The sequence below is a fragment of the Abramis brama genome (assembly GCF_963993115.1).
Source record: "Abramis brama genome assembly, chromosome: 17".
Classification (NCBI taxonomy): domain Eukaryota; kingdom Metazoa; phylum Chordata; class Actinopteri; order Cypriniformes; family Leuciscidae; genus Abramis; species Abramis brama.
Genome location: NC_139979.1, coordinates 3,154,068 through 3,297,160, shown reverse-complemented (window position 1 = coordinate 3,297,160; position 143,093 = coordinate 3,154,068). Strand labels below are relative to the sequence as shown.

At 38.4% G+C, this 143,093-nt stretch overlaps 10 protein-coding genes and 2 long non-coding RNA genes across 14 annotated transcripts; 9 read left to right on the top strand and 3 right to left on the bottom strand.

The window, feature by feature from the left end:
- Positions 1-15,504: 15,504 nt before the first annotated feature.
- LOC311067257 lies at positions 15,505-16,313 on the top strand. The gene is made up of 3 exons (XR_014603205.1): positions 15,505-15,611; positions 15,821-15,931; positions 16,018-16,313. It is a non-coding gene; the product is annotated as an uncharacterized lncRNA (long non-coding RNA).
- Positions 16,314-19,332: 3,019 nt separating this feature from the next.
- On the top strand, positions 19,333-23,021 carry LOC311067250 (leukocyte elastase inhibitor-like). Of its 2 annotated transcripts, none has more exons than XM_084088984.1 (7): positions 19,333-19,376; positions 19,528-19,704; positions 19,920-20,099; positions 20,213-20,330; positions 21,385-21,527; positions 21,608-21,775; positions 22,438-23,021. In XM_084088984.1, the coding sequence occupies exons 2-7, from the start codon at positions 19,537-19,539 to the stop codon at positions 22,852-22,854; spliced, it is 1,194 nt and encodes a 397-aa protein (XP_083945110.1). In that variant the 5' UTR covers positions 19,333-19,376; positions 19,528-19,536; the 3' UTR covers positions 22,855-23,021. The 2 variants fall into 2 exon arrangements, with proteins under 2 accessions (XP_083945110.1, XP_083945109.1); XM_084088983.1 differs by having other exon boundaries at positions 19,335-19,391.
- A 7,495-nt stretch (positions 23,022-30,516) lies between these two features.
- Positions 30,517-36,401, top strand: LOC311067251 (leukocyte elastase inhibitor-like). Its single transcript, XM_084088985.1, has 6 exons — positions 30,517-30,687; positions 31,594-31,773; positions 31,860-31,977; positions 32,479-32,621; positions 32,703-32,870; positions 35,924-36,401. Exons 1-6 carry the CDS (start codon positions 30,520-30,522, stop codon positions 36,335-36,337), a joined length of 1,191 nt encoding a protein of 396 aa, XP_083945111.1. The 5' UTR covers positions 30,517-30,519; the 3' UTR covers positions 36,338-36,401.
- Positions 36,402-39,772: 3,371 nt separating this feature from the next.
- Positions 39,773-44,790, top strand: LOC311067252 (leukocyte elastase inhibitor-like). Its single transcript, XM_084088986.1, has 7 exons — positions 39,773-39,925; positions 41,198-41,374; positions 41,928-42,089; positions 42,176-42,293; positions 43,255-43,397; positions 43,486-43,653; positions 43,766-44,790. Exons 2-7 carry the CDS (start codon positions 41,207-41,209, stop codon positions 44,168-44,170), a joined length of 1,164 nt encoding a protein of 387 aa, XP_083945112.1. The 5' UTR covers positions 39,773-39,925; positions 41,198-41,206; the 3' UTR covers positions 44,171-44,790.
- A 158-nt stretch (positions 44,791-44,948) lies between these two features.
- On the top strand, positions 44,949-51,430 carry LOC311067242 (leukocyte elastase inhibitor-like). The gene is made up of 8 exons (XM_084088973.1): positions 44,949-46,947; positions 47,172-47,348; positions 48,154-48,297; positions 48,433-48,588; positions 48,675-48,792; positions 49,000-49,142; positions 49,231-49,398; positions 50,567-51,430. Exons 2-8 carry the CDS (start codon positions 47,181-47,183, stop codon positions 50,969-50,971), a joined length of 1,302 nt encoding a protein of 433 aa, XP_083945099.1. The 5' UTR covers positions 44,949-46,947; positions 47,172-47,180; the 3' UTR covers positions 50,972-51,430.
- A 750-nt stretch (positions 51,431-52,180) lies between these two features.
- LOC311067256 lies at positions 52,181-54,494 on the bottom strand. Its single transcript, XR_014603204.1, has 4 exons — positions 54,296-54,494; positions 53,958-54,075; positions 53,317-53,733; positions 52,181-53,000 (listed from the first exon to the last, which is right to left on the bottom strand). It is a non-coding gene; the product is annotated as an uncharacterized lncRNA (long non-coding RNA).
- A 3,162-nt stretch (positions 54,495-57,656) lies between these two features.
- Positions 57,657-60,274, top strand: LOC311067859 (leukocyte elastase inhibitor-like). The gene is made up of 7 exons (XM_084090006.1): positions 57,657-57,685; positions 57,913-58,093; positions 58,667-58,828; positions 58,915-59,032; positions 59,253-59,395; positions 59,483-59,650; positions 59,763-60,274. The coding sequence occupies exons 2-7, from the start codon at positions 57,926-57,928 to the stop codon at positions 60,165-60,167; spliced, it is 1,164 nt and encodes a 387-aa protein (XP_083946132.1). The 5' UTR covers positions 57,657-57,685; positions 57,913-57,925; the 3' UTR covers positions 60,168-60,274.
- A 4,240-nt stretch (positions 60,275-64,514) lies between these two features.
- LOC311067244 (leukocyte elastase inhibitor-like) lies at positions 64,515-70,929 on the top strand. Its single transcript, XM_084088976.1, has 8 exons — positions 64,515-64,655; positions 64,967-65,143; positions 67,128-67,199; positions 67,379-67,519; positions 67,606-67,723; positions 67,923-68,065; positions 68,166-68,333; positions 68,447-70,929. The coding sequence occupies exons 2-8, from the start codon at positions 64,976-64,978 to the stop codon at positions 68,849-68,851; spliced, it is 1,215 nt and encodes a 404-aa protein (XP_083945102.1). The 5' UTR covers positions 64,515-64,655; positions 64,967-64,975; the 3' UTR covers positions 68,852-70,929.
- A 1,857-nt stretch (positions 70,930-72,786) lies between these two features.
- Positions 72,787-79,655, bottom strand: LOC311067245 (leukocyte elastase inhibitor-like). Its single transcript, XM_084088977.1, has 8 exons — positions 79,484-79,655; positions 79,064-79,240; positions 76,630-76,701; positions 76,311-76,451; positions 76,107-76,224; positions 75,743-75,885; positions 75,475-75,642; positions 72,787-75,362 (listed from the first exon to the last, which is right to left on the bottom strand). Exons 2-8 carry the CDS (start codon positions 79,229-79,231, stop codon positions 74,958-74,960), a joined length of 1,215 nt encoding a protein of 404 aa, XP_083945103.1. The 5' UTR covers positions 79,232-79,240; positions 79,484-79,655; the 3' UTR covers positions 72,787-74,957.
- Positions 79,656-95,790: 16,135 nt separating this feature from the next.
- LOC311067243 (leukocyte elastase inhibitor-like) lies at positions 95,791-116,136 on the top strand. Of its 2 annotated transcripts, none has more exons than XM_084088975.1 (8): positions 95,791-95,955; positions 100,885-101,061; positions 113,253-113,324; positions 113,504-113,644; positions 113,731-113,848; positions 114,071-114,213; positions 114,314-114,481; positions 114,590-116,136. In XM_084088975.1, the coding sequence occupies exons 2-8, from the start codon at positions 100,894-100,896 to the stop codon at positions 115,004-115,006; spliced, it is 1,227 nt and encodes a 408-aa protein (XP_083945101.1). In that variant the 5' UTR covers positions 95,791-95,955; positions 100,885-100,893; the 3' UTR covers positions 115,007-116,136. The 2 variants fall into 2 exon arrangements, with proteins under 2 accessions (XP_083945101.1, XP_083945100.1); XM_084088974.1 differs by lacking the exon at positions 95,791-95,955 and adding an exon at positions 100,507-100,647.
- A 2,409-nt stretch (positions 116,137-118,545) lies between these two features.
- Positions 118,546-125,085, bottom strand: LOC311067248 (leukocyte elastase inhibitor-like). Its single transcript, XM_084088981.1, has 8 exons — positions 125,038-125,085; positions 124,619-124,795; positions 120,852-120,923; positions 120,532-120,672; positions 120,328-120,445; positions 119,969-120,111; positions 119,701-119,868; positions 118,546-119,587 (listed from the first exon to the last, which is right to left on the bottom strand). Exons 2-8 carry the CDS (start codon positions 124,784-124,786, stop codon positions 119,183-119,185), a joined length of 1,215 nt encoding a protein of 404 aa, XP_083945107.1. The 5' UTR covers positions 124,787-124,795; positions 125,038-125,085; the 3' UTR covers positions 118,546-119,182.
- An 820-nt stretch (positions 125,086-125,905) lies between these two features.
- On the top strand, positions 125,906-131,764 carry LOC311067858 (leukocyte elastase inhibitor-like). Its single transcript, XM_084090005.1, has 8 exons — positions 125,906-126,023; positions 126,424-126,600; positions 129,229-129,300; positions 129,480-129,620; positions 129,707-129,824; positions 130,045-130,103; positions 130,276-130,443; positions 130,556-131,764. Exons 2-8 carry the CDS (start codon positions 126,433-126,435, stop codon positions 130,955-130,957), a joined length of 1,128 nt encoding a protein of 375 aa, XP_083946131.1. The 5' UTR covers positions 125,906-126,023; positions 126,424-126,432; the 3' UTR covers positions 130,958-131,764.
- Positions 131,765-143,093: the final 11,329 nt, after the last annotated feature.

The following is a 143,093-nucleotide window of genomic DNA, read 5'->3' as shown; positions in this document are numbered from 1 at the left end:
AACAGAGAATCGCTGATGTATCTCTCCATGGCCTCCCTCTCAGGACCGGAGAGTGAGTAAAGGCACCCTTTTAGGTGGAGATGTGCCAGGCAATAAATCTATCGCACAATCGTACGGGTGGTGTGGAGGGAAAGATGAAGCTCGGGACTTACTGAACATCGTTCTCAAGTCATGATAAGCCTCCGGTACATCCGCCAAGTTCACCAGTTCCTCTTGTAATGCAGAAACAGACATTAAAGGAGATGATGCAGAAAGTAAACACTGAGATAAAAAGAATAAGCTCCATGCCAACACAGAATTAAGAGCCCAGTCAATGTGAGGGTTATGCTTAACCACCAAGGTGTGCCTCAAAACCACTGGAGCGGAAGGAGAGTGTATAAGGAGGAATCTCCTCAGCATGATTGCCCAAAATGGTGAGGTTGACAAGCTTAGTGGAATGAGTAATCCTGAAAGGTGAGCACTGCTTCTTAAAGGGACAAGCAGCAGTGATGTGCCCCGCCTTCCCAGAGTAGAGGCACAAGTTATTGGCAAGATGATGATGCTGCTTCATGACAGTCAGATGGGCTCTCCCGATCTGCATGGGCTCTTCCTCAGGCATGCCGAAATGCTGTAAGGTGGCACCTTCTGAGCCAGATGCATTGCTGGAGGATTTGTGAGAGAAAACTACCCTCCGATGCTGGGAACTGATAGAAAACCTGAATAGCAAGGTCGACCAATTCGTTGAGAGAGGGGGATAATTCCAAGAAGTATATCTCGTCCTTGATGTGTTCAGCTAATCCATGGAGAAAGTGTTCCTGCTGTAACAGCGACAATGCTCGTTCCGCCTCGGTACCCAATGCTGAATGGCCAAAAACTTTACGAAGCTTCTGTGAGAAATCCTCATAGGATCTGCAGCAATCATGCTCATTGTCCCACATGGCCGTTCCCCACTCTCTTGCGAGACCGGCAAGGTGCATGATGACGAAAGCCACCCTGGACTTCTCTGTGAAAAAGCAGGAAGGTTGTAGTGAGAAAGACAATGAGCACTGCGACAGAAATTAGCGACATGAATTTGGCTCACCGGAGTAAGGAGCAGGTGGATTAAGGCAAGGTCTGGAACAGGGGGGTATGGCCACCTCAGCGTCAGGTAGAAGTGATGCATTGGGAGCCATGGGAGGGTTGTTCTGAAGCTGTTTGAGCTGCTGGGAAATCCCGGCTAGCTGACGTGACATCTCTGAGATGGCCTGATGAGAAGCCGTAAGTTCTTCCAGCTGCCGTCCTAAAAGAACGCCCTGTTGAGCAATGGCTCGACGCAACTCAAGTTGAAAACAAGAAAACAAGAAAACAAGATGGCGGATTAGGTGAACACTCCTGAAGCACCTGCTCGTCTGCAAACAAAACTGCGCTTTAAATGGTATTTAGTTAGCATTTACATGGGCAAGTCGAAATATAGCCTAAAGTAACAGTACAGCGTATGGACGCTCCCAATATCACTAGAGGAGAGAAGAAAAAGTTGAAAGGAAAAGTTTCCGCGTCGCTTCAGGAACAAGTAGGCATGGGGACGCCGAGGGCTGACAACGCTACCTTGATTGCTGAATTAACTGAAGTTATTTCTACACTAATGGACGATAAGCTAAAAAAAAATCACTGATAAACTCACAATTGTAGTGGCACAAAATGAGCAGAGACTTCAATTGGCAGAAGAGCGGATATCAACTGTGATTGTTACTTGTTTTGTTTGGACATTGATTGAAATGTAGACGTTGATTTATTTCATCCAGCCAATTAATTATCTTAAGGATGTAATGACGGGCGGGCGCTTGGAGCGCTCTTTTTTTTTTTATTCTCTTTTTTTCGTTATTCTAATGCCTCTCGTAAAGAGGTCTTCTCCCTTTGTTCGTCTTGTATGCTTGTTTTGTGTGTGGCCGCGTTTGTGTGTGTGCGTGCTTGTCTCCTTTCGTGTGATCCTGGGAAAATGTTTTTGTTTTATCTTTTATGGGATTTAACGACTTGACATATGATGGAGATGATATACATCACTGTATTGATGTTGAAAACAACATAACCTGTAAATATTATGACCCTGAGCATGTAAAATGTCTGAATATAGTAAATAACTTCTCATTTCTGCACTTAAACATAAGAAGTTTGAATAAACATCACGATGAGCTTGTCTCCCTACTCTCAAACACTAAATGCTGCTTTAACATAATTGGTTGTAGTGAGATGTGGCTAAATGACAAATCGTACATAGATGCCTTAAACCTTGAAGACTATAAATTATATCATAAGGACAGATTTGGCAGATCTGGTGGTGGGGTATGCCTCTATGTACAGTACGTTCGAACATGCATGCCGATGTTTGCGATCTTGCTGTTAATGACAATCACACAGTGTCACGGTTCATAAATTCATTGTTTCCTTCTTGTCTTGTGTAACTGTTGTTTTGTGTGTGTGGGTGTGTGTGAATGGGCATTACCGCTTAATTCCAGCAGATCAGCAATCCAGCTGATCTCATTCATCATCACCAGCTGCAGCTCATTAACACACCTATAAAACCTCACTGCATTCTCCTCTCGTTTGTTTTTTTATGTTTGTTTATGTCTCTTGTGTGTGATCCTGTTCCTGGTGGTTCCCGTTCCCGTTCCCGTTCCCGTTCCCGTTCCCGTTCCTGTTTCTCGTTCACTTTGGATTACGTCTTCACCTGGATCATCACTTCTGCACTACTTCTTCACGGACATCATCGCTGACCATCCAGTCCCTGTGTCACCAGTTGCTTCTCACCATCAAACTATTTCCATCACTTTCAATAAACTCTGAGTTTTACTTGCATCTTTGCTTCTGTCCATTTGTAAACATGACACACAGACTCTCTTTTTATTGAGATAAAAAATGACAAAGGTAAAAGCATTATTGTGGGCGTAATTTACTGCCCCCCAGATTCTGATTTAAACATTTTTAATAACGAACTTGAAGAAATTTTATTACACATAAATAAATTAAACAAAGACTGCGTCCTCCTTGGAGACTTCAATATTGATGTCTCCAAGGACGATGCAGTCAAAAACGACTTCATTAACACTACACTCCTCCTCTTTCTTTCCAACTATAAATATATTTACTAGAGTTACAAATACTTCTACAACTGTTATAGACAATATTGTCACAAATATACGAAATGTTAAGCTTGAATCAGGAGCTTTACTTTCTGATATATCTGATCATTACCCAACAATACTGTACTTTAATCTTGATTACAAATGTTTACCTTTATGTCAACCGGTAAAAATTAAAGTAGTAAACGACAGAACAATGCATCAACTTAAGGCAAGTCTGCAAGCTAAAGCATGGAACACTGTTTATTGCTGCTGCGATCCTGACACTGCATATGATTCCCTGGTAAATGAAATAACAGATTCCATTCGCTGCTCCATTCCTATAAAAACTGTCACACGCAGTAGGGCAGAACACAAACCCTGGCTAACAAGGGCAATCTCTAACTCCATCAAACAAAAAAATTAACTTTACCAAATATATGTTAAAAAAACAAATATAGAGAATAAAACTAAATACAATGTTTACAAGAATAAACTGGTATATATAATCAGGAAAAGCAAATATAGTCACTATTCTGAACTTATAAAAACCTCGCAGGGAGACTCCAAGAAATCATGGAAAGTGCTGAATAATGTTTTGAATAGGTGCCATAAAGACACCGTGCTCCCAGACACAATAAATAATACTGATCTTGCAAATGAATTTAATAATTACTTTGTATCAATAGGGGCTAATCTCTCAAAAAACATCACTCAACCACTACAGTGAGGAGTTGGCATGTTTTTCACTTTAAAATAATGGGCCACATCACTAGTAGTTCATGCGGGATAACAAGGTAACGCTTGAGTAATTAGTGAGGAGTTAGCATGTTTTTCACAAGTAATACAAGTAATTTAATTTTATATTTAACACATACTGTACAGGCACTAGTAATATTCTAACAAACATTGTAATCTGGAAGATGTGGTTTTGCGATTATCGCAACATAAATGCAGCCAATTTCTTCATTAAGGATGCAAATTGTTTTTGACAAGAGAACATCAATGTTTATATTCATATCCTAAAAAGAAGTCATCCTCTACTGTAACATAAAGATAGGTCTTTGGAGTCTGAGACATATTGAACTGACACTCAAGAGCTCATAATAGTTAACTAATCCAATCATGAGTGTCAGCATCACTTCCTAATTGTTTAAAATTTTAAACAAATTATCATTATTAGTATTATTCTATGTTTAAGTTTGAAATAAACAGAGAACACTTGCCATCCTTTGGCAAGAGTAGTAGTCACAATCTCAACCTGTAGCTAATGTATTTGGGGGAATATAATATTCATAAACTGGTTTCCACTAAGAACCCATTTGAGGCACAAGCTTCTGAAATGTTATGACCATGTTAAGAGTTAAAAAAAACCCCACAATTGTTCACTTTTTAGACATGTTACTTTTGTGATTAGTAATTAATTGGTTATTCTTTCTTAGTTCACAAGTAGTTCTCAGTGAGGATACATTTCTTTAGTAATAATCAAATACCTACCAAGGAACTACCTTTGTACTAATTTAGATAATACTTACTGCTTAGTTAATATTGCTTCCATATTAGTTAATAGTATTAAGTTCGGTGTTAATGCAGTACTACCTATTACTTCCTGCATAGCTACTTGTTAACTACAGACCATTATTCTAAAGTGTTACCTTATTTACATTAATGATCTGGAAAATTCCTCAAAGACCCTCCATAAAGTAATCTTTGCAGATGACACTAACTTGTTCCTATCACACAAAAATGAATTTGAACTTCAACAACTACTCAACAAAGAGCTTCAGAATGTGGATAACTGGTTCAAAGTAAATAAACTATCCATAAACACCAGTAAAACCAACTACATAAAATTCTGTCCAAATAAAAAACAACCTAATTTCGAGGATCCAAATTTCCAGATCAAAATAAAGGGAGAGGAACTAAAGAGAGTGAAGACGACTAAATTCTTGGGTGTCTTTATAGATGATCACCTAAACTTTAAACACCATATTGAATACCTTGTCAAAAAGCTATCAAAATATGTTGGTCTGTTCTTTAAGCTTAGACACCTGCTTCCCCACGCAATACTACTTACTCTTTACAAAACCCTCTTTGAACCCCATTTAAATTACTGCAATATTATATGGTGCAATACTTATCCCACTCACCTAAAAAAATTAGAAATTCTACAAAAAAAAAAAACATTCGTGCCATATCATGGTCTGATTTCAATGCTCCAACTCGTTCTATTTTCTCTAGGTACGTTTTTTTTAAGACTTACTGAATATAATATATTTCACAATGCATGTACTATGTATCAGGTGGTCTTTGGTTTGAATAACAGTCTATGTGAGCTTGTTCCCATCCGCTATCCCCGGCACACTTACCTCACTAGAAACACGCACATCATTACTGGTAAAAAACGGAGATTAAAAAGCACTGGTATGAGTGTAGTGTGCCGGGGACCGCGGATCTGGAACGAGCTGGATGAAAATTTGAAAAACTCTAGCTCTATTTTTTCTTTTAAACAAAACCTCAAGAAACAATTACTGAGCTTGTATACATCTTCCTGATGTACGTACTATTTCTCACTCTGCATGTATGTCAGTATTAATTTTTCAACCTCAAGGTAAACTGTTAAACAAAATTGTATCTGTTAAATGGGATCTCCTACTTTTTGTTGTATGAATGAGATGTATGAAATGTATTCTATGTAGGCCACACATTTTTCATCTTTCTTTTTTCCTGGTTTGTCATGGCCCCCTAGTATAAGCTTTAGATAGCTTCTTTGGGGACCAGTTCACATGCATGATCATTTTTTTTTGTTCTTTGTTTTATCTCAAGTGCATATGAATATATGTATGTGTATGTGAATAAAAATCTATCTATCTATCTAAAAAAAAAAGAAAAAAAGTTAATTCGACAAGTCCATCTTAGTCAGTTGATTCTGTCAGGCTTCGGATAAATGGAGTGGACTCAATTGCAGTGAATAAACATGATAAAGTTTATAAATAATAAACTTGAACAGACAATGTGACACAGTGAAAATGTAGAGACTGTATGGTAGCCTAAATGTTTTCCACACACACATATTGAGGAGACAACCGAGAGGAAACGAGAAAGCAAGATGACCAATTGATGACGAGCCTGAGTCCAGCAAGTGAAATCGCCTTGCCACAAACTCCTCGTCTTTGGGTCCTGAGCACAAATGTAAAAAGGTAAGTCACAGAAGCAAAACATATGAATGAGAGCACAGACATGAAACATCCAAGCGACACTAATAGTGATACACTGACAACGAGGGGTACTCTTAGCTGGGAATATATAGGGTAAAGGGAATGATCGACAGGTTGTGCAGAAATGACAGGACCATAACAAACAACAGAGAAGAACCGGTGACACACCCTGACCCGTGACAATGGCATAACCATCAATTTATTATAACACTAAATTTCAATACTGGACTCACCATCTTGTGTTACCACTGTTGCACTTGACATCTCTAATGGGACATACTATATAACCTGATTCTCTGGACAAGAATCCATCAGACACATGCACTCTTAACAGCTGAGAGAGTATCTCAATATGAAAGAGAGTCTGAGAGAACATCAAATGATCTGTATTTAGTGCTTGAATTGGGCCTAATTACAGGCACTTCTATTCATTAACCTTCAGCATACCGGCACTTTTTCTGAAATACCGGCACTTCTCAGCATAGAAGGCAGCATAGATGTATCCTTATTAGAGACGGAAATCCAGTTCACAAACACCCAAAGGGCCATAGTTTATTTCCTAAATGAATGAGCACTGTGCCAATGTTCGTCCGACTGTTTGTACTGTACTGTATTTTATTTTTTATTTTTCTAAACTGTTTTAATTATTCTTATTTCTTTTTATTATTTTAATTTCTTCTATGTAAAGCACTTTGAATTGCCACTGTGTATGAAAAGTGCTATATAAATAAACTTGCCTTGCCTTGCCTTGCCTAAATGTTTACAGCCTAAACACGGGTATCAGGAGGTGTCCTAACTTAAACAGAACTACATTCACCACCAAAACTAGGCCTGAACAGGAAATTAATTAAAGGTCAATAATGAAATGACTTGATGAAATAGATTTATTTGTCTACATATGTTACAGCCCACATGGCATGGTGATCAGGCCAAGATTATTTTTCCTTCTATTTGCACATCAATACTGTAGTGTTGATTATTAAATGATTAAATCGTACCTAAATAGGGATTTGTTTTCTTTGATGTGGTGCAAGTGGAGCTCACTTCAGAGCCAAATTACATCCAGCTCCCTCTCTCTGGACGTAATGGATGGAGTTTGACCTAGTCGATCTAATGAGTGATTGGTAGCATTAGGGTGTGGTTGGACCCTTAAGCTCCTTCCATTATGGAGTCAGGTGACACAGACACAGGAGTCCGGTGTGGGCCGGATCTGGGTTGTTTAAACAGGATGTTTAATGTCCCAACCAGTGTTTAGGTTTAGGTCATAACATATAAGGTATTTGCAACAATACATTTTAAACAAAAAGATCATAGAAATGTATTTCCTTTTCTTTTTTTGTTTATAATTTGTTTGTATTTATGTATCCTTTTAACAACTGGACAAAGGACAATATTTGGAAATTAGCCTATTGGCTAATACTGGCCCATTTACAGAAATGTTAATAAATATGCATTCAATCACTCAAGAAATAAAAAATAATTTATACTATTGAATATTGATAATATTGAAAATATTTCAAGTTTTTTCAATAACTCACCTAGATTTTACCTAAAGCAAGGCTTGACATTAAGCCTTAAAAATCTGAATATTTTTTATATTTGCCCCAGGGTGTTATTTACCTTTATAAAGGCTATTTTTTTAACCTTATTAAATGTTTGAGTTATTTTAATGTCAACTTCTTACATTTGATCAATAAATTAAATTATAATAATAAGACACTATAGGGCTGTTACCAAAATTACAACTGCAATTAATAATGTTATGGGATTAAAGTTTTAAATAATTTTTTGATTATACAAATAAGAAATGTTAGAAAAAAATGCAATGATACTAAACTGCCAGTAGGTGGCGGCAAGTCATTTAATGAGTGAGTCATTGGGCCCTATTGTAACGATCTGAAACGCAAGTATCAAACGCGAAACGCAAGTAACTTTGTGGGCGGATCTCGGCCGCTGTTGCTATTATACCGGCGGGATAAATGACTCTTGCGCCCGACGCAAATCTAAAATGGGTTGGTCTGAAGTAGTTACATTACTCATAGGTGTGGTTTGGGCGTAACGGGAAATAAATCAATCAGAGCGATATCTCACATTCCCTTTAAGAGCAGGCGCGATTGTTCCATGGCGGATTGCTATTATAACGACGGAGACCCATGTTCTCGTCAGGGCCGTAAAAGACAGAGAAGTGACATTGAATGGGGATGGAGAAACACACCCAGATTAGCTTCGGTTAAACAGCTGTATAATAATTTGGCTAAATGTGTAAGCTAGATCTATACCTATTTTTTCACATCTTCATGGACACCACAATGATTTCCCTCATATGGTAATATTTTTCCTTGTGATTATGTATGATTTGCAAAAATGAAAACTGCTGCTTCTGTGTGTAGATGAGAGAATCAAAGTGTATGTGCGTTGTGCACACGCTACATTATGGCCAAGCATGCACCCTTAAAATAGCATCTGAATAACGCGCCGCTGACTTTAGACTAGGTTTATCCTGGTCTGTGGTGGAATTGTTTTCTGAAACTGCAAAATAGCACCAGGGAACGTTTGCGCCGGAACACGCCTCCTCTTTTCGCTGAACCGCCCCCGGGAGCGCAAGTTCATTCCCTAGTTTACCGACGTGCGTCTGTAGAGGGAAAAGTCCGCTGTGCGGCGGGGGCAAAATACGAATGATACATGCGTCGGTGTACAAAGTCAATTGCGCTGGGTGCAAGATAGGGCCCATTGAGTCATTCATTCCACTGATATTGTCACGATTCATGGATTCATTGACTCGCCCTCGCTATGTGAGTGCGTGTTGTATGAATGGGCGCGGCTCATCAGCACGGCTCGTTATCGCTGATGAGCTGATCAGCGCCAGCTGTTCTGAATGAGAATGTCCTATATATTGTTTGTCACCTCGTCTTGTCTTTGTCAGATGGTTGTGGAGGTTCACGGGCTCAGCTCACAGTCTTTTCCCCTCGCTCCAGTTCCTGTGTTCCTGTTCTGTGATTCATCCGCCTGTTCTGAGGATCGGACGCGAGTTCCTGTATTCCTGTTCTGTGATTCATCCGCCTGTTCTGAGGATCGGACGCGAGTTCCTGTATTCCTGTTCTGTGATTCATCTGCCTGTTCTGAGGATCGTTTGCGGATCGTCCGTTTGCTGTCTGCCCACTGAGTCCTGCGTTGCCGAGCCTGTTATTCTGCTATCTGTCTGCCATCTGAACCTGCACGACCGCTATACTTTTGTGTTAATAAACACCAGTATTTACTTGCTATTGAATCCTTGACTGTTCCTTTTGAGCCATGACAGATATGTTCAAAATGCTAAATCATTCACTAACTAAATACAGATCAATTTTGTTTTGAGAATGCACAGTAGTTCTGCTGTGATCTTTGTTTGGAACTATTTTTGTTGGTGAAATATAACAAATATAGTCAATATTGTGTCAAAAATCAAAGTAACTTAACAAGTAGCTTAATATTAACTACTTGCTTATTGACCTATAAAATCTATGTAACATTTGCAATCGTGATAATATTTTGCAAAACATCTCCCTATAGGTCATGTTATGTTAATTTACTATATTATATGTTATAATATAAAAAATAAAAAAATCTTTCCCAGCAACGCTAGCGCGGTAGTGCCAAACACATCAACATGACGGACGTTGCGTTAGGCTACTATTGATGCTCATCGGCATCCAAACACAGCGAATCCAACGTGTTCGTGCAGCTCGCCGTAATTTGTAGAATCTGTGTAATTTGTGTTTTGGCTAAGCCGTGTCCATCGTTTTTAGCTGCTATTTAAAAAATGGCCGCCACAAATTTCTGTTTGCCTTGTTGGTCACGGTAACGTCTGACACAAGCGTTTTTTTATTTTTAGACCAGCAATGTTTTAGTGCTACTTAGTGCTAACCACTTTTCCTGGTTCAGAGCTGGTGTTTTGGGTGTCGAAAGACTCTTGGTGGAAAATGGTAAGAGACAGGCAGCGTGAGCCTCAACAGTGCAACTGTCACATCCACCATCTGTCTTCCTCATCTGTCTTTGCACTACACTCCCCAGAATCCTCCTTGGCGCACACCTGCACTCACTCTCCTCTCTCCTCTAAGTAATTATCATCATCACCTGTACCTTGTCTTCTCACCCCTTTATATTCAGCACTCAACCTTCAGTCATCGTCTGGTCTTGTCAATACAAGACACACAGACTCCCTTCCTACACCTACCTGCATACTTACCGTCGATCCCGATCTTCTTCAGCCTGTCTTCAGTCCATCTTCAGAGAATCTTCATCATCTGCATCTGCAAGAGAAAGAGAGACTTTGTTATCATTCAGTTAAGCTTCATCCAATTATCTACTTCCTGTTTACTCACCTTTCACGCTGTGTCCGTTCCATTCTGCTATTAAAATATCAAACTTACCATCTTGCCTGCTTCGTTTGTACGAAACCTGACAGAAGACCAGACCAAGATGCAGAATCCTTCGGATTCCAGAATGAGTCAGCTTTCATTATTCTACGCAGCCCCGTTCATCATCCGGTTGTGTCCAGCCGACCCGGCATTTCAGTTCGGGTCCGAAACGCAACTCAAGGAGGATGACTTCTCCGATCTCCCTCCTCTCATCGGCCCAGTTGATCCACAGCCACCAGTCATCTTCACTTCCTCACCCATCCTCATCCAGAACCATATCGAGCCTTCAAGTGTCTGCCCAGCTGAACCAGAGCCTGCAAGCGTCTGCCCAGTCGAACCAGAGCCCGCAAGCGTCTGCCTAGTCGAGCCAGAGCCAGCAAGGGTCTGCCCAGTCGATACTGCTCACAGCGACTGCCCAGCCGAGACCGCTCACAGCGACTGCCCCGCTGAGACTGCTCACAGCGACAGCACGAAGCCCTCTTCACCGCTGGTTCCGTCCAGCTCAAAGCCCTCTTCACAGCTGATCTTGCCCAGCTCAAAGCCCTCTTCACCGCTGGTCCCGTCCAGCTCAGAGCCTTCTTCGCCGCTGGTCCCGTCCAGCTCAGAGCCTTCTTCGCCGCTGGTCCCGTCCAGCTCAGAGCCTTCTTCGCCGCTGGTCCCGTCCAGCTCAGAGCCTTCTTCGCCGCTGGTCCCGTCCAGCTCAGAGCCTTCTTCGCCGCTGGTCCCGTCCAGCTTAAAGCCCTCTTCACCGCTGGTCCCGTCCAGCACAGAGCCTTCTTCGCCGCTGGTCCCGTCCAGCACAGAGCCTTCACCGCTGGTCCCGTCCAGCACAGAGCCTTCACCGCTGGTCCCGTCCAGCACAGAGCCTTCACCGCTGGTCCCGTCCAGCTCAAAGCCTTCTTCGCCGCTGGTCCCGTCCAGCTCAGAGCCTTCTTCGCCGCTGGCCCTGTCCAGCTCAACGCCCTCTTCATTGCTGGTCCTGTCCAGCTCAACGCCCTCTTCATTGCTGGTCCTGTCCAGCTCAAAGCCCTCTTCATCGCTGGTCCCGTCCAGCTCAGAGCCCTCTTCGCCGCTGGTCCTGTCCAGCTCAGAGCCCTCTTCGCCGCTGGTCCTGCCCAGCTCAGAGCCCTCTTCGCCGCTGGTTCCGCCCAGCTCAGAGCCCTCTTCGCCGCTGGTTCCGCCCAGCTCAGAGTCCTCTTCGCCGCTGGTCCTGTCCAGCTCAGAGCCCTCTTCGCCGCTGGTCCTGTCCAGTCCAGAGCTGCCTTCGTCACTGGTCCTGTCCAGCCCAGAGCCACTTTCGCCCCCTGCCTCATCCAGCCCAGTGTCAAAGCCTGATAATTTCCCCAAGGAAATTTTGGGGGGGGGCTATAAGTCCTCTCCGCCATGGCCACCCGAAGGGTCCTCTCCGCCATGGCCACCCGATGGGTCCTCTTCGCCATGGCCACCTCCTCAGCCTTCACCATGGCCACCTCCTCAGCCTTCTCTGCCAGGACCGCCCGAGGGGTGGTCTCCTACTCCGCCATGGCCGTCTGGACCATCCTGGAGTCTGTCCATCTACACCCGGTCCACCTCCCCATCACGGACTCCAGGATGCCCACCCCCCCTCCCGTGTTCTGCTGCTTTCGGCGCGGGTCGCGCCTTGCGGGAGGAGGGAGTAATGTCACATCCACCGTCTGTCTTCCTCATCTGTCTTTGCACTACACTCCCCAGAATCCTCCTTGGCGCACACCTGCACTCACTCCTCTCTCCTCTAAGTAATTATCATCATCACCTGTACCTCGTCTTCTCACCCCTTTATATTCAGCACTCAACCTTCAGTCATCGTCTGGTCTCGTCAATACAAGACACACAGACTCCCTTCCTACACCTACCTGCATACTTACCGTCGATCCCCGATCTTCTTCAGCCTGTCTTCAGTCCATCTTCAGAGAATCTTCATCATCTGCATCTGCAAGAGAAAGAGAGACTTTATCATTCAGTTAAGCTTCATCCAATTATCTACTTCCTGTTTACTCACCTTTCACGCTGTGTCCGATCCATTCTGCTATTAAAATATCAAACTTGCCATCTTGCCTGCTTCGTTTGTACGAAACCTGACAGCAACCTTGTTACCAGAAATACACAATCCATTATCAATCGCTGTTTACACTGAATGTAATAAAATCAAAAACATTCTTGCGTTTTGATGCTTCCCTGGTTATATTTTGTAACTGAAGTTTTGATCAGGTTAGTTGTTTTAATCAGGTATAATTCTCTTTCACTTGCCATTTAAAAAATTCCACTTGTCCCAGACAAGCAGACAAGCGTCGAGCCCTGCCTAAAGCATTCTTAAACTGAAGAATGTATGGTTTTCTTTCTTCTGCAGAACACAAGAAGATTTACGCTCAAACAACATTGAACCTCATCGGCTTTCATTTTATGGACAAAAACATGCAGAAAAAAAAACAAAAAACAAAGACATTATTCAAAATATCTCCTTTTGTGTTCTACAGAAGAAAGAAAGTCATGCAAGATTTTGAATAACATGTGGGTGAATAAAAGATGATAGAATTTTCTTTTTTGGGTGAGCTGTCACTTTAAGAAGTTTGGAAATTTATAATTTCCTTATTCAATCTTCATTTATCATTAACTGGCAAGTAAATTATGTAAGCTGATATTTCTGTTTCAAGAAATGTCTGCCTTTCATTTTCTCATCAAGATCCTCCCCTTCTGATAAGCTATAAAATGAGCACTGAAACAAACATGTTATTTTATTCACCTCCTCATCAAAGATGGATCAAATCTCAGTTTTTCTTCTGGTCATTCTTTTCACTGCAGGTACAAAGATAAATAGTGTTTGTAAAGTTTTAAGTACAAATGCAGATCATTGATGTCTTTCACTGTCTGTTTTATTACTAAAGGACACTCTCTCAGCTGTTATAAGTGCAGGAGTTGGAACAGTACTTGTGCAAAACAAACGGTAGAAACATGCACCAATGAAACTTATCAGTGTTCGAGTTATTTGGAAGTGACAAAACGTGGTAAGTCCAGTTTGATGGATGCAAATGTATACTGTTATATTTGACTGATGGAGAGGCTGGTATTATTTACTGTGCTGAAAAGGTGGAAATTTAACTTGTCACATCTGCTGGCATAATAAAAAATAAAAAAAAATCACAGAATATTCTATTTGTAAATGACAAATTGTTAAATTGTTTATAACAGCAGTATTTGTGTAAAAAAAAAAAATGTTTAAAAATGAGAAATGAGAACTCAGACAACTGAAACCCTTTTAAATCCCAACAGAGCATTAAACACTAGTAGATCTACTCTGTATCATCTTGTGCAAGAAATGTGCATACACAATTTACCATGTCCACGTCGGGATTTATAGTGCATACGCACTCATTTAGTGGAATGAGTGAAGTAATGAAGTAAACAGAATGATTTAAACTCGATTTAACATCTGATATACACATTTAGAATAAATATGCCACTCTCATTAATGGAGTTAAGCACTGAAATTTCATGAAATTATTATCCAGAAGTTACAAAAAACTAAATGTTCTGTGTGGATATGCTGCTTTTTAGCACTTTTCATGTGGCATGCAGTGTTTTAACTACAACAAGGATTGCTTGGTGCATGATAATTCTGCTTTAAATTGTGTTTTAAAAATAGCAGAACTCATGTTCTGAGAAAATATTTTTGCGTGAATAATGATCTGATATGCACTGGACTTGAATTTTATTCTCAAACAAAAGTAAGAGCACCCCCAGTTGATAGGGTTGTAATGGTAGGTTATATGAATCGTCATCTCTTTGCCTCCTGCATGACAGGGTATTTTCTATGACATACAGTAGGCCTACACTTGGCTTGTATTGATTAAATCTCATTGTCACTTGCTCAGGGTTCCCATGGATCCTTAAAAACTCTTATATTAGATTTTTATTTTATTTAAGGCCATAAAAAGTCCCTAAAAAGTCTTATTTTTACTTATGAGAGGTCTTACATTTTAAATGACACTTTGACTTAGATGTAAGCCTATCTAAATACCAAATTAATATATCTCAAATTAAAATTTGAGTTAGGCTATATAATTTTTATTTAGCTATGTTAGGCTATATAAGTTAGGCTATATAATTTAATAAAAAAATTGGTAAATTATTTAGATTGACTTGTTGTTATTTAGATTGATAGATGTAGCCTATCTAAATACTTTACCAAATTAAAATTCGAGTTAGGCTATATAATTTTTATTATCGCGTCTCAAGAGCGCAAACGGATCTGCTCGTGCGCTAGGTTAAAGCGCAAGCAGACCATCTACGGGACAAGCCGGATTCCACCATATCTTTATGTACACAATAATAATCTGTTACATTGTAATCCTTCTTTTTTTATAATTGGCATGTTTGTGTGCTGCTGTGCGTCCCTGTGTGTTTAATAAGAAGAGTGTACACACGTTATGGACACGCCAATAGGCGCACATTACTAACGCCCTCTTTAAATTACAAAAAAAAAATAGTGCGCCATTGACTTTAGACCAGGTTTCAGTTGGTCAATGGCTCAGTCTATTTCAGTTCCTCAAAATAGCAACGCGCCAACAATGCACCAGAACACACCTCGTTCTCAGACCAGCAGGCTATGGGCGCAAATGCATTTGCTATTTAAACAATATACTAGCAACTAATTAAGCAGAAAATGGCTGTTGGATTTACCTTTTTTTTTATATATACAGTGTATATATAAATACATTTTCCATCAAAATAACGTGCAGTTAAACCTGTCTTTCCTGTGTTATTCATGTTTTTAGGTGAATTTCCTTTGGAGGTGAAGACTAAAGGATGTGATCTTAACTGTCGAAATCAGTCCATTAACACAGGCACTTTAAAGGTGACTTCTTCCTGCTGTAACACGGACCTGTGTAATGTCCAAGATGCTCCAGGTATTGTGCTTTCCTAAGCAAATTACTTCTTTAAATGATCTTCTGTAAAGTCAACACTAAAGTTATTCCAAAGGGCATTCAATCAGGAAATAAAATGTTTCTTGTTTGCCATGTATTGATAGAATGGAGCAGACAGCTAAATGAGTTGCGTTTCAATAGATATATTTTGTACAGGAAATTACATAAAAGATGTTTTCTTTTTTCTGTAGATGCCTTTAACATCCCCAATGGAAAGAAATGTTTCTCTTGTGATGGGCAGAACTGCACAAACATAGTAAACTGTTCAGGGAGTGAAGACCGCTGCCTTTTTGTAGATGAAGGTGAGAATCTGGAAAAGGAAGAAGGTTGGAAAAATTAAGAAGACCAGTAAAGCTTAGACTAACCTTTGTTTCTTTCTTTTCATCAGGGGCTATCGGAAACAAGTCAGTTGTTGTAAAAGGCTGTGTCTCTAAATCTTATTGTGATTCCATACCATTAGATAGTAATGTTACAGTCATCAGATGTTGTGAGGGGAACTTGTGTAACGGTGCTGCCAACACGAGTTTCACCCAGAACACCACGTATAACGGTAATAACAGTGTCACCCAGAACACCACGTATAACGGTAATAACAGTGTCACCCAGAACACCACGTATAACGGTAATAACAGTGTCACCCAGAACTCTACATATAACAGTAATTACAGTGTCACTAACTCCACGTATAACGGTAATAACAGTGTCACTAACTCCACGTATAACAGTAATAACAGTGTCACTAACTCCACGTATAACGGTAATAACAGTGTCACTAACTCCACGTATAACAGTAATAACAGTGTCACTAACTCCACATATAACGGTAATAACAGTGTCACTAACTCCACATATAACGGTAATAACAGTGTCACTAACTCCATGTATAACGGTAATCACAGTGTCACTAACTCCACATATAATGGTAATAACAGTGTCACTAACTCCACGTATAATGGTAATAACAGTGTCACCCATAACTCTACATATAACGGTAATAACAGTGTCACCCATAACTCTACATATAACGGTAATAACAGTGTCACTAACTCCTCGTATAACGGTAATAACAGTGTCCCTAACTCCACGTATAACGGTAATAACAGTGTCACTAACTCCACGTATAACGGTACTCACAGTGTCAGTAACTCCACGTATAACGGTAATAACAGTGTCACCCATAACTCTACATATAACGGTAATAACAGTGTCACTAGCGCCACATATAGCGATGCTAACAGTGTCACCCTGAGCTTCCTGTTCTTCTCCTGTTCTCTGCTCTCCTACTTCCTGCTGCACTGAATCCAGCAACTCTTCAGATTCTACAATGCGAATTTTCTCTGAACTAGATTTGGTGTTCTGATGTGAATTTCTTTTAAATAAAATATAGGAGTTGGACAAAGTAACGTGAACACCCATTATTATAGGGGTTAATATCTTTTGTGTAGGCTACAGTGGGAAAAAACAATATTGTTTTTAATTGTCTAGTTTGTATATCAGTGCAGTATATGTGCTTTTCGGCAGTGTTTAGGCAAGCCGTGTGTGAAATGGGTGACTTGTCGGCTGCCAAAAAAGAGCAAATCATCAGAGGCCCGTTTAAGAGCATCTGGAACCTTAACCACCCAATTGTTGTGGTTAAAACTACAGTCTTTATGATTATGGTGACACACGTATGTGTTATTGGGTGTTTTTAGTGAGAATAAATCATTTATCATTTTTTGATGAACTGTTTGTTTTTAAAGGAATAGTTCACCCAAAAATAAAAATTCTGTCATCATTTACTCACCCTCATGTTGTTCCAAACCTGTATGAATTTCTTTCTTCTGTTGAAAAAACAAATAATAAAAAACAAATATATATATATATATATATATATATATGTGTGTGTGTGTGTGTGTGTGTGTGTCTGTGTGTGTAACATTTAGTTTCTAGTTTTTGCTGTTTCACTGTATACATAAATTGTGAATTATGACAGTGGAAAAGTATTTTTAAACACATTATAACAACATCTTTTATACACATTACCTGCATAATGGAGATATAAAACGTTGAAATAGGGGCTTCACTTCATAGAGAACTAATCAGTTCTACATAAAACAAAGGACAATTCACAAATTAATTACGATTGTACCTCGTAAAAGACAAAATAACTCGATATAAAATAACACACTCGACGCCAAACACATTTCAGAAGTTGCCTAACAAGTTCGTTGCAGGATAAATCCACAATAAAGCAGTTATTTGTGTGTTTTGGACACTTTTAACTGATAATTCTCCGACTGCTCAAAACGTGCAACTTAACCACAGCATGTCTCGTTATCTCTGCTGTGGGCGATCACTATTCCGTACATTAAATGCTATCACGCATCAGACAGATGGCGCTGTCCCCATTTATGCAGTAATTTAACATAGGCATTATTGTATACATATTAAAACAGTATAAAATATGCTGTATTGCTGTAACGTTACTCATCGACAATAAAGGCCAATGTCATGTATACCGGTGGTTGTATGGAATATTTTACGAAGGTTTAGAGGAAATTAAAAGTTAATATTACTCTTACTATAAAAGTCAATATTACTCATGAATAAAAACAGTTAATATTACTCATAAATATTGTTTTTTTCTGTTTTCCCCCGATTATTTCTACTCACTTTTATTTGTTAATGTAGCCTACCAAATGGCAAATTTTACTTACATTTACTCAGTTCATACAGTGTATGTTATTGATTTCACTGCATTAAAATTGTATCAATATTTTTAAATGTAAAAATGTTAATCCAAAAAAATGTAGTAAATCATAGTAAAGTGTTGTCTGGTATTTAATCCAACTGATCTTAATGGTTAATCAAGGAATCATTTGGTACACCTATATATTTCTATAGATATTTATTCTATATACAGTTTCTATAGAATTTGTTTGCGATCCATAATTTCCGATATGGATAACCAAATGTAATGAATTTTTCCATAAGTGGTTAAAGATAATAACCACCACTATGTTCAATGTGTGTGTGTGTGTGTGTGTCTGTGTGTGTGTGTGTGTGTGTGTGTGTGTGTGTGTGTGTGTGAGAGAGAGAGAGAGAGAGAGAGAGAGAGAGAGAACAAGGGAGAGGAGACTGTATGGCTGTATTGTAATGACTGTACAGTAAAATCAGATTGATCAGAGATGCATCAGTAGAAGGGAGACATATGGCATCAAATACAGCATTTTACATTACAGTATGTTTGCCATATAATAATGTAAACAGATTACCATGATAGAGACTGCCACATTACTGTAACTCACCCTTCATCTGTAAAGGTCAACAACAGTAGTCTATAGATCCAGTCATATGGCACAGTGAAAACATTTACTGTAATCCCAGCAAACTCTGTTCTAGCACAAAACCGTATGACAGTTTCATAACTTCATCACACCTTTTGATAACACACTATAGATACTATTACAAACATTATGGGTTCAGTTACATAATTACCTTTTAGTTTTGAATTGAACTTACAGTTTAGAGAATGTAAGTCTGTTTCAAAAAATGTGCCAAACCGATTGAGATAACCTGTAAATCTGATGCTGTTCCAGGTGGATAAACATCAGTTGAGTGATTACAGGGAATGTTACAAGCTGATTTCCTGATGGCTTAAAGCCTGGGCGTTTTAGGGTGAGGCATTATTGGAATGACATCCACAACTGTCGATTCATTCTCCTCACACACACTGGGAAACTTCATCATTTCTGACGACTACTCTAGGTAATGCTCACAGAGGTACTTTTATGTATGCGATTTAAATGGTAACCCACACAGTAATAACATTAGATTAAAACAGATCTAATAGAACTAGATTGTGTGAAAAAGATTTTCAAATCTGCTGTTGATAAAACTACTGCTATTTCTTGCTCAGCTTGTGAAAATGGAGTCATTGACTGCAGCAAACACACAGTTCTCCCTCAACCTGTTCAAGAAGATCAGCGGAAGAAACGCATCAGGAAATGTGTTCTTCTCTCCTGTCAGCATCTCCTCGGCTCTGGCCATGGTGTCGCTCGGTGCAAGAGGAAACACAGCGGCTCAGATGATTAAGGTGATCTCACACTTATGTAGTATGTTTTATGACCAGTATATATATTCAGAATTCAAAATGTATATATAGGCTATATGTGTGTGTTTGATGCATCATCATGCTCAGTGTTTTATTATATGCTACTAAACTATTATATGCTGTATTTTACTATGTGCTGAATTTATCAGAATAGTGAGGTTATCTTTATTAATTCTACCCACAATAATGCTGTGCAGGTCTTGGGCTTTAAAAACCCTCTCAAACCCGACGCCGCGACTCCAGGACATCATGATTCAGTGGACCAAATTCATTCCAGCTTCAAAAAGTTTATGAGTGAGCTGAACAAACCAGGAGTCCCGTATGCGTTGAGTCTCGCCAACCGCCTCTATGGAGAACAATCCTACCAGTTTGTTGAGGTAAGACTCGAATCAAATAATCCTAGGTTTGGTCTTGTTATTAAAGGAAAGGTTTCTGGAAATGTTCTCAGCTCTAATATCATTTGCACATCAATCGGTTTGCTATGTTACAGAAATTCCTCAATGACGCAAAAAGCTACTATGAAGCCGGACTGGAGAAGGTGGACTTCAAGAACAAATCAGAGGCTGCTCGTGTCAACATCAACAAATGGGTGGAGAAAAAAACACAAGGTGAAATCCAGCATAAACTTATTCTACAAATAATTCTGTGTTTTTGCTGCTTTTTAAGTTCAGCAAAATGTTTTTTTAAGGACCATGTTCAGCTTTATGAGATATTGAGTTGAGCCTTTTAGTTTTTTGGAGGTAAAAGTTTGAACTTTAGTGCACTTTTTATTTGGTGTTTAAGTTTACATTTCCATGAGCACTTTGAGACAGACACTTTAATAGTGTTTTTTGATTTCTACTTAGTTAAAGGGATGGTTCGGAGTAAAATCTATACATCTATCTAACATCTATAGTGTTCACAAGTTCACACTTACATATAATCAGATATAATATAAAATATGCGTATTTGGCGTGCTGTCCAAGGAGAGGGCTCTGAGCTCGTAAATTGGCCCTAACCCAGAAAACTCCCACCTATCCCTGACTGGGAATAATCAAGAGTGAGGAGTTGGGATGGAGGAGGGAAGCTGGAAAAACCGAGTCTGTCGTGGACCAGAGGTAAGTCGGCTATATAAGCCTCCTCTCGCGCTGATTGAGATTATATGAACGTGCTTCTCTCGAACTTTGTTAATAAAACGTAATTTAGAGATTCGATCAACTAATTTAGACCTATGAAAATCTATTCAAATCACTGCTCAAAGTGGACAATTTCCATTTCTGTCATGACAACTCTCGGAGGGATTAACAGGGTTATGGGTAATGGCTGTTGCTTTTATTGCTGCGGCAGAGCAAGTACGGGATTTGCTTCTGCCATACACACACAACACGCTGCTGTGAGCAAGTAAGACATGCCGCTGCTGTACAATATAGTGTACATGAATTACCCGTAGCAGATCAATACAGGTGAAACTGGGGAAGGTGGAGAGTTTCTGAAAGCGCGCTGCACTGCTAAGGCAAATGCTACCCAAGGATTTGATGGTTGAGCAGAGAGCTCATTGGCTACTGATACAGGAGGAACCAATCAGCTGCGCCCTATAGATTGCGATGTGATTATGAACAGGTGAGTAAAAGGACCTATTAGCCTGCGCCATCTAGAGTTTCATACGAGAACTTTGTATTTTAGAGAAGATCAAGGACTTGATGCCAAAGGGAGTCATCGATGGGATGACGAGACTAGTCTTGGTGAACGCCATCTACTTCAAAGGAGACTGGGAGGAGAAATTCAAAAAAGAAGCCACCAGAGATGGGCAGTTTAAGCTGAACAAGGTGAGATTTCATGCTTTTTTTAATATTTTCGACAGTCACGGAAAGAGCAGTTATAAAGTGTTTCCACTGATATTTGGCAGATTCAAAATATACCAGTGAAGATGATGCATCAAGAGGAGAAGTTTCGTCTGGCCTTCATCCCAGAGATCAACAGTCAGGTTCTGGAGCTGCTGTATGACGGGAAGAATCTCAGTATGTTGATCATCCTTCCTAACGAGATGGAAGACGACACCACTGGCCTTCAGAAGGTAAGACAGCAAGTAAAAGGCCTTTTTGTAAAGACGTCCACCTTTGCTCGTGCTTCACATGTGTTTTTACTGTGAAATCATTTCTGATATTTATAAAGTACACGTAAGAATTAACTTTTAAATTATTCTGATGAACACTTACTGGACTGAAGCAACTTAGGTTTACTTGATTATCCATAAATAATTTTTTTGAAAAATCGCATTTTAGTATAAAATATGATCTATCAGGCTTTTGATGAATGTTTATTTGTTCATCTAAATCATCATTGTATTGCATTGCATTATATGTTTTAAAACTACAGAGCTTTGATCATAAAACTAAGCTCTTAAATATCATCTTACTAAGACATATTATTGGCAGATATAGAGGGACGACTGATATTATACATATTTTATGTCATTTTTACTGTTATAAAGATTTCATTGATTTACAGTACAAGCTACCATAATTTAATATTGCCTTTTGGCCATATAAATTGCAGCATCTGCACAAAATTGGATATTTTTGTATATAATCAAGTTACTGTCTCCATGACTTTTTGTTTGAATGAAATGACCGATCCAAACACAAAGAAAAAATCATCACATCATTGATGCTGTACAAACAGACCCCAGTTTATGCAAATAGACAGACATTAACAATATCTCACTTTATTATCCAGCTTGAAAAGGCACTGACCTACGAGAAGCTCATGGAGTGGACCAAACCCAGCAAGATGATCCTAGAGCAAGTTCAAGTGTCTCTGCCTAAATTTAAGATGGAGGAAACCTACGACATGAAGAGTCTTCTGATCAGCATGGGAATGGAGGATGTGTTTGATAAGAAGAAGGTGAACCTTTCAGGCATGTCCTCCAACAACGACCTGGTGGTGTCAAATGTGATCCATAAAGCCTTTGTTGAAGTAAATGAGAAAGGAACTGAAGCGGCTGCTGCCACCGCCATCGTCATGACTTTGGGATGCTCAATGAATCCACCCCCTCCCCCAAAAACCTTTATTGCAGACCACCCGTTCCTTTTCTTCATCCGACATAATCCCTCCAATGTCATTCTGTTTTATGGACGCCTCTGTTCTCCTTAAAGATAGTGATGATAACATAATTCTAGATGACTTCTGATGAATAAAATCATTAGTAAATAATTGAGTGAAATTGTCTGTAAGCATTTACTTTCACAGAGTAATTTAAGAATCTTGATACAGTTCTGTACAAGATACAAAGTGTACAATTACAATTTCTTTTTTAATGGATTAATCTGTTCAACATTTAGTTTTTTTGTATGCTACTTATATATAGTTGTACACCCTCCCATGTATGATTTTTTATTGAGGAGCCCGACGACAATGACGAGAACGAAGACGATCAACTGCAGCTAAATTTTACAGACAGAATCAACCCATATTTATTAGTACAACTGCTTCCCGCGAACCGAGAGAGGGACCGAGACGAGGCAGCTAATGGTCAAGTTCACCCTCGAGAGCATCTCGACGTGTCCGAATGATAAAATATACTTTCTAAATGTAGTTATTGACCTGCCGTAACAACTGTCATAACATTGTTATGACAGTTGTTACTCTGTGAAAGGGGCATTCATCGACATACAAAAAGCGGCATTTCAGAACATCCATCTAAAAAAGTTACACGATTCTTTCTAGTTAGCAAGTTCATTCGTTTTACTAACCTTCACATTCGTTGATGCCCCAACTGTGTTCACAGATGGGACAACTGTGTCTGTCAAATGTATGACTTGGACTAAACTCATTTCATACCGTCTCAAATTCTTTAAACATTCTTCAACAAAATGCCTTGCACACAGACGCAAATTCGCCGGTATTCCTCCTTTTTCAAAGTGTAGGAATTCAAGCCACAGAGCACGCAGACTGGGTTTTTTGGGGATAGGGCAGAAGACTTGAGGAGTAGCACAACCAAAAAGGCACCCAACCACCATATTGCCGATTGCTAATTGCTATTTGCTGCGATCTTTTCACTGACAGGTTTCTGGAGAGGAGGGGTGGAAAAGATAGCCCTTGTGCCATAGCACATGACAGGAAGAAAAGAGAAGCCTTTTCAAGGGGAGAGGGAAGGTTAATTTTTTTGATTAAAGTTTATAAGGGCACACATTTTTTTTTTAAAATAATGAAGTGCACAGATAAATAATTTATAACAAACACTACAATATTACATAAAAAATAAGAATAGTCAATTTTGATTTCATGGCGACTTTAGAGTGAAGGCCTGATTGTTTCAGGGACTTTGTCACAAGTCCATTCTTGTTGAGTTTCTGGGTTACTTTTGCTATATTTTCAGACTTGAAACATTGCTTTGGTCCTTATCTTGGACCATTGTCTTCTTTTGTGCAAAGAAATGTGTCTTCTGACAATTCTCTCCTATGGTTCAATTATTCACTTGCCCCATCGTCACCCCGTTCAGCTGAGTCCCTGTCTCCACCTCGGTCCCACGAACCAGCAGCTTTACCTTGGGTTTCACATGGAAGTCACCCTGCTCCGCCGGTTCCTCCACTCACCCTGATTCCGCCTCTGTTGATCGGTTCCTGGGCTCTACCCAGCCCTTCAGCCAAAGCTCCACCCTGGCTCCTCCCACCGTTGGCTCCACCTTGGTGTTTGTCTCTGACTTCTCCTGGTCATCCCTGTCCATCACCATGCCCAACTCCAAAGCCCCCTCCAACCTCCCTCAGTTGGACGAGGACGTGCCTTTCCGAGGGGGGCGTAATGTCACGTTTATGTTCTGTTTAGTTGTTCCTGTCGTGTCTGTATGAGTTCTCGTTAGTTTCTATGGTTACTGATTAGTTCCTTTTTGTCCAGCTATTCCTGTTTAGTTCCCTCATTTACTATGGCTGCATCCAAAAAAGTAGGCAGCTGACTTGTTGCCTCGCTGCCCTATCAGGCAATGACTTTGCTGGCAGTGTTTGCGCACGAAGGTACCTCACACAACTGATTTCGAACAGACTTCTGAGGCAGTGTTACGGTTTAATGATCTACAGCAAAATAAAGTGAGCTTTGGTGAAAACTAATATTTAATGATGACTACAATAGTGATTTCTCGCTAGAAATGACATCATATTTGAATTGAATTGAATGAATTGAATTTTTATTAAAGTGTCTTGCACTTACATGCCCAGCCCGAATAGGCTTAAAAGACACTATTGACATAAAACAAACATAATATAGAAAGATGACCATCATACAAATTACATAGGAAGATGACCATCATACAAAGTACATTACCATCATTTTCACAATATAAACAAACAAAACACTGTCAATTTAGGTCAGGATATAAATTCCTTTGACTAAGTTTCCACGCCTTTTCCACATATCTAGCCAAACTATAAATTTCATTTTCAAAGAGCCAGCTCAACATATCCCCATCTGTCATCCAAAACAAATCAGGCTTTTTATGTTGAATTCTCTCAAACATACCCATTCTTAAATCATGATATACAGGACAAAAAAACAAAAAATGCCATTCATCCTCAACGACCCTTAAATCAGACAAAACACATAATCTGTCCTCTTCTGGGACACCTTTATAGCGCCCCACCTCAATCTGCAAAGGCAACACCCCTGCTCTGAGCTGGGCACACAAAGACCTCTGTAATCTGGTTAACCAACATTTGACATAAGGCTCTGTGGAGTAATCATTTTTAAAGTGAACATAGCTTCTCAATTTGGGCTTATTTAACACCTGCCATTGCCATTGCGCTTTATAGGAATTAAACAAAAATTGTCTGACCTGAGATATATTACATTGTAAATTATTTGTAAATATATACTGTGCTTTTACTGATGAGAGTATTCCAAGGACCTCCATTGACCAAGGGTAGTTATGAGCTTTATCCCAATCGAAAACTTTCCGAGTAAGTCTATCTTCAGGTAATTTAATAAGACGATTCCATAATCTCATTACTTCCGCCTTTTGTTTCACCATACAAGGCTCCCAACCCATATCTCCCTCTAGCGCAGCTCTAGTAGTGAACCTGTGCACTCCAAGGAAACACCTCATGGCCCTGCTCTGCAATCTATTACATTCAGGAGCATCTTCGAAGCCCCAGACCCCAGCTGCATAAAACAAAATAGATCCCACCATACTGTCAAACAGCTGGGTAAATGTTAAAAAACTTATTTCAGGGCAAAACTTCATCTTATTAATAACGGCTCCCAGGGCCCTCCCTGCAGACTCAGACAAAACCCTTCTCCCTTCTGAAAATATCATATTTTCGTGAAAAAGAAAACCAAGATATTTATAAGTTCTGGAGTAGATGAGCTGTGTTTGTCCAAAAAAGAAATCAAATTCACTGCGTGACACAGATGGTTTTCTAAAATGGACTACTTGTGTTTTATCCACATTTATAGAAAGTCTCCATTTATTCCACCAATCCTTCATAATGCCCAACATTCTTTGTAGTTTAGTTTCTTCATCTGTGCAAATAACAATATCATCTGCATATAATAAAATGCTGAGGTTAAAGCCATCAATGTCTATACCCAAATTTGCTAACTTTATCTCTTGAGCCAGATCATTCACAAAAAGCGCAAAAAGAGTGGGTGAAAGAACATCTCCCTGCTTGGCCCCGAATGGAGTGGGAAACCATCCTGTCCTCATGTCATTAATCTGCACACAGGCCACTGGAGCCTTATACAGAGCTCTGATGGAATTATACAGGTGATCTGTAATACCAATAGAAAGTAACTTATATTTCAAAAGACCTCTGTTAACCCAATCAAAAGCTTTTTTTAAATCAACAAAACAAACAAAAGTACTTTTGTTTTCCTTCAACCTTGCTCTAATGACAGATGATAAAACATAAATATGATCAATACATGCTCTGTGTTTTCTAAACCCATTCTGTTCATCCACCAAAATTCCATTAGTTTCAATATATTCACTGAGTCGGTTGTTAAGAATACCAGAAAACACTTTACATGCTGTACTTAGCAAACTTATTCCTCTATAATTCAAAGGTACTCTTGGGTCAGCCTGTGTGGTCTTTGGAATAGGCTTAATGATCGAACTATACCACACCGAGGGAACAGTCCCACTCTTAAAGCAATATTGGAATAACATGTGCAGAGTATTTAACAATTTGGGGCATTTAAGAACCTCATTAGAAAGTTCATCCACACCTACAGCTTTATAAGGTTTGGTTCTATCAATTGCCTTCTGAACTTCTTCTAAGGAAATATCATTGTTTAGCACACTACTAAAATAGGGTGTTTCCAACATAACAGATCCAACTTCAAGTAGATGTTTTAATTTACATATCTCAGCTAGAAATGCATCATTAAACTGATGAGAGCAAGAACAAGTGTACAAGTCTCTGTAATCTTTCTCCCATCTTTCCAATATTTTATCTGTCTCGAATACAGACCCCCCACTTTCTGTGACTATTTCAAGTGGAATTAATTTATTTCTCTTTGGACCAAGCTTGTTTATTTCTTTCCAAAAATACTGTGGATTAGTATTTTGAAAAATCTTCATTTCAAGAGCTTTACCTCTCCTGTAACGCCTTTTATACAGTCTAAGTTTTTTATCAAAATCATATTGACAGGTTTTAAATATATCGTGCAAGTTCTTCCTTAAAACAGGCTCCTTGCATTTTAAATATCTTTTCTCTGCCACATGGAGATTTGACCAAATATTATGCAATTTGTTATTCCAAAAAGGTTGTTTAATTCGATACCCTTTCTTGTGGGCCCGTTTTCCATACAGTTTTGACCCATATTGACTCATTTCCCCATGTAAAACCTCACAGAAAAGTTCATAGCAACAATCAACATTATCCTGTGCTTCCCCGCCTTTGTCCAGTTGTACTATAACATTTTTTAGGGCTCCATCAGAAGTTTCAGAAATGAGAAAATTGTCCTTGAGCTTTCTTATTGGTTGTTTACAAAGTAGTGTAATGTCAGCACTATTTATAAACATCTCAGCTGTTTGAAAACGTAAATAAAGCATGGAGTGATCAGGGGGTCTACTCCTCTCATCTTTTAGCCCTCGGGACCCAGTTCTTTCCAATAATTCAAATGGAGTGAATACTTTAAATTCACTACATGTTCTTAAATCTTCATGTCTCGTCACAATATAATCAACTACCGCCTTACCCCTAACAGAAATAGATGTGAAATTATCATACTCCGGGTTTATTCTTCCATTAACCACACAGCATTTCGACTCTTTAAGGAAATCAATCAAACTTTCCCCATGCTTGTTCAGGCCCGAGTCCAACACCACTCTAGGACTAATATCATCTTCGTCGACATAGTCTCTGTGGTGCGCAACACGACTATTTAGATCCCCACAAATATAAACAGAATCAGCCTCAACCGTAAAAATCAAAGACAATAAGTGTGCATAAAAAAGGTCAGCATTACGGCCCCATGTCGAAGTTTCAGGAGACAAATAACATGAAATCAGAATAAATGAATATTGTGAGCTAGTGTGCTCGAACCGCAAACACAGAATTCCGTCATAAGTCTTATCCTCAATCGTTACAGAAAAGTTGTCCAAAATTGTTTTTTTGATAAATACACCCACACCCCCAGAGGCTTTGACAGCTCTTTTATGAGCAACACGATTATGTCCAATCCAACTGTATCCAAGAAGCTCAGGTATAAGAGCGGACAAATGAGTCTCATTTAATGAAATAATTCCTGGCTCAAACGAAAGAAGCAGTTGCGCTCTTAGCTTACTATTTGCAAGCGTCCATCCATTAACGTTCCAATGAACTAAGGTAATATAATCCGTACTTACAGGCTGGGCATGAAGTCTTCAAACCGAAGGCTGTGGTGGCGATCCCGCTGTGCCCCTGGCTTGACCACGCTTTACTAGACGTCCATTGTTGGCCAAGTAGTAGTCTTTAGCAGCTGGGATCTCTCTAAGCAGAGTCCTAAGATTGAATTCCATGAGACGATCAGCGTGTGATTTCGCTGACGAAACATACACTCTTCGGTAACTTTCATTGTCCTTGAGTTTAAACCGCCGCCGAAGCACAGCCACCTTCTCCGGCGTTGTCTCGAGTTCCACTCTGATGAGTCCCGGATTTCGCCCTAGCGCCCTCATGCGCTCCACGGCCACAATTTTTGGCACCGGCTCGCAGTCCATTCCCTCGCACAGCAGAGTTTTTACTTTGGCCTCAACATCTTCTCCCTCCGTTTGCGACAGTCCCACAATTACCAACGACACGTCAGGATCAAACTGCTTACCCTTAGCTTTTTTCTCATTCATTTTAGTTTCAATCTGATCCATTCTGGAACAGAGAATTCCCACCTCCAGATCCAATGCGTGTTGCATCTCCTTGACTGCTTTAGCCACCTCGCGCTTGAATGCTTCTTTACTCTCACTTTTTCCATGGACTCACGTAGACTTTCCATTTTGTCATTCATTTGTTTTTCAATTGTAGTCTGCATAGTGTCCATTTTTGCGCTAAGCGCACGTAGTTCATTCATTAAGGCCGCGTGGTCGCTGTCGGCATCTTTCTTACGGTGTCTAGTACTATCAGCCATCTTGCCAAATCCTGGCAATGCGCATCATAAGTGGAAAACATTGATAAAAAATTTACATTTACACACAAACTGACGACCAGCCGCAACTTTCAGACGCCATCTTTATTATTCTAGCTCAACTGTCACAGACTGGAAAGCACAGGATTCTGGGATATCAAAGGAGATGAAGGATACATCTATGCTGCCTTCAAAAATCGATCAGAGGAAGGGATCTCAGGAGACATGAAGTGAAACTAAACGGCTAAAAGGCCTTCCGACCTTGGGACGTGTCCTCCGAAGGCAGCATTTATCAGTATTCGGACGCAGCCCACATGTACATTTACTCCCTGATCGGTTCAGTCCTCTGTCGGTTATTGTTTCATGTATGTGTCTTTCTACTTCTGTTTCCAGGAAAGTCTATTTTGAAATGTTATCTTTTTAGCAAATATACTGTATAATAATACACATATTACCTAGCATAATAAATAAATACATAATCACATTAATTATTACACTTGGGTTATATTTATATTATGTAATTATATCACATATGAAAAGGCATTTCATGATAGACATATGCACAACGCATGACCTTGTTTTACCAACCAGCTGACACGAACACCTTAGTAAAGACTACAGATCACAATCACTATGAAGTGTTAATAATTGTAACTCAAACGTTGTTTAGACAAGCATTTGTACTTTGGGTGTGTTGATGAGGATCATTATTTTTGTTATGTATTTATTGTTTTGTAAAAGTCTCACAGTGACACCTACTTCCAACCGTCAACAGCTAATCCATTATTGAGTTGTACACACATAACGATTAAGAATGACTAATACAATTATCATTTATATTTCTTGAGTTCAGGTTAGTTTCTTATGATAAACAAATGAAGAATGAATCACTCAATTTAAGTATTATGCTGATCCAGGTGGATATACATAAGTTTAATAAGGGGAATGTTACCTGATTGGGCTTAAAGGCTGACCGCTTTAGGGTGAGGCATCATTTATTAGAACGACACCCACAACCAATGATTCATTCTCCTCAGACACGCTGGGAAACTTCATCATTTCTGACGACTACTCTAGGTAATGCTTTTAGAGTTACTATTATGTATGCAATTTAAATGGTAACTCACACAGTAATAACATTAGATTAAAACAGATTGTGTGTCATGATGAAGAAGATTTTCAAATCTGCTGTTGATAAAACTACTTCTATTTCTTGCTCAGCTTGTGAACATGGAGCATTTGACTGCAGCAAACACACAGTTCTCCCTCAACCTGTTCAAGAAGATCAGCGGAGGAAACGCATCAGGAAATGTGTTCTTCTCTCCTGTCAGCATCTCCTCGGCTCTGGCCATGGTGTCGCTCGGTGCAAGAGGAAACACAGCGGCTCAGATGATTAAGGTGATCTCACACTTATGTAGTATGTTTTATGGTCAGTAGTTCAGAATTCAAACTGTATATATGTTTGATGCATCATCATGTTCAGTATTTTAAACTATTATATCTTGTATTTTAATACTAACTCTAAAAATTATGTGTTGTTTCAACCCATGTTTGGGCCATATTTGGACAAACCTAACTGTTGGGTTAAAAACTGAATTAAAAATTAAACCAACGGTTGGGTTTGTTCCTATCTGACCCAAACATGGGTTGAAACAACCCAGCATTTTTTAGAGTTTATTGGCCCTATTTTAACGTTCTAAGCACATGTTCTAAAGCACACGGTGCAAGTACACTTAGAGATTGTCCGAATCCACTTTTGTTGTTTAAAGACGGGAAAAATGGTCGGCGCTCCCGGCGCATGGTCTAAGGGTTGTCACTATTCTCTTAATGAGTAATGGGTGTGTTTAGGGCGTAATGTGCAATAAACCAATCAGAGTCTCATCTCTCATTCCCTTTAAAAGCCAGTTGCACTCGCGCCATGGCGGATTCACTATTTACATGACGGAATTTGATAGTGGAAAGACTGAACGCGTCTCCAGAGTGCAAACGGATCTGCTCGTGCGCGAGGTTAAAGCGCTCAAGCAGACAATCTACGGGACAAGCCGGATTCCACCACATTTATGTACACAATAATGATGTTTTACATTGTAATCCTTTTACTTTTTTATATTTGGCATGTTTGTGTGCAGCTGCGCGTCCCTTTATGTGGACCCGCCTATAGGCGCACATTACTAACGCGTCAAAAAACTATTTCGTCTTGACCGGCGCCGCATTGCACCAGATGTATGATAGGGCACTATATGTTGAACATATCAGAATAATCAAGTTATCTTTATTAATTCTACCCACAATAATGCTGTGCAGGTCTTGGGCTATAAAAACCCTCTCAAACCCGACGCCGCGACTCCAGGACATCATGATTCAGTGGAAAAAATTCATTCCAGCTTCAAAAAGTTCATGAGTGAGCTGAACAAACCAGGAGTCCCGTATGTGTTGAGTCTCGCCAACCGCCTCTATGGAGAGCAATCCTACCAGTTTGTTGAGGTCAGACTCGGTTTATTCACTGGAGGTTCTGGAAATGTTCTCAACTCTAATATCACTTCCACCTCAATCGGTTTGCTGTATTACAGAAATTCCTCAATGACGCAAAAAGCTACTATGAAGCCGGACTGGAGAAGGTGGACTTCAAGAACAAATCAGAGGCTGCTCGTGTCAACATCAACAAATGGGTGGAGAAAAAAACACAAGGTCTAATCCAGCATAAACTTACTCTACAAATAATTCTCTGTGTTGTTGCTGCTTTTTAAGTTCAGCAAAAAAAATAAAAAAATTAAGACCATTTTAGCTTTGTGGGTTCTTGAATTGAGCTATAAAGATCATTGGAGGTTAAAGGTTTGACTTTAATGCACTTTTTATTTGGCCATTAAATTTATTTACATTTACATTTATTCATTTAGCTGACGCTTTTATCCAAAGCGACTTACAATTGCTATATATGTCAGAGGTCGCACGCCTCTGGAGCAACTAGGGGTTAAGTGTCTTGCTCAGGGACACATTGGTGTCTCACAGTGGATTCGAACCCGGGTCTCTCACACCAAAGGCATGTGTCTTATCCATTGCGCCACCACCACCAAATTTATAATTAAATTCATAAAAAATTAATTTCATAAGAACTTTGAGACAGATACTTTTATACTTTTTTTTTTTTTACTTAAATAACAATTTATTATGTATTATAATGTATTTTAGAGAAGATCAAGGACTTGCTGCCACAGGGAGTCATCGATGGGATGACGAAACTGGTTTTGGTGAACGCCATCTACTTCAAAGGAAACTGGGAGAAGAAATTCCCAAAGGAATCCACCAGAGATGGGCAGTTTAAGCTGAACAAGGTGAGATTTAATGCTCTTTTTAAATCATTTTAACAGTCTTAAAAAGAGCAGTTATAAAGTGTTACCACTTATTTTTGGCAGATTCAAACTAAACCAGTGAAAATGATGCAACAGAAGTCGAAGTTTCCTCTGGCCTTCATCCCAGAGATGAACAGTCAGGTTCTGGAGCTGCCGTATGTCGGTAAGAATCTCAGTATGTTGATCATCCTTCCTAATAAGATGGAAGACGACACCACTGGCCTTCAGAAGGTGAGATTCTGCTAGTATGGTGCTTTGTTTCATTATTTGGAATTGTTTTTTAACCCTATAAGTTTGCTGTTGTCACAAACTACTCAGAGACACGCACAGGTTAAGGATCCAAATGTAGATGTTTATTGGGGCAATCCAGAATAGTAATCCAAAAGACAGGCAAAAGATCAAAACCACAAGGCAAACAATCCAGATAACAACAGGAAAGAAAACACAGGCAAACAGGAAAATCCAGAAAACCAGGCAGACAATAAAATAATATTACACAGAAAAATACTCAGAAATGCAGTGTGACACAAACAAGACTTCGCAAAGTAAGAATGGGCTTAAATAGGCAAGAGTAAATGAGATAATAACACACAGGTGGAAGTAATCAGAACACGATTAGTCCAGGCAAGGGGTTATGGGAAATGTAGTTCATGATATGATCAAGTAGACAGTAAGAGTGCCCTCTTGTGGCTATCATCAGCACTTCAGCTGACAGGTGTGACATAGCAGCAAATTTTTTAGGCCTCTAAATGATCAACATTATCAAACGGCAAACATGTTGCACACAATCTACTACATGCCTTCTGTAATCTTACTAATAGTCTATATAGGGTTAGGGTTAGCAGGTATAAAGGCCATTTTGTAAAAACGCCCACCTTCAGCTCATGGTTCAAATTTTTTTAACTGTGAAATATTTACTGATTTATATAAAGTAAGTGTAAGAATAACTTTTATATTATTTTGATGAACATCTACTGGGGTTTACTTGATTATCCAGAAATATTATTTTTTCCAGAAAAATCATGCAAGTATAAAATATGATCCATCTGGCTTTTGGTGAGCATTTATTTGTTCATCTCAATCATCATTGTATTGCATCTTACTAATACATTATAGAGTGGCAATAAAGGGCACTTATTATGCAAAATTCACTTTTACATGGCGTTTGAACATAAATGTGTGTTGGCAGTGTGTGCCAATGTTTGCTCTTAGGTTTTATTACGCATTTAGGAGAGTATTGCAAAAAGCTGCTTACATTAACCTTACTTTCGAAAAAAATAAAAAAAAATACAATCATGATTTTTCATTTTGTTAGAAATGTAGGCCTAAAATACCTTGGTATCTGCTTGTTTTCATCAATGGTATAATTAATACAATTACAATTAATTTGGTTTGTCATGATTAATTTGTGTTCATAATCAGTAAAAAAAAAAAAAAAAAAAAACTTCTAACAAGAATAAGCACATATGACCAATTAAATTATTATTGTATAATTGTATAATATCTTGAAACTATCCAAGCAGCGTTTTGTGCTCAGATGTGACGGTGGAATTAATACATTACCAAAATGTGATTACAGAATATATATGCCTGACCAGTAAATTACTTGGTGAACAAAGAAAACATTTTGGCATTAGGCATTGGCATTAGTTAATGCCTAAAAATGTAAAAGTTTTACCTTATAAATAGAATTTAGTTTAATTTTAAAATTCGTTGCCGGAGTGAAGGGGAACATGATTTATTAAAAATATTTTAAAATAATTAAGTGGTTCTTAAAGCTGCAGTAGGGAACTTTTAGAAAACATTGACTTAGCCTGAAAATTTGAACAAGCACAGCTTACAGGTCACTCCCCCTCGCTCTCTGCTGCGCTACAGCCCTCCCTCCACAGCTCCTCCCCCACGACGGAGCCTGCCGTGAACGCGCAGGCTAGTAAACATGCAGGGACACTGATGACGGCGGATAAACAGTTATCGCACATTCACTGGTAGGGACGAAACATCAACAATATGCTTTACATTGACTATGGCCTGCCCATACCTTGACTACAAACTTGGTCCTCAAATCATTACGTATTTTGCAATAAATGTAATGTAACTTCATAACGTTGCACTCTTTCTATAAGTTATAAATAGCTAGCAAGATAATATAACGGTAACGTTACAGTATGTAAGTAATTATTCTAGCGGCGTGTAATGCTAAATAAGGTTTGCTAGTACATTATTTCAGCAACATGACAAGCCAGTGAATTACCAGGTTTCAATTGTTGCTTTGCACAGTGCGTGACATTTTATCTGTATATTATGCGGCTAGAGTTTTGACACTGAGTCAATGGGCTCCGACGGGCTTGTTTATCGTCATCGGTCTTTTTCCGTTTACTTGTCTTTGTTGTATGAGCAGGTGCCACTCGAGAAATTAGCAGTTTTGGTTGTTTGTCCGCCATTAGCACAGCTGCGGCACTCTGCAATCTTGATTTTGAACGACGGTATACGCGCTGTGCGAGAGAGGGGTGTGTGATCAGCATGGACACAAGCTTGATTGACACTGCTAAGACATTCCTCCTGGCTCTGATTGGTTGTTTCTGACCGGGAGCGGTGTATTTCTTCAAATGGCAATAGGACCACTGGGAGGAGCCAGAGGAGCTTGATTTTTTTCACACATTATCTGTCTCATATTCTACTGTCAGGACATAATGACAGTTTTAACAAATATGCAAAAAATAAATTTTTACAAAAGTTACCTACTGCAGCTTTAAGTCAATACTTTTTTAATGGCTTGTCAACTTTCAATTCCTCCGCTGCGTGATTCTAGTCAGCGCTGGATTCTAGACACCACCGGATTGTTGTCAGTGCGAAACACATTTTTGAGTACGTGAATGCTGATTCTAGTCAGTGCTTGAGCGCTGGTCTATGACTGGAAAAATAATCGAGTCGCATAGCTTACATGTCGCAATAAACTGGCAGATTTTAGAATGGTGTAGGCCAAGGATAGGCAACTTCGGTCCTGGAGGGCCACTGTCCTGCAGAGTTTAGCTTCAGCCCTGATAAAAACTCACCTGCCTGTATCTATCTAGTAATCCTGAAAACATTGATTGCCTTGTTCAGGTGTGTTTTGTGTTTGAACCACTAATCTCATCCATTGCAGAGGTGTTATTAAGTTACTGACTCCATGACTTGCATTGCCGATTCATATACAAAAAAAAATAAACGTCACATCATTGATGCTGTACAAACAGACCCCAGTTTATGCAAATAGACACACATTAACATGCCTCACTTTATTGCAGCTTGAAAAGGCACTGACCTACGAGAAGCTCATGGAGTGGACCAAACCCAGCAAGATGATCCTAGAGCAAGTTCAAGTGACTCTGCCTAAATTTAAGGTGCTGGAAACCTACGACATGAAGAGTCTTCTGATCAGCATGGGAATGGAGGATGTGTTTGACCCGCAGAAGGTGAATCTTTCAGGCATGTCCTCCAACAACGACCTGGTGCTGTCGAAGGTGATCCATAAAGCCTTTGTTGAAGTCAACGAGGAAGGAACCGAAGCGGCTGCAGCCACCGGCGCTGTTGTCGGTGTGACATCTGTAATGCCACCCTCTTCCCCAAAAATCTTCACTGCAGACCACCCGTTCCTTTTCTTCATCCGGCATAATCCCTCCAATGTCATTCTGTTTTATGGACGCCTCTGTTCTCCTTGAAGATAGTGATGATGAAGTGATAATTCTAGATGACTCTGTTCCTCTGATAAATAAAATCATTAGTAAATAGAGTGAAATTGTCTGTATGCATTAACTTACAAAGTAATTTAAGAAACAGTTCTGCACAAAATATTAAGAATGTAAATATATATATATATATATATATATATATATATATATTGGATTATTCTGGGTAACACTTTAGAATATTAATAATAATAATAATAATAATAATAATAATGGTCCGTCATTAATAAGTAACTATGCAGGAAGTAATGCAGGACTTATGAGTAGTACAACATTAACACTACAGCTATATAGAAACAAGTTTAACTAATCAGTAAGTAATATCAAATTTAGGAGATAGTTCCTTATTAGGTAATCAATAATTACTTAATGATATTAGCCTTATAAATAACTATTAACTAACTGACAAATTATAAAGAACATTATTGTGTGTCTGAGACGTAATCACTCATCATTTTTACTCTGAATATAGTCATAAAATGCATCACTAATTACTCAAGTGTTACCAGGTCGGTACTTGACCATGTTCTGAGTAAAAAAAAGACAATCTTCAAAATGATCTGGACCAAGTGAAAAAGATGTTTTTCACTTTAAAATAATGGTCCAGATCATTAGTAGTTCCTGCATAGTGACTAAGTAACACTTGAGTATTTAATGATGCATTTTATGACCACATTGAGAGTAAAAAAGACAATTGTTAACGTCTCGGCCACATTAATGTTGTGATTAGTAATTAATTAGTAATTCTTTATAATTTGTCATAATTATCTTTTAGTTCTTAATGATGCCAATCTCATTAAGTAATTATTGATTACCTAATAAGGAACTATCTTAGTCCTACATTCGATATTACTTACTGATTAGTTAAGCTTGTTTTCATATTAGTTAATAGTAGCTGAAGTGTTAATGTTGTACTACTCATTAGTCCTGCCTTACTTCCTGCATAGTTAGGCTACTTATTAATGACGGACCATTATTCTAAAGTCTTACTTTAATCTTTTCAACATTTAGTTTTTTTAAAGAATAAAAAAATATATTCCTCAGAAAAGGACAGATGAGAGTATAGCCTGAGTTTATGCGAGCCGCCGGTACACTATCAGTCCCGGCACTGTGTGAACAGCAAAACAGAACATGCACGCAAACTGATTGATTTTAAACTGCTTTATAGTCAGGTAAACAACACGTAGCACTGGCAGCGTTACGTCAGGGTTCGTTGGTCAAGTCTGTGGAAACACGACAGGCTCGTGACTGGCTGAGAACAGGCTCTGGCTCCAGAACCATTCTGGTGGAAAAGGGTTACAGAGACCAGACACTTCTCACTGTACTCCTTCTCCTGGCAATGCCATATATTTTAGATGCTGTTAGATCAATGCATTTGACTTCAGCACGTTGTGTCTTGCAGTGTGAGATGAAACAGTCTCTTTTGACAGCTTTTGCAAGTTCTGAAACACTTGCTTTGCACTTCTCATGCTCTTCTATTATCCAAAAAATCTTCAAAATGAAAGCTTAAAGTGAAGGCTGATCGTTTCGGGGGCTTTGTCACAAGTCCATTCTTTTTACCATTCACGTTTTTTTTTTTTTACTGTGAGTCAAAACTTAGTTCATCACCACAGTATTCAGTAATCACCTTTGCAATTACATATTCAGCCACTAGTCACCACCATTGGATTTCAATCAAAACAAAAGCACATGGAAATTAAACAATTGTTAAGCAGTCCTACTTATTCACTCCATTTTTATATGGTGCCAAAAATGATCCCATGTTTTTAATTTCTCCCGCACTACAGTCTCCCCAGCATGCTCTGATATGAAGCAATTTCAATCATCCCATCAATCCAATCTTTCAGGTCTGTTTTTTTTGGGGCATTTCCAGTTGCGTAAAATCCCCCTGGCAGCTGTGAGACAACCAATCTTAATAAGGGCACTGATTTATATCCAAGAAGGCATAGTCGTGCATGTTCCACAGGTAAAATAGACCCCATGCACTGATCCAGCAGCCATATCACCCTGTAGCCCAAGACTGGTTGTCCACTGAAGCTAAGAAGGGTTGAGCCTGGTCAGTACCTGGATGGGAGACTCCTGGGAAAACCAGGTTGCTGAGGTGCTAGTGAGGCCAGCAGGGGGCGCTGTTCACCCTGTGGTCTGTGTGGGTCCTAACGCCCCAGTAAAGTGATGGGGACACTATACTGTCAAAGAGCACTTTAAGCGTAGAGAAAAGTGCTATATAAATGTAATGAATTAGTATTTTCCAGTATTCCCAGAATTTTACACCAGAATGGGTATACTAAAGAACATTCCCAAATCATGTGAATAAGTGCCCTCGTCTACATTTTCAGCATAGATTTTTCCAGCTATCACCTTCTTGTAAAGCCTACACAAGATACCCACATTAGATAGGATGAGCCAGTTATTACCATGAATATTAATCCCCAAATCCTTCTGCCGTATTGTTTTCAGGTTATTACAGGTATCTGCAGTTACACCAAGCATTGATTTGAAACACAGAAGCAGTTTGAGCTTCACGTGGCAACTGAAGATAGGCATAAACAGGGTTATTAGTTGCATTGAATTTGCTCTTGACACGGTGTCTAATCTGCAGATACTTCCAAAAATTTCCTTGGCCCCCAAAATTATATTTTTTCACCAATTCAGAGTATGACATAAAATTAATCCTTGTTGGCTTAAATCAAATTAAGTAAGATTATAGAACATTACTGAAAATGTTGAATGATTTATTTGACAGAGAATTGAGAACAGCCAATGCAAAACTTCATTTGTCAGGATTAAATAAAATAAAAAATTCAATTATGCTGCTTTGTATTTGTGTGTGCGTGTATTTCCTAGATATATCCTATAGCCTATCTATCCATCCTAGATGTATGACTTTCTTCTTTCCGCCGAACACAATCAGAGTTATATTAAAAATGGCTTCAGAAGGCCTTTATTAACCCCCTGAGCCGTATGGATTACGTTTATGATGGATAGATGCACTTTTTTGGTTTTCAACATCTCAGGTACCATTCTCTCCCATTATAAAGCTTGGAAGAGCCAGGATATTTTTAATAACTTTTTTAGTGTTTGGCTGAAAGAAGAAGGGTGGCTTGAGGGTGAGTAAATCATGGGATCATTTTCATTTTTGTGTGAACTAACCCTTTAAAAGAACGTTTTTGTTTATAACCTTGAGAGAAACCGTTCCCTGTTTGTACACTCTGACAGCTTGTATATATATAATATATAACAGCAGACATATATATATAATATGACTTTTACAGAACTAGAACGGAAATTATACAGATGTTGAATTTATAAGCAACAATTAAGGAATGCCGATATTTGCTTTTGATTCTGTGGATCGCGGATCTACTGCAGATGAAACATCTGTCCTGACAGCAGTTTCCAATCCTCTTCTTGACTACATTCCCGTCGACATTCAAGCGACAGAACGGGCTGGATTAGTTTAGAGGACGGGCTCTTCAGGGCGAGGCATTGGAGGCAACGTTTATAATGAATGACACTCATGCAGATCATTCATTCACGGGGAAACTTCAAACTCTAGCCTAGGTAATAATGCTTTTATTTAACTTCTCTGTTTGTTAGAAGTAGGCCTACTTTAATATTATGTATTAAGTATGCCTGGCTCACACTACAGGAGTTTTAGGCCTATTTATCCCCGGTTTTCCCCTCCCGAGAATCGGAGAAAAAATCTTGTTGATGACCTCGATCGGTTCCGATGTTCGGCGCAGATTATCTGGTAATGTGAGGCGTTCACAGATCGAATCTTGCACCTCCCGATCTGCTCTCAAACAAATCTGGCTCGCCGTGATCACATCAAACATGTTTGGTGTTTAGGATTTTAAATCGGGATGAGCAAGACTGTGATTACGTCAGTAGGCTAGTAGGCTACTGTCAAAATAGCCAAGAAACAAGTGGTGAAGGAATTTCCCTTGAGGTAATTTTGAGTGACTTAACAGCGCGATATGCGTGTTACGCTGTGGTCAGCAGGCACAAATACGAGTAGCCTACATGTTCAGTAATGAAACCGAAACTAAAAAGCGAAGTGGAGCAAAATGAAGATACAGTGTCAAAATAAGGGTCGGGTCCACATAATATAATAAACACCACATAAACCTGACAATGAGCTTGTTAGGCCATTGTTATATAACAGTTAGTTCCTTGAATCTCACTTTACGAGAGGCTTTCTGCTGATATTTCACCAGGCATTGAAAGTCTCTGCGCATTGACAGGCTGTCACTCAGTCATGTTCATTCAACGGAAATGTAAAAATGCGGATGCATTCAATGATAGATGTAATGAAACAAGCTGTTAATAATTTTAATATTTAATTTAAACTTGAGCTTTTGCAGCTTTGGCAACTTTGGCAACGCTGAAGCTGCGTCGCTTAGGCCACGCCCACACCGGGGGGAGGGGTGACAATCCAACCGTCTGCGAGAGGCTGCCTCCTTGTCATTTATAACTTATAACAAAAAACAAAACAATGTCTAAAAGCTGCTATGTGCAAACAAGCAAAATAACCCATAAATACATTTTTATAAGCTGTCGACCCCCAAAAACGGTTGTTTCAGGACATAAAAGTGGATCAATGGATTTAATGGAACAGATTTGTAGTTCTGAATGTGTAGTGATTAAAATGATGCAATCTGTTAAACTATTGTTCTGATTTTAAGAAAACTGATGTCATTTGAGAGATAAAGCATTGATTGACTGTTTCTTACTTTGCATATAATGACAACTGAACTGAGCAATGCTGTGATTGGGATTTAATTATTTTCACTTTGTTATGCTGATCATATCTCTCTCTCTCTTACTTTCTAGCTTGTGAAAATGGAGTCTTTGACTGCAGCAAACACACAGTTCTCCCTCAACCTGTTCAAGAAGATCAGCGGAGGAAACGCATCAGGAAATGTGTTCTTCTCTCCTGTCAGCATCTCCTCGGCTCTGGCCATGGTGTCGCTCGGTGCAAGAGGAAACACAGCGGCTCAGATGATTAAGGTGATCTCACACAATATACTTTTAAAAGAGGGTGACGAGAGAGTAGACTGAGACAGAGGGACCAGAGAAATTCCTTAAATGATTGCATAATAATTTCATGTTTAACAAGTTATTTTTCCACTATAGAAATAAAATGTTTGCAAGCTGTTTAATTAAAAAAATGTAATCAGATTTTAAAAATGATCCATAAAATTATCCCATGATGGAAGATTCTATATAGAACCTTTTCTTCTAAGAGTGATTATATTCCAAGTTTCTGTATTTCCAAGAGCTTACATTCAGAGAAATGCAACATTAAACTGTTAGCAACAGTACATGTAAAAGTTAATTCACAAACAAGAAATTGTGTTTCCAGACTGAGACCCAATATGTGTCATTTGAGTTCCAACATTGTATAAACAGTAAAATGCCAACTATTATAATCACTCTTTTCTAGTGCATTTTTTATTTTTTTATTTATTCTAATGGGTATTTAAGCAGTGCATTCACACTATTGAAGTTATCAAAATAGTGAGATTATCTTTATTAATTCTACCATAATAATGCTGTGTAGGTCCTGGGCTTTAACAATCCTCCAGTAACCGGACAAAAACCTGAGGACCAAATTCATTCCAGCTTCAGCAAGTTCATGAGTGATCTGAACAAACCAGGAGTCCCGTATGTGTTGAGTCTCGCCAACCGCCTCTACGGAGAGCAGTCCTACCAGTTTGTTGAGGTCAGACTCGGTTTATTCACTGGAGGTTCTGGAAATGTTCTCAACTCTAATATCACTTCCACCTCAATCGGTTTGCTGTATTACAGAAATTCCTCAATGACGCAAAAAGCTACTATGAAGCCGGACTGGAAAAGGTGGACTTCATGAACCAATCAGAGGCTGCTCGTGTCAACATCAACCAATGGGTGGAGACAAAAACACAAGGTGAAATCCAGCATAAACTTATTCTCAATTTTAAACTTACTCTTCACTCTTACAAATAAAAGTTATATCATGTTTTTTGCAGCACTTTAAGCCTGGTTCACACGGGGCGATTTTAAAATTGTCGGCCGATTTTCCAAACCTGAGAGACCCCACACACGATGATAAAAAATCACGGGTCTAACAGTTTTGGTCGTACAGTGTGTGGTGCGCAGCCACACGGCAAAATCAACACATCACACATGAACTGATTTGACTCCCGAGCATTCCCAGGTCAGACGGGAAATCTCGCAAAATCCCTCGAGATCAAACGTGACTTCAGAGTAAACAATCATGGCGGATGAAGGGGATGCAGTGGCGATAGTTTGTAGTTTGTTTTTAAATGAAAAAAAAAACGTTATCAAAAGAAAAGGCGATGGTCAAAGAAGTGGAGACTTTCTGGTGCGCCATGCCGCTGTTTTGATTTTGTTTCCTGGTAAAATGCTTGTGTATGGTGTAAAATGTATGGTGCTTCCTCACCGCCTCGTCACCTCGCTTTCTGATTGGCTACACGCCACAGTCCACAGGCTGCGTGCTTGTTTTTCCCCGGGGGACACCACACACACGAGGAGAAATCGGGCCAAAAAAATCCAACATGTTGGATATCCCCGATTTGAGATCGGAGTGGTCCCGACGTCCTTCCGAGCAGACGAGAGCAGTCTTAACACACCACACACGGCAAGAATATCTGATCAGATTATTTTACGATAATCGGAGCATCCTTAAGATTGTCGGAAGGGGTGAATCGGGGCTAAAATCGGCCTAATTATCCTGCCGTGTGAACCAGGCTTTAGTTTCAGCAAAAATGTCTTTTCAAGGGCCATGTTTGGCTTCATGGGTTCTTGAGCTGAGCTTTATAGTAACAATATCAAACCAACCAGTTCAAATCACTGCTCAAAGTGAACAATGTCCATTTGTATTTTAGACAAGATCAAGGACTTGGTGCCACAGGGAGCCATCGATGGGATGACGAAACTGGTTTTGGTGAACGCCATCTACTTCAAGGGAAACTGGGAGATGAAATTCCCAAAGGAAGCCACCAGAGATGGGCAGTTTAAGCTGAACAAGGTGAGATTTAATGCTCTTTTTAAAATTATTTTTAGCAGTCATGATGAAATATGAGGGGTTATAATGTGTTTTCACTGATGCTTGGCAGAATCAAACTAAACCAGTGAAGATGATGTATCAAAAGGAGGACTTTCCTCTGGCCTTCATCCCAGAGATCAACAGTCAGGTTCTGGAGCTGCCGTATGTCGGGAATAATCTCAGTATGTTGATCATCCTTCCTAATGAGATGGAAGACGACACCACTGGCCTTCAGAAGGTGATTTGAATGCTTAATTAGCCAGCCGTGACCAGTCAGATGTTTACTTGTGGAGCAGTTTTTATTTGAACTATTTCAACTATTCATCTGATATGTCTCTCTCATTATCCAGCTTGAAAAGGCACTGACCTACGAGAAGCTCATGGAATGGACCAAACCAGAAGTCATGCGTAAACAAGAGGTTGAAGTGTCTCTGCCCAGATTCAAGATGGAGGAAAAATACGACATGAAGAGTCTTCTGATCAGCATGGGAATGGAGGATGTTTTCGACATGCAGAAGGTGAATCTTTCAGGCATGTCTTCCAACAACGACCTGGTGGTGTCGAAGGTGATCCATAAAGCCTTTGTTGAAGTCAATGAGGAAGGAACCGAAGCGGCTGCGGCCACCGGTGCCGTCATGATGTTCATGTGTTATATCAAACCGCAGGTCTTCAACGCAGACCATCCTTTCCTTTTCTTCATCCGACACAATCCAACCAAGAGTATTTTGTTTTACGGACGCTTCTGCTCTCCATGAGTGAGTCCTGCTGCATGAGACGCTTCCAGCTAGTTTAGGACAACTCTACTAGAAATCATGTGGTTTAAGAAAAATGTATGTGCCAACAGGGTTATTAACGTTAACTAAAACCATTTAAAAAAATTAATTTGAAATAAAATAAACATTAACTGACATTAAAATAAAATAGAAAACTCTTTATTTCAGCTTGTTGCGAAGGCACCATTTCTCATTTTCATTTAGTTTAACTTGAAGTACTCGAAATAAGTAAAACTGAATAAATTAAACAAAATTAAAAATGACTGTGTACACAACAAAATTTCAAAAACTTTCGAATGAAAACAAAATATTAACAAAAACTATAATAGTATATCAATGATACTAAAATATCAACTGCATGGTTGCTTTTTATTGAAATGATGTGTATTCGACATTGTAAAGATTTGAACTTTCAGTTGAGCATTTTCATTTCTATAACAAGTGCTGCAATCAGCCTAAACCTCACAACATTTAGCTTAGAAATAAATAAAATAAAATAAAGATATGTTTACATTCAATGTAACAGACATTTTTCTCTCTTTACATGCACAAGCTGGATAAGTGTTAACATGTTTATGATCAAAGAAATGAAATGCATTGCAGTTGTCCTGAGTCTCATTCAGGTTTTGGGTTTGGACGGGTCTCTTCATGCTACTGTACATGTAATCAAATATCATTTACCGAAACATTTATGAGGCTACATATAATGTGTAAGCTGTAACGGTATATTCAGCATAAATTAAATAAATCTTTACAATTATTCAATAAAACCTGCTTTGTTTGAGTTTTTAATTGTAATTTAATCAAAACTGCTGTTACAAATAAACTGTGGTCAAACTCTGGTGAAACTCAAAGAAAACTGGTTTCTGAAAAGAGTTTTGAAAGGGGTGTCACGGATTTAGTTAATGTTAAATATCATGTGAATGCGCAAAGTTGTATTTAGTAAGAAAGTAAAAAGCAAGCTGTCACTTGTCAGATGCTATCCAAAGTAGTTTACAGTATTTCAGTGACAATGTAACTGGAGCAACCTGATATTAAACAAACACATGCACGTGCACATACAAGCGTGTGCGCTCACACAGTGACTATAAATTTCAGTATAAATATAAAGTTCCTTAAAGCGGGAACAACTAAAAAACTACTGTGAGAAGAAACCTAAGCCAAAACCTGAAATCTTTTGCAAGAACATCTTGTGGTTTGCAGGATCATAAATTAAAATCTACCTGGCACAGAACCAAAGACACACAGATTACACCAGCTCTACTGTATGATGGTGAAAGCATGTTTTCACAATTACATTCCCAAACCTCATACAGTCACACCCAAGATTGACTCAGTTCTGACATAGCCTACCTTTATTTTAACCAGTAAGTACCTTCACAGCTGTTCTAATGAACAACATTGGCCTGACTGGCAGATATATGCCTGTAGGATATATGAATTAGAACATATATGAATATTGCCACATTTTATGTCTCAATGTAATGGTAAAATATTTCATAGAAAACATGTCACTGAGGCTTTTATGAAAATTAGATAATTCGCAGAAATTATCACAGCAAGGTTTTTTTTAAATAATAAACAACTCTATCGTACAACAATTTTAGGAACAATAATAATCAGATTCAGTTAAAAATGCAGTCCAACTTGCTCTCCCCCAAGCATCATGGAAATGGCATGATGAGGACACAGATTAACCCTCGTTGGCTTATATCAAATTCTATTAAGTAAGATTGTAGAATATTACTGTCAAGTCAAGTCAAGTCACCTTCATTTATATAGCGCTTTTAACAATATAGACTGATTTATAGAAATATAGAAAATCATTTAACATTCTGAAAATGTTTAATGTTTTTTTTTTTTTTTTTGGATTGAGAAGTAAGAACCCCCAATGCATTTCAGGATTATTCCATCCAGCTAACAAAAAAATATTCTCTTGGAATGTTTTTCTAACGTTCCCATTATATTAACATGTTATTTCTAAATGATCTCTGGGCGTTCAAAACGTCCAGTAAATATTAAAAAAATAAAATAAAATAAAAATTCGTTTTTTTCTTGGTCAAGCAAACATTTAAGAAACGTTCTATTTTATAATTTTGTAAACATTACTGCAACATTACTTTGGAATGTTCACTGAACTTTCTGAAACACGTAGTAATATTTTTCTTTTTTCTTTTTTTTTTTACTAAAGTCCAAAACGTTCTATGAATGATGTTTAAGTAATGTTTTTGTGGAACTTTTTGGGAATATTATTAAACACATACTTTGAACAATTCGATTAACCTTACTTAAAGAATGTTTTTGTTTATAACTTTAAGAGAAACCTGGTCAAAGAACCTCGTTCTCTGTTAGTAGCCTACACTCTGACAGCTTGATATCTGTATATAATATGACTATTACAGAACTAAAAATGAAAGGAAATTACAGATGTTGCATCCATGTTATTGGCAACAATTAGAGAACGCCAATATTTGCGTTTGTTTCTGTGGATCGCGGATCAACTGCAGATGAAACATCTGTCCTGACAGCAGTTTCCACTCCTCTCCTTGAGTAAAGACGCCTACATTCCTTTCGACATTCAAAGCGACGAGTTTCACCTTTCAAACAAGCCTTTAGTTTTACAGAAGGGCTGGATTAGTTTAGAGGATGGGCTCTTCGCTCTTCAGGGCGAGGCAACATTTATAAGAAAGACACTCAGCAGATCATTCATTCACCTCCGACACACAGGCAAACTTCATCGTTCCTGCTGAATACTCTAGGTAATGCTTTTTATTTAACTTCTCTGTTTGTTTGAAGAATGATGCAAACTGTTAAACTACTGTTCTGATTTTAAGAAAACTGATGTCATTTGAGAGATAAAGCATTTGATTGACTGTTTCTTACTTTGCATATAATGACAACTGAACTGAGCAATGCTGTGATTGGGATTTAATTATTTTCACATTGTTATGCTGATCATCTCTCTCTCTCTCTTACTTTCTAGCTTGTGAAAATGGAGCCTTTGACTGCAGCAAACACACAGTTCTCCCTCAACCTGTTCAAGAAGATCAGCGGAGGAAACGCATCAGGAAATGTGTTCTTCTCTCCTGTCAGCATCTCCTCGGCTCTGGCCATGGTGTCGCTCGGTGCAAGAGGAAACACTGCAGATCAGATGATTAAGGTGATCTCACACAATATACTTTTAAAAGAGGGTGACGGAAAAGTAAAAGTAGACTGAGGAACGAGGAAGTGATGCAAGCCTTTGCACAAGCGCAAGCTTTCCAACCGATTCCACCTCTATTTTAAAGCAACAGCACACTCAAAAATGAACATCTTTAAAAGATTTACTCGTCCTCAACGCGCTGTGAAAGAATCCCATACAGCTTGTGTACTTCACTCTTAGAAAAAATGGTTCGATGGGGTTCAGTATCTAGAATTCTGGCTCAATTTTAAAGAAGCCCTTTAATGCCAAAAAAAATTATATATAAAGAGAAATGCCTTTAAAATGATTGCATAACACTGTCATGTTTAACGAGTTATGTTTTTTTCCCTAGTAATAAAATGTTTGCAAGCTGTTTAATTCATAGATTGTAATAACATTTTAAAAAACTAGATCCATAAAATGATTTTAGAACCCTTTAAGATTCTATATAGAACCTTTTCTTCTAAGAGTGATTATATTCTAAGTTTCTATATTTCCAAGAACTTAACATTCATAGAAATGCAACATTAAACTGTAAGCAACAATAGATGTAAAAGTTCATTCACAGACGGGAAATTGTGTTTCCTGAATGAGACCCAATATGTGTAATTTGAGTTCCAACATTGTATAAACAGTAAAGTGCCAGTTATTAATCACTCTTTACACTTTTTTCTAGTGCATTTGTTTTTATTCTAATGGGTATTTGAGTAGTGATTTCACAATATTGAAGTTATCAAAATGGTGAGGTTATCTTCATTAATTCTACCATAATAATGCTTTGTAGGTTCTGGGCTTTAACAATCCTCCACCTGCACAAGCAATGATGCAACAAGCTCAGAAGCCCCAGATTACATGTGGCGTCAAGGATCAGCATGGACCATCAATGATGCAGCAAACCCAGAAACCTCAGTTACCTGCTGAAGTTTGGGTATGGACATTTACATCAAACACTAACCTCATGGCTTTATGATTATCAGATGTGTTTTTTTTTCTGAAGTGGTGCATGTATCCTTTAAGTTCGTCTGATTCATCTGATTAAATCTGATATTGTTGATGCAAACAGAAATGTCCTGCTCTGCCGGTACCCGGACAAAAACCTGAGGACCAAATTCATTCCAGCTTCAAAAAGTTCATGAGTGATCTGAACAAACCAGGAGTCCCGTATGTGTTGAGTCTCGCCAACCGCCTCTACGGAGAGCAATCCTACCAGTTTGTTGAGGTAAGACTCGGTTTATTCACTGGAGTTTCTGGAAATGTTCTCAACTCTAATATCACTTCCACCTCAATCGGTTTGCTGTATTACAGAAATTCCTCAATGACGCAAAAAGCTACTATGAAGCCGGACTGGAGAAGGTGGACTTCAAGAACAAATCAGAGGCTGCTCGTGTCAACATCAACAAATGGGTGGAGAAAAAAACACAAGGTGAAATCCAGCATAAACTTATTCTCAGTTTGAAACTTACTCCAAAAGTTATTTCATGTTTTTTGCAGCACTTTAGTTTCAGCGAAAATGTCTTTTCAAGGGCCATGTTTGGCTTCATGGGTTATTGAGTTGAGCTATATAGTAACAATATCAAACCAACCAGTTCAAATCACTGCTCAAAGTGAACAATGTCCATTTGTAATTTAGAGAAGATCAAGGACTTGGTGCCAAAGGGAGCCATTGATGGGATGACGAAACTGGTTTTGGTGAACGCCATCTACTTCAAGGGAAACTGGGAGAAGAAATTCCCAAAGGAAGCCACCAGAGATGGGCAGTTTAAGCTGAACAAGGTGAGATTTCATGCTCTTTTTAAAATTAATTTTAGCAGTCATGATAAAATCTGAGGGGTTATAATGTGTTTCCATTGATGCTTGGCAGAATCACACTAAACCAGTGAAGATGATGCATCAAAAGGCGCACTTTCCTCTGGCCTTCATCCCAGAGAACAACAGTCAGGTTCTGGAGCTGCCGTATGTCGGGAAGAATCTCAGTATGTTGATCATCCTTCCTAACGAGATGGAAGACGACACCACTGGCCTTCAGAAGGTGATTTGAATGCTTAAAAGGGTCATGAACTGGATTATTTTATTTTTTTATAATGTTTCCTGGGGTGCCCTTATAATTTTAGTATGATTTTTACATAATTTTTTCATAATTGAGAAATAAAAGGCATTTTTCCAAGCCTGATTTTAGCCTCTGGTTTGAAAGCTCTGTTTGAAGGGGTGTGTCTGTTGTGAGACTTCAGTGTAAACATGTTTGCATATGAAATAGCTAGTATTACATGTGGAACTCTCTCGAAATCTTTTACTACGTTTTTACTATTACAGCTATCGAGATGAATGAATCGTGAAAAATATTGATAATATATTTACATCTATTCCCATCACATGAAAGATTGCAGTGATGAAGTGATTCTCATCATTGCAACTCTCACGAATGCTTTCACCACACAACAATGTAAACACAATGTAAATACAGTAAAAGCTTTGTTGTGCAAAATCATTGATTTCATAATGAGTTTCGGCAAGTGTCCAGATAAACTTGTGCTGTGTAATGACAGCTTGGGTGATTGGAACATCAGAAATCACTGATCACAGATCAGGCATTAGAATAAACATGATTACTTGCATGTTTGTGGCGTTGCTGGCAGATCCATATCGTAAAAGTCTGTTTGCAAAGCCTGCGCCGAAATGTACCAAATAATCCACAGTGAAAAGCACTGAATACAAACAAATAATGCACTGCTGAGACTTGTTGAAAAAGTAAACCACTATTCTAACATTAGGATCGTTTGGAAGGTAATGGTACTGATCCTGTGTCGATCTTTTCTAGTTCTCATGTCAATATTCACTAACGCTCCAGTGGGCGGCGCCAAAGATGCGGTGATGTAGACATGGGCATTGATATTCTTCTGCAAAGGCAGTCTTTCACTGCCCTGTGACGTCATACGTCTCCACTTTTTAGATCCTGTCGTTTTCTAGCCTTGGTTTCAATAAAAGCATTTTTTGAAATAACAAGGAAGTTTTGAGTTTTGAAACTTACAGTACAGGGTATTTTTTTATAGTATAACAAACTCTTTAACTGTCAAAAGATCAAGGAAAATTTGACCCATGACCTATTTAATTAGCCAGCCGTGACCAGTCAGATGTTAACTTGTGGAGCAGTTTTCATTTTGACTGAACTATTCATCTGACATGTCTCTCTTAATATCCAGCTTGAAAAGGCACTGACCTACGAGAAGCTCATGGAATGGACCAAACCAGAAGTCATGCATCAAAAAGAGGTTCAAATATCTCTGCCCAGATTCAAGATGGAGGAAAAATACGACATGAAGAGTCTTCTGATCAGCATGGGAATGGAGGATGTTTTCGACATGCAGAAGGTGAATCTTTCAGGCATGTCCTCCAACAACGACCTAGTGGTGTCGAAGGTGATCCATAAAGCCTTTGTTGAAGTCAACGAGGAAGGAACCGAAGCGGCTGCAGCCACCGGTGCCGTCGTAATGACACGGTGTTTGATCATCCCGCAGGTCTTCAATGCAGACCATCCTTTCCTTTTCTTCATCCGACACAATCCAACCAAGACCATTTTGTTTTACGGACGCTTCTGCTCTCCATGAGTGAGTCCTGCTGCATGAGACGCTTCCAGCTAGTTTAGGTGGTGATCTGGTTAAAATGAGTAGGAGAGACTCGGGACAACTATTGCAATTTACAGGATACAGTTTTGGACGGGCCTCTTCATGCTACTGTATATCCAATCAAATCTATCAGTTTACATGAACATTTGTGTTGTTTCTTTCACTACATGAGGCTCTGTTATACTAGTCAAATCATGTGTGTGCATTAACTGTAACAATCCTCATAAATGAAACAAACATAAACATAAAAATTAATAAATTAAACATAAATGAAACAAATCTTCAATAATACCTGCTTTGTTTGAGTTTTTATTGTAATTTAATAGAAACCGCTAGCTGTCACAAATAAACTGTAGTCAAACTGGTGCCAATGAAACTTAAGTAAACTGGTTTCTGAAAAGGTGTTTCTTTTCAATCATTCAATTAAATCTTATATTGGCTAAAATATTGTCTTTTATATTTTTAACATAATATTTTCATAATATTACTGTATAAAAGTTGCTAAAAAAAACAACCATAGGCAGTTTAATGATGGTAGGGTATTAGCAGACATGGGCAGTATTTCAATTAAATGTATTTTAAATACGTATTTAATTACTTAAGTGTATTTTGTAATTTGTATTTTGCAGGTGTGGAAAAAATAAAATGTAGTTTGTAACAAAATATTTTGAGGGAGTGTATTTAGAGTATTTCAAATACTTAAATACTTAAGAAAAATCACCATATGCTTATCACCATAGTAAATGATTTTGCCATATTTTCGGTCTGATGTTGGCAATGGCAATGTCCAGGTTAGATGCACGAAAATCACGTGACACCCTGTAGACCGGGCTCCCTCCAAGAAGTGAATGAGTTTTGAATGAGGCGCTGCTCCTCTTAAAAATGGCATTAAAGGGTTAGTTCACCCAAAAATGAAAATTCTGTCAGTAATCACTCTCCCTCATGTTGTTCAAACCCCGTAAGACCTTCGTTCATCTTCGGAACACAAATGAAGATATTTTTGATTAAATCTGAGAGCTGGATCACTCCTCCATAGGCTTCTAAGGCATTATAACTTGCTGGCCCAGAAAATGCATTAAAGAGATCGTTAATATAGTCCAAGTGACTACAGTGGCTCAATCTTAAGTTTATAAAGCGACGAGAAAACTTTTTTTCACTTTTTGTGCGCAAAAAAACACATTTTTGTATTTTCAAAATACTAATTACTTGTATTTTATTTAAATACATTTTTCACATCAGTATTTTGTATTTTATTTTGTTACATTTCATGAGCCAGTATTTGTAGTTTGTAACAAAATAGTTTTTGATGTATTTGTGCCCACCTCTGGGTATCAGTCAGTGAAAAACCCTCAGTCAGTCACGTTCGATGTTACATCAGACTGAACTAATGTATTGGGATCTCATCTGAGAGCCCAGTTACCTTCGAGTGGTACAAAACAAGCCAATGCACAATCGCGCGAGAGATTTCAGAGCCGAGTGGACAAGTTTGACTCTGCTACAATCATTCGTTCGAGTATCTGCAGAACAAGAGGGAAGCTGTTTCATTGTTGGATTGACGGCGCGTTTCAGGGGAGGTTGCACATCTAAAAAGAGTATTCCTTTGCACAGATAAGTGCAGCAACTGTCCCCCTAGATGGTTCAACAGTGAAAGTGCACTTTTCCCTAAAAGAGCAAGCGGACGGCGAGCATCTTTTTTAAGACGCCTCTCCGTCCGTGCATTTCTGGATGTGGTCGCCACTATCACTGAGCTAAAGCCCCCTCTACAAATCGCTCACGCTTTGACGTGGCACTTCTTCATTTATTGGTGTTCTTCCTGTCAATGTCATGCTTGCTTTCTTGCAAGGCGGGTTGGAGCGAAGCTTGTCTCCCTCCACCCTGAAAGTGTGTGTTGCAACTATCCATGATGGGGAAACTTGACTTGATAATCAGGTTCCTGAGAAGTGCCAGGAGATTGAATCCTCCTCGGCCACGCCTCATCCCCTCTTGGGACCTCTCTCTGGTCTTAACGGCCCTACAGAGAGCACACTTTGAGCCTCACACACACACTCACACAAAAGTAGACTGAGACAGAGGAACCAGGAAGCAAGTTAACACAACGAGTGCATGCGTTCCAGATTTTAAAGGGGTCATGAACTGCATTGTTTTTGTTTGTTTTTTGTTTTCTGGAGTGCACTTATGATGTTAGTATGATTTTTCAAAATTTATAAATAAAAGGCAATTTGCCGCTCACTCCTTAGGAGTATTACCACCACCTACTGGATAGCCTACATGGGTGATGCATCTGTTTTGTTTTGTTTTTGTATATGAAGATGTAATGCCCCGCTCACCCTCTGCTGGCGCTGTATGTTCAGCTCCTCCAGATTCCACTCTTTCCCCTCATCTTCCAGGATGGGCAGAAGCATCACGATTCCCATACATTATATCCTATGCTCTAATCCTGTATTCTTTAAAAAAAGGTTAAAACAGCCCTATATGACTGAGAATCCCTCAAACCGTGAGATTTACTGGTTGTTGATCATCATATTTGTTACATTTAAAAAATACATGCTCTACTGTTTCTAAAATATCACATTTGTTAATGAGGTATTCTAGTAGGGCTAGTTCATCAAGGTTTTCAGCCAGTAAACAGGATGGTGTATTGGTCAGGACACAGGAATAAAGACGAGGAGATGTAATTTCTTCTTTTGACTGTATTGAGCTCCAGCAGTACTCATCAGAACATTCCAAAATATTGTCATTATAGTCTGATAAAAAAAAAACAAATAAATCACCATTAGTTACTGTCATTTAAACAGTTACAGTACTTAAATTACTATGCAACGTAAATAATAAATACACACACATAATACAAATCAGGATCATCATACATATATATCTCAATAAACATTGCAATGCCCCTTTAAAAATAATCTACAATTACATAAAAGAGGATATTACTCTTTGGAGAAATATAAGGAGCTTCACCTACCTGTATCTCACTGACCAGTTTACATGAAACTGTATTAAAAGGGGTTTACAGAAGGAGCAATGGCGACATCCTCTGGCCAGACAAGGCTACTACACAAACAGCGTCCGCACATGGTCTCCTGAGCACGATATTAACTCTTCTTAACTCAATGTTATAAACGTTACTACGTAACTTAGACATCAGAAGGCTCACACCAGTTAACTTATTATTTCCTACAGTGTTTTACAGCATAAACATTGTGCTATCACTATAAATCTCACTCATCACGCTGGGCACATGTTAAGTATGGTAATTCTGCAATATAAAAACACAAACACAACAAAGTGACAGTCACTTACTTTTCGTCATTAACTCAACACGTGAATATTGGAAGCCAGATCATTCAGAAGGGACTAAAGAAGCTACACAACACGTAGGCTAAACTATGCTGTTGAACTTGAACACGTTTCCGTACCCACTATCATAGATATCATATCTATGCCCACTATAATCAACACACTAGCTACACACTTCCTCTACCGTAACCACAGAAGAAGAGTCTTAAAGCGGCAGGCACCCAGAAATGTCAGAGCCTTTTATACAACATTTATCACACATACCATTTTCATGCCTCCCCATTATTTATTGCAAGTGTTGAGTTCAATCCTGTGCTTTTTCCTACCCTGATTTTAGCCTCTGATTTGAACGCTCTGTTTGAAGGGGCGTGTCTGCTGTGAGACTTCAGTGTAAACGCCCACAGCTGAGTATTACATGTGGGACTCTATCGTAAACGTTTAGTACGTTTTTACTATTACATCTCTCAAGCTTAACTAATCATGTTGTTTGTTGGTTATAGCATTATATTTATATAGCCTATATAGCCAGAGATGGCAAAAGTACACACATCCTTCACTCAAGTAAAAGTACAGATACTCATGTTTAAAAAGACTCTGGTGAAAGTTGAAGTACACTACACTTTTTCACTCAAGGTAAAGTAAAAAAATATGGGCTCTACTTAAGTAAAAAGTAGCCATTGCTACCTGTTTTAGTGTTGCGCTGGTAACTGGACCTCACATCCTTTTAATGCTTTAACAAAAGAACTTACAAATCTAATTTTGTTAGCTAATGTCCAGGCTGAGCAACTACCATGTAATACACAAGCAGAGAAAAGTCTAAACTGATGGAGTTATACTGTAAATTTATAGTACAATTTAAGTACAAACAGAAAGAAAATTATAATGCAAGCATAATTTACACTTCACCTGATTTACCGGTTCTACAGCATATGGAAACTATCTGACTTAACCTGTCAGGTTTCAGATGACCGCTTAATACTGGAGAAAATAACAGCAGAGAACACATTTCCATAATAAAAAAAGAAAAAGTATTTCTTTAAATCAGTACATGCTAAAATTGGCGACATGGAGGACTATTCACTGGCCTAAACAATTTGTCTTAAAGACTGAATATTAATGTGTGTGCCATCAGCACCAGCAACATGTGGCAACATCCCTGATACAAACACTGAGAAATAAAATTTTTGGGAAAAATCCTTAGCCGCTCCTAAATCTGAATCCCTGCGAATCGCTTCAAAAACTGGGCATTATCTCTCATACACAACTTTTAAGTGCTTTCTTAAATTCAACGGTGAATTCTTGAAAGCCAGCATTTTGTGCTTTTTAGGTTCGCACAATTAGCAATGCATTCGCCAGGAATCCTTTTTTAATGCAGACAATTACATAATCTCTCTTATATATGGCCATGTGTGATCAGGCATGTCTCTATTCTCAGTCATGTCGACACCGCTAACTCCCTCTGTCTCATCCATAACGTTAGCTATTCTTCTTGTCTTCTGCCTTGCTCCGTAGGAGCTTATAGCCTACGTCTGTGGTGCGTGATAGTCAAGAAAAATTATACACCAATGGTCATGTCATGTCAGAGTCATGTTTTCTGTTGAAAAAGTCAAGTCATCTTCATTATAGCGCTTTTAACAATGTAGATTGTTTCAAAGCAGCTTTACAGAGATAAACATATAATTTATGGTAACAGAGATTGTTTTGACTTTATAGCGGTTCTTTAATAAAGTTATTTTCCAAGTTAGTTTTGATTGATTCGCTTCCGTCGCAACGATCATTTGTTATTAAATTAGGGGCCGCTAAGACGACACCATTCTCTCTACACAGACTTTAAACGCGAACCTGTGATAAACGCTGATGATGGCGTTCACATGCGCATTAAGAATTGGTTCTATAGGCCTAGTTATGTGCGTTTGAATATATGTGCACAGGTTTGTAATTCCCTACAAACCAAGCCTAAACAAAGAACTAGTCTTGACAAAAAGACCAGACAAAAATGTCGGTCAACATTTTTTGTCAAAAATTACAACAACAAAAAAAGGCGCTCAATGACAAGAAATAGTAGGCTATTGATCATGTCAGCAAATACAGATTAGAATTAAAGTAATAAGCCAGGTTTGGAACTGTAAATAGAAAGTACAGATACAGTAGGCCTAGCCTATTTGTCTCAAAAATAAGAGCGAAAGTAAAAAAGTTTTGAAGTAGGCTACTGAAAAATCGACTTATGTTATGTACAGCAACGGAGTATTTGTACTTTGTTACTTCCCATCTCTGTATATAGCATTAACATATTATATATGTAAAAATGCTTTCACAAACGGAAAAATTGTGTTTCCTGACCGAGATTTAATCTGTAGCTGCATCTGAAATCACATAGCCTACTGTCTGAGTATTTACTAGGCCTACATTTGAATTTGAATTTACTTCATGGGCTGTTTACACCTGGCCACTTCAAAAGATCAGGTGTAAATGCCCTCCGAAACGCATTCGAGACGGATTTGAATCCGATCGCTCAAACCACTTCAGGAGGTGGTCTGGGCCGCATTCCAGACGAAACTGGACAAGTGTAAATGCATCTGGTTGTTGAAACCACATATGTAAATTGTACTCCTCCCAAAAATGCTAAAAAAAATAAACGTGTGAAAGCGTGTTATAGGCTATATGCAATGTTATACCCAGATATGACAACGCTACTGGAACACGCTTCACCGCAGATGAGAAGCTGAGCATCTATTCATTAAGCAAACGTGCAAACTATCGCAAATCAAGTCGCAGACGCTTATCACACAATCATCATCATTAAAAGTAAATTCTTAAGAAACGAAATTATCTTACCAGGGCTGTTGCCGATTGCGGTCTTTGATTTTGAAATTTTAGCTGATGATCAATAAAATGCAGCTCATATCTGTTGCTTTCGGTGACGTGCACTCCATTAAATCTGCATACAGCGCGGGAATTGAAGATCGGATTTAAATCCGTTTCACAAAAACACATTTATGTGACCAGGTGTAAATGGAATCATTTTGATAAATCAGATAGTTATCCGATCTGAGAAAACGCATGAAGTGCCCAGGTGTAAACAGCCCCCGTTATATGACTATTACAAAACTAAAAATGAAAGGAAATTACAGATGTTGCATCCATGTTATTGACAACAATTAGCCACCAATATTTGCTTTTGTTTCTGTGGATCGCGGATCTACATTCCTTTCGACAATAAAAACGACGGGTTTCACCTGTCAAACAAGCCTTTAGTTTTACAGAAGGGTGGGATTAGTTTAGAGGATGGGCTCTTCAGACTCAGAGCAAGGCATCGTTTATAAGAAAGACACTCAGCAGATCATTCATTCACCTCCGACACACGGAGAAACTTCATCGTTCCTGCTGAATACTTGAGGTAATGCTTTTTATTTAACTTCTCTGTTTGTTTGAAGAATGATGCAAACTGTTAAACTACTGTTCTGATTTGAAGAAAACTGATATCATTTGAGAGATAAAGCACTGATTGACTGTTTCTTACTTTGCATATAATGACAACTGAACTGAGCAATGCTGTGATTGGGATTTAATTATTTTCACTTTGTTATGCTGATCATATCTCTCTCTCTCTCTCTTACTTTCTAGCTTGTGAAAATGGAGCCTTTGACTGCAGCAAACACACAGTTCTCCCTCAACCTGTTCAAGGAGATCAGCGGAGGAAACGCATCAGGAAATGTGTTCTTCTCTCCTGTCAGCATCTCCTCGGCTCTGGCCATGGTGTCGCTCGGTGCAAGAGGAAACACAGCAGATCAGATGATTAAGGTGATCTCACAAAATATATTTTAAAGAGGGTGACGAGAGAGTAGACTGAGACAGAGGGAGCAGAGAAATTCCTTAAATGATTGTATAATAATTTAATTTGAGTTATTTTTATTCCCTAGAAATAAAATGTTTGCAAGCTGTTTAATTCAAAAAATGTAATCAGATTTTAAAAATGATCCATAAAATGATCCCATGATGGGAAGGTTCTGTATATGAAGCACTTGATGGAACCCTTTAAGATATAGAACCTTTTCTTCTAAGAGTGATTATATTCCAAGTTTCTATATTTCCAAGAACTTACATTCAGAGAAATGTAACATTAAACAGTTAGACAAAAGTTCATTCACAAACAAGAAATTGTATTTCCAGACTGAGACCCAATATGTGTCATTTGAGTTCCAACATTGTATAAACAGTAAAATGCCAACTATTATAATCACTCTTTTCTAGTGCACTTTTTTTTCTTTTTTTTTTCTTTATTCTAATGGGTATTTAAGTAGTGCATTCACACTATTGAAGTTATCAAAATAGTGAGGTTATCTTTATTAATTCTACCATAATAATGCTGTGTAGGTCCTGGGCTTTAACAATCCTCCAGTAACCGGACAAAAACCTGAGGACCAAATTCATTCCAGCTTCAAAAAGTTCATGAGTGATCTGAACAAACCAGGAGTCCCGTATGTGTTGAGTCTCGCCAACCGCCTCTATGGAGAACAATCCTACCAGTTTGTTGAGGTCAGACTCGGTTTATTCACTGGAGGTTCAGGAAATGTTTTCAACTCTAATATCACTTCCACCTCAATCGATTTGCTATATTACAGAAATTCCTCGATGACACAAAAAGCTACTATGAAGCCGGACTGGAGAAGGTGGACTTCATGAACCAATCAGAGGCTGCTCGTGTCAACATCAACCAATGGGTGGAGACAAAAACACAAGGTGAAATCCAGCATAAACTTATTCTCAATTTTAAACTTACTCTAAACTCATACAAATAAAAGTTATTTCATGTTTTTTGCAGCACTTTAGTTTCAGCGAAATGTCTTTTCAAGGGCCATGTTTGGCTTCATGGGTTCTAGAGTTGAGCTTTATAGTAACAATATCAAACCAACCAGTTCAAATCACTGCTCAAAGTGAACAATGTCCATTTGTATTTTAGACAAGATCAAGGACTTGATGCCACAGGGAGTCATCGATGAGATGACGAAACTGGTTTTGGTGAATGCCATCTACTTCAAAGGAAACTGGAAGAAGAAATTCCCAAAGGAAGCCACCAGAGATGAGCAGTTTAAGCTGAGCAAGGTGGGATTTAATGCTCTTTTTAAAATATTTTTAACAGTCATGATGAAATCTGAGGGGTTATAATGTGTTTCCATTGATGCTTGGCAGAATCAAACTGAACAAGTGAAGATGATGTATCAGAAGGCGCAGTTTCCTCTGGCCTTCATCCCAGAGATCAACAGTCAGGTTCTGGAGCTGACATATGTCGGGAATAATCTCAGTATGTTGATCATCCTTCCTAACGAGATGGAAGACGACACCACTGGCCTTCAGAAGGTGATTTGAATGCTTAATTAGCCAGCCGTGACCAGTCAGATGTTTACTTGTGGAGCAGTTTTCATTTTGACTATTTCAACTATTTCTCTGACATGTCTCTCTTATTATCCAGCTTGAAAAGGCACTGACCTACGAGAAGCTCATGGAATGGACCAAACCAGAAATCATGAGTCAAGAAGAGGTTGAAGTGTCTCTGCCCAGATTCAAGATGGAGGAAACATACGACATGAAGAGTCTTCTGATCAGCATGGGAATGGAGGATGTTTTTGATGAGAAAAAGGTGAATCTTTCAGGCGTGTCCTCCAACAATGACCTGGTGGTGTCGAAGGTGATCCATAAAGCCTTTGTTGAAGTCAACGAGGAAGGAACCGAAGCGGCTGCAGCCACCGGTGCCGTCATGAGGCTAGAGTGTTTTATCATGCCGCTGGTCTTCAATGCAGACCATCCTTTCCTATTCTTCATCCGACACAATCCAACCAAGACCATTTTGTTTTACGGACGCTTCTGCTCTCCATGAGTGAGTCCTGCTGCATGAGACGCTTCCAGCTAGTTTAGGTGGTGATTTGGTTAAAATGAGTAGGAGAGACTCAGGACAACTATTGCAATTTACAGGAGAAAGTTTTGGATGGGTCTCTTCATGTTACTATTTACAATCAAATCTATCAGTTTACAAGAACATTTGTGTTGTTTCTTGCACTACATGTGTCTCTGTTATACAAGTCAAATAATGTGTGTGCATTAACTGTATATTAAACATAAATTAAACAAATTAAAAAAAAGTTTTTATTGTAATGTAATAGAAACCGCTAGCTGTCACAAATAAACTGTAGTCAAACTGGTGCCAATGAAACTTAAAGAAAACTGGTTTCTGAAAAGGTGTTAAGGGGGAAACACAGAAAGAGGAAAGTAAACTAACACTTTAATTAGTAAAATAAGTTATTTTTATGAATGTCAAATCAGGGTGTATACTGTATGGTGTTATATATATGTATCATTCAATTAAATCTTTTATTGGCTAAAATGTTTTCTTTTATATTTTTAACATTTGAGATTCCTGTTTCATAAAACTACTGTATAAAAGTTGCTAAAAAAAACAACCATAGGCAGTTTAATGATGGAAGGGTATCAGTCAGTGAAAAACCCTCAGTCAGTCACGTTCGATGTTACATCAGACTGAAATGACATATTGGGATCTCATCTGAGAGCCCAGTTACCTTTGAGTGGTACAAAACAAGCCAATGCACAATGGCGAGTGAGATTTCAGAGCCGAGTGGACAAGTTTGACTCTGCTACAATCATTCGTTCGAGTATCTGCAGAACAAGAGGGAAGCTGTTTCAGTGTTGGATTGACAGCGCGTTTCAGTGGAGGTTGCACATCTAAAAAGAGTATTCCTTTGCACAGAAGTGCAGCAACTGTCCCCCTAGATCAGGGGTCCCCAACCCCCCGGCCGCGGACCGGTTCGGACATTTGGTACTGGGCCGCACAGAAAGAATAAATAACTTACCGTATTTTCCGGACTATAAGTCGCATCAGTCAAAAAATGCGCCATGAAGAAGAAAAAACACATATACTGTAGCCTAAGTCGCACTGGACTATAAGTCGCATTTATTTAGAAATGTATTTCACAAAAAAAAAAAACAATGTTACAGATGGGACAGTTCTCCGTTACGGACATGAGCGCTCTGAAAGCGGCACTAAAAGACTGCTTTAAAACTTTCACAGAGACCTCAAACAGAAAGCACAAAGCCTGTCTTTAAATTTAATTTAGTTTTGTATTAATTGTATCTTAATTTTAATCAATGTTTCATCAACCAATTGTCTGGATTTAATAAATAAGAAGTAAATATATTAGAAAATAGATAATCACGACACGGAGGCGCCGGCGTGTGAACTGGAGCTGGTCTCATAAATTCACAGAAACTCAGCGTATAAGGTAGCCTACTTGCCTCACAGACCTGAGACATATATAGAAAGCTTGAAATGTCTACTTTTAAACAGAACAATTCAAAACGAAAGAAAACTGACTGTTCTCTGCTTATGTCATCCGTATGATATGTGCATTTCTCTCTGGCGCGTTCACTACTGCGAAGATCGCGAGTCAGCATCGTCAACTTCATCTTTCCAGCCGACACTGACATAAAAAAAATGGTTTATTTGTAAACAATTAAAATGTCTCCCGCTATATTTTGCATATTCATAATCATTAATTTTGCCGGTTCGTTGTGACAGCTTTTAGGTGCTTTATTGGCAGCGCCACCCTTACATGTTACAGCCCGAAAACATGGAGATTTTTTTCTTTTGGGGGGCATTTTGTTTGTGTTCAGGTTTTCTCAGTTGTCTTTAGGCGCGATGTTACGAGGACGCTGCTAATAAAGTTGCGAGTAGGCCTACACATTGGATTCACATTTATTATTATATTAAAAAAATACCCCAGTTTTTATGCCGGCCGTATCATTTTATTTTGTCGTATTTATCTGCCACACCTTAAAGGCCGGTCCATGAAAATATTGTCTGATATTAAACCGGTCCGTGGCGCAAAAAAGGTTGGGGACCACTGCCCTAGATGGTTCGACAGTGAAAATGCACTTTTCCCTAAAAGAGCAAGCGGACGGCGAGCATTTTTTTAAAGACGCCTCTCCGTCCGAGCATTTCTGGATGCGGTCGCCTCTCAGGAACGGGGTACCACGTGGCACCCACGTCCAGACCTCTGGAACCTCCACGTGTGGTCTCTGGACGGGACGCGGAGGACTTAAGTGGCCAACCTCCAGTGGTAGCTGACACTATCACTGAGCTAAAGCCCCCTCTACAAATCGCTTACACTTTGACGTGGCACCTCTTCATTGATTGGTGTTTTTCCTGTCAATGTCATGCTTTCTTTCTTGCAAGGCCGGTTGGAGCGAAGCTTGTCTCCCTCCACCCTGAAAGTGTGTGTTGCAACTATCCATGATGCAGTACACGGTAAGTCTCTGGGGAAACTTGACTTGATCATCAGGTTCCTGAGAAGTGCCAGGAGATTAAATCCTCCCCGGCCACGCCTCATCCTCTTGGGACCTCTCTCTGGTCTTAACGGCCCAACTGAGAGCACATTTTGAGCCCTTGCAAGTCAGTAGAGATTAAGATCGTGTCTCTTAAGACAGCACTCCTGACTGCGCTCACATCCATTAAGAGGGTGCAGGACCTGCAGGCATTTTCGGTCAACGAAGTATTCCTGGAATTCGGGCCGGCCAACTCTCACGTCATCCTGAGACCCCGGCCTGGATATGTGCCCAAAGTTTCAACCACTCCTTTCAGGGACCAGGTGGTGAACCTGCATGCACTGTCCATGGAGAAGGCAGACCCAGCCCTTGCATTGTAGTGTCCTGTTCGCGGGAGCAGGGCGCTCGCGCATTGCCGTATTGAAATAGATTTCTTATCCATTAATGCAGTCAAAAGCACACAACAATGTTGTTTGTTACACCATCAAGAGTGTAACAGACACACATACACTGAGGCAGAGTGAGATCAGAGGATAAATTGGAGACGGATTACCAGTTAGTTGAGCCAGAATATTCAACAATGATTACAAACATGTTTAAGTCTAAACTGTGACAGAAAATAGTCTTTGATTAAGTCTAAATATATATACATCCAAATGCAATAGCTAATAAAAGTAATAAATTATGTCCGAAAACAATGTTCTCAGCAATAAGGCTTTTCTTTTTTTATATATATACTATGCGTTACATTTTATTTTATTTATTTATTATGACTAGAAAGCATGAAATCTGCATATTCTTAACTCACACATAATGCATTAAAGGGTTAGTTAGCTACCCCAGATAGTCTGGGGTACTATCTAGTTTCGCAGTGCGAAAAGAACATTGATCTGACGACTTCAAAAATCATGCAATGTGAACTTGGCATAACTGTGACCTGACTGTAATTCTGGCTTTCTTACAGGAGCGGCTGGACACTGGCAGCTTGTCCTCTACACTGAAGGTTTATGTGGCCACTATTGCTGCTGCTCATAACACTTTGGGTTTAACTTTAACTTTAACCCAAGTTAGGGTGCTGCTGACAATCGAATAACCCACCCCAGCCACTAACCCTACTATTCACAACAACTATAATGAGTCTGTCTGCCCTGTTATTGTGCTTGTGAACTTGGCCCCAGAATCAGATCGTCAAGGATAAACTCTAAGACTATGTGGGATGAATACCATTTCAACATGTCAGGTCTGCCCCAAAAACTTTTCCAATTGTCTATGAACCCTATGTTATCTTGCGGACACCACTTAGACAGCCAGCCATTGAATGAGGACAGTCTACTAAGTATCTCATTACTCCTCTGAACGGGAAGGGGTCCAGAGCAAATTACAGTTCCTGCTATCGCACTTGCTAGTTCACACATTTCTTCAATGTTAATTTTAGTGATCATCGACTGGCGAAGTTGCACATCATTAGTGCCGACGTGAATAATAATCTTAGAGAATTTACGATTAACATTAGTCAGCACTTTTAAATTTGCTTTGATTTCAGGCGCTCTGGCTCCTGGCAAACATGTGACTATGGTGGCTGGTGTCTCTATTTTCACGTTCCGTGTAATAAAATCGCCAATAACTAGGGCACTTTTCAACAGGATTCTCAGTGGGTGCGTCACTGAGTGGGGAGAACCTGTTTGATGTTTGGATGCGTGTCTCTAGTTCTGAAATCTTCTCCGTTAGCCTGACTATCTCCCTGCATTTATTACATGTGTAGGCCTCCGTGCTGACAGAGAAGGCTATACTATACATGTGACATGCAGTGCGAGTGACAATAACAGGAGTATTAGCTGAGGTGATGGCTAACAGACAGCAGATGGGATTGACTCTCTTTTGCAGCAGTTGTCTCTAGTCTCTAGTGGCAGTTATCAGTCGATGAATTGCAGTTTAAGTCACTTCCGTGTTGGTTACAAGAGAGAGACAGGAAGGTTGCTGCTTCCTCCAACACACAGAGAAACTTCATCGTTCCTGCTGAATACTCTAGGTAATGCTTTTTATTTCACTTCTCTGTTTGTTAGAAGTACTTTAATACAATGTACTGAGTAAACAGGTCTAATAGAACAGATTGGTACACTTCAGTTATGTATGTGTAACGGTGAAAATGATGCAAACAGTTAAACTACTGTTCTGACTTTGACAAAACTGATGTCATTTGAGAGATAAAGCACTATTTGACTGTTTCTTTCTTTATATGACATGACACCTGAACTGAGCAATGCAGTGATTGGGATTTAATTATTTTCACATTTGTTATGCTGATCATATCTCTCTCTCTCTCTCTCTCTTACTTTCTAGCTTGTGAAAATGGAGTCTTTGACTGCAGCAAACACACAGTTCTCCCTCAACCTGTTCAAGAAGATCAGCGGAGGAAACGCATCAGGAAATGTGTTCTTCTCTCCTGTCAGCATCTCCTCGGCTCTGGCCATGGTGTCGCTCGGTGCAAGAGGAAACACTGCAGATCAGATGATTAAGGTGATCTCACACACTCACACAAAAGTAAAAGTAGACTGAGACAGAGGAACCAGGAAGCAAGTTGACACAACGAGTGTGTGCGTTCTAGATTTTAAAGGGGTCATGAACTGCATTGTTTTATTATTTTTTTATGTTTCCTGGGGTGCACTTATGATGTTAGTATGATTTTTACACCACAAATTGTCAATTTATAAAGAAAAGGCATTTTGCCGCTCACTCCTTAGGAGTATTACCGCCACCTACTGGATAGCCTACATGGGTGATGCATCTGTATTTATTTTATTTTTTTTGTATATGAGGATGTAATGCCCCACTCACCCTCTGCTGGCGCTGTATGTTCAGCTCCTCCAGATTCCACTCTTTCCCCTCATCTTCCAGGATGGGCAGAAGCATCACGATTCCCATACATTATATCCTATGTTCTAATCCTTTATTCTTTAAAAAAAAAGGTTAAAACAGACCTATATGACTGAGAATCCCTCAAACCATGAGATTTACTGGTTGTTGATCATCATATTTATTACATTTAAAAAATGCATGCTCTGCTGTTTCTAAAACATCACATTCATCACACATACCATTTTCATGCTTCCTCATTATTTATTGCAAGTGTTGAGTTCAATCCTGTGTGCTTTTTCCTACCCTGATTTTAGCCTCTGATTTGAACGCTCTGTTTGAAGGGGCGTGTCTGCTGTGAGACTTCAGTGTAAACGCCCACAGCTGAGTATTACATGTGGGACTCTATCGTAAACGTTTAGCACGTTTTTACTATTACAGCTCTCAAGCTTAACTAATCATGTTGTTTGTTGGTTTTAGCATTATATTTAGATAGCCTATACAGTGTATACCCAGAGATGGCAAAAGTACACACATCCTTCACTCAAGCAAAAGTACAGATACTCATGTTTAAAAAGACTCTGGTGAAAGTTGAAGTACACTACACTTTTTCACTCAAGGTAAAGTAAAAAAAAAAAAGGGCTCTACTTAAGTAAAAAGTAGCCATTGCTACCTGTTTTAGTGTCGCGCTGGTAACTGGACCTCATATCCTATTAATGCTTTAATACAAAAGAACTTAAAAATCTAATTTTGTTAGCTAATGAATGTATCCAGGCTGAGCAACTACCATATAATACACAAGCAGAGAAAAGTCTAAGCTGATGGAGTTATACTGTAAATTCTATTTAAGTACAAACAGAAAGAAAATTAGAATGCAAGCATAATTTACACTTCACCTGATTTACCGGTTCTACAGCATATGGAAACTATCTGACTAAACCTGTCAGGTTTCAGATGACCGCTTAATACTGGAGAAATGAACAGCAGAGAACACATTTCCATAATTAAAAAAAATGTATTTCTTTAAATCAGTACATGCTAAAATTGGCGACATGGACTATTCACTGGCCTAAACAATTTGTCTTAAAGACTGAATATTAATGTGTGTGCCATCAGCACCAGCAACATGTGGCAACATCCCTGATACAAACAGTGAGAAATAAAATTGTTGGGAAAAATCCTTAGCCGCTCCTAAATCTGAACCCCTGCGAATCGCTTCAAAAACTGGGCATTATCTGTCAAACACAACCTTTAAGTGCTTTCTTAAATTCAACGGCGAATTCTTGAAAGCCAGCATTTTGTGCTTTTTAGGTTGACACAATTAGCAATGCATTCGCCAGGAATCCTTTTTAACGCAGACAATTACATAATCTCTTTCATATATGGCCATGCGTGATCAGGAATGTCTCTATTCTCAGTCATGTCGACACCGCTAACTCCCTCTGTCTCATCCATAACGTTAATCATTCTTCTTGTTGTCTTCCGCCTTGCTCCGTGGGAGCTTATAGCCTACGTCTGTGGTGCGTGATAGTCAAGAAAATTTTCTTTTCTAGTACATTTTAAACTATAAAAATGAACATTTGAGAAGTGCATTCACAATATATGTTTAAGTTATCTTTATTAACTCTACCATATCAATGCTGTGTAGGTCCTGGGCTTTAACAATGAACCACCAATGATGCAGCAAACCCAGAATCCTCAGACTCCTGCTGAACTCAAGGTTTCGTATGAATATTTACATCAAACACTAACCCAGTTAACAGGGAACGTTCTCAGAACTTTAGCTAACATTCTGTCCAGGTTCTGTTGCATGAACAGCTGTATTTACTGTAGAGATGCATGTATCCTTTGGGTTCGTCTGATTCAACTGATTAAATCTGATATTGTTGATGCAAACAGAAATGTCCAGAGGAAAAACCTGAGGACCAAATTCATTCCAGCTTCAGCAAGTTCATGAGTGATCTGAACAAACCAGGAGTCCCGTATGTGTTGAGTCTCGCCAACCGCCTCTACGGAGAGCAATCCTACCAGTTTGTTGAGGTAAGACTCGGTTTATTCACTGGAGGTTCTGGAAATGTTCTCAACTCTAATATCACTTCCACCTCAATCGGTTTGCTGTATTACAGAAATTCCTCGATGACGCAAAAAGCTACTATGAAGCCGGACTGGAGAAGGTGGACTTCATGAACCAATCAGAGGCTGCTCGTGTCAACATCAACCAATGGGTGGAGACAAAAACACAAGGTGAAATCCAGCAAAAACTTATTCTCAATACAAATAAAAGTTATTTCATGTTTTTTGCAGCACTTTAGTTTCAGCGAAAATGTCTTTTCAAGGGCCATGTTTGGCTTCATGGGTTCTTGAGTTGAGCTTTATAGTAACAATATCAAACCAACCAGTTCAAATCACTGCTCAAAGTGAACAATGTCCATTTGTATTTTAGAGAAGATCAAGGACTTGGTGCCACAGGGAGCCATCGATGGGATGACGAAACTGGTTTTGGTGAACGCCATCTACTTCAAGGGAAACTGGGAGATGAAATTCCCAAAGGAAGCCACCAGAGATGGGCAGTTTAAGCTGAACACGGTGAGATTTAATGCTCTTTTTTAATATTATTTTAATAATATTTGTAACAGTCATGATGAAATATGAGGGGTTATAATGTGTTTCCATTGATGTTTGGCAGAATCAAACTGAACCAGTAAAGATGATGTATCAAAAGGAGGACTTTCCTCTGGCCTTCATCCCAGAGATCAACAGTCAGGTTCTGGAGCTGCCGTATGTCGGGAAGAATCTCAGTATGTTGATCATCCTTCCTAACGAGATGGAAGACGACACCACTGGCCTTCAGAAGGTGATTTGAATGCTTAATTAGCCAGCCGTGACCAGTCAGATGTTTACTTGTGGAGCAGTTTTTTATTTGGACTATTTTAACTATTCATCTGATATGTCTCTCTTATTATCCAGCTTGAAAAGGCACTGACCTACGAGAAGCTCATGGAATGGACCAAACCAGAAGTCATGCGTAAACAAGAGGTTGAAGTGTCTCTGCCCAGATTCAAGATGGAGGAAACCTACGACATGAAGAGTCTTCTGATCAACATGGGAATGGAGGATGTTTTCGACATGCAGAAGGTGAATCTTTCAGGCATGTCTTCCAACAACGACCTGGTGGTGTCGAAGGTGATCCATAAAGCCTTTGTTGAAGTCAACGAGGAAGGAACCGAAGCGGCTGCGGCCACTGGTGCCGTCATGACGTTTATGTGTTATATCAAACCGCAGGTCTTCAACGCAGACCATCCTTTCCTTTTCTTCATCCGACACAATCCAACCAAGAGCATTTTGTTTTATGGACGCTTCTGCTCTCCATGAGTGAGTCCTGCTGCATGAGACGCTTCCAGCTAGTTTAGGTGATGATCTGGTTAAAATGAGTAGGAGAGACTCGGGACAACTATTACAAATCAAAACAGTTTAAGAAAAATGTATATGTGCCAACAGATCTTTTGCAATTTGCAGGAGAAAGACTTATTTAATTAAAGCTACACTGTGTGATATTTTCCCCCATCTAGTGGTGAAATTGTATATGACTACCCAGTGAATATTAGTTTCTGTTCCTTTCAATTCCGAGGTCGTTTTAACTCCTACGGTGGCCGTATTATTCCAAGATTAACATGGCTTCCAGTTCGACTTCACAAAAATTGCGCCTTTAAAACTATTCATCACCTGTGATCCGTCGCAGCACAGATTTATGTTACAAGGTAAACAATACTTTTTCACCATTGACGCGGTCGTTCTGCCGTTCTGCACAACCATGCTATGGTTAGACAAGCAACTATAAATCTTCGAATTTACACAAATAGGCTGAATTACCTGCCGAGAAGAAAGCAGGCAACTTCGGCGTCCGTTTTAAAATCTTTGCTCCTCATGAGCTCTTTCCATTTGGGAAAAGTTACTCCAATATTGACTTTGGTCTTGCTGATTTGCCAGTCACGTTGACGTTTTAATTCTCTCTTTCGCTTCCTTGGCGACTCTGCCACATGTCCTCGAAAATAGGCGTGATCCTCCATCTTCAGCAGTCTTTCAAATCTGCCGGCAGTCGCGAGTAATCTCCCCCTCGCATTCGTCACGGTGCCACTGAGTGTAAAACACGAAAGGCGAAGCTTGAATTTCCAGGTATGTCCCTCTTTGGCGAATGTATTCTCAAGATGGAGGCGCAACATGGCTACCACCATTCAAGCGACTCGCTCGTATGTATTCTAAATGGCAGATTCTACGCTTACGAGAATACTTTATTAATTGGTGGAAGTAATTACACATGAATGAGCACATATACTTTTGATAGAACAAAGTGTTTTTTGCTAAGAATCAACTTAAAAAGTTACACAGTGTAGCTTTAATAATATAAAATTTTACAAAAATGATTTTGCTTCAAACACAAATTAGTAAGTGGAACCTGCATTACAATTATTTGAAATACATTAATTCCTATCCTAATCATTTTAGATCAGGGTTATTATCGTTAACTAAAACCATAAATGTTACTTAAAAAAAAAAAAAAAAAATAGTTTAAGTTGAAGTACTCAAATAATTAAAAATGACAATGTACACAACAAAATTATGAAAACTTTAAAATGAAAACAAAATAGCCTATAATAAAAAGGAAATCTAATTGAAAATATTACCAAAAACTATAATAGTATATCAATGATAAATGTTACAAACTGCTCGGATACGCAAAGGCTGAGGATCCAAAAGCAGTTTATTAAAGGGTAATCCAAAGTAGTGATGTGAGCTTTCGAAACACTCCTTCATGAAGCGAATCAGTGGTTCGACGCCTGTTTTAAACTGCCAAAGTCACGTGATTTTTGTTGCATTTACACTGTTTTGACCACCAGCGAGTGGCGTTTCAAATGCTTTGAAAAAGTGAATCATTTTGCAAAGCAATTGGTTCAATTGATTCGAAGCTTTTCTCCCATCACTAATCCAAAGACGTAATCCAAAACAGGCAAAAGGTCAAAACACAGGCAAACAATCCAAATAGATACCAGGAAAAATCCGGAAAAACAGGCAACAGGCTTAAAACCATGGAATAGATAATCAAAGAAGCGCTCAGAAATGCAGAGGTGACACATACAAGACTTAGCAATGAATGACGGAATAAATCAGGCTTATAGATGGAGTTAACAAGGTTACACAGCAGACAGCAATCATGGATGATGAGTCCAGGAGAGTTCTAGGAAACATGTTTATGATTGAAGAAATGAAATGCATTGCAGTTGTCCTGAGTCTCTTTCAGGCTGTGTTTTTGGACGGGTCTCTTCATGCTACTGTACATGTAATCAAATCTATCAGTTTACAGAATCATTTATTGAGGCTACATATGTGTATGCATTCACTGTAACAGTATATCCAACATAAATGAAATAAATCTTTACAATTCTTCAATAAAACCTGATTTTGTGTCATTTTTAACTGTAAACCGCTGTGACAAATTAACTGTGGTCAAACTCTGGTGCCAATGAAGCTCAAAGAAAACTGGTTTCTGAAAAGAGTGTTGAGGGGAAAAAACATGGAAAGAGGAAATTAAACTATCATTTTAATTAGTAAAATAAGTTTATTTTTATGAATGTAACATCAGGGTGTATATGTATGTATATTAATCAAAAAATGTATTGGCTAAAATTATATCTTTTATATTTTTATCATTAAATTTGAGAATTCTGTTTCATAATATTACTGTATAAAAGTTGCTGAAAAACTTAGGAAGTTTAATGAAGTTCGGGAATACTTTAGATTGGGGCTTGTTGTTGTGAACTGCATTTCATGTATAGTTTTGAGCTTAATTGTCATGTTTTGATGAAAAGCCACTAAAAAGTTGCACAAACTGATCTATGGTTACAAAAAGATGAGTAAAGACTGACAATTAAATATTAACCAAACTCAAAAATCAACTCAACACTAAAAGGAATCTGATCTAAGACTTGTGCCATGATCTAGAATCAGACGACCTTGTAACAAAAGCCTATAGTCCATATAATGTGACAATATGGGTAATAATGTTATCGTCATATAATAATGTCATATTCAAGATAGTGTTGTTTTATAATTATTATTATCATTATTATTATTAATATATCATATTATAGCCTATTTTATAATTAAAATAAAGCTTAATTTTAGTTTAAGTTTAGTTATTTTATCATGAGCTTTTGTCGATTTTATTCGGGTGGTTTCTTTTTTTTTCGGGTGGGTTAGTTTATCAAAATAAATATATGAATAAACATTTCTTATTTGTTTTTCCATCTAATATATATATTTTATTTCATCTTTATTTTAACTACCCAAAGTAATTAATTTTTTAGTTTTAGTTAAGAATAACAACACTTGTCAAGAGTTTAGAGTTTGTGTACACACACACACACACACACACAAAGATTTTTAAACAGAAATGATCACTGGAGTAAAAAAAAAAAAAGTGTGACAACTAGCCCCAGTGTCCTCTATACCGTGGTTCCAGAAGGTCATTTAAAATGTCTTACTTAAAAAAAGTCACTGCATAGATAAAAAAAAAACAAAAAAACAAATGTCTGAGAATCACAAATGCGTCTTTATTTTTTGTTTAAATGAAAAGTATAAACGCTTTTATTTGAAGTTGAATAAGCGTCACTCAGGATCCCACAATTTACCCATTCGTTCCAGCCATATAGGGGACACTGGGGCTAGTTGACACACTTTTTTTTTTTACTCCAGTGATCATTTCTGTTCAAAAATCTTTGTGTGTGTGTGTGTGTGTGTGTGCGTGTACACAAACTCTAAACTCTTGACAAGTGTTGTTATTCTCAACTAAAACTAAAAATGTAATTACTTTGGGTAGTTAAAATATAGATGAAATAATAAATATATATTAGACGGAAAAACTTAAAAATAAGAAATGTTTATTAATACATTTATTTTGATCAGCTAATCAATTACTAAAAATGAAATAAAAAAATGCTAAATTTAATGGAAAAACGCACCCGAATAAAATCGACAAAAGCTCATAACAAAATAACTAAACTTAAACTGAAATTAAGCTTTATTTTAATTATAAAATAGGCTATCATATGAAATATATTATTAATGATCATATTAATTATAAAACAACACTAGTCTTGAATGTGATTGAACATTATTGTCACATTATATGGACTATATAGGCTTTTGTTACAAGGTTTTCTTTGAGTTTCGTTGGCACCAGTTTGACCACAGTTAATTTGTAACAGCGGTTTACAATGAAAAAATTACAATAAAAACTCAAACAAAGCAGGTTTTATTGAAAAATTGTAAAGATTTATTTCATTTATGTTGAATATACTGTTACAGTGAATGCATACACGTAATATGTAACCTCATAAATGTTCTTTTAAACTGAGATTTGTTTACATACAGTAGTAGGGCTGGGTATTGACACAAATTTCACAGTTCGATTCGATTCAATATTGATTATTTTGGATATCAGGTACAATACATGGCAAATTTTCTCAAGGAAAACAAATGTCTTAACTAATGCTGTAAACTATGGGAGTCAGTTGTAGCCTATAGGCTTCATTAGTCTACTATAATATTGAAGGTAAAAAATAACTGATTTGTATACATACTCTTAAATTACACTTTTATTTATTTTTATTATAATAAAGTTATATGAAATATAAACATTTAAATGGTGGCTGTCATAAAAAACTTGCCAGATTTATTCAAACATACATTTAATATTGAAGAATATGAAAAATTATAATGAATATGTAATATGGTGCATATATTTAGCAAAATGCTCCTCTCTAGAGTTAATTTTTCAAGCTGACTAACGAGTTTATGGTCACTGGATATGGTTTTTCTGAGGTAAATGTGACGTTACATGACATTGTTTAAAAGCTGTTTTACTGACGTCTTTCCACGGTTGAAACACTGAGCGATTCCATGTGACATGATACGGATTTCGATAAGTTGTACTCTATCTTTTAACAAACTTTCAGATGCTCATTCATGTTTATTTCGCACTGTAACTGGTATTATTAAAGCGGAAGAGAAGATCTTCACTACTGCTTCTCTTGAGCTGCGCCAGAGGGATCTCACGCCACAGCGCCAAAACTGTATTTATGGTTTTGAATTTCATAAGAAAATGGACGTAATTTGAAATCTGAGACTTTGTTTCATATCAATAGCACAAAGATTATTGCGATTTATTGGATGGGATGCGCGCTACGATGTTCCATTCATTCATCAACTGAAAACAAGATGACTAGCCTAATCGATTCTTGGGATTTAAGAATCAATATCGGTTCGTAAAAATGAGAATCAATATTTTTTTACCCAGCCCTATACAGTAGTATGAAGAGACCCGTCCAAAACCTCAACCTGAATGAGACAACTGCAATGATTTTCATTTCTTCAATCATAAACACGTAAACATATGTTTCCCAGAACTCTCTGCCTGGACTCATCATCCATGATTGCTTTCAGCTGTGTATTATTAACCTTGTAAACTCCGTCTATATAAGTCTGGTTAATTCAGTCATTCATTTCTAAGTCTTGTATGTGTCACAACTGCATTTCTGAGTGCTTCTTTGATTATCTGTTCCATGGTTTTGTCCCTGCCCTGGTATCTATTTGGATTGTTTGCCCGTGTTTTGGATTGTCTTTTGATTAGTGATGGGAGAAATTAAGCTTTTCAAAGCTTTGAATCAATTGACCCTTTGCAGAGAGTTTGATTGACAGGCGATCTGGCCAATCATAATCCGCCATCCGCCATTTTTGTCCGACAAGGCAGTCAGGAGAGTTAGTAGATTAATGTCGGTGGATTAGAACGGTGTGTACTAACGTCTTTCCATGGTTAAAACAACATTCCTTCTTGTATTCATTCATGTTTTTTTGATGCTTTAAACGACACGAATCGGACATGGGTCACAACGTGTAAACGGACGGATATAGGCAACCAATCAGAATTGGGCATCAAGACCTGCAGTGTAAACGAGGCCTAAGTGAATGATGGGTTTCGAAACATTTATGATGTAACGATGCCTTGTTTACTGAAATCATGTGACTTTGGCAGTTTAAAACACGCTTCGAACCACTGATTCGAAACAAAAGATTCGTAAAGGTTTCAAAGCTTCATGAAGGAGTGTTTTGAAAGCTCACATCATTACTTTGGATTACCCTTTAATAAACTACTGTGTTTGGATCCTCAGCCTTTCTGAGCAGTTTGTAACATTTATTATTATTGATATACTATTATTGTTTTTGGTAATATTTTCATTTAGATTACCTTTTTTTTTTTTTTTTTTTTTTTTTGCAATAGGTACTGATCTGTTGGCACATATAAATGTTTCTTAAACCAAAATATGACAGGTTGATTTGTAGTAGTCGTCTCGAGTCTCTCCTACTCATTTTAACCAGATCACCACCTAAACTAGCTGGAAGCGTCTCATGCAGCAGGACTCACTCATGGAGAGCAGAAGCGTCCATAAAACAAAATGCTCTTCGATGGATTGTGTTGGATGAAGAAAAGGAAAGAATGGTCTGCGTTGAAGACCCGCGGATAGGTACAACAATCTGAAATCATGACGTCACCGGTGGCTGCAGCCGCTTCGGTTCCTTCCTCGTTGACTTCAACAAAGGCTTTATGGATCACCTTCGACACCACCAGGTCGTTGTTGGAGGACATGCCTGAAAGATTCACCTTTTTCTCATCAAAAACATCCTCCATTCCCATGCAGATCAGAAGACTCTTCATGTCGTATGTTTCCTCCATCTTGAATCTGGGCAGAGACACTTCAACCTCTTGTTGACACATGACTTCTGGTTTGGTCCATTCCATGAGCTTCTCGTAGGTCAGTGCCTTTTCAAGCTGGATAATAAGAGAGACATGTCAGATGAATAGTTGAAATAGTCAAAATGAAAACTGCTCCACAAGTAAACATCTGACTGGTCACGGCTGGCTAATTAAGCATTCAAATCACCTTCTGAAGGCCAGTGGTGTCGTCTTCCATCTCGTTAGGAAGGATGATCAACATACTGAGATTATTCCCGACATACGGCAGCTCCAGAACCTGACTGTTGATCTCTGGGATGAAGGCCAGAGGAAAGTACTCCTTTTGATACATCATCTTCACTGGTTTAGTTTGATTCTGCCAAACATTAACGGAAACACATTATAACCCCTCATATTTCATCATGACTGTTACAAATATTATTAAAATAATATTAAAAAAGAGCATGAATTCTTACCTTGTTCAGCTTAAACTGCCCATCTCTGGTGGATTCCTTTGGGAATTTCATCTCCCAGTTTCCCATGAAGTAGATGGCGTTCACCAAAACCAGTTTCGTCATCCCATCGATGGCTCCCTGTGGCACCAAGTCCTTGATCTTCTCTAAAATACAAATGGACATTGTTCACTTTGAGCAGTGATTTGAACTGGTTGGTTTGATATTGTTACTATAAAGCTCAGCTCAAGAACCCATGAAGCCAAACATGGCCCTTGAAAAGACATTTTCGCTGAAACTTAAGTGCTGCAAAAAACATGAATTAACTTTTATTTGTAAGAGTGAAGAATAAGTTTCAAATTGAGAATAAGTTTATGCTGGATTTCACTTTGTGTTTTTGTCTCCACCCATTGGTTGATGTTGACACGAGCAGCCTCTGATTGGTTCTTGAAGTCCACCTTCTCCAGTCCGGCTTCATAGTAGCTTTTTGCGTCATTGAGGAATTTCTGTAATACAGCAAACCGATTGAGGTGGAAGTGATATTAGAGTTGAGAACATTTCCAGAACCTCCAGTGAATAAACCGAGTCTGACCTCAACAAACTGGTAGGATTGCTCTCCGTAGAGGCGGTTGGCGAGACTCAACACATACGGGACTCCTGGTTTGTTCAGATCACTCATGAACTTGCTGAAGCTGGAATGAATTTGGTCCTCAGGTTTTTCCTCTGGACATTTCTGTTTGCATCAACAATATCAGATTTAATCAGTTGAATCAGACGAACCCAAAGGATACATGCATCTCTACAGTAAATACAGCTGTTCATGCAACAGAACCTGGACAGAATGTTAGCTAAAGTTCTGAGAACGTTCCCTGTTAACTGGGTTAGTGTTGATGTAAATATTCATACGAAACCTTGAGTTCAGCAGGTGTCTGAGGATTCTGGGTTTGCTCCATCATTGGTGGTTCATTGTTAAAGCCCAGGACCTACACAGCATTGATATGGTTAATAAAGAACCATAATAAAGTTAATAAAGATAACTTCAACATATATTGTGAGTGCACTTCTCAAATGCTCATTAGAATAGTTTAAAATATACTAGAAAAGACAATGAAGAACTGATGATGTCAAACACATTCTTTGTTGATTTTGTCCCTCAGGCCTTTGATAATTAAATGAGTGGAAAGAGTGATTAATTACTGGCACTTTACTGTTTATGCCATGCCTCGAACTCAATTTACATGTGGTGCGTCCAGAATCGAAATCGCAAGTTTATTTATAGCACATTTCATACACAATAGTAATTCAAAGTGCTTTACATAGAAGAAAATAAAATAATCAAAAGAAATAAGAATAATTAAAACAGTTTTGAATAAAAAATAAAATAAAATACAGTACAAATAGTCAGATGAACAGTGGCACAGTGCTCATTCAGTAAATGCACAGCTAAACAGAAGTGTTTTGAGTCTGGATTAGTATGCACTGTATCTGAAACACAGTAGGCGAAAAGTCCCCGGATGACCTACTACTACTTCCAAGGTTCTGAAGTGCGCATTCGATGGACACTTTACTATCCCATGAGGCCACGGGAGAGGATTTATGAATGGCAGTGAAGCGACGCAACTGAAGCTGGTTGGTCACGTGACAGTAACAAAATGGTGGATGTAGAACGTCCGGATTACATTCATAATACACATTCATACTTCATATAACACGCTTTTTAATGCCCGCAAAGTAAATTCAAATTCAAATGTATACATACTCAGACAGTATGTGATTCAGACACAGCTACAGATTAGATCTCGTTCAGGAAACAATTTCCCGTTAGTGAAAGCATTTTAACATATATAAAATGTAAATGCTATAAACAGAGATGGGAAGTAATGAAGTACAAATACTGTGTTACTTTACTTAAGTAGATTTTTCTGGTATCAGTTTACTTCACTATTTATTTTTCTGACAACTTTTTACTTTCACTCACATTTTTTACACAAATGTCTGTACTTTCTACTTATATTTTCAAACCTGGCTCATTACTTTAATTCTAATCTGTATTTGCTGGAATGATCAATACTATTTCTTGTCATTGCGCCTTTTTCAACAGAAAACATGACTCTCCCATTGGTGTATAATTTTCTTGACTATCACGCACCACAGACGTAGGCTATAAGCTCCCACTGAGCAAGGCAGAAGACAACAAGAAGAATGATTAACGTTATGGATGAGACAGAGGGAGTTAGCGGTGTCGACATGACTGAGAATAGAGACATTCCTGATCACACATGGCCATATATAAGAGAGATTATGTAATTGTCTGCGTTAAAAAGGATTCCTGGCGAATGCACTACAAATTGTGCAAACCTAAAAAGCACAAAATGCTGGCTTTCAAGAATTCGCTGTTGAATTTAAGAAAGCACTTAAAGGTTGTGTTTGACAGATAATGCCCAGTTTTTGAAGCGATTCGCAGGGATTCAGATTTAGGAGCGGCTAAGGATTTTTCCCAACAATTTTGTTTCTCAGTGTTTGTATCAGGGATGTTGCCACATGTTGATGGTGCTGATGGCACACACATTAATATTCAGTCTTTAAGACAAATTGTTTAGGCCAGTGAATAGTCCATGTCGCCAATTTGAGCATGTACTGATTTAAATACTTTTTCTTTTTTATTATGGAAATGTGTTCTCTGCTGTTAATTTCTCCAGTAATAAGCGGTCATCACAATTTTATTTCTGTTTGTACTTAAATAGAATTTACAGTATAACTCGCCTCAATTTTGTCATTTTTAAAGCATCCAAAGACAAGAGGCAGAATCACCCTACAATCTATGATGTGGCCTTAGGGGACGGCAATTTTTTTTTTTTTTTTCATCAGCTTAGTCTTTTCTCTGCTTGTGTATTACATGGTAGTTGTTCAGCCTGGATACATTCATTAGCAAACAAAATTTGAAATGTAGGCTAAGTTCTTTTGTATTAAAGCATCAATTGCATGTGAGGTCCATTTACCAGCGCGACACTAAAACAGGTATAATAATGGCTACTTGAAAAACAGGAGTACAAAAAAATAAAAAATACAGATGCATCACCCATGTAGGCTATCCAGTAGGTGGTGGTAGGCTAATACTCCTAAGGAGTGAGCAGCAAAATGCCTTTTATTTATAAATTTTGACAATTTTTGGTGTAAAAATCATACTAACATCATAAGTGCACCCCAGGAAACATAAAAAAATAATAAAACAATGCAGTTCATGACCCCTTTAAAATCTGGAACGCATGCACTCGTTGTGTCAACTTGCTTCCTGGTTCCTCTGTCTCAGTCTACTTTTACTTTTGTTTGAGTGTGTGAGATCACCTTAATCATCTGAGCCGCTGTGTTTCCTCTTGCACCGAGCGACACCATGGCCAGAGCCGAGGAGATGCTGACAGGAGAGAAGAACACATTTCCTGATGCGTTTCCTCCGCTGATCTCCTTGAACAGGTTGAGGGAGAACTGTGTGTTTGCTGCAGTCAAAGGCTCCATTTTCACAAGCTAGGAAGTAAGAGAGAGAGAGAGAGATGATCAGCATAACAATGTGAAAATCCCAAACAGGGCATTGCTCAGTTCAGTTGTCATTTCCTGTGTAAACAACATCACATGCTTGTCTAAGAAAAAAAAAATCCATGCATTATCTTTCATATGACAGTACAGCACTAGAACAGCAGTTTTTGCATCATTTTCATCATTACACATACAGAAGTGTAATGTAAAAAATCTGTTCTATTCAAGCACTACCTAGAGTTTTGTTTTAGCCGGAACGATGATATTTCCCCGTGTGTCAGAGGTGAAAGAATGATCTGGTGAGTTTCATCCTTACAAACGTTGTCTCGCCCTGAAGAGCCCATCCTCTAAACCAAATCCAGCCCAAACGTCTCGGGTTACTCAACCATGAGAGGATATGTGTGTGACGTCACTGTCGGCCGGAGTGACTGCCAGTGTTGCCAGATTGGGCGGGTTCCCGCCCAATTGGGCGGTTTTGAATTTGATTGTGCGGGTAAAAAAGGGTTTGGGCGGGTGGACAAAATTTGGGCTGGTTTGGGGTCAGTTCGGCGGTTTTCAAACATTTACATTTTAAAGTCTAATTGGTTAAAAAACTAAACTAAAGTGTGCATGTAGTCCATAAAATCAGTCATCATGACATTACTGTACACACACGCCCATGCAGAGTCAGCTGGCGTTAGTGTTGACATCACCGACGAGCACGCACTTTTAGCCAATCAGCGATCAGCAGGCAGATGCGAATGAGCGCGATAAGTTGTAGCTGTATATTCCGTATATTCAAGTGATCGCTAATGCCAAAGTGATATAGCCTACTAAACAGTAAGTTGTATCTGCACAGTAAAGAGTGAGATAGTGAGCAACTCTAAAAACGTACATGTGGTGGGACCCAGCTAACAGGGAACGTTCCCACAACTTTCACTAACGTTCTTTAAAAGTTGTGTAAATGTTAGCACAAAACGTTAGTAAAATAATGTTTTCGGAACGTTCATACAACGTTATTAACGTTCTTGTAACGTTGAGTAAAAAACGTTCTTAGAACAACGTTCTTGGAACGTCTTTATGACGTTATTTGTGATTGATGAACGTTCTCATAACGTTGATAGAAAACGTTCTTAGAACAAGGTTCTTGGAACGTCTTTATGACGTTATTTGTGATTGATGAACGTTCTCATAACGTTGATAGAAAACGTTCTTAGAACAAGGTTTTTGGAACGTCTTTTTGACGTTATTTTTGACTTGATTAACATTCTCATAACGTTGATAGAAAACGTTCTTAGAACAAGGTTCTTGGAACGTCTTTTTGACGTTATTTGTGATTGATGAACGTTCTCATAATGTTGATAGAAAATGTTCTTAGAACAAGGTTCTTGGAACGTCTTTATGACGTTATGTTGTGATGGATGAACGTTCTCATAATGTTGATAGAAAACGTTCTTAGAACAAGGTTCTTGGAACGTCTTTATGACGTTATTTATGATTGATGAAAGTTCTCATAACGTTGATAGAAAACGTTCTTAGAACAAGGTTCTTGGAATGTCTTTTTGACGTTATTTGTGATTGATGAACGTTCTCATAATGTTGATAGAAAACGTTCTTAGAACAAGGTTCTTGGAATGTCTTTTTGACGTTATTTGTGATTGATGAACGTTCTCATAACGTTGATAGAAAACGTTCTTAGAACAAGGTTCTTGGAACGTCTTTATGACGTTATGTTGTGATGGATGAACGTTCTCATAATGTTGATAGAAAACGTTCTTAGAACAAGGTTCTTGGAACGTCTTTATGACGTTATTTATGATTGATGAAAGTTCTCATAACGTTGATAGAACAAGGTTCTTGGAATGTCTTTTTGACGTTATTTGTGATTGATGAACGTTCTCATAATGTTGATAGAAAACGTTCTTAGAACAAGGTTCTTGGAATGTCTTTTTGACGTTATTTGTGATTGATGAACGTTCTCATAACGTTGATAGAAAACGTTCTTAGAACAAGGTTCTTGGAACGTCTTTATGACGTTATTTGTGATTGATGAACGTTCTCATAACGTTGATAGAAAACGTTCTTAGAACAAGGTTCTTGGAACGTCTTTTTGATGTTATTTTTGATTTGATTAACGTTCTCATAACGTTGATAGAAAACGTTCTTAGAACAAGGTTCTTGGAACGTCTTTTTGACGTTTTTTGTGATTGATGAACGTTCTCATAATGTTGATAGAAAATGTTCTTAGAACAAGGTTCTTGGAACGTCTTTATGACGTTATGTTGTGATGGATGAACGTTCTCATAATGTTGATAGAAAACGTTCTTAGAACAAGGTTCTTGGAACGTCTTTATGACGTTATTTATGATTGATGAAAGTTCTCATAACGTTGATAGAAAACGTTCTTAGAACAAGGTTCTTGGAACGTCTTTATGACGTTATTTATGATTGATGAAAGTTCTCATAACGTTGATAGAAAACGTTCTTAGAACAAGGTTCTTGGAATGTCTTTTTGACGTTATTTGTGATTGATGAACGTTCTCATAACGTTGATAGAAAACGTTCTTAGAACAAGGTTCTTGGAACGTCTTTATGACGTTATTTATGATTGATGAAAGTTCTCATAACGTTGATAGAAAACGTTCTTAGAACAAGGTTCTTGGAATGTCTTTTTGACGTTATTTGTGATTGATGAACGTTCTCATAACGTTGATAGAAAACGTTCTTAGAACAAGGTTCTTGGAACGTCTTTATGACGTTATTTATGATTGATGATCGTTCTCATAACGTTGATAGAAAACGTTATTAGAACAAGGTTCTTGGAACATCTTTATGACATTATGTTGTGATGGATGAACGTTCTCATAACGTTGATAGAAAACATTCTTAGAACAAGGTTCTTGGAACGTCTTTATGACGTTATTTATGATTGATGAAAGTTCTCATAATGTTGATAGAAAACGTTCTTAGAACAAGGTTTTTGGAACGTCTTTATGACATTATGTTGTGATGGATGAACGTTCTCATAACGTTGATAGAAAACGTTCTTAGAACAAGGTTCTTGGAACGTCTTTAAGACGTTATGTTGTGATGGATGAACATTATCATAATGTTGATAGAAAACATTCTTAGAACAAGGTTCTTGGAACGTCTTTTTGACGTTATTTGTGATGGATGAAAGTTCTCATAACGTTGATAGAAAACGTTCTTAGAACAAGGTTCTTGGAACGTCTTTATGACGTTATTTGTGATTGATGAAAGTTCTCATAACGTTGATAGAAAACGTTCTTAGAACAAGGTTCTTGGAACGTCTTTTTGACGTTATTTGTGATGGATGAAAGTTCTCATAACGTTGATAGAAAACGTTCTTAGAACAAGGTTCTTGGAACGTCTTTTTGACGTTATTTGTGATTGATGAAAGTTCTCATAATGTTGATAGAAAACGTTCTTAGAACAAGGTTCTTGGAACGTCTTTTTGACGTTATTTGTGATTGATGAAAGTTCTCATAATGTTGATAGGAAACGTTCTTAGAACAAGGTTCTTGGAACGTCTTTATGACGTTATGTTGTGATGGATGAAAGTTCTCATAATGTTGATAGAAAACGTTCTTAGAACAAGGTTCTTGGAACATCTTTTTGACGTTATTTGTGATTGATGAAAGTTCTCATAATGTTGATAGAAAACGTTCTTAGAACAAGGTTCTTGGAACGTCTTTTTGACGTTATTTGTGATTGATGAAAGTTCTCATAATGTTGATAGAAAACATTCTTAGAACAAGGTTCTTGGAACGTCTTTTTGACGTTATTTGTGATTGATGAAAGTTCTCATAATGTTGATAGGAAACGTTCTTAGAACAAGGTTCTTGGAATGTCTTTATGACGTTATGTTGTGATGGATGAACGTTCTCATAATGTTGATAGAAAACGTTCTTAGAACAAGGTTCTTGGAACATCTTTTTGACGTTATTTGTGATTGATGAAAGTTCTCATAATGTTGATAGAAAACGTTCTTAGAACAAGGTTCTTGGAACGTCTTTTTGACGTTATTTGTGATTGATGAACGTTCTCATAACGTTGTTAGAAAACATTCTTAGAACAAGGTTCTTGGAACGTCTTTTTGACGTTATGTTGTGATGGATGAACGTTCTCATAATGTTGATAGAAAACGTTCTTAGAACAAGGTTCTTGGAACGTTTTTTTGACATTATTTGTGATTGATGAAAGTTCTCATAACGTTGATAGAAAACGTTCTTAGAACAAGGTTCTTGGAACGTCTTTTTGACGTTATATTGTGATGGATGAACATTCTCATAATGTTGATAGAAAACGTTCTTAGAACAAGGTTCTTGGAACGTCTTTTTGACATTATTTGTGATTGATGAAAGTTCTCATAACGTTGATAGAAAACGCTCTTAGAACAAGGTTCTTGGAACGTCTTTATGACGTTATTTGTGATGGATGAACATTCTCATAATGTTGATAGAAAACGTTCTTAGAACAAAGTTCTTGGAACATCTTTTTGACATTATTTGTGATTGATGAAAGTTCTCATAACGTTGATAGAAAACGTTCTTAGAACAAGGTTCTTGGAACGTCTTTATGACGTTATTTGTGATTGATGAAAGTTCTCATAACGTTGATAGAAAACGTTCTTAGAACAACATTCTCAGAACGTCCTTATAATGTTATTAGTATTTTCTGAATGTTATATTTAGGCTATCATAGGCTATCATAGGCTATCATATTTTGAGTGTTTTTAGTAATTGTTGTTTTGGTGTGTTTGAGTGCTCATTGATGTTACAATTACACAGCAAAAGTTCAGTGACATTTTTATTTGTGAATGGTAGAAAGCAAGTACTGATCCTGAAATAATGACATAAATAAAGGTAAAAAATTGAACTACATGATGCAGGGAGCAGACTACACAGTGAACTCAGAGAAAACGCTACGCTTGAGTAAAAACAGTTTGTGAATAGGCTACTACAAATGATGCCCATGAAAGAGATTGTGAATGCATTGAATAGGATATGTTTTGTTGGTTAATAGCATGCTACTATTACACAGTAGTGATAATGTTAAGCACCAGAATGAAATAAAATATTCAGAAGTTAACAGCATAGCTGACTTACAGATTCAGTTAACATCCACTAATGAGTAAGCGTGATGATTCAGGGAGCTGGCTACACAGTGAACTCAGAGGAAACGCTACCCTTGAGCAAACAGTGTGTGAATAGCTACGACAAATGATGGGAAAGTGCCCGTGCAAAATCAGTTTTTGTGTGTGTTTTTAATAATTGTTGTTTTGGTGTGTTTGAGTGCTCATTGTTACAATTACACAGCAAAAGTTCAGTGACATTTTTATTTATGCATGGAAGAAAGCACCAAGTAAAATTTGACTATATACGATTCAGGGAGCAGGCTACAGTGAACTCTGAGAAAAGCTGTGAATAAAATACAATATTCAGAAGTAAACAGTGTAGCTGACAGAGTGTTTATGCCAGAATGTTAATTTTTAGACAATTACCTTCTTTTACCGATATATTTAACAATATCTTTTGCATTTCTAATCCAAACAACGTCAAACTTTACACTGACTGCACTTACTTGTGCCCGTAGCAAAAAACCTGTCAAGTTTGAAAATGTTGTTAACAGACAGACAGACAGACCTTCCTATAATTTGGATAGATGTACAGATAGATAGATATGCTATTCAAATATGTGAAGCACTGTTAAATATATTGAAATACATTTTGAAAATATATTATTTCAAAAATACATTGAACATAAACCTTTTAAATTGTTCCTCATGTTACATCTTTAAATATGTGTACATATTGTGTATATTTCACAAAATATATTCATGCCTTTTATCATGTTTAGTTTTTAATAAATGTTTTTGCAATTTTATTTCTACACCACGTTAACCATTTATAAAGCTATATAATATATTACATTATATTATAATATATAACTATATATAGCCTATTAACCTATTATATAAATGATTTTGTAAACATTGTTTTACACTCATACTTCATATACTCATTCCGTTTACAGTTTGGTGATGGCCACTAGCCATACACTTAATAATGTTAACCTCACATTTCAGGATATTTTATATGATTATCAAATAATTCCCTCCATCAATTCTTCTTTTATATTAAATGCTGCGTGAGCGTGACTTCTACGTCTTTTAATTAGCGCGCGCACTCGAGTTGGATTTGAACCAGATTTGAACTGGAGTTACCATGGAAACGGGCGGGGAGCTCAACTGACGACCACACCACAGTCTATGCTGACGACAAGCAGCAACTCCGTCTCTCACTGTTGTCTCTTCGCTAATTTCAGGTAAGTTTAGTCACCAAAATTAAACAAATTGTACATAAAAATGTTTCTGACACATTCTTTCATGTAAATGATACGCTTCCGTTGAATATTTACTTTATAGAAATGGTTTTAGTGTCTTCGGGAAAAGTCCGTTAGCATCTCAACTTTTAGGCTAACGTCAAGGTAAGTTAAGGTTAGGTTGATTAGACTTTAGCTGCTAAGTTTAGGCTTTAGGCTTTTAATCAGAGGTTTTGTAAAGGTTTTGCTGGCATTTTTTCAATGTGAATGGAAGTAACGTTAAACTAAATTATCTTAAAAGTAATTAACTTAAAAGTATTCACTGGACCGTTAATTCATAGTTTTCACGTGACGGAATGCCCACCTGGAGGGCAAATTGGGGTTTTATAATGCCATTTATCCCTAGTATTAACATGCAACCGTTTCAAGTCAAGTTTCAAGTCAGTTGAATCACCGTTTTATATTATTAATGTGCTCTTTTAATTTAAGCATACAGCCGCACACACACACATACGTTACACACAGATTAATAACCTTACTTAAAAAAAAAAGATATATTCCTGGACAAGCTACTTTTTTTTTTTTTTTTTTTTTTTTTTTTACAAGTGAATGAACGATTTATTTGTCCAAAGGACAAGTAACTTACAAGACCAGGGTTAATGCTAAGCCCTGTGGCCAGTTGCATAAACTGTTAAGACTAGTCTTACAAGTTAGTCATCCAATTTTATTCTTTAAAACTGTTAATAACTTTTTAAAGTCAGTAACATAATAGATTGGTCTAATTTGACACCGAACAGTAAGACTGATTATTACCCCTAATTAACTTCTAGTTGATCATACTAGTTCTTAAGACACAGTCTTAACATAGTGGTTATGTTTATGCAACTGACCCCTGGTTTATACATTTTTATAATTTTATTATAATAACGTTAGCTTCAGAAGACCTTTCTCAATGCTGCTATTGTCATACAATGAAAGTATTATATTCCTACTTCCATATAGTATGGCAAATTAGTACAAATTAGAAAAGTTTAGCAGGTACAGAATTTTGATGCACGTTATCTTATTTTCCCCTCAATGATAGTTTTCATTTTCAGGTGTAGCTAATCCTTTACAATGTGTTATTGAACCTTTCCATTGTATAACATTTGTAAGCTACATTTTAATCTTGTGTGGTTTAATATTTATAGGACTCAAAGCACAGCCTAAATAACTTAAGGGTTAACATTTATTGAGTAGTCACAATGTTATTATTAAATGTTTATGAAACAATAAATCACCATTAGTAACATCAGTCAATCTGTTCACTTTATAGACGGGGCATGAAGAGACTGGACCACAGCATGAAGAGACTGGACCACAGTGCTAGTTTGGCACCCCCACACTACTTATATTTAAGGGTTAGTTCACCCAAAAATGTATATTCTGTCAGTAATTATACACCCTCATGTTGTTCCAACCCCTTAAAGGATTAGTTCACCCCTAAATGTAAATTTCCTAATAATTTACTCACCCCAATGCCCTCCAAGATATCTATGTCTTTCTATCCTCAGTGGGAGAGAAATTATGTTTTTCGAGGAAAACATTTCTGGATTTTTCTTCTAACAACAGACTTCATTGGTTACCATCGTTTTTAAGTCCAAATCAATGCAGTTTCAAAAGTCTTTTTAGTGTTTAAACGGGCTGTACGCGATCACAGCTGAAGAAGAGGTTGTTATCTAGCGAAACGATAGGGCGTTTTCAATTTTTTTTTATAATTTATAGACTTTTTACCTTCAATAGTTCGGATTGAGATGATCAACAAACGGACAGGGAACTACGTCATCACGTTGAAAGGTCACGCCGGCAATACTATTTGAACTACTTTTCATATTCAGCAGAATGTTATTCATATACTATTCATATTCAGTGAATACTATTACTATATATAATTGCAAACAATACTATTTGAACTATCCTCCTACGTACGGTCGCATTGTAAACAGTGGGGCGATACTAGGGGTGCACCGATCCGATATTAGGATCGGATATCGGCCGCGATACTGATAAAATAGCTGGATCGGGGATCGGAAAAAATAACAGATCCACGGGCCGATCCAGGTTTTTTTTTTTTTTTTCGTCGCAGCAGAACCTACGTCATTCGTCAGCTTCACGCGTGTCGCATGCTAGAAGCAACATGGAGCGAGCCAGAGGCCGTTTCTCAATACCAAGTACGCAAACTTCGGACTTGCGTCCTCCTTGGTAGTTCGGACTTGCCAAGTTCGACTCAGGAGAACGAACTCCCGAGGACGAGAGGACGCGAGTCCGGTTATTCTGCAAATGGAACAGCGGTGTACTTGATCGCGTCACTCAGCTCGCTCTGGCTACTCCGGTAATCCCTTTATGTATATTTTAGCCAACAATAAAACGAAGTATGTTATACAACACCACTCTGCCTCTTTTCATTTAAAAAAAAAAACTTAAACATATTAATGGCCACATAAATGTGGTTCAGGCAAACGCGTACATTGATTATCTTTACTGCATATTAACAACACGAAATATAAAACACAACCCTGCTTCTTTTTGTTTTCATTTTAAAAAATATGAAACATAATGATCATTAAAACTGACATTTAAATTTGCCATTGCTGATTAAGTGAGCATTCAGGTCATGTTTGTGATGGTGGTGTGACACGTTTGACCAATACACAGTTTTTTTGTTTCCACCGCTACATTTTTTTTTTTTTTTTTTTGACATTTATTTAAAGAAGTTTGATTATATTCTATTTTCGATTACATTTATTTAAAGAAGTTTGATTATATTCTATTTTCGATTTTGAATGCACAATTGTTTTTTAAATAAATAAGAATACAACACATTACATACATCTGTTATTTTGTCTTAGTTATGTTTAGTTAGTAAAGTCTGGTGCCTTTAGTCTCTTCAAGGAAGGTATTTGTGGAAGGTATACAGTTTATTATTAATTCAACTATAGTATCGGATCGGTATCGGGTATCGACAGATACACAAAGCCCAGGTATCGGTATCGGGACTGAAAAAGTCGGATCGGTGCACCCCTAGGCGATACTTCTGCCGGTGCCGGCGTGACCTTTCAACATGATGACGTAGTTCCCTGTCCGTTTGTTGATCAGCTCAATCCGAACTATTGAAGGTAAAAAGTCTATAAATTATAAAAAAAAATTGAAAACGCCCAATCGTTTCGCTAGATAACAACCTCTTCTTCAGCTGTGATCGCGTACAGCCCGTTTAAACACTTCAAAGACTTTTGAAACTGCATTGATTTGGACTTAAAAACGATGGTCACCAATGAAGTCTGTTGTTAGAAGAAAAATCCAGAAATGTTTTCCTCGAAAAACATAATTTCTCTCCCACTGAGGATAGAAAGACATAGATATCTTGGAAGGCATTGGGGTGAGTAAATTATTGGGAAATTTTCATTTAGGGGTGAACTAATCCTTTTAAAGGATAATTCCGGTATTTAGCACTTTTGAGTCTCTTTTCTGGTTTGTTTTGGATGAACTAGAGTGGTGGACACAGAAATGTTGACGATGGGTCCTGTCTCGACTTTTTGACTCGTTTAGAATCGCCTTTGTCCGCTTCAGAGTGGCTGGCTACGGGCATGCACGATTTTACAAAATTTCAAATAAAACACGACAGAAACTGTATTTCGCTACGCTACTTGTTTTGGAACATCAACGAACACCACTAGCCACTCGGTGAGTTGCACAGTTTTGGAAACGAGCGTTGAGGGTTGTTTTAAGGACATGTTCGTGCATGCCGGTAGCCAGCGACTCTGAAGCTGTCAAAGGCGATTTGTCCACCACTCTAGTTCATCCAAAACAAACCAGAAAAGAGACTCAAAGTGCTAAATACTGGAATTATCCCTTAAAGGGATAGCTCACTTTGAAACTAAATTTTGGCATGTTTTAGCTTACCTCAAGGCCATCCAAGATGTAGGTGTCTTTTTTTCCGCAGTAGTTTGAATTTTTATATTTTTAGGTCAAACCGTTCTTGTCTGATAGTCCTATGAATGCAGGTCTGTGGTCACTGTCTCAAAGAGCATGCACAGAGTCCAAATTAAACAATTTCCCATCGTCCAAATTAAACAATTTCCCATCGTTCAAATTAAACAATTCCCCATCGTCCAAATTAAACAATTCCCCATTGTAAGTACACATTGATGGCCTAAGACACGAAACGAGCGGTTTGTGTGAGAAAACGACCAGTATTTCTATCGTTTTTAACTCTTGTACACAGCCACGTCCAAGTGATCTGAGGGCATAGATGTATATATACTAGAATAGATGTTGCCTTGCCTACGGCATTCGTTCCAATGAACTGCCGTAGCCAAGGCGACATCTAGTGTATATATCTATGCACCAGTCTGCGCACACGTCACACACCAGGATGCGCTCCTGCCCTCAGATCACTTGGATGTGGCTGTGTATTAGAGGTAAAAAACGATATAAATACTGGTCGTTTTCTCACACAAACCGCTCGTTTCGTGTCTTAGGCCATCAATGTGTACTTACGATGGGGAATTGTTTAATTTGGACGATGTTTTAATTTGGACTCTGTGCATGCTCTTTGAGACAGTAACCATAGACCTGCATGATATGACTGACAGACAAGAACGGTTTGACCTAAAAATATCAAAATTGAAACTACTGCGGAAACAAAGACACCTACATCTTGGATGCCCTTGAGGTAAGCTAAAACATACCAAAATTGAATCTTAGTCAAGACATTGTTAAAATAGTCCAAGTGACTGGCTCAACCTTAAATTCATCAAGCGACAACAATCAATTTTGTGTGCAAAAATAACAACTTTATTCAACTATTAATTTTTTTATTTGTGGGCCTCTGAGTGAGTTCACAAAAGTGCCGCACTACATCCGAGACCCATCTGCGTCATCTTCTCAGTTCTCGCTGCTCTTGTGAACTCTAGGGCTGGGACGATACAACTATCTCCCGATTCGATACTATCACGATAGGGATCTTCGCCGTGACGTCACGACGCGGTTACATGCGCTCTGGTTGGCAGAAGAAAAGTAATAGCCGCTTGCTGCGCAGCGCAAACACAGAACAAAAATGGTTGTATCGTGCTGTGTGATCAGCAAGATTGGTTACTGTACTGTGTGTATCATCTGTGTACATATCCTTATAAATTAAGGGCAAATTATTGTATTTTCATACATTTTTACGTATGTTAACCAATGTTATATACAGGGCCTGAAGTTAACTTTTTTTACTTTTTACCAGACAGGTTTTTTTTTTTTTTTGGCCTCATAAAAGGTGAAAAAAAGGAATTGCACAAACATTTGTTCTTTAACTTGTAAGAATACACATTTAAGTGCTGTCAAGTTATTAACGAGATCCATAAGTAATAATAACTCTTAGAATACAGATATAGACCTAGTGCAGCTCGTATGTAAACAAATTACACGTGGCTGTGTTGATGGCTGGGCAGCTGTTAGTTACAGCGTTCAGGAACCGTTAAGCAGAACTAAATTAATATTGTTATTACTGGTGAAGTTACCGGGTAGGCTACCGGACATTTTCTCACCGGTTCCCAACTCCCAACATCTGTGCAACTGTCATTGTACTGTCAGCATTGCATGATCTCATCTCATCTCATCTCACCAACGTAGTCAGAGAAGGGCCTCATCTTTCTCTCCGATCACATACACGTTCCGAAACACTCAAACTGCACTGCTTTCACAGATGCTTTTTTTACTCCAGTAATGTGCCGCCAGATTTTTTAGCTGTAAATCCAACGAAATTGCTGACTTCGTTTAAATGTCAAAGAACAACAAAAAATTCTCACTCAGGTGATATGGATCAGGCAGAGAACATGAACCCTGGTTATATAAAAGCTTAATTATATCTCTTTTTAGCTTCTTCGGACAAATAATTAACATATGCTGACAAAACACAGGTAGACTGCTGCGACATGCGACATGTTTTGGTTCTTTCTGCCAACCAGTTCGCGCCCACGCCCATATCGTGACGTCACATTTGACTCCGGCGAACATCCCTATAGGTGCTGATACTGCTGGTATTATGATTTTGTCTTTTCGTAACGATTTTTTACTGCACGAATCGTAACTACCACAATGTTAACAGAAAATAAACAAAGTTAATAAAAGGCTGATTTGACGTTTACTTGTCTGACAGGACAGCGGTTTCTGTGTTTGCCTAGCAACAAAAAACGCAGTTCACTGCTCGTTCTGTGTGATTGGGGCAGTGCTGTGCGCCTCGCGTTTTCGAACCGGAAAAACGCGTTAGGTGTGATTGGGGCTTTACTCTATTTTGATCGCTATCATAAACATCAGTGTTTATATTTGAAATTTTAACTTTTATCCTAGTACTTCTATGATAATTTTAACTATTGTATCACAGAAATAATGATACTATGAGGTTGAAAAGACTGTTTGTGAAGCTGTTTCATGACGACTCTGAGTCAGCACAGCTTTAAAGGCCATGTTGCAGGTTTTTTTTTTCATCGAATTTGTGCAGTTTACTTGTTGGTAAGAAACATTTAAACTGTTATCCATTGTATTTTATGTTGTTGGGTATCACAAAACGCAATATAATACGAAAAAGTAGGCTATTTTACAGCGGTTTCCAACGATTCTCCTTTCCGCCACAATGCATTCCATTACGTCACGTTGGGGAGAGAATATTCCAAAGCCCGCCTTGAGAGCGTTGAGAGTGACTAGAGAGACGAGTAGTAGACGAGAGTATTCAGATAGCGCAGATTATACAACACATCTCTAGTCACCTATAACTGTTTAAGCTGGTTCATAAGTAACTATAAGATAGATGTTCTAGATAAGATATAAGTTAGATTCATAACTATAATCGTATTAAAACAGGTGGCGTACGCCGTTTTTAACCATGTAAACACTTGAATCGCACTAACTGAAGTGCGCGTGTGTTTTTGTAACGCACCTTAAGCGCGTATTCATTTTAAACTTGACATTAGGAAGTTTTCCCTGAACTCTGTCAACACGACTCACTGTCAGCAGTCTGCCTTCATCCAGAAACAGCTCAAATAACGTGACAGCAGTGTATAAAACTGTTACAGGCACCGACATAATATTTCTGTCTTCATCACGGCACAGAATAACAAAATACGTCCATAAGAACCCGTTTGTTATTTAACGTACGTAATTACGCGCATGCGTGAAACGGATCGTGTACCGACAACAAGCTTTCCAACGCAGTTTCCATGGGACGGCACCGCCGGCCCGGCGCCCACACAAGCACCTGCCAAACAGCGACAGACACGCGGCGGCTGTGTTTGCAACATTTTCACCGGAGGAAGAGGTAAACGCTTAGAAACACTTGGCAATGATGCTGTTACTGGAGCTAGTAGGCTACCATCAAAACGTGGGATAACTAATCATTAATGTGTTTACAACGTTGGGGGAAAGACTTAATTAGGGATTATCTGGAGGGGGTGGATAACAGGTGGGACTGGCAAATTAGCCCATAGCTAGCATGATGCCTTCTATTTCTAGATGAAGACAAAGTTTACCGGTACTTATCTGAACTAATGTCATGATCACTGCCACTAGATATAAAGAAAACGTTGATTTTTTCACTCATTTTTCCCAGTCAGTCGCCATAGTTCTAATACAAACTGTATTGGCTGAGGCTACCTTTCCTCCGCTTCTCCCCAACGTGACGTCATCACCGAATTGCGTAAAAAAAACCGTTCATACCAAAAAACGTAAAAAACTGGTCTTTAAGACCATTTTTGAGACATTTTAAAAATGGTATACATATCTTGAGTGATTAATGTACCCATTGATCAACAGTGGTGGTTAACCTGCAACATGGCCTTTAAATGTTGCGATGTGATTTTGTCAAAGGTTTAATAGACAGACAAAATGGAAGCAGATTGCGTGGGTGTTTGAATCGAGATCACATTTTTTTAAAGATGAATCGTGCAGCTCTATTGTCTTATCTCTCTCCCAGTATATGAGTAGCGCGAGGGCTTTTCAATGCATTCAATCTCACGTCGCTTTTACGCATCCACTTGAAAGGGATATTACGTTACTCGACACTCAAAATTTAACAACACATTTCATCCTTTGTTGGAACGAAAGTGACTTACTTCGGTCAACCTCATCTATAAGCAAGGACAAAAATAAAGCAATTTAATTTGAATTAATATCGATTCTGTAATAAAAAATTTTTTTTAAGATCGTTTAAAAAAAAAAAAAACGCGATACCTAGGTGAATCGATTTTTTTCTCCCAGCACTAGTGAAGTCACTCAGAGGCCCATACGGGAGAAAATTAATAGTTGAATAAAGTCTTTATTTTTTATTTTTTTTGTGTGTACAAAAATTGTTGTCGTCGCTTGATAAACTCGCCAGAATAAAATTGCCTAGAAGCCTATGGAGGAGTGAGCCAGCTCTCATATTTCATCAAAAATATCTTAATTTGTGTTCTGAAGATGAACAGGAGTCTTACGTGGTTGGAATAACATGAGGGTGAGTAATTACAGACAGATTTTTTTGGTGAACTAACCCTTAAACACCGTTTTCATTTCATTTAAATGTTTATATGAAAATATTTGTTGTTGTTTTTTTAAGCTATAATGTAGCGTTTAAAATGTATGATAATCATATGAAATTTTCTGCTTTTTGATATACTGTAAAAGTGTGCACTTATAATTCACATGGTTGTGTTAATAAAAAAATAAAGTTGGACGAATAGTGCAGAATTTTTTTTCTAACCTTAAAATAACATTTTAACTTGAAAGAAAGTGGACATTTTATCGTTCTTTGAATGTTGTATTGATAATAACATTTTGGGGGAAAGAACGTTGCAGGAACGTTATGCTTACCTTAAGATGATGTTCCAGCAACGTTATGCCAATGTTCCAGCAATGTTATGCTAACCTTAAGATAACGTTGCATGAACGTAATGCTAACCTTAAGATGATGTTCCAGCAACGTTATGCCAATGTTCCAGCAATGTTATGCTAACCTTAAGATAACGTTGCATGAACGTAATGCTAACCTTAAGATAATGTTCCATGAACGTTATGCTAACCTTAAGAATGTTCCAGCAATGTTGTGATAACGTTCCGGCAACGTTATGCTAACCTTAAGATAACGTTCCAGCAACATTATGCAAACATTAAGATAACGTTCCAGCAACGTTATGCAAACCTTAAGATAATGTTCCAGCAATGTTGTGCTAACGTTCCAGAAATGTTATGCTAACCTTAAGATAACGTTCCAACAACGTTATGCAAACCTTAAGATAATGTTCCAGCAATGTTGTGCTAACATTCCAGCAACGTTATGCTAACCTTAAGATAACATTCCAGCAACGTTATGCAAACCTTAAGATAACGTTCCAGCAACGTTATGCAAACCTTAAGATAATGTTCCAGCAACATTATGCAAACCTTAAGATAACGTTCCAGCAATGTTATGCTAACCTTAAGATAACGTTCCAGCAACGTTATGCAAACCTTAAGATAATGTTCCAGCAATGTTGTGCTAACATTCCGGCAACGTTATGCTAACCTTGAGATAACATTCCAGCAACGTTATGCAAACCTTAAGATAACGTTCCAGCAACGTTAAGCAAACCTTAAGATAACGTTCCAGCAACGTTATGCTAACCTTAAGATAACGTTCCAGCAACGTTATGCAAACCTTTAGATAATGTTCCAGCAACGTTGTGCTAACGTTCCAGCAACGTTATGCTAACCTTAAGATAATGTTCCAGAAACATTTTGCAAACCTTAAGACAATGTTCCAGCAACGTTATGCTAACGTTCCGGCAACGTTATGCTAACCTTAAGATAACGTTCCAGCAACATTATGCTAACGTTCCAGCAATGTTTTTTCTAACATTAAGATACCATTCCAGCAACGTTTCGCAAACTGGACATTTCAACATTTTTAGAACGTTTCAAGTCAACGTTCCCACAACGTTCTTAGCAAACCTTAAGACAATGTTCCAGCAACGTTATTCTAACGTTCTGGCAACGTTATGCTAACCTTAAGATAACGTTCCAGCAACATTATGCTAACGTTCCGGCAATGTTTTTTCTAACATTAAGATACCATTCCAGCAACGTTTCGCAAACTGGACATTTCAACATTTTTAGAACGTTTCAAGTCAACGTTCCCACAACGTTCTTAGGACATATTTTTGTTAGCTGGGGAGATATCGATGGTGACTATAACCTGAGAGGAGAGCACAGTTGAATGACTTGAAATGAAATCAAATATGGGACGACTCCTGTCCATGGTCATGTGCACACTAGCCTAACCTTACCAGACATCGGCAACTTTTACACCGTCCAGACTGCACTATACTCGACCCTGACAGCTGCTGAAAAAGGTTTGAATCGATGAATCCGTTTTTACTGCTAAATTCTGCGTTATGTTCTGCAATGTGTAACGTTACTTCCGAGGGTTAAAGTCATCGGTTCATTTCTTGATTTCCGTTTTGACAGTGTCCATCTGGACATTTTAGTCATATTGGCTAATTCTCCTTAATTATTGCCCTGTTTTGATCTGTTTTCCTGGATTTTTTTTTTATTTTTTATTTTATTTTATCATTGTTATTTTGTTTTAAGGAGATACAAATTGTGATTATCAACCTTGAAAGACATGGTAATGAAATTATATCATATTATTTTGGCAGTAAAATTTTGGGCGGTTTTTTCTTGTAGTGGGCGGGTTTTGGTGAGCTTTTGGGCTGGAAATCACCGTCCCAATCTGGCAACACTGGTGACTGCGGTTACGCCCACTGAGTGGCAAAAGACTAAGTAGTAGCATTGGTTTTCAGCGTGAATGCCGCGAAAAACACACACAACACATCTAAAATGGGAAAGAGCTTTGAGACCGACTGTACAAATAGATTTGACAAAAGAAATCTGGGATATATTTATACAGACTGTAGAAAGCTACAGCAAAGAGAAGCAAATGAATCGCTGCAATTCACAGAAATAACGACTCCAGGCAGCGAAACGTGGATTTGCAGTTGTTTTTGCTTTTTGCATTTTTGCTTTTTGTATTTTCCTGGCGTCGAAATCAGCAGTAGCAGTATTAACATTAACATGACGTACAGAAAGCCAATGGCACGTCACTATGCATATTGGCACATCCGGTCTTCATTGGCATGTGCCAGTGGTAGTGGCATGCGCGTTTCCATTACAGATTTTTTTATCGATTTCTAAATATCGATAAAAAAAACTATTGCGAAATGACGGCGTTTCCATTAACCGATGTTATGCGACTAAAACGTCATTTTTTCCTCTCGATAAATCATTCCAAAAATCATGGCAACAGACGTTGGTAGGTTTATATATATCACAGCCACCGCAATAGACATTATTATTATTAATGGAAGGAAACGTAGACGTGTTAATCCAAGCATTCCCAGAAACGTACATTTCCACTTATAAAAAATCTTGAGGGAAAAAATATATTTTTCTTAAATCTGAACATTGAGTCATACGGAGGACATGTTAAACTATGAGGAACACATATCATGCCATCTCAGCATGTTTTTATGATTGAATAAAATACATTTTTATACGCCCTGTCACAGACAAATTTGTATATGTTAGAATGGTTTCCTAATGAATTTCTTTGATACAAATAGCATTTTTTTATTGATCACATGTCCCTGATTGTATCTAACATGGTTTTATAATTCATTTAAGAAATATAAGTAACTTTTCGGTCAACTGTAGTACACAAAATCACAAAATACCCACCAGGCACTCATATAGTTGTAAAATAACTAGCCTACCTTTACATAGGAGATTTTTACAAAAAACATAGTAGTGGATATATACCCCCACCTTCATCTACACAGTTAAAGAGATTAATTAATTAATATTTCCTCAAATAGTACACTTTTGTCATAATTTCCTGTGTGACAGGACTGACCATGGCGTGACAGGACTGATGGTACTGTGACAGGACTGACTTTATGGATTTTGATGATGCAGAAAAAGTTATGTTTTGTGTTCTTAAGTTTTGATTGGCATTTCTTTTTTAAATTATTATAATTTTAATGTTAATGTAATATTAGACTATGGTCAAATTCAGCCAAGGACATACATAATATTGCCAAAAGTATTGGGACAGCCCTCCAAATAATTGAATTCAGGTGTTCCAATCACTTCCATGGCCACAGTTGTATAAAAATCAAGCACCTGGGCCTTCATTTTACTATTGCATGCGTTAAATACATAATATATGCAATAAATGTAATAAAAAAGAACAATAACATTAATTTGTAAGGCTGTGTCACACAGTAATGTGACAGGGCCTGATGGCCATTTAAACTGCCATTACTCAGCCTGCTAGCATGCTAGCATAAAAACTGTTAACATGCAAGCAAGGAATTTCAGTAACCTTTTTAGACATGTTTTGGATTTAAAACATTTTCATTATTTTACCGTGACAGGGCCTGACCCTTTAGCTCGTCTTCCTAAAAAAAACATACAAAAACAAGCTTAAAATCATACAATTCAATGACAGAATTCAGCCTTGATCAATGTCAGCTTCACCTGGGTCAAATGATGTCACTTCCTCTGAGTGATACCCTTAAAGGTGTATTTCACACATTTTATATATAGTTTTATTTATACCATGGGCTGTTTAAATACTCGATTCTGATTGGCTGGAAAGTGTGCAGTAAAACCGTTTAATGCACAGGTAGTTCCAGTCAGTTTGATTACAGTTCGAAATTAATCCGCTACATTGGTAACCATAGTAACACCACAGATACACTTGCAAGCAGAGTGAGAGACGCATATGAAAACGTTTATTTAGGTAACGTTAGGCTAAATGGATGATTTTTGCATATCGTTTAATTTGTATGGTGAATATGGCAACTCTGAGAAATGGGCCCAGGCACAAGACGAAATAGAAGACTTGGAGAAGACGTTGAATGACAAAAAGCGGCACAAAGAATTAACAATAAATAAATGACATAATTAGTTCAAATAAAGATTGCCTTGTCACTGTCAGTGTTGCCTGTCATTCATAAATAATTGTAATAAATCCATTAAAGAATCATTAAGTTAGCTATATGCAAAGAGGGGACGTTAGCTGCTAATGTTATACTTTAAAGAAGAGACGCCAGGTAACTCGCGCACGCATCTCTCTCTCTCTCTCTCTCTCTCTCTCTCTCTCTCTGTTCCTTCTCCTTCAGTTCTCTGTATCTCTCTTTTAATAATGAATTTAAATAAATGTGAATTCATTCAAATAAAAGCAATCCGATGGCTCTACTTTATTTAAAGCGGACGGAGTGCAAGAACTGACGAGCCTTAACTTAAGAAATAACCGTCATTTTTACACGTCTGTTAAAAAATTACACTGTAAACATCAGTTACAGCTTTAACTTATTTTTAACTTGGCAAATAACCAAGGTATAAGCGGGATAATCCACGGTTAGCCATGCATTAAAGAATTTTAATGCACTTCGTAGAGGCAACCACCCTCCGCGGTTCTTCGCCTCTACGTCGCATTAAAATCCTTTAATGCATGGCTAGCCGTGGATTATCCCTTACGTAAACGTGACAGGACTGACCAAAACATGGGGATAGTTGTAAAATATAATTTATTTGTAGAATTTATATATAATTTCATGTTTTTGATCAGTTGATGTGAATGATAACAGCTTAAACTTGTTATTGATGGAGGGGTTTTTTTCTTCTAAATAACAGTTTTTAGCATAACAAAACTATGAAAGCTGTAGCTCCAATTTGGCTGAGGACAAGGACATGGACAGGATTTGTAATTTTCAAGTGTTTTTAATAAAGAAAAAAATATCTGAGAACCTAATGAATGACATATTCCTTTACAGAACAACTCACAGAAATCAACTATGAGCCAGTTTTAGAAATTTTTGGATGAAATACTGTTTATTCACTGCAACAGTTCAAGGACAGATACTACGTTTCTGGTAGAATGACCCTAATGGCAAGGAAAGACCCTTACTGTGAGCGGCACATATGAGGTGTTTCTGGGTGTTTCTCACTCATTTCTGCTCCGAGGTCTTGATTGTGGCACCTCTATGAGGTTTAGAATCCAGTTGAATTTAATAAAGAACTCTGTCTCGTATTCTGTCCAAACACTACGCCTTCTAAGTCAGGTGACTGTAAATGCTCAAAAACTGTTTCCACTGCAGTTTTGCGAAATATTCCTTTTTCGAATTGCCTGAAAAAAACCCTCATGCGAGCGTGAAAACTTTTTTGCGATAAACGGGAGTGACGTGTTTCCATTGGGCGTATTTCCAATTCGCAATTTCAATTTGCCAATTTGAAGGGTAATGGAAACGCGACTGCACAGCAACTGACATTATTTGCATGTGCCAGTGGATAGTATGCCATACAAATACAAAAAGCAAATTTGATTTATATAAAGACAATATGGGTAGGTCTAAATCCGGATGATCATATATCGTCCAGCCCTAAAACTTTTATAGTTTGCAGTGTTTATTTAAATACATCAAATTTTGCAAAGTATAAAATGGTAAATATTTAATTGATGATTTGTCAGTACAATATATAACAATACAATATATAGGGTATGATTTTACCCCAAAAGTCAACATATTGACACAAAATGACAACTGTAAATCCACGTTTCGCTGCCTGGAGTCGTTATTTCTGTGAATTGCAGCGATTCATTTACTTCTCTTTGCTGTAGCTTTCGACAGACTGTACAAATATATCTCAGATTTATTTGTCAAATCTATTTGTACAGTCTCAAAGCTCTTTCCCATTTTAGATGTGTTGTGTGTGTTTTTCGCGGCATTCACGCTGAAAACCAGCGCTACTACTTAGTCTTTTACCACTCAGTGGGCGTAACCGCAGTCACTCCGGCCTACAGTGACGTCACACACATATCCTCTCATGGTTGAGTAACCCGAGATGTTTGGGCTGGATTTGGTTTAGAGGATGGGCTATTTAGGGCAAGACAACGTTTGTAAGAATGAAACTCAGCAAATCATTCTTTCACCTCTGACACACGGGGAAACATCATCGTTCCTGCTAAAACAAAACTCTAGGTAGTGCTTGAATAGAACAGATTTTTTACATTACACTTCTGTATGTGTAATGATGAAAATGATGCAAAAACTGCTGTTCTAGTGCTGTACTGTCATATGAAAGATAATGCATGGATTTATTTTTTCAAGCATGTGATGTTGTTTACACAGGAAATGACAACTGAACTGAGCAATGCCCTGTTTGTGATTTTCACTTTGTTATGCTGATCATCTCTCTCTCTCTCTCTTACTTTCTAGCTTGTGAAAATGGAGCCTTTGACTGCAGCAAACACACAGTTCTCCCTCAACCTGTTCAAGGAGATCAGCGGAGGAAACGCATCAGGAAATGTGTTCTACTCTCCTGTCAGCATCTCCTCGGCTCTGGCCATGGTGTCGCTCGGTGCAAGAGGAAACACAGCGGCTCAGATGATTAAGGTGATCTCACCGTCACACAATATACTTTTAAAAGAGGGTGACGAGAGAGTGATTGTTTTATAATGTTTGCTGGGGTGCAAACATTATGTTAATAGGATTTTTACATTAAAAAAAATTTGTCATCATTTATATTTAAAAAAAAATTCTACTCTTCTTTTTCTTGTTCTTCCTCTTGTTAATGGCCGCTCACTCAATAGGAGTATTATCGACACATGGCGTTTCTTCAACTAGGGGCACTTTTAGGCTTGTGAAGTTGAATAAAAAAAACTTGTTCAAAAGTCACGTAACACAGTCTCATAAGTTTAAATAATTTCTCTAGTTTTAAGGTCTGTAAGAGGACAAACTTAGATTACAAGAGAAATTGTTAATATTTTACATTTTTTCCGACCTGCAATGAACAAATGTCATTTCCACCACATCTCTATATACAGCTGTTATTTAAAAACAGAATAACTTATGCCACTCAAGAATTGTCTAAGATCATTTTTGTAACTAGTTTTATCAGTTTTTCCACAATGTACAATAATTAGTACAATAATTATACGTTTGTCAATGAGATAAATTAACTACCCTAAGGACCAAATGGTGAACTGTACACCTTTCACACTCTGAAATTTAATATTGTTTTGGGCAAGAGCTTATTAGAAAATAAATAACTTGAATTTTTATATTAAGTAGAGCATGATCTCGTAAATTGTGGATACATATTTTAATGTGTGATGAGAACTTTTAAAATATTTTTAAAAAATGTGTGTGGTGGTGGAAATGACAATGAATTGTAACATTGTCTTGTAACACTCTTAAATTCATCACACTCAGTAAACTCAATTCACAAAGTCATTAAACATAACCACAACTGTTTTTAGTGTAGTGCTGAGTTTGACGTATACAACTGATTTGTCTCACAGATGAACGGTTACAGTGCATACTGTAAATAACTGACACAACTGATGGCAAGGCAAAAATATAAGCAATAAATGATGCAACAAAATTGAATTTTCATTTATCTAAATGAAATCAATTAACATAAAAGTATAATTTAGAAATAAAATAATATTATAATATAAATATAAATATAAAAGTATTGTAATTTATTATAATATTATAATATAAAAAGTATTACACAAATCTACTCTTGCAATCCATATCAATTTTTACTTCCATAAATGTCATTTCCAACACATGCTGTCATTTCCACCACAGAGGGCAGTGTGACGGAAATGACATTTCTGTAGTTTTTTGTGAAAAAGTGGAAGATAGCGTCACTGATTAGCTTTGAATTAATACTTAGCATTTCATGTATGCAAAATACTCTTATTTAACCTATTTTTTTTTTTTACTTTTTAAAAACACCCTTGAAGGTACAGCATGTTTCCACCACATGCTGTCATTTCCACCACAGAAGGCAGTGTGGGTTTTTTTTTGCTTCCATGTCCTACATGTGCTCTGATGTCATGGAACATTTCCATAGAAACCACCTAAACAATCTTTCACACAAACTTTTTAAAGGGACATTACAGTGTTGTGGTGGAAATGACACCAATACTGTGCGACAGCAATATTTTGTATAAAAAGTAACATTGATGGTGGTCTCACATTAAATACTATAATGTATTTGAATTATTTTACTAGTGCTTAATTTAGGTATATTAATAGTTACCAGATAAGTCATATTTTTAAACTGTATTTTCATTGTTGAAGTTAAAATGCCTGGGTGTGCGACAAGGAGAAAACAGTGATTTTGACACCTATTAGGAGGTTGAAAAGTATGAAAAAATCATAATAGAAAGGTAGTAAAAAGTTTTTAAGGAGGTTTTATTGTTAGTTTGAAAAAGAAAGAGGAATTTGTCCAAAATTTTATGTATTTTTAAAAATATGACCAAAGTACATAAAAGTGCCCATAGTATAAGAATCACATGGGTATCAGTAATCTGTACTTTTTGTTTGTTTAATGCCCCGCTCACCCTCTGCTGGCGCTGTATGTTCAGCTCCAGCTTTCAATCTTTCCCCACATCTTCCAGGATGGGCAGAAGCATCACGATTCCCATACATTATATACTATGCTCTAATCCTGTATTCTTTAAAAAGGTTAAAACAGCCCTATATGACTGAGAATCCCTCAAACCGTGAGATTTACTGGTCGTTGATCATCATATTTGTTACATTTAAAAAATACATGCTCTACTGTTTCTAAAACATTCATCACACATACCATTTTCATGCTTCCACATTATTTATTGCAAGTGTTGAGTTCAAACCTGTGTGCTTTTTCCTACCCTGATTTTAGCCTCTGATTTGAACAGTCTAGGCTTGTTCGACTTGAACCGGCTGTTGTGTTGGCTTAAAATGTTATGCTGGGTTAATATGCTCTGCTTCTAGGGGTCGCTATTAACTTGGAGTGTTGAGGTAAAAAGAAGCAGAATCAAAGGATGGAGTGTTGAGCTTCTGCACGCTTGTTCAGCTGCGTTTTCCTTTTATTAGTACTTGTATAAAATACAACATTTTGGCGACGAGGATGGCAGCTCTCAGTTTACCTATGCCTGCTTTGTTCTTGCCATGCTCGGGTCATCCATCGGTACCGATTCATACTTGGCAGAAGATGTTTGAAAACTATCTTGTCGCCATCGATGCTACAGGAGATCGGTGGCCGGAGGAGAGGAAGCGCGCTGTTTTACTACAATGCCTGGGAGCCGAGGGGTTAAAAGTTTCCTACACGCTGCCTAATACAGGTCAGACTGTTGCCGATGCTTTCAAAGCTTTAGAAGAACATTTCAAGCCGGCTACGAATGTTGTAGTTGAACGACACAAATTCAGACAACGCGCCCAACGGCCGGATGAATCAGTAAAGGATTTTGTAGCTGCTTTACGTGAACTCAGTGTACACTGTGACTTCGGCGATCGTACGGAGGAGATGATCCGGGATCAATTAGTTGAAAAAGTGTCCTCTGCACGTATTCGGGATCGTCTCTTGCTACAGCCACACATAACACTGAAGGACTCGCTGCTGTTAGATGGCCAAACGGAGACTGCTGTGGGACATGCGCAAATGTTTGATGCGGCACCAGTGCACGAGATTAAATCTGCTCAGCACAACAAAACCAGAAATACCACGGAAATCATGTGAGTAAAACACGATCACAATATACTGCACAGACAAATCGCAGTTGCTTTCGTTGCGGGTCTGGCTCTCACTTGGCTAATGCTCCAAATTGCCCTGCTGCCAAAGTTAAATGTAAGAGTTGCGGAAAAGTGCAAGTACTTGATGCCCCTGAAATGGAGGTCCCCGAAATTGTGCATGTGCTTGAAGTGGAAGGGAAACCGCTGTGTGAGAAAATAAAATGCACTGTGACCATTGGAACTGAGGGAGTGAGCCCTGTCCAGTTTGAGCTCACAGTCGACACAGGTTCTGCTGTTTCCATTCTCCCTCATCACCTTTATAAGCGTCATTTCAGTACATCTTCTTTACAACCCCCCGTGTGAAACTGGTGACTTACTCTAAAGCGGCACTGCCTGTTCTTAGATGCTTGTGTGCACATGTATATTACGGAGATGCGGTGGCCAGTACTAGCACCTATGTTGTTGAGAACGGCACCCCTTTACTGGGCATGGACTTAGTGTCTGGCCTAAACATTCATATTGCTGGAAATGAAGTGGTGTCACCCCCCTCTCCTGCCGTGGTGAGACAAGTGACGGCTGCAACAGAGGCCATCGGATGCGCTAAAGGCTTTGTACATCGGGTGAAAGTAAGAGAGTCAGTACCGCCTGTACAGCAAAAGCTGCGCAGAATTCCTTTAACGGTTAGGAATGCAGTTTCAAAAGAACTTTGTCGTTTACAAGCTAAAAACATTATTGAGAGGGTGGATGCTTCCCCATGGGTGTCACCTATTGTGGTGACGAAAGAAAAACGGAGAAATTCGTTTATGTGTGGATTTGCGGGAGCCGAACAGGGCAGTAATAATTGACAGCCATCCACTTCCACACATGGAGGACTTATTCGCTGACTTAAAGGGGGCCACAATATTTTCAAGCATCAATCTGAACAATGCATACCTCCAAGTGATGCTCCACGAGGACAGCCGAGATCTGATGGCTTTCATCACTCATGAAGGGTTGTTTCGATTTCGTCGGGTACCGTATGGCTTGGCCTCGGCACCGGCAGCTTTTCAAAAAATGATGGTTACAATACTGAAAGGCCTTCATGGAGTCCAGAACTATCTAGACGATGTGATTGTGTATGGACGCACTGCAGCCGAACATGATCGCAACCTGCAGGCTGTTTTAACAACACTACAGCACGCAGGTCTCACACTGAATTGTGAAAAATGCAAGTAAGTGTCCCTTACTTAGGACACACTATCACTGCGCAAGGCCTGCTACCCAATGACTGTCATATTCAGGCTATCTTGCAAGCACCAGCTCCCACTGACGCAGCCAAATTACGTTCATTCTTAGGACTGACGTCCTGGTATTCACAGTTTGTGCCGAACTACTCATCGGAGGTGGAGCCTATGCGGGCATGCTTAAAGAACATTGGTGTTTTCAGTTTGACTGAGGATGCACAGAAAAGCTTTGAGAAAGTGAAGGAGCTCATTGTAAACAGCCCAGCTTTGGCAATCTTTGATCCAGCACTGCATACGCTGGTAACATGTAAGGGTGTCACGATTCTCCAAATCCTCGATTCGATTACATTTTCGATTCTAAAGTCACGGTTCGATTAGATTCTCGATTTAAAAAAAAAAAAATTGAAAGCACAAGCTATGCCATTTTTAGACTTTTATGCAATATAATAATATCTGACCTTTGTTCGCAATGTACCACACACTACATTGTCAAATTTAAAATGTTTATTAACAACATAATGTAACAATAACTTATATCTTAAGTCAATTGGAAACTTAAACAATATAACCTATTACCTACTATAGTCCCGGGGCTCCCAGTCACAGGCGAATAGCACGGTGTTTTAAATTGGGTTCCCACAGCGTTTGCATCGCAGTACGAGAGAACGTTCTCGTGAGGGAACGTACTTGGTTACTTGCGTAACCTCGGTTCCCTTAGAGATAAGGGAACGAGTACTGCGTTGCCTTGCCGAGCTATTTCGCTCATATCAGGTACTTCGCTTGAGTCGATTTAAACCTAAAGTCCTTTGGCGAGTTTTCTCTGAATGTATACACTTCAGCCGCGTCCAAATTGGCGCGCTCGAGGTTGGCAGGGCGCCAAGCGCTCCCGTTGGACCGCACGCCACTGCTAACTCGCCATAGGTTCGTGCAGTTGCCGCAGCACAGGCAAACAGCTCGCTCAGACGAGCTATGATGCTCTCGCTGTGCAGCTGCAATGCGTTTTAAAATAAAGGCTTCAATATTCTTGAGAAAAGGAGTTTTACCTATTACAGGCAAGCCGAGCTGACGTGACATATGGGGCGTGGCAGCATCGACGATTCCATTTTTTGATTCGATGATCGAGATTGAGCATTAATTTCGATCGATTTCGATTTAAAATCGAAATCGTGACACCCTTAGTAACATGTGATGCTTCGGATTATGGAATTGGGCCTGTGTTAACTCAGATTCATGCCGACGGTTCTGAGCGCACCATCGCCTTTGCCTCTTGCTCACTCTCAGCAGCAGAGCGAAAATATTCCATTGTGGAGAAAGAGGCTCTAGCCTGCGTGTGGGCTGTGGAACGGTGGCGAACATTTTTGTGGGGCCGACGATTCACGCTTCGGACAGACCATCAGGCCCTAACTACACTGCTGGCGACTAAAAGTATGGGGCGTGCTGGAATGCGCATCATGAGATGGTCCGCACGTCTGCTCTGCTTTAATTATGACGTGTCATACAAGCCAGGAGCCGAAAATGTCACAGCAGACTGCCTCTCACGCCTGCCCCTTCCCGCCTGTGAGGATGCTGATTCTACCATGGAACCCGATATGGTGGCATTCCTCTCTGCTGAACTCCGTGCTCTTTCATTGGAGGAGTTCTCCAAAGAATGCACTGCTTGTCCTGAACTGACAGCATTGTGACAGCAAATACTTATAGGCTGGCCTAAAAAAAAGAAAAACCTTCCACCTGAGCTGGCATCATACTTTCATGTCAGGGATGAAGACAAGACAGCCTGGTCTTCAGAGGTTCATGCCGCTTGGTGGTGCCAGTATCTCTGCGGGGTGCCCTAATTAATTTAGCTCATCAGGGTCACCAGGGTATTGTCAGGACCAAACAGCGTTTTCGTGACTTGTATTGGTGGCCTGGCATGGACCACTCAGCCCAATGCACAATTTCTTCGTGCCAACTTTGCCAAACCCACGACAAAAGTGCAAAGACGCATACGCCTCCACTTCAGCCCGTGCCACTTCCTTCTGCGCCGTGGGAAAAGGTTGGACTGGACATAGTCGGACCATTCGAGTTAGGGACCTGGGATTGCAGGTATGCACTCACTTTAGTTGACTACTACAGTAAATGGCCAGAAATAGTGTTCACTAGTAATGCCACTACTGATACTGTCACAGACTTTCTTGCCACAACATTCAGCCAGTTTGGCAACCCAGTGGAAATTGTGACTGACAATGGTGTGCAATTTACATCTCTTACTTTTGCTGATTTCCTTGCGATCAGGAATATCAAACATGTTCGTACCTCCCTGTACTTTCCGCAAGCAAATGGGGCGGTGGAGCGCTTGAACCTTGTTCTGAAGGATTGCGTTCAAACTGCAAATTTGGAAGGAAAGCCCTGGAAAACTTCTGTGCAGGACTTCTTGCTGCATTATCGCGCTACACCTCATGCCACCACTGGTGTTGCTCCCTGTGAACTCTTGCTTGGACGCAAACTGAGAACAACCTTACACATTTTACCCACCCGGCCCTCTGCGTGTACTGATGCTACAGTGTGAGCTCGCGTTCATGCTCGCCAGTCTCAAGTCAAGACCTACACTGATATCAAACGTGCAGCGAAACCATCTGCGTTACGACCAGGTGACAGAGTGCGGGTGAGGATACCTACACATGTGAAAAAGGGCAGGCCGAAATTCAGTTCGCCTTGTACAGTGCTGGGACAAAAAGGTCAGGACACATATATCCTTGATGATGGGAAAGTGTGGAACGGAATACACCTGTCACTATGTCCGGGTCAAAACCATTCGGATAATGATCCTACAGAGGTTCCAATGCCGGTTGTCACACCGGTAGCTCAAAGGCAGTCCAGAATCAGACGCCCACCAGTCTGGCACAAAGACTTTGTCACATGAACTGTACACACGCACACTCATCAAAATAGTACATCTCTACTGTAAAGTTGTTAATTTCCAGATGTTACATGTTGATGTTGGATAGAGTGTCTGCACAGTTCTGCTGCTTCTGTGATTGTATGTGTTGAGATATGTTGGAGTCCGTAATTGTTGAGGGATATGAAGAAACATGCATTTTTTTGTGTTATGTAATAAGAGACCTTAATGTACTTTCCACGTGATAACCTTGGCGAATTGGGTATGTTTAAAACAGTTGTTCTTTGGTTATTGTCTTGTTCAGGATATGTGTAAGCTATGTTTAATATACTTTCCTTTGGGAAATATTCTTAAAAGTGGGGAAAATGTTGTGTTGGCTTAAAATGTTATGCTGGGTTAATATGCTCTGCCTCTAGGGGTCGCTATTAACATCAAACTACCGCGAGAGCAATTCAAAAGCATAAGGAGCCGTCTGCTCTCTATTCGCTATCGCTGTATTTTGATGTATTTCACCCATCGGTTTGTGCAGCGCCGGGTCAAGTTGAACAAGCCTTCTGTTTGAAAGGGGCGTGTCTGCTGTGAGAAGCTAACATCTTTGCCTATGAAATAGCTGAGTATTACATGTGGTACTCTATCGTAAACTTTTACTATTACAGCTCTCAAGGTTAATTAATCTTGTTGTTTGTTGATATTATATTTAGATAGCATATAGTGTTGGAAACTCAGAAGCGAAGACCAGGATACTTGGTTGTTTCTTCAGCAGGATTCTTTATTGAGAACACGAGCTGTCGGTAGCTGCAGTCATCAAGTCTAACTAAGGGAACTTTACATGGTATCTTATAGGCATTCAGTGGGCTGTCCTTAAAGGTGCTGACATTCTTTGAAAGTGTTGACCTTACACACAGCCTTAGAGATGACCACTAAATCTAATCATCTAAAGACAATTGAGGCAATTAATGAAGATAATGGTACCCCCCAAAGTGTATAAACATCACATGGTCACAAGAACTAAGACTATGCAAACATTCACACATAGTTTGACTCTCAGTAGGAAGATCAAAGACCAACAAAACCCCTTCCATGGAAACTATTTTGAATCTAATCAGTAAATTGATGACTTTCTTTCTTCTGCTGAACACAAAAGAAGATATTTTGAAGAAAGTCGGTAACCAAACGACTGATGGGGGGTCCATCAGTCGTTTGGTTACCGACTTTCTTCAAAATATCTTCTTGATATTGACTTCCATACTACTATGGAAGTTCCATTGACTTCCATAGTAGTAGAATGAACGAAGAGTAAATGATGACAGCATTTTCATTTTTGGGTGAACAATCCCTTTAATACAAAAGAAATTACAAATCTAATTGTGTTAGCTAATGAATGTATCCAGGCTGAACAACTACCATGTAATACACAAGCAGAGAAAAGACTAAGCTGATGAAAAAAAACGATTTGCCGTCCCCTAAGGCCACATCATAGATTGTAGGGTGATTTTGCCTTTTGTCTTTGGATGCTTTAAAAATGACAAAATTGAGGCGAGTTATACTGTAAATTCTATTTAACCCTTTCACGCATAGTGGTCACTACAGTGGACAGCTATTAAAAAAGCATTATCTTGAATTTGCACGGGTTTTTATGGCAAAGTTGCACATCAATCTCTTCATTGGACCCTGGTGCATCATCCTATAAATTGCAACCAAGTGGCAAGCCTTTGTGTTTCGATTTTTTCCCCCTCCAAACCAAGATGGCCAAGGGTCAGTCAGACATGCCAAGTTGCTCCAGAATATCCACCCATTCCTTCTATCCTAGGAGACTCTTGTAGGTAAAAAAAATATTGCAGCATCAAGCAATATCTAATGAGTCATATCACAGTAAAATTTTCCAAGTTTTGATTTTAGATTGAGAGAAAACTCTGATTAATCACATGTCCACTGTAATGGACGTCATGCATGCAATGGCTATATTTCAGCTACAATTCATAATTATAATGTGAATATTGTTTTTGAAATTTAAAACTTAAAAACTTAATATGCATTGACTTTTTCTACTGTAAATAAATGTATTTGTATTATTAGAATGTAATTTTCATTGACATCGAAAAAAGTCATGTGATTACATAATGTATGACACTTGTAATGCATTACTTGTTAGATCAAAAAGTAATCTGATTTTATAATGCATGTTATTGTAATGCGTTTTTTTACTAATAACATCAAAAAGTAATCTGATTACGTAATGCATGTTACTTTTAATGCGTTTCTTTACTCATAACATCAAAAAGTAATCTGATTACATAATGCATGTTACTTGTAATGCGTTTCCTTACTCATAACATCAAAAAGTAATCTGATTATGTAATGTGCGTTATTGTAATGCGTTTTTTACTCATAACATCAAAAAGTAATCTGATTACGTAATGCATGTTACTTGTAATGCGTTTCTTTACTCGTTACATCAAAAAGTAATCTGATTAGGTAATGCACATTACTTGTAGTTAATTACTTGTTAGATCTAAAAGTAATCTGATTAGGTAATGCATGTTACTTGTAACACATTACTTTACTTGTAACATCAAAAAGTAATCTGAATGCGTTATGCATGTTACTTGTAATGCATTACATCCAACACTGATCATTTCAGATGAGATTGAAAAAACGTATCGCTAGGTTTTCTCAGAGGAGGGCTATGATAGAAATGTGCATGCATGTCCATCTTGAACATAATCAGAATTATCAGCTAATAAGGGTAAATCTCCATACTCTGGTGCACTGGAGGGAGCATCTGAGTGGTATCCACAGTTGTACCTTGACAGGCTGTTGAAAATTCTGATGGAATCACGTCCTCATGTTCCGATATCATAGATACGCGAAGAGCAACTTGTATGAAGTTGTATGAAGCCTTTGCAATATTTTACATTTATATTTTTTGTATGTATTTTATAGTTTTCACATTATTTGATATAATTGCATTGATTAGTTTGTTAAATTCACATACTTTATGTGTTTGATTATTGTCTTATATTTAATACAGTATATCTTCAGTTTAAACCAACCGCATGCTGTCCACTCAAGTGGACATCTGAAGATCTCTTTGAAAAATTTGTAAAAGAATAAAATAAAAATCAATTCTTGTTTTTCATGCCCTAAGAGCAATAAAAACACATAGAAAAAAAAATCCTGACTGAGGTTATCATAATTCATGCATGAAAGGGTTAAGTACAAACAGATGAAAATTAGAATACAAGCATAATTTGTACTTTACCTGGTTTACCAGTTCTACAGCATATGGAAACTATCTGACTACACCTGTCATGTTTCAGATGACCACTTAATACTGGAGAATTAACAGCAGAGAACACATTTCCATAATAAAAAATTCCATAATAAAAAAGAAAAAGTATTTCTTTAAATCAGTACATGCTCAAATTGGCGACATGGACTATTCACTGGCCTAAACAATTTGTCCTAAAGACTGAATATTAATGTGTGTGCCATCAGCACCATCAACATGTGGCAACATCCCTTATACAAACACTGAGAAATAAATTTTAGGGAAAAATCCTTAACCGCTCCTAAATCTGAACCCCTACGAATCGCTTCAAAAACTGGGCATTAACTGTCAAACACAACCTTTAAGTGCTTTCTTAAATTCAACAGCGAATTCTTGAAAGCCGGCATTTTGTGCTTTTTAGGTTCGCACAATTTGTAGCGCATTTGCCAGGAATCCTTTTTATCACAGACAATTTCGAACATCTCTCTCATATATGGCCATGCGTGATCAGGAATGTCTCTATTCTCAGTCATGTCGACATCGCTAACTCCCTCTGTCTCATCCATAACGTTAATCATTCTTCTTGTTGTCTTCTGCCTTGCTCCGTGGGAGCTTATAGCCTACGTCTGTGGTGCGTGATAGTCAAGAAAATTATACACCAATGAGGGAGTCATGTTTTCTGTTGAAAAAGGCGCACAATGACAAGAAATAGTATTGATCATTCCAGCAAATACAGATTAGAATTAAAGTAATGAGCCAGGTTTGAAAATATAAGTAGAAAGTACAGACATTTGTGTAAAAAATGTGAAAGTAAAAAGTTGTCAGAAAAATAAATAGTGAAGTAAACTGATACCAGAAAAATCTACTTAAGTAAAGTAACACAGTATTTGTACTTCATTACTTCCCATCTCTGTTTATAGCATTTACATTTTATATAGGCCTATGTTAAAATGCTTTCACTAACGGGAAATTGTTTCCTGAACGAGATCTAATCTGTAGCTGGGTCTGAATCACATACTGTCTGAGTATGTATACATTTGAATTTGAATTTACTTTGCGGGCATTAAAAAGCGTGTTATATGAAGTATGAATGTGTATTATGAATGTAATCCAGACGTTCTACATCTACCATGTTCTTACTGTCACGTGACCAACCAGCTTCAGTTGCGTCGCTTCACTGCCATTCATAAATCCTCTCCCGTGGCCTCATGGGATAGTAAAGTGTCCATCGAATGCGCACTTCAGAACCTTGGAAGTAGTAGTAGGTCATCAGGGGACTTTCCGCTTACTGTGTTTCAAATACAGTGCATACTAATCCAGACTCAAAACACTTCTGTTTAGCTGTGCATTTACTGAATGAGCACTGTGCCACTGTTCGTCTGACTATTTGTACTGTATTTTATTTTATTTTTTATTCAAAACTGTTTTAATTATTCGTATTTCTTTTGATTATTTTATTTTCTTCTATGTAAAGCACTTTGAATTACCATTGTGTATGAAATGTGCTATATAAATAAACTTGCCTTGTAGGGAAGTATTCGATTCTGGACGCACCACATGTAAATTGAGTTCCAGACATGGCATAAACAGTAAAGTGCCAGCAATCAATCACTCTTTCCACTCATTAAAATGAGCATTTGAGAAGTGCATTCACAATATATGTTTAAGTTATCTTTATTAACTCTACCATATCAATGCTGTGTAGGTCCTGGGCTTTAACAATGAACCACCAATGATGCAGCAAACCCAGAATCCTCAGACTCCTGCTGAACTCAAGGTTTCGTATGAATATTTACATCAAACACTAACCCAGTTAACAGGGAACGTTCTCAGAACTTTAGCTAACATTCTGTCCAGGTTCTGTTGCATGAACAGCTGTATTTACTGTAGAGATGCATGTATCCTTTGGGTTCGTCTGATTCAACTGATTAAATCTGATATTGTTGATGCAAACAGAAATGTCCAGAGGAAAAACCTGAGGACCAAATTCATTCCAGCTTCAGCAAGTTCATGAGTGATCTGAACAAACCAGGAGTCCCGTATGTGTTGAGTCTCGCCAACCGCCTCTACGGAGAGCAATCCTACCAGTTTGTTGAGGTCAGACTCTGTTTATTCACTGGAGGTTCAGGAAATGTTCTCAACTCTAATATCACTTCCACCTCAATCGGTTTGCTGTATTACAGAAATTCCTCAATGATGCAAAAAGCTACTATGAAGCCGGACTGGAGAAGGTGGACTTCAAGAACCAATCAGAGGCTGCTCGTGTCAACATCAACAAATGGGTGGAGACAAAAACACAAGGTGAAATCCAGCATAAACTTATTCTCAATTTTAAACTTATTCTACACTCTTACAAATAAAAGTTAATTCATGTTTTTTGCAGCACTTTAGGTTCAGCGAAAATGTCTTTTCAACGGCCATGTTTGGCTTCATGGGTTCTTGAGTTGAGATAAATGATAAAAATATCAAACCCAACCAGTTCAAATCACTGCTCAAAGTGAACAATGTCCATTTGTATTTTAGAGAAGATCAAGGACTTGGTGCCACAGGGAGCCATCGATGGGATGACGAAACTGGTTTTGGTGAACGCCATCTACTTCAAAGGAAACTGGGAGAAGAAATTCCCAAAGGAAGCCACCAGAGATGGGCAGTTTAAGCTGAACAAGGTGAGAATTCATGCTCTTTTTTTATATTATTTTACTTATATTTGTAACAGTCATGATGAAATATGAGGGGTTATAATGTATTTCCATTGATGTATGGCAGAATCAAACTAAACCAGTGAAGATGATGTATCAAAAGGCGAAGTTTCCTCTGGCCTTCATCCCAGAGATCAACAGTCAGGTTCTGGAGCTGCCGTATGTCGGGAATAATCTCAGTATGTTGATCATCCTTCCTAACGAGATGGAAGACGACACCACTGGCCTTCAGAAGGTGATTTGAATGCTTAATTAGCCAGCCGTGACCAGTCAGATGTTGTGAAACAATTTTTTATTTGGACTATTTTAACTATTCATCTGACATGTCTCTCTCATTATCCAGCTTGAAAAGGCACTGACCTACGAGAAGCTCATGGAATGGACCGAACCAGAAGTCATGTATAAACAAGAGGTTGAAGTGTCTCTGCCCAGATTTAAGATGGAGGAAACCTACGACATGAACAGTCTTCTCATCAGCATGGGAATGGAGGATGTTTTTGATGAGAAAAAGGTGAATCTTTCAGGCATGTCCTCCAACAACGACCTGGTGATGTCGAAGGTGATCCATAAAGCCTTTGTTGAAGTCAATGAGGAAGGAACCGAAGCGGCTGCAGCCACTGGTGTCTTCATAAGGATAGGTTGTGTTGGTCGTCGGGTCTTCAAACCGCAGGTCTTCAACGCAGACCATCCTTTCCTTTTCTTTATGCGACACAATCCAACCAAGAGCATTTTGTTTTACGGACGCTTCTGCTCTCCATGAGTGAGTCCTGCTGCATGAGACGCTTCAGCTAGTTTAGGTGATGATCTGGTTAAAATGAGTAGAAGAGACTCGAGACAACTTCTACCAATCAAAACAGTTTAAGAAAAATGTATATGTGCCAACAGATCTTTTGCAGTTTACAGAATAAAGACTTATTTAATTAATAGTATAACATTTTACAAAAATGATTTTTCTTCAAACACAAATTAATCCTACTAGGTTAAGTGGGACCTGCATTACAATTATTTGAAATACATTAATTCCTAATAATTTTAGTAATTATTATAATAATTTTTTAATTATCGTTAACTAAAACCATAAATGTTACTTTAAAAAAAACAAAAAACATTTAGTTTAAGTTGAAGTACTCAAATAATTAAAAATGACAATGTACACAACAAAATTATGAAAAACTTTCAAATGAAAACAAAATATATACCTAGCCTAATAGGCTATAATAAAAAGGAAATCTACCAAAAAAAAATATTACCAAAAACTATAATAGTATATCAATGATAAATGTTACAAACTGCTCGGATACGCAAAGGCTGAGGATCCAAACACAGTAGTTTATTAAAGGGTAATCCAAAGAAATGATGTGAGCTTTCGAAACACTCCTTCATGAAGCTTCGAAATTTTGCAAAGCAATTGGTTCAATTGATTCAAAGCTTTTCTCCCATCACTAATCCAAAGACGTAATCCAAAACAGGCAAAAGGTCAAAACACAGGCAAACAATCCAAATAGATACCAGGAAAAATCTGGAAAAACAGGCAACAGGCTTAAAGCGCTCAGAAATGCAGAGGTGACACATACAAGACTTAGCAATGAATGACGGAATAAATCAGGCTTATAGATGGAGTTAACAAGGTTACACAGCAGACAGCAATCATGGATGATGAGTCCAGGAGAGTTCTAGGAAACATGTTTATGATTGAAGAAATGAAATGCATTGCAGTTGTCCTGAGTCTCTTTCAGGCTGTGGTTTTGGACGGGTCTCTTCATGCTACTGTACATGTAATCAAATCTAGCAGTTTACTGAATCATTTATTGAGGCTACATATGTGTATGCATTCACTGTAACAGTATATTCAGCATAAATGAAATAAATCTTTACAATTCTTCAATAAAACCTGATTTTGAGTCATTTTTAACTGTAAACCGCTGTGACAAATTAACTGTGGTCAAACTCTGGTGCCAATGAAACTCAAAGAAACTGGTTTCTGAAAAGAGTGTTGAGGGGAAAAAGCATGGAAAGAGAGGAAATCAATCTACCATTTTAATTAGTAAAATAAGTTTATTTTTATGAATGTAACATCAGGGTGTATATGTTGTAATATACATAAGGGATAACGTAGAGTGAGGCGGTTGTTATAGCGAATACAACCCCTTCAGGCTGATTCTCCGCTTCGCGTCGGGATCCTGATCAGCCTGTCGGGGTTGTATTCGCTATAACAACCGCCTCACTCTACATTATCCCTTACATATATCAAAACTGATCTGTGGTTACAAAAAGATCAGTAAATATGGCAATTAAATATAAACCAAATTCAAAGATCAACTCAAAACTAAAAGGAATCTGATCTAAGACTTGTGCCACTCAGACTGATCTAGAATCAGACGACCTTAACAAAAGCCTATATATAGTCCATATAATGTGACAATATGGGTAATAATGTTCAATCACATTCAAGACTAGTGTTGTTTTATAATTATTATTATCATTATTAATATATTTCATATTATAGTCTATTATATAATTAAAATGAAGCTTAATTTTAGTTTAAGTTTAGTTATTTTGTTATGAGCTTTTGTCGATTTTATTCGGGTGGGTTTTTCCATTCAATTTAGCCTTTATTTTTATTTAATTTTTAGTACTTGATTATCAAAATAAATATATATAAAAATATTTATTTTTAAGTTTTTCCATCTAATATATATAGGCCTAATTTCATCTTTATTTTAACGACCCAAAGTAATTAAATTTTTTGTTTTAGTTAAGAATAACAACACTTGTCAAGAGTTTAGAGTTTGTGTCTACACACACACACACACAGATTTTTAAACAGAAATGATCACTGAAAAAATAAATAAATAAAAGAGTGACAACTAGCCCCAGTGTCCCCTACACGTGGTTCCAGAAGGTCATTTAAAATGTCTTACTTAAAAAGTCACTGCATAGATAAAAAAAAACAAAAAAAACTAATGTCTGAGAACCACAAATGCATCTTTAATTTTTTTTGTTTTAAATGAAAAGTATAAACGCTTTTATTTGAAGTTGAATAAGCGTCACTCAGGATCCCACAATTTACCCATTCGTTCCAGCCTGTGTCCACTTTTATGTCCTTAAACGCTCGTTTTTTGGGGTCGACAGCTTATAAAAACTTATTTCTGGGTTTTTTAGCTTGTTTGTTGTACACCTTGTCACATAGCATCTTTTAGACATTGTTTTGTTTTTTGTTATAAGTCATAAATGACAAGGATGCAGCCAGCTTCTCGCAATGCAAAGTCAAGACGGTTGATTGTCACTACTGGAGGTGTCACAACATACGGAGACATGTTCCGCAACTCAGTGTCAGTCAGGTGTCATGACTCATGTCAGTGTCAGTGTGTCGCGATGATGCACAGCAACTGACATTATTGGCATGTGCAAGTGGATAGTGGCATGTGTCACTGACATTATTGGCATGATGTGCCACTATCCACTGGCACATGCCAATAATGTCAGTTGCTGTGCATCATCGCGACACACTGACATAAAAGTGGACACAGGCTGGAACGAATGGGTAAATTGTGGGATCCTGAGTGAGTGACGCTTATTCAACTAAACAAAACAAAAAATAAAGACGCATTTGTGGTTCTCAGACATAAATGTTTTTTTTGTTTGTTTTTTTTATCTATGCAGTGACTTAAGTAAGATATTTTAAATGACCTTCTGGAACCACGGTGTAGAGGACACTGGGGCTAGTTGTCACACTTTTATTTTTTTTACTCCTGTGTGTGTGTGTGTGTGTGTGTGTGTGTGTGTGTGTGTGTGTGTATGACGTGTGTATGTGTGTGTGTGTAGACACAAACTCTAAACTCTTGGCAAGTGTTGTTATTCTCAACTAAAACTAAAAATTACTTTGGGTAGTTAAAATAAAGATGAAATAAAATATAAATATTAGATGGAAAAACTTAAAAATAAGAAATGTTTATTAATACATTTATTTTGATAAGCTAATTAATTACTAAAAATGAAATAAAAAATAAAGGCTAAATTGAATGGAAAAACCCACCTGGATAAAATCGACGAAAGCTCATAACAAAATAACTCAACTTAAACTAAAATTAAGCTTTATTTTACATGAAATTCAGTTCAATTGCAACAACAATCTAAAGTATTCCTGAACTTCATTAAAACTCCTAAGTTTTTCAGCAACTTTTATACAGTATTATGAAACAGAATTCTCTTAATGGTAAAAATATATTATTTTAGTCAATACATTTTTTATTATATATATATATTACAGTAAAAAATGACTCAAAATCAGGTTTTATTGAAGAATTGTAAATATTTATTTCATTTATGTTGAATATACTGTTACAGTGAATGCATACACATAATATGTAGCCAAATGATACTTTGAATTACCCTTTAATAAACTACTGCCTTTGGATCCTCAGCCTTTGCGTATCCAAGCAGTTTGTAACATTTATCATTGATATACTATTATAGTTTTTGGTAATATTTTTTTTTGGTAGATTTCCTTTTTATTATAGGTTATTTTGTTTTCATTTTAAAGTTTTCGTAATTTTGTTGTGTACATTGTCATTTTTAATTATTTGAGTACTTCAACTTAAACCAAATGTTTTTTTTTGTTTTTGTTTTTTTCAAGTAACATTTATGGTTTTAGTTAACGATAATAACCCTGATCTAAAATTATTAGGAATTAATGTATTTCAAATAATTGTAATGCAGGTCCCACTTACCCTAGTAGGATTAATTTCTGTTTGAAGCAAATCATTTTTGTAAAATTTTATACTATTAATTAAATAAGTCTTTCTCCTGTAAATTGCAAAAGATCTGTTGGCACATATCAATTTTTCTTAAACTGTTTTGATTTGTAGAAGTTGTACTCATTTTAACCAAATCACCACCTAAACTAGCTGGAAGCGTCTCATGCAGCAGGACTCACTCATGGAGAGCAGAAGCGTCCGTAAAACAAAATGCTCTTGGTTGGATTGTGTCGGATGAAGAAAAGGAAAGGATGGTCTGCGTTGAAGAACTGCGGTTTGATTTTACACTTTAACCTTATGACGACGCCGGTGGCCGCAGCCGCTTCAGTTCCTTCCTCGTTGACTTCAACAAAGGCTTTATGGATCACCTTCGACATCACCAGGTCATTGTTGGAGGACATGCCTGAAAGATTCACCTTCTGCATGTCGAAAACATCCTCCATTCCCATGCTGATCAGAAGACTCTTCATGTCGTAGGTTTCCTCCATCTTGAATCTGGGCAGAGACACTTCAACCTCTTGTTTACGCATGACTTCTGGTTTGGTCCATTCCATGAGCTTCTCGTAGGTCAGTGCCTTTTCAATCTGGATAATTAGAGAGACATATCAGATGAATAGTTGAAATAGTCTAAATAAAAAACTGCTCCACAAGTAAACATCTGACTGGTCACGGCTGGCTAATTAAGCATTCAAATCACCTTCTGAAGGCCAGTGGTGTCGTCTTCCATCTCGTTAGGAAGGATGATCAACATACTGAGATTATTCCCGACATACGGCAGCTCCAGAACCTGACTGTTGATCTCTGGGATGAAGGCCAGAGGAAACTTCGCCTTTTGATGCATCATCTTCACTGGTTTAGTTTGATTCTGCCAAACATCAATGGAAACACATTATAACCCCTTATATTTCATCATGACTGTTACAAATATTATTAAAATAATATTAAAAAAGAGCATTAAATCTCACCTTGTTCAGCTTAAACTGCTCATCTCTGGTGGATTCCTTTGGGAATTTGTCCTTCCAGTTTCCCTTGAAGTAGATGGCGTTCACCAAAACCAGTTTCGTCATCCCATCGATGGCTCCCTGTGGCACCAAGTCCTTGATCTTCTCTAAAATACAAATGGACATTGTTCACTTTGAGCAGTGATTTGAACTGGTTGGTTTGATATTTTTACTATAAAGCTCAACTCTAGAACCCATGAAGCCAAACATGGCCCTTGAAAAGACATTTTCGCTGAAACTAAAGTTCTGCAAAATCATGAAATAACTTTTGTAAGAGTGTAGAATAAGTTTCAAATTGAGAATAAGTTTATGCTGGATTTCACCTTGTGTTTTTGTCTCCACCCATTGGTTGATGTTGACACGAGCAGCCTCTGATTGGTTCTTGAAGTCCACCTTCTCCAGTCCGGCTTCATAGTAGCTTTTTGCGTCATTGAGGAATTTCTGTAATACAGCAAACCGATTGAGGTGGAAGTGATATTAGAGTTGAGAACATTTCCAGATCCTCCAGTGAATAAACCGAGTCTTACCTCAACAAACTGGTAGGATTGCTCTCCGTAGAGGCGGTTGGCGAGACTCAACACATACGGGACTCCTGGTTTGTTCAGATCACTCATGAACTTGCTGAAGCTGGAATGAATTTGGTCCTCAGGTTTTTCCTCTGGACATTTCTGTTTGCATCAACATTATCAGATTTAATCAGTTGAATCAGAAGAACCCAAAGGATACATGCATCTCTACAGTAAATACAGCTGTTCATGCAACAGAACCTGGACAGAATGTTAGCTAAAGTTCTGAGAACGTTCCCTGTTAACTGGGTTAGTGTTTGATGTAAATATTCATACGAAACCTTGAGTTCAGCAGGAGTCTGAGGATTCTGGGTTTGCTGCATCATTGGTGGTTCATTGTTAAAGCCCAGGACCTACAGAGCATTGATATGGTAGAGTTAAATGCTTCTCAAATGCTCATTAGAATAGTTTAAAATGTGCTAGAAAAGACAATGAAGAACTGATGATGTCAAACACATTCTTTGTTGATTTTGGCCCTCAGGCCTTTGATAATTAAATGAGTGGAAAGAGTGATTAATTGCTGGCACTTTACTGTTTATGCCATGCCTGGAACTCAGTTTACATGTGGTGCGTCCAGAATCAAATACTTCCCTACGCCAAAAGAGTAAAGCAAGGCAATTTTATTTATATAGCACATTTCATACACAATGGTAATTCAAAGTGCTTTACATAGAAGAAAATAAAACAATCAAAAGAAATAAGAATAATTAAAACAGTTTTGAATAAAAAATAAAAAATACAATACAAATATTCGGACGAACAGTGGCACAGTGCTCATTCGGTAAATGCACAGCTAAAGGTGTTTTGAGTCTGGATTAGTATGCACTGTATTTGAAACACAGTAGGCGAAAAGTCCCCGGATGACCTACTTCTACTTTCAAGGTTCTGAAGTGCGCATTCGATTGACACTTTACTATCCCATGAGGCCACGGGAGAAGATTTATGAATGGCAGTGAAGCGACGCAACTGACACTGATTGGTCACGTGACAGTAAGAACATGGTGGATGTAGTTAGTCCAGATTACATTCATAATACACATTCATACTTCATATAACACGCTTAATTCAAATGAATACATACTCAGACAGTATGTGATTCAGACTCAGCTACAGATTAGGGGCCCTATTTTAACGATCTGAAACGCAAGTGTCAAAGCGCAAAGCGCAAGTAACTTTGTGGGCGGGTCTTGGCGCTGTTGCTATTTTCCCAGCGGGATAAATGACTCTTGCGCCAGGCGCAAATCTAAAATGGGTTGGTCTAAAGTAGCTTCATTATTCATAGGTGTGGTTTGGGCGTAACGTGAAATAAACCAATCAGAGCGTCATCTCACATTCCCTTTAAGAGCAGACGCGCTTTGTTCTAAAGCGGATTCCTATTATAACGGCGGATTTGGCAGACGCGCGCCAGGAGCGGTTCACAGCCAAGGAGAGCAACGCTCTCGTCAGGGACGTTGGGGATGGAGAAACCCACCCAAATTAACTTCGGTTAAAAAGGTGTATGATAATTTGGGTAAATGTGTAAGCTAGATGTATGCTTTTATAATAAATTGTCTATCTATCTATCTATCTATCTATCTATCTATCTATCTATCTATCTATCATAATAATGTATGATTTGCAAAAATGAAAACTGCTGCTTCTGTGTAGATGAGAGAATCAAAGTGTATGCGCGTTATGCACACGCTACATTGATTATGGCCAAGCATGCGCCCTTAAAATAGCATATGAATAACATGCGCAACGCGCCACTGACTTTAAACTATTTTTTCCTGGTTAGTGGCGCAATTGTTTTCTAAACCTGCAAAATAGCATGAAGGAACGTTTGCGCCGGAACACGCCTCCTTTTTTGCGCTGAACCGCCCAGGGAGCGCAAGTTCATTCCCTAGTTTAGCGACGTGCTTCTGTGGAGGGAAAAGCGCGCTTTGCGCGGGTGCAAAATAGGAATGATACATGCGTCAGTGTACAAAGTCAATTGCGCTGGGTGCAAGATAGGGCCCTAGATCTCATTCAGGAAACAATTTCCCGTTAGTGAAAGCATTTTTACATATATAAAATGTAAATGCTATAGACAGAGATGGGAAGTAATGAAGTACAAATACTGTGTTACTTTACTTAAGTAGATTTTTCTGGTATCAGTTTACTTCACTATTTATTTTTCTGACAACTTTTTACTTTCACTCACATTTTTTACACAAATGTCTGTACTTTCTACTTATATTTTCAAACCTGGCTCATTACTTTAATTCTAATCTGTATTTGCTGGCATGATCAATACTATTTCTTGTCATTGTGCGCCTTTTTCAACAGAAAACATGACTCTCCCATTGGTGTATCATATTCTTGACTATCACGCACACAGACGTAGGCTATAAGCTCCCACGGAGCAAGGCAGAAGACAACAAGAATAATGATTAACGTTATGGATGAGACTGAGGGAGTTAGCGATGTCGACATGACTGAGAATAGAGACATTCCTGATCACGCATGGCCATATATGAGAGAGATTATGTAATTGTCTGCGTTAAAAAGGATTCCTGGCAAATGCGCTACAAATTGTGTGAACCTAAAAAGCACAAAATGCTGGCTTTCAAGAATTTGCTGTTGAATTTATGAAAGCACTTAAAGGTTTTGTTTGACAGTTAATGCCCAGTTTTTGAAGCGATTCGCAGGGGTTCAGATTTAGGAGCGGCTAAGGATTTTTCCCTAAAATTGTATTTCTCAGTGATTGTATAAGGGATGTTGCCACATGTTGCTGGTGCTGATGGCACACACATTAATATTCAGTCTTTAGGACAGATTGTTTAGGCCAGTGAATAGTCCATGTCGCCAACTTGAGCATGTACTGATTTAAAGAAATACTTTTTCTTTTTTTATTATGGAAATGTGTAATCTGCTGTTCATTTCTCCAGTATTAAGCGGTCATCTGAAACCTGACAGGTTTAGTCAGATAGTTTCCATATGCTGTAGAACCGGTAAATCAGGTGAAGTGTAAATTATGCTTGCATTATAATTTTCTGTTTGTACTTAAATAGAATTTACAGTATAACTCCATCAGCTTAGACTTTGCTATGCTTGTGTATTACATGGTGGTTGTTCAGCCTGGATACATTCATTAGCTAACAAAATTTGAAATGTAAGTTCTTTTGTATTAAAGCATCAATCGGATGTGAGGTCCAGTTACCAGCGCGACACTAAAACAGGTATAGTAATGGCTACTTGAAACGTGAGTATCTGTACTTCTGCTTTAGTGAAGGATGTGTGCACTTTTGCCATCTCTGGCTATATAGGCTATCTAAATATAATATCAACAAACAACATGATTAGTTAAGCTTGAGAGCTGTAATAGTAAAAACGTGCTAAAAGTTTACGATAGAGTCCCACATGTAATACTCAGCTGTGGGCCCCCTTCAAACACAGCGTTCAAATCAGAGGCTAAAATCAGGGTAGGAAAAAGCACAGGATTGAACTCAACACTTGCAATAAATAATGGGGAAGCATGAAAATGATATGTGTGATGAATGTGATGTTTTAGAAACAGTAGAGCATGTATTATTATTTTTTAAATGTAACAAATATGATGATCAACGACCAGTAAATATCACGGTTTGAGAGATTCTCAGTCATATAGTGCTGTTTTAACCTTTTTAAAGAATACAGGATTAGAGTATATAATGTATGGGAATCGTGATGCTTCTGCCCATCCTGGAAGTTAAGGGGAAAGAGTGGAAGCTGGAGGAGCTGAACATACAGCGCCAGCAGAGGGTGGGCGGGGCATTAAACAAACAAAAAATACAGATTACAGATACCCATGTAAGATATACAGTAGGTGGTAATAATACTCCTATTGGAGTGAGCGGCCATTAACAAGAGGAAGAAGAAGAAAAAGAAGAGTAGAAAAAAGGCCTTTTATTTATAAATTATGACAATTTTTTTAATGTAAAAATCATACTAACATCATAAGTGCACCCCAGCAAACATTATAAAACAATAAAACAAAACAGTTCATTCTCTCGTCACCCTCTTTTAAAAGTATATTGTGTTAGATCACCTTAATCATCTGATCTGCTGTGTTTCCTCTTGCACCGAGCGACACCATGGCCAGAGCCGAGGAGATGCTGACAGGAGAGTAGAACACATTTCCTGATGCGTTTCCTCCACTGATCTCCTTGAACAGGTTGAGGGAGAACTGTGTGTTTGCTGCAGTCAAAGGCTCCATTTTCACAAGCTAGAAAGTAAGAGAGAGAGAGATATGATCAGCATAACAAAGTGAAAATCCCAAACAGAGCATTGCTCAGTTCAGTTGTCATTTCCTGTGTAAACAACATCACATGCTTGTCTAAGAAAAAAATAAATCCATGCATTATCTTTCATATGACAGTACAGGACTAAAACAGCAGTTTTTGCATAATTTTCACCATTACACATACAGAAGTGTAATGTAAAAAATCTGTTCTATTCAAGCACTACCTAGAGTTTTTTTTAGCAGGAACGATGATGTTACCCCATGAAAGAATGGTGAAAGAATGATCTGCTGAGTCACTAAGTTTCATTCTTATAAACATTATCTCGCCCTGAAGAGCCCATCCTCTAAATCAGATCCAGCCCTTCTGTAAAACGTCTCGGGTTACTCAACCATGAGAGGAGGGAATGAGAGGATGTGTGTGACGTCACTGTCGGCCGGAGTCACTGCGGTTACGCCCACTGAGTGGCAAAAGACTAAGTAGTAGCCTAGCATTGGCTTTCAGCGTGAATGCCGCGAAAAACACAAAAGACATCTAAAATGGGAAAGAGCGTTTCCATTACAGATTTGCGCAAAACTTTTGCGATTTTTTTCTAAATATCGATTAAAAAAACTATTGCGAAATGACGGCGTTTCCATTAACCGATGTTATGCGACTAAAACGTAATTTTTTGCTCGTTGTCTAGGTTACTGTGATTGTAAATAGGTGTCGTTTGTGTTTTAACAACGTTTAGCTCAAGAATAGGGAAGTTCGAATAGCCTATGTGAATATTGCCAACTTCACTGAACTCCTTATAAGCACTGACCGCATTTCTTTATATTTGAGTCCAAGTTCAAACACTATGAAACGATCCATTAACGTACGGAGCTCTGAAACACTGCCAGCGGGACATTTCAACAGGAAGTGTCTGTCCGAGCTCAAAACAGGTTTTGCGTGGGAACGCAAATATCTTTGCGAGGGAACGCAAAAGTTTTACGTGGGAACGCAAAGTTTCTCGGGGGAACGCAAAAGTTTTGCGAGGGAACGCAAAAGATTTAAAAAAAAAAAAAAAAAAATCTCCCAACCTAAAAAAGTTTCCACCAACCACGTCCCTTTAGGGGCTCCGTACTATTTAGGTCAAGACAACGTTTGTAAGAATGAAACTCAGCAAATCATTCTTTCACCTCTGACACACGGGGAAATATCATCGTTCCGGCTAAAACAAAACTCTAGGTAGTGCTTGAATAGAACAGATTTTTTACATTACACTTCTGTATGTGTAATGATGAAAATTATGCAAAAACTGCTGTTCTAGTGCTGTACTGTCATATGAAAGATAATGCATGGATATATTTTTTCTTAGACAAGCATGTGATTGGGGATATTTTGGGGATATTTAATTTTATTCTATCAATCAATAAATTCCACTAGAAACAAACTTTGTTGTATTATTTTATTTTAATACTGTGAAGCTGCTTTGATACAATCTGTATTGTGAAAAGCACTATACAAATATACTTGATATAGCCTACTTGATGTTGTTTACACAGGAAATGACAACTGAACTGAGCAATGCCCTGTTTGGGATTTTCACATTGTTATACTGATCATCTCTCTCTCTCTTACTTTCTAGCTTGTGAAAATGGAGCCTTTGACTGCAGCAAACACACAGTTCTCCCTCAACCTGTTCAAGGAGATCAGCGGAGGAAACGCATCAGGAAATGTGTTCTTCTCTCCTGTCAGCATCTCCTCGGCTCTGGCCATGGTGTCGCTCGGTGCAAGAGGAAACACAGCAGATCAGATGATTAAGGTGATCTCACACAATATACTTTTAAAGGAGGGTGACGAGAGAGTGATTGTTTTATAATGTTTGCTGGGGTGCAGACATTATGTTAATAGGATTTTTACATAAAAAAAATTTGTCATCATTTATATTTAAAAAAAAATTCTACTCTTCTTTTTCTTGTTCTTCCTCTTGTTAATGGCCGCTCACTCAATAGGAGTATTATCGACATGGCGTTTCTTCAACTAGGGGCACTTTTAGGCTTGTGAAGTTGAATTAAAAAAACTTGTTCAAAAGTCACGTAACACAGTCTCATAAGTTTAAATAATTTCTCTAGTTTTAAGGTCTGTAAGAGGACAAACTTAGATTACAAGAGAAATTGTTAATATTTTACATTTTTTCCGACCTGCAATGAACAAATGTCATTTCCACCACATCTCAATATAAAAACAGAATAACTTATGCCACTCAAGAATTGTCTAAGATCATTTTTGTAACTAGTTTTATCAGTTTTTCCACAATGTACAATAATTATACATTTGTCAATGAGATAAATTAACTACCCTAAGGACTAAATGGTGAACTGTACACCTGTCACACTCTGAAATTTAATATTGTTTTGGGCAAGAGCTTATTAGAAAATAAATAACTTGAATTTTTATATTAAGTAGAGCATGATCTCGTAAATTGTGGATACATTTTTAATGTGTGATGAGAACTTTTTAAATATTTTTAAAAAATGTGTGTGGTGGTGGAAATGACAATGAATTAACGTGAATGTAGAGAAACAGTAGAGATATTTATTAGAAAAACTCTTAAATTCATCACACTCAGTAAACTCAATTCATAAAGTCATTAAACATAACCACAACTGTTTTTAGTGTAGTGCTGAGTTTGACGTATACAACTGATTTGTCTCACAGATGAACGGTTACAGTGCATACTGTAAATAACTGACACAACTGATGGCAAGGCAAAAATATAAGCAATAAATGATGCAACAAAATAGAATTTTCATATATCTAAATGAAATCAATTAACATAAAAGTATAATTTAGAAATAAAATAATATTATAATATAAATATAAATATAAAAGTATTGTAATTTATTATAATATTATAATATAAAAAGTATTACACAAATCTACTCTTGCAATCCATATCAATTTTTACTTTGTAACCATAAATTTCATTTCCAACACATGCTGTCATTTCCACCACAGAGGGCAGTGTGACGGAAATGACATTTCTGTATTTTTTTGTAAAAAAATGGAAGATAGCACTGATTAGCTTTGAATTAATACTTATAATTTCATGTATGCAAAATACTCTTATTTAACCTTTTTTTTTTTTTTACTTTTTAAAAACACCCTTGAAGGTACAGCATGTTTCCACCACATGCTGTCATTTCCACCACAGAGGGCAGTGTGGGGTTTTTTTTGCCTCCATGTCCTACATGTGCTCTGATGTCACGGAACATTTCCATAGAAACCACCTAAACAATCTTTCACACAAACTTTTTAAAGGGACATTACAGTGTTGTGGTGGAAATGACACCAATACTGTGCGACAGCTATATTTTGTTTAAAAAGTAATATTGATGGTGGTCTCACATTAAATACTATAATGTATTTGAATTATTTTACTAGTGCTTAATTTAGGTATATTAATAGTTACCAGATAAGTCATATTTTTAAACTGTATTTTCATTGCTGAAGTTAAAATGCCTGGGTGTGCGACAAGGAGAAAACAGTGATTTTGACACCTATTAGGAGGTTGAAAAGTATGAAAAAAATCATAATAGAAAGGTAGTAAAAAGTTTTTAAGGAGGTTTTATTGTTAGTTTGAAAAAGAAAGAGGAATTTGTCCAAAATTATATGTATTTTTAAAAATATGACCAAAGTACATAAAAGTGCCCATAGTATAAGAATCACATGGGTATCAGTAATCTGTACTTTTTGTTTGTTTAATGCCCCGCTCACCCTCTGCTGGCGCTGTATGTTCAGCTCCAGCTTTCAATCTTTCCCCACATCTTCCAGGATGGGCAGAAGCATCACGATTCCCATACATTATATACTATGCTGTGATCCTGTATTCTTTAAAAAGGTTAAAACAGCCCTATATGACTGAGAATCCCTCAAACCGTGAGATTCACTGGTCGTTGATCATCATATTTGTTACATTTAAAAAATACATGCTCTACTGTTTCTAAAACATTCATCACACATACCATTTTCATGCTTCCACATTATTTATTGCAAGTGTTGAGTTCAAACCTGTGTGCTTTTTCCTACCCTTATTTTAGCCTGACATTCTTTGAAAGTGTTGACCTTACACATAGCCTTAGAGATGACCACTAAATCTAATATTTCTTTTGATTATTTTATTTTCTTCTATGTAAAGAACTTTGAATTACCATTGTGTATGAAATGTGCTATATAAATAAACTTGCCTTGCCTTGCCTTACTCTTTTGGCGTAGGGAAGTATTCGATTCTGGACGCACCACATGTAAACTGAGTTCCAGACAGGGCATAAACAGTAAAGTGCCAGCAATTAATCACTCTTTCCACTCATTAAAATGAGCATTTGAGAAGTGCATTCACAATATATGTTTAAGTTATCTTTATTAACTCTACCATATCAATGCTGTGTAGGTCCTGGGCTTTAACAATGAACCACCAATGATGCAGCAAACCCAGAATCCTCAGACTCCTGCTGAACTCAAGGTTTCGTATGAATATTTACATCAAACACTAACCCAGTTAACAGGGAACGTTCTCAGAACTTTAGCTAACATTCTGTCCAGGTTCTGTTGCATGAACAGCTGTATTTACTGTAGAGATGCATTTATCCTTTGGGTTCGTCTGATTCAACTGATTAAATCTGATATTGTTGATGCAAACAGAAATGTCCAGAGGAAAAACCTGAGGACCAAATTCATTCCAGCTTCAGCAAGTTCATGAGTGATCTGAACAAACCAGGAGTCCCGTATGTGTTGAGTCTCGCCAACCGCCTCTACGGAGAGCAATCCTTCCAGTTTGTTGAGGTCAGACTCGGTTTATTCACTGGAGGTTCTGGAAATGTTCTCAACTCTAATATCACTTCCTCCTCAATCGGTTTGCTGTATTACAGAAATTCCTCAATGATGCAAAAAGCTACTATGAAGCCGGACCGGAGAAGGTGGACTTCATGAACCAATCAGAGGCTGCTCGTGTCAACATCAACCAATGGGTGGAGACAAAAACACAAGGTGAAATCCAGCATAAACTTATTCTCAATTTCAAACTTACTCTAAACTCTTACAAATAAAAGTTATTTCATGTTTTTGCAGCACTTTAGTTTCAGCAAAAATGTCTTTTCAAGGGCCATGTTTGGCTTCATGGGTTCTAGAGTTGAGCTTTATAGTAACAATATCAAACCAACCAGTTCAAATCACTGCTCAAAGTGAACAATGTCCATTTGTATTTTAGAGAAGATCAAGGACTTGGTGCCACATGGAGCCATCGATGAGATGACGAAACTGGTTTTGGTGAACGCCATCTACTTCAAGGGAAACTGGGAGAAGAAATTCCCAAAGGAATCCACCAGAGATGGGCAGTTTAAGCTGAACAAGTTGAGATTTCATTCTCTTTTTAAAAATATTTGTAACAGTCATGATGAAATCTGAGGGGTTATAATGTGTTTCCATTAATGTTTGGCAGAATCAAACTAAACCAGTGAAGATGATGTATCAAAAGGCGCACTTTCCTCTGGCCTTCATCTCAGAGATCAACAGTCAGGTTCTGGAGTTGCCGTATGACGGGAAGAATCTCAGTATGTTGATAATCCTTCCTAACGAGATGGAAGACGACACCACTGGCCTTCAGAAGGTGATTTGAATGCTTAATTAGCCAGCCGTGACCAGTCAGATGTTTACTTGTGGCGCAGTTTTCATTTTGACTATTTCAACTATTCATCTGACATTTCTCTCTTATTATCCAGCTTGAAAAGGCACTGACCTACGAGAAGCTCATGGAATGGACCAAACCAGAAGTCATGGATCAACAAGAGGTTGAAGTTCTGCCCAGATTCAAGATGGAGGAAAAATATGACATGAAGAGTCTTCTGATCAGCATGGGAATGGAGGATGTTTTCGACCCGCAGAAGGTGAATCTTTCAGGCATGTCCTCCAACAACGACCTGGTGGTGTCGAAGGTGATCCATAAAGCCTTTGTTGAAGTAAACGAGGAAGGAACCGAAGCGGCTGCAGCCACCGGTGCCGTCATGATGTTTTTGAGTTATATCAAACCGCAGTTCTTCAACGCAGACCATCCTTTCCTTTTCTTCATCCGACACAATCCAACCAAGAGCATTTTGTTTTACGGACGCTTCTGCTCTCCATGAGTGAGTCCTGCTGCATGAGACGCTTCCAGCTAGTTTAGGTGGTGATTTGGTTAAAATGAGTAGGAGAGACTCGGGACAACTACTACAAATCAAAACAGTTTAAGAAAAATTGATATGTGCCAACAGATCTTTTGCAATTTGCAGGAGAAAGACTTATTTAATTAAAGCTACACTGTGTGATATTTTCCCCCATCTAGCGGTGAAATTGTATATGACTACCCAGTGAATATTAGTTTCTGTTCCTTTCAATTCCGAGGTCGTTTTAACTCCTACGGTGGCCGTATTATTCCAAGATTAACATGGCTTCCAGTTCGACTTCACAAAAATTGCGCCTTTAAAACTATTCATTACCTGTGATCCGTCACAGCACAGATTTATGTTACAAGGTAAACAATACTTTTTCACCATTGACGCGAGGAAAAGTAACGCAAGTTATACTAGAGGTCGTTCTGGCGTTATGCTCAAACATGCTATGGTTAGACAAGCAACTATAAACTTCGAATTTACACAAATAGGCTGAATTACCTGTCGAGAAGAAAGCAGGCAACTTCGGCGTCCGTTTTAAAATCTTTGCTCCTCATGAGCTCTTTCCATCTGGGAAAAGTTACTCCAATATTGACTTTGGTCTTGCTGATTTGCCTGTCGTGTTGACATTTTAATTCTCCCTTTCGCTTCCTTGGCGACTCAAAATAGGCGTGATCCTCCATCTTCAGCAATCTTTCAAATCTGCCGGCAGTCGCGAGTAATCTCCCCCTCGCATTCATCACGGTGCCACTGAGTGTAAAACGCGAAAGGCGAAGCTTGAATTTCCAGGTTCTTTGGCGAATGTATTCTCAAGATGGAGGCGCAACATGGCTACCACCATTCGAGCGACTCGCTCGTATGTATTATAAATGGCAGATTCTAAGCTTACGAGAATACTTTATTAGTTGGTAGAAGTTATTACACATGTATGAGCACATATACTTTTGATAGAACAAAGTGTTTTTTGCTAAGTTAAAAAGTGTAGCTTTAATAATATAAAATTTTACAAAAATGATTTTGCTTCAAACACAAATTAATCCTACTAGGTTAAGTGGAACCTGCATTACAGTTATTTGAAATACATTAATTCCTAATCATTTTAGATCAGGGTTATTATCGTTAACTAAAACCATAAATGTTACTTGAAAAAAAAATTAGTTTAAGTTGAAGTACACAAATAATTAAAAATGACAATGTACACAATAAAATTATGAAAACTTTAAAATGAAAACAAAATAGCCTATAATTAAAAAGGAAATCTAATTGAAAATATTACCAAAAACTATAATAGTATATCAATGATAAATGTTACAAACTGCTCAGATACGCAAAGGCTGAGGATCCAAAGGCAGTAGTTTATTAAAGTAGTGATGTGAGCTTTCGAAACACTCCTTCATGAAGCGAATCAGTGGTTCGACCATAGACAGTATAAGAAGTGGACAGAGCCATCTCATTGGAACTCAATTGAGACAAGTGAAGCCCATTTTTAGCGATTTTTTAGGACTTCCGTTCCTGACGCGCAGACTCAAACCGACTCAAACAGAGCTTGACGACGTAGATGTGACGTGAGCAACCCATCTGTCTTCTAGTAGCTGTGCCGAGAGAAATCTGAATCATTCCCTTCCGAAACTTCCAGAGACGGAGAGTGTGAGTATTAGCTGTCCATGAGCTAGGAGCAGGAGAAACTTTTGCTAAGTATTCTGATTAATTATTTCGTCATTTTGCCTCCACGTCCCCCCGATTGCCCGCGAGCTACTCCTCCCGTCCATACGGTAATCTCTCTACTGTGCGACAGAGAGTCGCGTGGTTATGATGCAATCGTTAGCCTACTTTTACAAAAACTGCTTCTACGGGGCCATAACATAAGCTACAAGGTAATGGAGCATTTTATACATTGTCGTGTTTCTTTAGAAATAAATAATGGACAAATGGAGTCTTCAAACGCCTCAGATGTAAAGTTATTCGCTGTCAAAGTGACGCCAAAATGAATGGGAGTCAATGGAATGCTAACAGCAGGTGAAGTTCTGCTACAAGATGGTGGCACACGGCCGGCTTCAACTTCCAGTCGACTTCCTTCCCACTTGGGTTCGACCCCTGTTTTAAACTGCCAAAGTCACGTGATTTTTGTTGCATTTACACTGTTTTGACCAGCAGGCGTCACCAGCGAATGGCGTTTCAAATGCTTTGAAACAGTGAATCATTTTGCAAAGCAATTGGTTCAATTGATTCGAAGCTTTTCTCCCATCACTAATCCAAAAATGTAATCCAAAACAGGCAAAAGTTCAAAACACAGGCAAACAGTCCAAATAGATACCAGGAAAAATCCGGAAGAACAGGCAACAGGCTTAAAACCATGGAACAGATAATCAAAGAAGCGCTCAGAAATGCAGAGGTGACACATACAAGACTTAGCAATGAATGACGGAATAAATGAGGCTTATATAGATGAAGTTAACAAGGTTACACAGTTGACAGCATCAGGGATAATGAGTCCGGGAGAGTTCTAGGAAACGTGTTTATGATTGAAGAAATTAAATGCATTGCAGTTGTCCTGAGTCTCATTCAGTTTGTGTTTTTGGACGGGTCTCTTCATGCTACTGTACATGTAATCAAATCTATCAGTTTACAGAATCATTTATTGAGGCTACATATTATGTGTATGCATTCACTGTAACAGTATATTCAGCATAAATGAAATAAATCTTTACAATTCTTCAATAAAACCTGATTTTGTGTGATTTTTAACTGTAAACCGCTGTGACAAATTAACTGTGGTCAAACTCTGGTGCCAATGAAACTCAAAGAAAATTGGTTTCTGAAAAGAGTGTTGAGGGAAAACACAGAAAGAGAGGAAATTAATCTACCATTTTAATTAGTAAAATAAGTTTATTTTTATGAATGTAACATCAGGGTGTGTATATATATATTTATATATCATCAAATGTATTGGCTAAAATGAAATCTTTTATATTTTTACCATTAAATTTGAGAATTCTGTTTCATATTATTACTGTATAAAAGTTGCTGAAAAACTTGTTGTTGTCATTTATAATTATAATTATAATAGAACTGCATTTCATGTATAGTTTTGAGCTTAATTGTCATGTTTTGATGAAAAGCCACTAAAAAGTTGCACAAACTGATCTGTGGTTACAAAAAGATGAGTAAATATGGCAATTAAATATTAACCAAACTCAAAGATCAACTCAAAAGCCTATTAGCCTTATTTTATAATTAAAATAAAGCTTAATTTTAGGTTAAGTTATTTTGTTATGAGCTTTTATCGATTTTATTCGGGTGGGTTTTTCCATTCAATTTAGCCTTTATTTTTATTTCATTGTTTTTGTACTTGATTAGCTTATCAAAATAAATGTATTAAAAACCATTTTTTATTTTTAAGTTTTTCCATCTAATATAGGCCTATATATTTATTATTTCATCTATATTTGAACTATCCAAAGTAATTAAAATTTTAGTTTTAGTTGAGAATAACAACATTTGTCAAGAGTTTAGAGTTTGTGTCTACACACACACACACACACACACACACACACAAATATTTTTAAACAGAAATGATCACTGGAGTAAAAAAAAAAAAAGTGTGACAAGACGGTACACCGTGGTTCCAGAAGGTAATTTAAAATGTCTTACTTAGTCACTGCATAGATTAAAAATAAAATAAAATAAAATAAAATAAAATAAAATAAAATAAATTAAAAACACTAATGTCTGAGAACCACAAATGCATCTTTATTTTTATTTTTTGTGTAAATGAAAAGTATAAACGCTTTTTTTTGAAGTTGAATAAGCGTCACTCAGGATCCCACAATTTACCCATTCGTTCCAGCCTGTATCCACTTTTATGTCCTTAAACGCTTGTTTTTTGGGGTCAACATATAAAAATATATTTCTGTGTTGTTTAGATTGTTTGCTGTACATCTTGTCACATAGCATCTTTTAGACATTGTTCTCTTTCTAACATTCGTCCGGTATCTCACTATGAGAACGCTCTGGGCGTGACCGATCGCGGAAGCACCAATTACACCACATCTGCCAACCATGGCAGACCAATCGCTGCAGCGATCAGGGAGCCCCGCCCCCCTGTATATAAACCGCAGCTACCTGCCGTTTCGTCATTCTCGCTCTCTTCCCCGTGGAAGATATTGGAAGCTGTCCTCAGCAGACTTGGGAATTATTGCTTAACAGTTTCTAGACAGAGCCGAGAGGTAATGTCCCTAACGCAATAAATTTTTAAGTTGTTGAGTGACTTCGTCACTTAAGAGTGCGATAACTAACGTGTCAAGACGAGTTTTCCTGCTCTTAAGTTTTCCATTTAGTTTCCAAGTTTTTCTAGGTGCTCACCACGCTCCAAAAAAATAAGGAAAAAGAAAGCTCTCTAATCGCAGCACAGCTCCGTACTAGTCGTCACGTTGTGGTGTAACTTACCGTACGAAGGGAGTGCAAGCTCTATCATGGCTACCGCGATAGAACCGGAGAGCCCCGGAGGAAAGGGTCGTCCTCCATACTTGTGTGCATATGGATTGTGGATTTCTGCTAGGGATGCACACAGCCTCTGCATCTCCTGTCTGGGCGCTAAACACGCTCAGGCAGCCCTGTCCAACCCCGAGGGCTGCCCGCACTGTACGACATTCTCGACTAAGATCCGAGAAAGGAGACTCCGTGTGGCAGTCGCGGGAAAATCGGACCCATGCCTCTCTGCTCAACCCAGAGAGGAACCCATGGATTATCCTCAGACCACCAGCTCATGGGCAGAGATGGTGGAGAAGGTGTCACCCATCCTTCCCCCGCTGTTTGGAGACCTGTTAGTGGGAGAGGAAGATGACGAGGTATTGTCAAACATCCTCGAGGATGAGGATGATGATGAGGAAGATGTCATTCTTCCCCCGAACCAGTCCCGGCCACCGAGTGCACAGGATGAGAGTTCACCCTCCCCTGTACAGGTGGACGCTGATCTAATCGAGGTCTGTCGCAGGGCCGTGGCTAGATTGTCTATTGACTGGCCTTCTCAACAAGCAGGTCAAGGGGCTGAAAGAGACCTGTATGATGGAAAGAGACTCCCATCACATCTCCCACCAGACAGGCAGTTTATTCCAGCCGTCCCAGCCTGTGTGGCTGAGATGAAAAAGTTTTGGGACAAGCCTTTTTCTCATCGAGTGCCCATTAAGGGTTTCTCAAGGCTAGATGTTCAGGGAATGGACGATCTAGGGATGGCAGATCCTCCCCCTGTGGAAACATCGGTAGCGATCATTTGCACCTGAGCCGCAGGGCGGCGCTCTTTTCAACCGGAGCCTCACTGCCAGGAAAGACAGAGCGCTTCAATGCCTCTGTTTTTCAAAAGATCTACAAGTCATCTGCGCTGTCCGTTCGTGCTTTGAACGCGACGTCCCTCCTTACAACCTATCAAGCGGAGCTATTAGAGGAGATGGGTCGTCAGCTGGACTCCGGATCTCCCAACCCAGTGCTTTGGGAGGAGATATGCGTCATCGCAGCTTTAAACCTGCGCATGTCCTGCGGAGCAGTTCAAAGTTGCGGTCGGAGTATGGGCTTAGCAGTTGTGGGAGAGAGATCGCTGTGGCTGGGTTTGTCAGGACTCTCTGAAAAAGAAAAAGTGGAGTTTTTGGATGCCCCTATAGATCCAAAGGCCATGTTCGGCGCGACGGTAATGGCAATGCGGCAGCAGTGTGACCTGCGGAAGAAGGAGGGAGAAGCTTTCCAGGTCTGTCTCCCCAGAAAGCCGGCTGCTCGGCCTTATCACCCAAGCCGGCCGAATTTCAGACCCTCAGGGAGAGGAGGGCACTCAGATCATCAGCCTTCCCGCCCCGTGCCACCGCAACAGCAGGGCAACGCATCTCCACAGTCAAAGTCCGGTTTCGTTAGGCCGAAACAGTCGTTCGCGGCCGCAGCTGCGAAACACCGATCGGCTGCCCCTCAGGGGAATAAGAAGAGGCGGTCGACCTGATAAGTCAGTTCTGCATCAGGAAGGGTTGGGAGACAGCACCCAGGGTTTCTCTGTCCCATCCCTTCAGAACGATTCCTCTCTCCCTCCCACGGGGAAAAGGAAAAGGAATGCAGAGGTAAAATGTGTTTGTGTGGACAGTTCAGAGTTCAATGTGTGCGGGAATGTGGCCAGTGTTCTACTAGTGCCCCCCAAGAGTTTGTCTCCCCCTCCACCTTCGAGGTCTGTTATGAGGGGAGAAGGTCTAACGTTCACAAGCATCCCATCAAAAATAAAGTTTTCTCTGACGCATACAGGTCAAGGACCGAGGGCGCAGAGTGGGATAAAAAGAGAAAAAGATCACACAAAAAAAATCACAAAAACAATCACAAATGAATACCACTATAACTCCTTCACTGGAGCAGTATTCCCCCCTTTTGCCGCTAGAGTGTGCTGCGCACCTCTAGAGAACAAAGACGGCAAAGGCCCACTCGCTGCTCAGGCAGTGAAATGGTGCGCATGCGCAGTTCATCTCTGGGTGCTAACTGCTAACCACTATAGAGAGGGGATACAGGATTCAATTCGCTGTAAAACCTCTGTTCAATGGAGTGGTAATTTCAGTGGCCAAAGGGGAAGCAGCTCTGGTTTTAGAGGAAGAAATAGCCTCTTTAATGAGAAAAGGAGTGATAAGAGTGATTCCAACGGTAGAGAGCCAGAAGGGTTTCTACTCCGTTCTGGATTTACGTGCCAATGGCAGGCAGAGAGCGACACACACACACACACACACACTAGTGACGCATCTGGAGAGATTAGGTTTCAAAATAAACCAGACAAAGAGTTGTCTATCTCCATCCCAGGAAATAGTCTACTTGGGTCTCAGGTTGAATTCTGTGACGTTTCGAGCTTTCCTATCAGAGGATTGCATCAAGAAGATTCACAGCTGCCTCTCCCTTTTTCAAAGAGGGAGATCAGTCTCGTTCAGGATGTGTCTTCGGCTACTAGGACTGATGACCTCAACGGTGTCCGTGGTTCCCTTAGGACTACTGCGAATGAGAGATTTTCAGAACTGGACAGCGTCACAAGGCATTCGCCCCAAGAGCCGCCTCAACCGCAGAGTGCGTGTCTCACCAGAATGTGCGAGCACTCTCTGTCATTGGAGAGCCCCATCAGGACAGGATGCCCTCTAGGTCCTATTGTACTGAGAAAAGTGGTGACGACGGATGCATCTCTCACAGGCTGGGGCGCAGTGTTCGAGGGCAGAACAGTGAGAGGAGTTTGGTCTCCGGCACAGAGAGAGAGGCACATCAATTTTCTAGAGCTACTGACAGTGTTTCTAGCTCTGAGACATTTTGTGCATTTTCTCAAGAAACATCACATATTGGTCAGGACAGACAATGCAACGGCGATAGCCTACATAAATCGGCAGGGAGGAGTTCGTTCTCACATGCTTCACATGTTAGCGAAGAGACTAATAATGTGGAGCAGCAGGTCTCTACTCTCATTACGTGCAACGCAAGTCCCGGGAATAATGAACAGGGGAGCGGATATACTAGCCAGAGGGAATCCTCTGTACGGGGAGTGAAGACTCTACCCCTAGGTGATCCTCATGTTATGGGAGAGATTCGGCCAGGCTGCCGTAGATCTCTATGCATCACGTAAAGACGTGCAATGTCCTGTTCTTCTTCCTGGTCGGCGACGATGCACCATTGGGTGTGGTGCGCTAGCCCACGAGTGGCCAGACGTGCTGCTATATGCGTTCCCTCCGTTGAGCTTGATCGAGCCGACATTACGGAGGGTTCGGGAATGCAGACATGTGATGATTATGATCGCGCCTTACTTGCCTGGGAGACTGTGGGTGGCGGAGATTGCGCAACTGCTCTACGACCGGCCATGGCTGTTACCAGCGCGCAGGGATCTTCTCTCACAAGCACGGGGGGAAATAATCAATCCCTCCCCTCAGAAACTAGCTCTCTGGGCCTGGCCCATGAGAGGGTGAATCTGAGCGCAGCCGGGTTACCTTCGAGAGTTATTGAGACGATTCAGAACGCGAGGGCTACCTCGACACGTTCTTTATATCATTTCAAATGGGGAGTTTTCGAGGAATGGTGCGCAGATAAGAACATTGTTAATTTCCTGTGTTCTGTTTCGGACGTGCTGTGCTTCCTTCAGGACCTCCTGGATAAAGGCAGAGCTTTTTCCACGGTTAAGGTTAATCTGTCCGCTATCTCGGCATGTCATGTGGGTATTGATTCAGGCACTATGGGCCAACACCCCCTGGTCTGTAGATTCCTGAGAGGTGCACACAGACTGCACCCAGTATCAAAGCCATTGGTCCCACCATGGGATTTGTCACGTGCTCTCTAAAGCCCCTTTCAAGCCCATTGATAAGATGGACTTAAAGCTGCTCGCTTTAAAGACGGCTCTACTACTCGCTCTTACAACAGCAAAGAGGGTGAGTGAACTACATGCTTTATCAGTTAACCCCTCGTGTATGAGGTTCGCTCCGGGTGGTCAAAGAGTACTTTTTAGAACTAACCCGGCGTTCGTGCCCAATGTATACGATCACACGGATAGAGTAAGATCAGTGGACTTGTTGGCTTTTCATCCACCTCCTTTTTCATCTCCAGAGGAGGAGAGGCTACACAGTTTATGTCCGGTTCGTACGCTGTATATGTATGTACAGAGAACCCGCACATTGCCAGCTGTTTGTCTCGTAGGCTGACTCTTACAAGGGAAAACCTATCTCCCATCAACGCCTTTCCCACTGGGTGGTAGAGGCTATCGTGTTATGTTACAATAGCATGAATTTAGAGCCCCAGTAGGTCTACGAGCGCATTCTACTAGTGGTATGTCTACATCCTGGGCTCTATTTAGAGGCTGTAGCGACAATGCCGGACATGCGGTCACATGCTGTTCCAATTAGTAAATCCTTGTCTCCAAACACATCCTTCGTTGTCTCCTTAAACAACGGTCTGTGCATGGTGCCACTAAGTCTACCATGAACAATCAAAATTGCAATCTGTTGTTCCCCAGAGGGACATTTTAGTCACAAAAGGAACCCTGTTCTGGACAATCCCCTCTAAAACCCCCATTTCAGCATGGACTCCCTGTGACTTTACAACCTCATGACCCACACACACACACACACACACACACACACACACCATTCATGGAGCTTTTCAGAGAAAAGTACCCCTAAAATGTTTGATATGTATTCCTGTGTTTCTCAAGTGTCTTCACATGCCATAACGGAAATACTGACCATTTCATTGTGTGTTTAATCAAACTTTATTTGTGTGTAATTATGCATATAAATGTAACGTTATGTTTCCCCAATCTTTACCTGTCATAATTGATATCTCTGTAATCCTCTCCATCTCACGGAGACGAATCTTGACTGCAAAGTACAATAATATGCATTTGTTCCAGGAAATATCATATTTCTAAGTATGAATCCTTTCTCTCATAAGACATATGGTAAAAGTAGGCGTGTTTTTCTTTACACAAAGAGACTTCTCCCGCGTCAGATCAGAAGAACTGATTCGCTGTCGTTCCAAAGAGAAGGCGTAAACAGATGTCTGTAAAAAGGCAGAAACCCCCTCATCTCACTCTCTTCTCTCATCGATCCCGCTGATCCCACTTCCTCGCTTCTCCGGTCCCTGACCTCCTCCTCCTTCTCCACGTGCAGCGCTGCTCCAGCTGGACAGGCCTTGCCCTGGCCTCTGGGACACATGGCCCGCGCCATGTAAAAGCCTGCCGTCTTTGCAACCAAGATTTGAAACCTCTCCCGTCCCGGGAGACGCACCTGACTTTCTCGGTAATATTACATTCAGTGAGCCTTTTTAAACTTCGCGGCACTGGAAGACCCAGAGGTAAACAACCTGCGTGAAGTTGGCCCCCCACCCAACGCAAAACGTCGTCAAACTATGCTCAATCGTTTGTGCTCCGTTTGTGCTGTAAAAAGTTTCGTTTGTGCTGCTTCGGTTTTTTAGATATTAAAAGAATATTTTTAGGTCATTCTGAGTTCACTTAGCCCCCCCACATGCTCCAAATTCACCCAAAATAGACGCAATCGTTTGTGCTCCGTTTGTGCTGGTTTGTGCCGGTAAAATTTTCGTTTGTGCTGCGTCGGGTTTTAAAATATCAGAAATTGAATTATAGACGATGACGTCACCAGCCCCCCCCCCACATGCTCCAAATTCACCCAAAATAGACGCAATCGTTTGTGCTCTGTTTGTGCTGGTTTGTGCCGGTAAAAGTTTCATTTGTGCTGCGTCGGGTTTTAAAATATTAGACATTAAATTATTGTTGATGACGTCACCAACCCAAAATAGTCTCGTTCGTTTGTGCTCCGTTTGTGCACAACTAACTGAATGGGAGAGACACTGAATGAGAGAGAATTCTAGACGGTGCACCAGCCCACTTTTTTTAACAGTAGACTAGTTAAAGTAACAAGGTAAGACCTAAAGAATCGGCAAACCAAATCATAATATTCACTTAGGTTATTATACTGTATGTTGTCCTGTGCGTTTTCAACTTTTAACGAACACTGCGGATCACAGGATGTGGATGCAACACAAACTTCAAGGTAAGTGTTTTTACTTACTGTATGTTGTGTTTTGTTAATAACATATGAAAATTGTCACAAATACATGCACCATAATCTGTTTGCTGCGTTTATACTCGTGTGTAAAGGTCTATAGGCTACAGTAGGCTGGGGTGGATTCTTCTTCTTTTTTTATGTCTCTTAAAGGTGAACTAAGTAACTTTTTTACCTTAACTGAACAGCTTCGGAGTCATTGGAATGGTTACATTACTTATTTCGGGTTGAATGGTGGTCGTTTCGCACCCCCCTGGTGCCCGTGAGCGGAAAATCCGCACTTGCAACTTTGAGCCGGCGGGCCGGCGGCCGCCGCGTCAGGAAGTCTCGCGTGATATCAGGTCTCGCGATGTAAACAATTGCTTTACGGCCAAAAGAAATCTGCTAAAATGCTGTCATTATTGCACTCCCTCACGCTGTCCGAACCCGAATGAAGAAGACGTTTTAAAGAATGTCCCATCTTCTTTGATGTCGATGATCTACTAGCCTCTGGTGTCCGAGAATCGCCTACGAGTTTTTACAACAGTGTTGTCAAATATCTATTCCGAAGCTGTGGGGGGAGCTCTAGAGAGAAACCTGCGAGCAAAAAGCGAGAATACAGCGAAGAAATCCCGAAGTTACTGAGCCCCGCTTTAAGCTCACTAAGGCTATTTATTTTTATTTTATTTTTTTGATGAAACATACACTGATATTGTGAAATATTATTACAATTTAAAGTAGCTATTTTCGGTTTTAATATAATTACAATGTCATTTATTCCTGTGATGTAAAAGCTGAATTTTCTGTATCATTAGACCTACTCCAGTTTTCAATTTCACATGATACTTTAGAAATCATAGTAAAATGTTGATTGTATGCTCAATAATTATTGGTGCTCAGTTAAGAAAGGCTCTTAATTTTGATCAATGTTGATCATCCTTTTATTTTTTTTATTTTTTTATTATGTCCTTGCTAAATAAAAGTATTATTTTTCATATTAATTAACCAAAATCTTTGAATTGCAGTTTATATTGGTTTTCAGAAGAAGAAAAGAACAACAATAAGCAGCACAACTGTTTTCAACATTGATGTTTCTTGAGCATCAAATTCATAACATCAGTAGCTATATTAGAATGTTTTCTGAAGGATCATGTGACACTAAACTAATGATGCTAAAATTCAGCTTTGATTACAAGAATAAATTACTTTACTATATATTCACATATAAAACTGCAGTATTACATTGGAATAATATTTCACAATATTAGGCTACTGTATTTTTGATAAAATAAATATAGCCTTAGTGAGCATAAGGGAAAATTAAACTTTGAGAAACATTAAAAAATAAACTTTTTAAATCTTTTGACTGGTAGGCTACTGTGTGTGTATCTATGTGTATATATCATTTAATTACTACTACTATTATTATTATTATTATTATTATTATTATTATTATTATTATGTATGTGAAAACTCATGACTCAATTAAATCAAAATGATTTAACTTTTGAAATTTAATTATGTACTATCGAACATCCATTAACAAAAAAAAATACCTTTAAAAACTTAAACTTAAA

What these genes read in the sequence shown, in the direction of transcription:
- LOC311067248 (XM_084088981.1), bottom strand. Translation starts at nt 124,786, where the DNA reads ATGGAGCCTTTGACTGCAGCAAACACACAGTTCTCCCTCAACCTGTTC. An exon ending in AGACTCCTGCTGAACTCAAG is followed by an intron (nt 120,673 to 120,851) that starts GTTTCGTATGAA and finishes TGATGCAAACAG; the next exon opens with AAATGTCCAGAGGAAAAACC. An exon ending in AGCAGTTTAAGCTGAACAAG is followed by an intron (nt 119,869 to 119,968) that starts GTGAGATTTAAT and finishes GATGTTTGGCAG; the next exon opens with AATCAAACTAAACCAGTGAA.
- LOC311067858 (XM_084090005.1), top strand. Translation starts at nt 126,433, where the DNA reads ATGGAGCCTTTGACTGCAGCAAACACACAGTTCTCCCTCAACCTGTTC. An exon ending in CAGCAGATCAGATGATTAAG is followed by an intron (nt 126,601 to 129,228) that starts GTGATCTCACAC and finishes AATGCTGTGTAG; the next exon opens with GTCCTGGGCTTTAACAATGA. An exon ending in GGTGGAGACAAAAACACAAG is followed by an intron (nt 129,825 to 130,044) that starts GTGAAATCCAGC and finishes TTTGTATTTTAG; the next exon opens with AGAAGATCAAGGACTTGGTG.
- LOC311067251 (XM_084088985.1), top strand. Translation starts at nt 30,520, where the DNA reads ATGGAGCATTTGACTGCAGCAAACACACAGTTCTCCCTCAACCTGTTC. An exon ending in AATCCTACCAGTTTGTTGAG is followed by an intron (nt 31,774 to 31,859) that starts GTCAGACTCGGT and finishes GCTGTATTACAG; the next exon opens with AAATTCCTCAATGACGCAAA. An exon ending in GGTGGAGAAAAAAACACAAG is followed by an intron (nt 31,978 to 32,478) that starts GTCTAATCCAGC and finishes AATGTATTTTAG; the next exon opens with AGAAGATCAAGGACTTGCTG.
- LOC311067244 (XM_084088976.1), top strand. Translation starts at nt 64,976, where the DNA reads ATGGAGTCTTTGACTGCAGCAAACACACAGTTCTCCCTCAACCTGTTC. An exon ending in AGACTCCTGCTGAACTCAAG is followed by an intron (nt 67,200 to 67,378) that starts GTTTCGTATGAA and finishes TGATGCAAACAG; the next exon opens with AAATGTCCAGAGGAAAAACC. An exon ending in ACACCACTGGCCTTCAGAAG is followed by an intron (nt 68,334 to 68,446) that starts GTGATTTGAATG and finishes CTTATTATCCAG; the next exon opens with CTTGAAAAGGCACTGACCTA.
- LOC311067245 (XM_084088977.1), bottom strand. Translation starts at nt 79,231, where the DNA reads ATGGAGCCTTTGACTGCAGCAAACACACAGTTCTCCCTCAACCTGTTC. An exon ending in CAGCGGCTCAGATGATTAAG is followed by an intron (nt 76,702 to 79,063) that starts GTGATCTCACAC and finishes AATGCTGTGTAG; the next exon opens with GTCCTGGGCTTTAACAATGA. An exon ending in ACACCACTGGCCTTCAGAAG is followed by an intron (nt 75,363 to 75,474) that starts GTGATTTGAATG and finishes CTTATTATCCAG; the next exon opens with CTTGAAAAGGCACTGACCTA.
- LOC311067242 (XM_084088973.1), top strand. Translation starts at nt 47,181, where the DNA reads ATGGAGCCTTTGACTGCAGCAAACACACAGTTCTCCCTCAACCTGTTC. An exon ending in AATCCTACCAGTTTGTTGAG is followed by an intron (nt 48,589 to 48,674) that starts GTAAGACTCGGT and finishes GCTGTATTACAG; the next exon opens with AAATTCCTCAATGACGCAAA. An exon ending in ACACCACTGGCCTTCAGAAG is followed by an intron (nt 49,399 to 50,566) that starts GTGATTTGAATG and finishes CTTAATATCCAG; the next exon opens with CTTGAAAAGGCACTGACCTA.
- LOC311067252 (XM_084088986.1), top strand. Translation starts at nt 41,207, where the DNA reads ATGGAGTCTTTGACTGCAGCAAACACACAGTTCTCCCTCAACCTGTTC. An exon ending in GGCAGTTTAAGCTGAACAAG is followed by an intron (nt 43,398 to 43,485) that starts GTGAGATTTAAT and finishes GATGCTTGGCAG; the next exon opens with AATCAAACTAAACCAGTGAA. An exon ending in ACACCACTGGCCTTCAGAAG is followed by an intron (nt 43,654 to 43,765) that starts GTGATTTGAATG and finishes CTCATTATCCAG; the next exon opens with CTTGAAAAGGCACTGACCTA.
- LOC311067859 (XM_084090006.1), top strand. Translation starts at nt 57,926, where the DNA reads ATGGAGCCTTTGACTGCAGCAAACACACAGTTCTCCCTCAACCTGTTC. An exon ending in CAGCAGATCAGATGATTAAG is followed by an intron (nt 58,094 to 58,666) that starts GTGATCTCACAA and finishes AATGCTGTGTAG; the next exon opens with GTCCTGGGCTTTAACAATCC. An exon ending in GGTGGAGACAAAAACACAAG is followed by an intron (nt 59,033 to 59,252) that starts GTGAAATCCAGC and finishes TTTGTATTTTAG; the next exon opens with ACAAGATCAAGGACTTGATG.
- LOC311067243 (XM_084088975.1), top strand. Translation starts at nt 100,894, where the DNA reads ATGGAGCCTTTGACTGCAGCAAACACACAGTTCTCCCTCAACCTGTTC. An exon ending in CAGCGGCTCAGATGATTAAG is followed by an intron (nt 101,062 to 113,252) that starts GTGATCTCACCG and finishes AATGCTGTGTAG; the next exon opens with GTCCTGGGCTTTAACAATGA. An exon ending in GGCAGTTTAAGCTGAACAAG is followed by an intron (nt 114,214 to 114,313) that starts GTGAGAATTCAT and finishes GATGTATGGCAG; the next exon opens with AATCAAACTAAACCAGTGAA.
- LOC311067250 (XM_084088983.1), top strand. An exon ending in GGCAGTTTAAGCTGAACAAG is followed by an intron (nt 21,528 to 21,607) that starts GTGAGATTTCAT and finishes GATATTTGGCAG; the next exon opens with ATTCAAAATATACCAGTGAA. An exon ending in ACACCACTGGCCTTCAGAAG is followed by an intron (nt 21,776 to 22,437) that starts GTAAGACAGCAA and finishes TTTATTATCCAG; the next exon opens with CTTGAAAAGGCACTGACCTA.